A 119,926-nucleotide genomic window follows, 5' to 3' on the forward strand; every position below is an offset into this window, starting at 1 on the left:
TGGATACCTAATGGGAACAAACATTTCATTAYCCATTTCTACTGGAATTTGTATGAAACAAATTTGTAAATAAAAATGAATCAGTCAACTAACATGCATTATCAACAATATTCTTTGATACTGTATCTATTGAAGTTTTTATCACAGTTTTATTGGGTGGGTGGGACACCAGCACTTCTTGTTCAGAGAACATGTTTCTACCACAGACCTTGAAGTAAAGTGCCTTTGGTGAAAATAAACCTATCATTGTTCAGATTTCATTTTCCCCCTGATGCAAGGTGAGAGGGAGTTGAGWCTGTGCATACGGTCTCTGGGGTCTATTTAGCAGAAATAGACGTGGGAAAAAGAGTATTTGTGCCTGTTGGCAGTAAGGGCATAAGATCAAAGCCCTAATAGCGAACCGGACTCTAAGGGACCACCCTGACACAGCATGGTTAGCAGCTGAATAATGGCTGCTGTGGTCAGTAGGTCCATTCTTGCAGAACTGTGCTGTGTGACATTTATCTGCACCTTTACTGCAGTGCTGTAACTTTAGCACTTTAGTACTTGTCATATTTTCCAGATCAATGTAAGATTTGGTTCACTTGTACAGAAACAATGGTTGAACTGAGAAGAGGAGTAATATGGTGACTTTACTTTCCATTAAAGTTGGCATTGATGTTTATAGAAGAAAAAAAAAGCAACCACGGTTTTCATTGGTTTCTTCAGAACCTACGAGGAAACCAATCTTTTTCATGATATGGAAAAGATTGGAGTCTTTGTCTCCAGATGACAATCCAGAATAAAGTCGAAYAGAATGTAATCAGCTGTTGTTTAATTTTTAAGAGGACTTTGTTGCAGACCAAATGTATTTCTTGAAATCGTGGTGTTATCCAAAAACACCTCCTATTAACAATATTGAAGTATTCAAAGCCAAAGAAAAGTGTGTGAGGAGGCAAATACTTTTCTACAGCACTGTAGTTACAGCTGTCACTGACTTCATAATTGGTTTGTAAAACCAGTGTTACTTAAGATCAGTCTAACATTTAGAGATTAGCTTTCATAGGCTTCCTCAGTTTATGCTACTCTAGGTATTCTTGCTGCTGTGCCCATTTTGCAGTTGCTTGTGTGTGTTTGTGGATGTGTATACAGTCATAGGTGGCTCGGTGTGTTTGGATAGCCTGAGGCTAAGGCTGTAGCCTTGACATCCAGGTGAAACTGTTTTCATTTCCCCAGGAACACAGTGACCTCCTCTGAGAACATGTTCCTCCTAAAAGCAATAAATCAATTTCCAACACAATGTGACATTTCTGCTCAGTGTTTRCTGCTCATTTTGAACAAACTCCTTACCATTTTAAACTGATTTCATGTCTGTAATTAATTTCAGTTGCAAGCAAGTCGAGAGAGGTTTTCCTGTCCATCATCTGTTAACAGCGAGGTTCAAAAACTGTTTAAATATTATGAGCAACACAGTTGGAATTAAAATGAACCTCTTGATGATGTGCATGATTCAGCATTGTACCTTTGCTCACTTTGGTTAAATCACAGTAGACATTAACTGCATCTACTCATCATACTAATGTAAAATGCGGTGGCCAATTTTTAAATCTTCATTTTTATTCTACCATTATGCAGCCACAAGAACAAGATGTAGCATCTGAGGGTTAAATGAAGGTCAAGAACGTAGGTCGTTTGCCACTTAAATGGATGGTTCATAAGTTTTGAAATCAGTTTCTGTTTAGAGATTATAAGACAGCAACTTCTTGCCTCCAGTAAATAATTCAGGGTTAAACAGTGAATGGACATGCCTAAAATTTGAGAAAATATCAAATTTATTCCAATGCAACACTGATGCACCCTGATATATCAGCAATATAGCACAATCTCCTAACAAATGTCTTCTCTGTGTAATCAGACTAATCATATAGAATCCAAATTTGGTTTAGTTCTATCCAGTTCATTGCTGTAAAACACGTTCATATACTGTGATTCAAGTCCATTAATTTTCAATCACACAAGTTTAAACATTGCTTTGAACAAAAGTTTTCTTTCAGAGTAATCAGCTTAATCTAACAGTTACCAATTTTTTTTATTTGCCTCAGCTGGTGTTATTTGAATATTTTGTGTGGAAAGCTTTGTACAAGTAAGTTATTCTCATTCTCATCTCTCTTTTCTCAATCTTGTTTTTGGGCAGAATCTCCTGAAACTGAGGCAGCGATGGATTTGGGGTCATCGGAAGTGATGGAGTCTGAGGTTCTGTACGACTGTGTGATCTGCGGACAGAGCGGACCGTCCACCGAGGACCGGCCAACTGGATTAGTGGTTCTACTCCAAGCRTCCTCAGGTGTTAAATTCGGCCAGATTGTCCCTTTGTAGACTCCACCTATGGTGCCTTTTATTCTAAAAATGTTGAAGCAACAGTTAAATCAACATTTAAGGGAAGAATATTTATATTTCTCACCAGCATCGCTGCATTTTACCTAACTTTTCTCCTCCAGTTCTTGGGCACCGACGCAAAAGCAAACAACCCAAGCAGCTACCAACGAGCGACGAGGAGCACATATATCTTGCAGACACATGCGGCGTGGCTCATGATGTCAGGCTCACGCTGATGCAACAGTTCTTCAAAGATGTATGTGGCTCACAGAAACATATATTTTGTTAAAGTTAGGTAAAAATCCGACTTCCAAAAGAGCTTTTATATGTTGCACACCGTCTGGTAAAATTCACGTCAAAAGCATTTTTCTAAATGACATTAGGCAGACTGATTTCTCAGTTCAGGATATTGCAAAATGCATTATCTCATTTCTGATTCTTTTCCACAAATTGATGTCAGAAACTATCCATGCACTTCTCAATTAAAATATATAACATTTTAAATGTTTGAACAAAGCAAATCATCTGGTATGTACAATAGATAAAAAAAACAAAAAACATTTCTGAGGTTGTTCTTTTAATACTGAGGAGTTCAGATCGCCTCTGAGCTGCAGAAGCCTCTGCAGGATGGATATCTATGAATTAGCTCTGACTGATGTGTTTTCTCTTTTGTGAATTCTGCAGAGTTCTTGTTTGCAGTCTGTGTCAATAGGCTGGGATGGAGGAGTCTATGTCCAGACCTGCGGACACACTCTGCATATAGATTGCCATAAGTCCTACATGGAGTCTCTGAGGGTAAGAAAGACTTGACCTTATGAAATTAATGTTCCGCTAACAGAAGCTGGATGCCTGTTTAGGATGGAGATTAACAGCTCATTAACCAAACACCTACGAAACATTTCTTTTTTTGTTTTATATCATAATCTGTATATTATGATACAGTTTATATAATATACAGATTATATAAAAGAATAAACTAAAAGTTTATTCTTTTAGTTTGAAAGAATAAACTTTTCTGTACATTTTTTTTACCTTATGTTTATGTTTAGAACTATATTTGCGGAATCTTTTTTTTTTTTTTTTTTTTTTACTCTTGTGATGTTTTTCTTCAGAATGACCAGGTCCTCCAGGGTTTCTCTGTTGACAAGGGTGAATTTACCTGCCCACTGTGCCGGCAGTTTGCCAATAGTGTCCTCCCGTGCCGCCCTGGGCGTGGCACGGGTTCGAGTGGATGGCACACACCCACGAACAAAGCGACATGCGTTCTGGTGAAGGAGGTGGAGGACCTGCAGGAAAAACTCGGCCTTTTTCCAGTGAGTTTTAAATTAAATTTATGGCGCAATATATATCGGTTTTACAATCAGTATATATAAGCAGATGTTGATGCCATTCGTTAACATATTGGCATTGGTCAGAGTAAAGCTAGACTAATATTAAAAGCTAATGTTTATTTCCATCTTGGCCATATGTTTATGTTTTATAGGGGGTTGGCCATGCGTTTATGTTTGAGTATGTGAATAGAATAGAAATATAATTTATTGTCCCACATATTCAGGTGTAAAAGGTGTAATAACAGAAAAGTGAAAGTGCATGTAGATTCACACAAAGATAAAAAGTATCAAAGTATATAAAAACAAATAAAATTGAAAATATAACTTTATAGTTCTACATTATTTATAATAAGACGGTTATAGCAATTTCTATTGAARTCACTAGTATTTAGTGCTGCAGCATTTAGCTTTACAAACTTTTTTTGTAAGACATTTTTGACTGTAACGGTTTGCTACGTTGTAATATAGCAATCCATAGTTTTGAATTAAAGTAAAACCTTGACCTTTTTTGTCTCCTGCACACATTCTTTTTTCATTAATAAAATTACCCAGATAAAAATATTTGTGTTGTCTTTTAATCTTACATTTTGTAGTCTATTGATGATTTAAACTAATTTAAACTATTTTTTCCTCTTAGACGGAGTCCAACTTGAGTAAAGAAATGGAATTAGTAATCAAAGACATAAAGAACACCACCCAGAAGAAATACATGGACTATGGCAAAAATCCTGGCTCCCCAGATAATGATTTCCTCTTCATGTACTCGGTGGCAAGGTAAGATCACAGCCCTCTAATTGTTTAAAATAGTCGCCATTATTCACAAACGATTCTGTTTTTCATGCGTGAACTGGACTTACAGACACTTGATTCAATTGTACGAAGAGCATGTTTTGGTTTTTGAACTTGGAAAAGTGCACACTTGTGTAGTTTAATGTGACATACTCAGGATCTCTTTCACACCTTTAAGATATAGTTACTAACCTCGTTTCAGTAAGAGCTTTGTTATAAACGGTGTAAAACAATCCCTCCCTTATAGCTCCTTTCGTCAAGCGCACATGTGATTTATTTGATTAGTTTTTGTGATCTAGGAAGATCACGGAGTTGACTGGATWAAAATAAATTGCTTATGTATCATTCCTGATCATTTGTTCCTGATTTGGTTTGATGGGGCATATTGTAGCTCTTGAAAGTTGATCCATAAAGTAACCTTTTAAAAATCCTAGTCATTTCTTTTTTATATCACTACTTGTCTAGATTCCTACTTAAAATAATATTACTGATGTACATCATTTGAGTGTGTGTACTGTGACTTGATCTTATTGGCTGGTCGTTGCATTAAAGGTCATCCTTTAGCAACACTTTACACATTTCATGCGCATTCACGCACCAGTAGCAGATGAATCCAGCAGAATAAAGGCCATCTTTTGTTTTTGTTCTGTTGTAAAAGTTTGGTTTTAGCAAACAATAACCATCCATGCAGACAAAGTTGGCACGGCATTAAAAGGGATCTTTGATTTAAAATATATATTTTGTGCTTATAGCTGATGCATGACTTATGAACATTTGATCTATTTAATTTAAACTTAGTCTGCCATTCAAACGTTACCCAAAGATTTTGGAGAATACTCATTTGGATCAAACAAAAACAAACAAAGACTAAACAGACCCAAAGGGAAATATTCTTGGGGGGTTTTTCTGAGCACTTTTATCTTCTACAAAGACTGGTCACAGGTAAGAGAGATGACTGACTCCCTTTGTAACCTTGGGATCCCCTCAACCAACACCACCTCCCGTTTCCAAAAAACTCAAAAGAAGCCATTTGTGTGGTGTAGCTACTTAGACCTCTTGTCCACCCAACACTGGTACCCTCAGCCCTCTGCCCTAAACAGAATGATCCCCTAAGTGTGTCTGGAAGCMTGTTGGTGCTATGAAGTTCAATGAACGGAGCAAATTGCCCGAGGAGTGGAAAATTCTTCTGTCACACGGGTGCTCTTATCAGTAAGAGCCAGATGGAGCTTCACTGTGGTTGCATTATCTATGTGAAATTGGGTTTTTTTTTCTCCCAGGAAACCCAAGTATTTGCCYCTCCTCCATGGTCTGTAGGAAGAAACGGCCAGAGGTTTGGCAAGACGGACCCAGATCAGTCCCATTTTTAGCAACACCTAAGAACATATCTGCTTTCACCATCTATGTTCTTAGATGTCTTGTTTTTTATTTTTTATCATTTCCAAAACAAAATCCCAATGTGAGGATGACTGTTTGCACATTTAATATTCATGGTTATAAAACTGATAATAGAACAATTTACATAAACTGATTTTGGAAGGGCTTTTATGCTAATAGTGCGTCTCGTGGAAAATCTATTATGCAATGTGAAGGAGTTGTGCTGACAAAGTGCATTAAGTGGCAGAGGGTTTGACTAGGCGGTGTCTTTCCAAGCTTTTTTATAGTAATAGACTGAAAATCAGAGTCTACAGTAACGCACAACTAGTTACGCAAATATATGCACACTCCCTTGTTTGCATTCACTCTGTAGATGTCGTGTACAGGTCACTGGATCAAATCTGAGAATAGTTTTCTATAGGATGAACAAGACTGTTAGCTTTTTAGTTACTGGTCATATTTGTATTTCTGTTTTGTATTTTGATTTTCACTAATCTAAAAACGATACTACAATTGTAGCGTCTGACCAACTGATCACAAACTGGGGTTCTGTCGACCATGAAGTTCCGTAATCCCCAATCTGTGTGTGTCTCTAATTATCACAGAGGCACATTTAAGGCGTGATGCAGTTTTTAGACGACTCTCCATAATCCCTGCAAAACTTCAGTTTTCCTTACGTATGTTTCACCTACAGAGTAAGCTAGGGAGTTTCAGAAATCTACTGTATTTTCTGCATTATAAGGTGCACCGGATTATAAATTGCACCTTCAATGAATGACTTATTTTAAAACTTTTTTCATATATAAGGCGCATAGAATAGAYGCTACAGTAGAGGCTGGAGTTACGTTATGCATCCATTAGATGGAGCTGCACTAAAGTGAATGTCAACAAAACAGTCTGACTCCGGTTAGCGTGGAGAGCCCTCTGCGACTGGGCCGGACGATGATCACCCTTCTCCGTTCGCGGACAGCATGTTCGTGGAGAACGTGGTGCTAAATGACCTGCAGACGACCTGATTATCAGGTCGGTAGGTAGATACTCAAACTTTATTAACAAACCAGCGTTCTGACAACTATCCCAGCATGCACCGCGCGCTTCTTCTTCTACGGGCGAAAATGAAGTCGGTGGCTGCTTATCGTAGTTGCTAGACCTGCTGTGGCTCAATATTGGTTCATATATAAGGCGTACCGGATTATAAGGCGCACTGTCGGCTTTTGAGGAAATTGAAGGTTTTTAGGAGCGACTTATAGTGCGGAAAATACGGTAAGTACAGCAATACTGGGTGGAGAATGTTGCTAATTGAGTGGCTTCATAGATAAACTGTTGTTAATTCCCCACAAAGTCCAGTGGAAAACCATTGATGTGAATGTGCTGCTAATTGAATTTGTATTGATTTTCACTTGTGCAAAGCTCATTTATTATTAAACGTTTCATTGGTAACAGTTTAAAAGGAATAACTTCAGTTATTTTACAAGACTTATGACTTTACTAAAAGCTGTGATGACGCAGTCATGAGCATATTCTGGTGATCACTTTTGCACCAGCTGACCTGCTTACCAATCAGTTGGTTGCTTATGTTTCTGACCCTCAGGACAAACCTGGAGCTGGAGCTTGTGCATCGGGGAGGAAACCTGTGCTCTGGAGGAGCCAGCGCTGCTGCCAAGCGCTCATGTCTAAGTGAGTAGTTGCTGGTTCGATTTCTTATATTTTATTGGTGAACAATCGCTGCATGCCAAGAGAAGATACTGGCCTGATTTATAATGACAAAGTAACTTAACTAGGCATTCGAGTCGGAAAGGACCACCTCTCTTTCTGCAGTCAGGTTTCATTAAATTGTGTTTTAAAGAGCATATGAGTTTTTAACAATCTTTAGTTTGTTTTTTATTTTGTAAAAGCTTATGTCTTTTAAACTGTGTTATTTGCAGTTCAGCACATTGTTCAGTACTACAGCTCGACCGTTGGGGGGGGGGGGGAAACAAGTTAATTAATGGTAAAAAAAAAAATTATGGATTCTGCTCTGAGTGAACTATTTGGAAAACTGTGTTATTTGCAGTTCAGTACATTGTTCAGTACTAAGCTCAACTGTTGAGGGGGAAAAAAAACGTATAACTTATAGTGTTTTTTTTTTTTTTACAGTTTGCAAGGTCATTAACTAAGATATGATGAGATCTGAATTAGAAAGGAAAACCTGAATATTTGTATTTCTTCTCAACTACAAAACGTAGATTAAAAATTGCCATTCAGAGAAGTTAAATTTCATCGATGAATAGAGTGAGAAATCCTGGAGAGATGGATGTGTGATTTTGTTGGGTTTCACTTCCCGTTTTCTAGTTATTTAATTGTTCTGTCAGAGTTGCAGCTGCTCCAGTGAAACGCCCCGTCATCCCCGAGTGCCTGGAGAGATTTCTCCCCTTAAGGGTTGCCATTTTTGAGCTACATTAACCGTGTAGCCACACTGACAGCCAAATTTACTCATTTGCAGTACATTAGTGTTCATTCTTCTTGGGGAAATGGATTTAAAGGAAAAAGGCAGACGTTCACTAACTGTGAGAGCCCATGGGGCTCTTAAGCCTGCTTCCCTATAGGTCCCTCATGTGTTCAGCTGATGAGGTTACAATTGACTGTAGGAACAAGCTCTCTTTTCAATTCCCTGGGCACCTGCTAAATCAAATGTAGAGAGTCTAGCTTTTAAGCAGCTTTGCTCTTTTAGCTGAAAAAATTGAACTCTGCTACTTTAAAGGCATTTTAAAGGATAATGATGCTGACCTTCCCTGTTCCAACTCAATGCCACTTCCAGTCCAATATGCAGGACTGGAAGCGGCATTAGTGTTATTAGTGGTTTGTGGGTTTTTTAGTCTGTAAACCAATATTTAATTACATGACCTGAGACAACTAGGGCATCATCTTAGAAAAAAGTAATTGTGCACCAAACCCCAATTGGTCCTGGGATGTGGATCTATTGATACTAGTAACTATCTGCATTCATTTCAGAGTCGTTGTTGATCTGTGTGTAAGTGATTGTAATTTCAAAGGACCAATCAGACCCCGGTGTTTCGCGCCGTGGACATGTAGTAGTGTCCTTCTTGTCTCACTCAAGTTGCTGTTTTTGTGGTTCACAACACTCACCGTAACTTTTTCTCCAGAATGCATTGACCCATAATGCACTGGTCACACTAACCACCATGTTGAAACACGCTGCGTGACAGAAAACAAAATGATTCACAGATTTTTTTTACCAGAAAAAACTGATTTTTTCTGGTAAAAAAAAAAAGGTGGAAGAAAAACATGATTTTCTTCCACCTTACTATAATTGGGTTGTTCTGTCATGTAAAAATCAAAATCAAAGACATTTAACTGGTTGTAAGGGGACAAAATATGGAACATTTCAGGAGATATGAACACTTGAACAAGGCACTGTTGTAACAGTGGTCGTGCCAAGTTATCTAATCACTGGTGATGTTTTGCTCAACTTGTTGCAATCGAAAAGCTTTTGTTTTGTTTTGTTTAGGAACCTATAAAGCACGGTGATGATAAGGTTTATTTAAATTTGTTCTTGTTTTCCACCAACTATGTGTCTCAAAGGAAAGTACTTTTAGTTATTTCTATTTGGTGGTCGAAATTGTTTTCACTTGACTCTGCTTCCTCTTGACAAAGAGATGGAAAAAATTGGAGCCATAAAACTTGGAACAAGCATATACTTAATGCATATATTTTGAGGAGCCTAGTTAATTATAGCCAGGATTTTATTCTCTCTCCTGTTTTTAAGATCTTCCCTCCTCCCTGTAGCTGCCTCTCTCTGGTTTGTTGCTGGCTGGAGGAGAACGATGGCAGAGAGGGGAAACAATCTGCAGGAAAGACAAATGGGATGCCGTCAGAATCTGACACCTTGATTTCTCTTTGCCGTGTCTCTTTTTACCTGCGGAGGGCAGTGTTGCTCCAAGAATTGAAAACTGGCTCGCAGGAAAATTACAGTGTCGATTATTTGAAGCCATTTTGCTGCATTACTGCCTCAGAAATCATTGTAAAGCCAAATAAACGAGAGCGAATGCTTTTTGTTACCGCTCTCGTCCTGAGAGCAGCCGCATTTATAAATCGTCCATCTCTGTTGTTAGGCAGATTTGAATGAATTTAGATTTTTCACCTTGCATAATAAACATGTTACACATATTATTACATTAAAGTAACGCCTGGACATGGTAATTAATTGAGGTAGTGACTAAACATGGTTTTGTGTGTGCACCGATGGTCTGTCTTCATGTTCCATTAGTTTCACAAAGAACAGGTGTAAAAGAGACTCTCTAGACTGTCGGACCTGGCCATGAGTCCATCTGGGCTGGCCCCGTTTCATCTGAGCCAAACATTAGCCTGCCGTCTCTCATAGGGCTCTCATAAGTCCTTCAGCATTGCTTGCTGCTGTGATAAAACAAGCTGCGATCAACACGATTGCATTCTCATGCGAGCGATTTGTGAGACAACAACAAGATGTTTTGTCGTTTCTTCTTTCAGATCAGCTGTTCCACGTGTTGGCCATGCACATGAGACTCTACAGCATCGATTCAGCGTACAACCCGTGGACGAAGCTGACGCAGATTGTACAACACAAGGACGCAGAGTGAGTAACGTTCGTCCTCATATACTCTTCCTAAAAGGAAATCTGTTATTCTGTTGATGCATTGCAACTTTTCCATCCTCTGGTGTCTTTCTCACCATTTTCTCTAGCATAAAAACACACTGGATCTAAAAGCAGAAAAAAGAGGTGTGGGGAGGGAGGGGGGGGACTGTGGCTGGTTACCATAGATACCAGTAATTGCTGCATCTGGCAAATTACCGGGCACTCCACGCAGAGCCAAACGACCCTGTCAAATTGAGTGTACAGGGAGCAGCGGTGAAACACCAGCACCCAGCTGTCTCCTGCCCTTTAAAGGGATTAGTATTTATTTAGCAAAATACAAAAAGGTACAAATACATAGGTTGGATTTTTTTTTATGTTTGGTAAAACAACCAGACAAAAAAAATAAGGAAATGTTAGGAAATTTAAAAAGAATATCAATTTGGATTCCATAATTGATGATTTGAAAGAATTGGAGCTGCATTATGTTGGAGAAACATTCAACTGCAATTTGTCATTGAATATTGCAGTGAAAATGTCACGTGGTTCAGCTAACTCCCTTTTAGCTTAAGAATCTCAGTTGCCAAAGTTTGTCCTCACAACCAAACATAATGTTAAAAATATAGCATTTAAATATAGCAGCCCACCAAATATTGCATCCAAGCAGTGCCTTACATTGCACAAATTGATACTGTGACTCAGCATATTGTTTAGCTCTGGAAAACATGGTTTACTGCACCTGAAAAAGAAGCTCAAATAGCCTCTCTTCCTCTGTTAATGTTCTGTTAGACATGCTTTCACACCTGCAAACACGTCAAAGTGCTTGCAGCCTCGGTATTCTCTTTGGACCTATTTGCTGTTTAAAAATACTCTTGTTAGAGCTTCATAAGGGAGCAGTGTCATTCACACCCTGAGGCTGTCGACCTAATGTAGTCTAGTTATATGGGACGGAGAGACGTTTCCACGTCGATGCCAAACATCCCTCTTGCCATTTTCTTTACGAGAGAATCTTAAAAAGGAAATGTTTGAGTGTGCGGCTGCAGATAATGGCTGAAAGCTCGGTCCTCTAAGGTTTTGCTTCCAGTGCACTGAAGAATTAAGTGTTGAGTGGTTTGGAAATGGAAGGTTTTATTCTTTAAGTGCAGTTCCTCTTGTTCTAAACCCCCGAAGCAGCCTTTCAAGGGTAGAGTGGAGACCGGGCCATGCACCGAACAAAAGACATGTAAATTGGAATGGCACAAAATAAGAATATGTTACCCAGAATGCATTAAGGATTTCAATCAGGGGATGCAAGAGAAGGGTTCTTTTGAAGCTACGTCTTTGTTGAACAAATTAAAAATGGAAAACCACAGCAGAAGCTTTTCCTCTCAGATGGTCTAAAGCCACTTTTAGATGTGCTTTATGCAGCATTGCGGTGTTTACCTTCATGTTGAACTTGCTTATCGCCAATAGATACGCAGCAGTTGACATTTGCAACGGTGAAGAAAAACATAAAATTAAATAAAATTCAGCACAATCGACTTGATTTGTCAGCTCAACAAGACAGATGTTTGCTCCTGCAGATGGGTCTTGTTGGCATCAGGTCACACTTTTTCAGTCACAAACGTCGCAGATGCAGTCAGATGAACAAAGAGATGGGGGAAAAAAAGTGTTTTAGTTTTTTTATATTAATTAGGAGAGAACCTAGTTTCCTCCGTCTCATTCTCTGTGACACAACTGAGATAGAGATTCCTTCTTACATTACAGTCAGATTTTCTTTAGGGTGAATTTATTTGAGTTCTGTTTGTTGAACTCTCCATGCAAAACATTTGTTAGAACATTCAAAAATCTCAAGATTTCAACAAGATGATTTGTATCTTTTTAGACTATTGAGCTAAAAAGAAACAAAATTGTAAATGGTATGATCGTACAATTAATTTGCCTTTTTTCTGATATTGTGACGTATGCCACTGACTTTAGCCTTACCTTGCTTGTCTTGTTTTTGTTTTTTTTAATTGATCGTTGTTAGTGATTTTACCAAATGTGTGAAACAAATAAGCAGAGAATAAACTCAACCTCTCACATGAACTAGTATTATTAGTTAGGTTTTTTTTTTTTTTAGCAAAAAAAAAAAAGAAAAAAAGGCTGTTACACAAGGCTGTGTATCTGAATGGTCTCGGATACACAGCCTTCAGATACACAACATTTTCTTCATGTGCTTAATAGTTTTTGACTTGCTTTTTTTTTCAGGGTTTCACATTACCACAACTGTTTGACATTTCACTGAGTTACACGCAGGACCGTTTGAGTAATGAAAAAGCTCCTTGGTGTGTTTTTGCAGTGGCTTTGATGAGGAGAGACCTGAGGTCCCCATGCTGTTTCGAGATGTCCCATCCCTCCTCATCATCTTTGTGCTAACTATGCCGCAGCCTCTGCGTAAAGGTAAGGCTTCTCCCCCAGCATCAGAAAATCACAGGGGTACAGACCTTCTTGTAGCTGTAACACAAGGACGCCCTGCATTATTATTTGAGGCTGAACGCTTGAAAGAAGCATTTTCAACATGAGTATTTTTGTCTGTACTCATGTTGCTGTTTTGGCTGTGAGGATCATGAAGAACTCACCCTCCCTCATATCTCCCTCGTTCTTTACTTTATTCATTCCCTGTGAAAATGAAGTAAATTCTTTAAAGAACTGATTGGAAGATAAATTTGTTGGTGAACTGTAGAACGTGCTCTACATTTAGTTGTAAATACAAGTCTAGGTTCTTTATCTGTAAAACTTTTAAACAAAGTATTTTTTTTTTCATTTTTCCATTCCGTTGCTTTAGTCTGGCTGAGTTTTCTGCTAATTATTGAGTGTGTTGTCCACTGCAGCTTTCCGTGTCAGACGTGATATCCCTACAACCCTCCAACTCGCACTTTTAAATCCAGAAACCTTACTAGCTCATCCTGCTGGTGTCTCTTTCTGACCTCGTTTAGAGCACTTTACCTGCGTGATCAAGATGCTGTACAACCTGCAGTTCACTCAGGCTTTAGCTGCACTGTCAACCAAGCTGAGCTCAGAAGAAAGGCAAGCCTGGGTCAAATCAGGAGCACTTAAGAAGGTAAATGTTAAACCACACGGCCTTGATCTGAGAGGCCACGTGCTTATTATAGGTTGTTTTATTTTCCAGTAGCTATGTGATGTTTCATTTTCATATCTTGGTAAAAACAGTTAACTTAGAAAAAAAATGTAAGTAATTTGTTTATCTTGCTGAGATGTATTAGTTTTGTCACTCCCCTTTTATTCCTCTTAAACTGCACAGAAATGCTGAGAATGCATCAGTCACAGACAGTGATGTTTCTCACTCAGAACAGTACATAACAAAAAAATAAAAATATCACTGAATAAATTGAACTCCTATTTAAAGCAGCCCACACCTAACTAATGCAACAATACCTGGAAATAATGCAGCAGGCTGAACATGAACATGCTCATTTTTAGTCAGCAGTATGCAAATGCAGGTTTCTAGTTTTACAGCAGTAGTGGGAAATAAATGGTGTGGCTTTAGCTTGCCCTAGGTCATAAAATACAGCACTTATGGCAAGCTGTATTGTATTCATTTTAAATTCTCAATATCAGACAATATTCATTGCTGTAACAATATCCACTTAAAGAACAGAGTTGAAGGTCTTTAACATCTTTGCATCTGTTTCTGTTTGGGGTTTTTTGTGAAGTGTCTTTTGTTTGTCGTAAATTGGCACAATATAATTAATATCTATACAAAACAGTGTGCAACAATATCACTGGAGTTGTTCAGTGATTAAGCTAATTGGCTGGAGAACTTTTCATTTGAGGGATTTCTATCTTTAAGCATAGTAATTTTCCATTGTACTTTAATTGTGATCGCTACTCACTGTTGACACGGCTTTGAAACGGCATAAAATATCCATATTGAGTTGAGTGCGACTGCCATGAAAGTGAACGGGAAAGCACAGTGAAGACAGATCAGAGGCTCGAAACAAACGAAGGAAAGCTTTAGACTCGAAAATCCCCACCTATAAATCTGCGACGAATGACAGCAGACGAGATAAGACTTCTGTTTTATATTCTACCACCTTCAGCTTGATGAATGCGTTCAGCTTTTCCTCTGTATAAAACAGCAGCCAGATCAGCAGAACACACATTCAGTAATGTCTCTTCCTGCTAATCAGACATTACGCTGCACTAGTCAGTATGTTCTGTAGGGCCAGCACGTCTTATATTGGAGAGACCTTTGAATGCTAAAGTAAATCGTTGTGTTTGGATAATATAAAAAATGCGTAAATAAGTTTTTTTGGTTTTTTTTAATATTCATAAAGTCTGTCCATCCAGCAAGTTAAATTGTGTGTCAGAAGTGAAATCTTTCGCTTCTGTAAGTTTGCTCATACATTCGTTCCAGGATTTTAATATTAATATTTAGGAGTTGAATGATTAAACTCATAATTATGCTTAATTTCTTTTAACCTGGGTTTGTTTTCATGCTAGTTTGTTAAAAGGAGTCTGCTACGTTCTGGCCTAGCTTCGTTTGCAAGATGGGTGGGGCATTCATCGTCTTATGTGTAAAATTTTGAATCGTGTAGCATGCTTTTGTTTTCAGCCCCCTTTTAATGTGATACCCCTAAATAAAAACCCATTGAAAGAAGTCACCTCCACAGGTCACTTAGTCGTACATAATTTCCCAAATAATTATACGCAGTATATACCTACATAAATACATTTACACAATAGTTTTTTTTTTCTTTTCACTGCTTGCTTTTACTGTAATAGATTTATTTAGTTTTTACTCTTATTCCCATTTGTGATCTAAAGGTTTCTGGTTGAATTCTATACCTGGGAAAATGGTTCACACATAATTTACACATGTGAAATTTAAAAACTTATATATTTAGAGGATCAGAATCAAGTTTCTTTGATGCTACTCTAGGCTCGAGGCTTGTTATGTTAAATTATTCATTCTCTAGTTCTCAGATTTTTCTGTATTTCATCATCATGTTCAGCTCAACAAACACGTTTCATTATTTCTTAAATGCGCACCAGACTTTACCTTTCTCTGTTTCTAATCACAGGGAGCAGATGCTATATGGCTACCTGACATGTAGTTTATAGGAATCATTTCAAGTTGTTTTTTTTTTAGGCGATAGCTTTTGTCTGTAGTATTATTTTAGGGTAGAGTTGACTTAAATATTTAATCTTGTCCGTGTTTGTTTGCTGTCAACATCATGATGGTAAAATCCTCCATTTTCTGCCACAGAATGCTCCGAATCCAGAGAAGTCATTCGAAGCTCTGCTCAACCACGTCATCACCGAACTTTCAAAGGACAAGAGTGTTTACAAAGTGAACAGTGAAGAAACGTCTATGGTGAGCCTTCGTTTAAGCTTTACTACCATGAAGATCACACACCGTCTCCTTTTCATTTCTTCTTTTACTATTAATCGACCATCACCCTCATAAAAAGTGATCTAATATCTCTGCTAATCTCCAGGAGTTGTTTTATATCACATTGTTATCAGCGAGCTGTTGCCTGGGTATTGATCAGTTGTTTCTGTTTTTTGTTTTTTGTTTTCCTCTCCAGCTGAGCTCCAGTGTGTGGTCGCCACAGTCCATCGAGTTCAGCCTCCAGCAGTTCTGTCTGCCCTTCCTTCGCCTCTCCTGCCTTCTGCAGCACCACCTTTATGGAGACAACCTGACTGGCTGCACGGTACGTTTTTCTGCTCGCTGAGATTAAAACTTTTTTTATTTTTTTGCCTAATTTTTTACAGCCTTTTTTTTTGCTCACTTGTYGTTTTCCTGTCTCCCTCAGGAGGAAGAGGAGTTCTCGTCTTTGGCTGTGTGTTTAGGGCTGCTGTCGTCAGCTCCTCAGCCTCCCAGCGCCGTACACAGTGCCTCATGTCTGGAGTGGCCCTTTAGCGCCTTTGACCTGGTGACGCAGTGGTGCGATGAGGTCACAGGGCGATCTCTGATGCATCCTGAGCAGTCACTAGTATGTCCATTTTAGTCAACGTACCAACTTTGGTAAAAAAAGAAAAAAATAATAATCTGAAGCATTCGGGGGTTTTCTGAGATTCGCGTTTGAGATTTTGAATGAGCTAAAGCAAACCCTTGTGAGTTGTCAGTGATTACATTTCTGCAGGTGTCTCGTTTTTAATAACATAAATTCAGTTGTCCTTTTTTTGTTTTTTGGCTCTAGTGAACTTTATTCATTAGTATTGCAAGACAGAAGGGCAGAAAGACTGTAAGACCTTTGTTGTCGTCCTTCTCCCGTGCAGAGCTTTCTGGTCCAAGAACCTCAGTGGGCAGCGCCTCGCCTTCTTCAGCTACCAGACAACTACAACATCATCTTCCAGTACTATCACAGAAAGGCCTGCACTGTCTGCAAAAAGGTGCCAAAAGACCCTGCGCTCTGCCTCGTTTGCGGCTCTTTCGTCTGTCTCAAAGGCGTCTGCTGTAAACAGCAGGGTACCTGTGAATGTGTTTTGGTAAGTTTATGACAATAGTTTTGATTTTTCTTTTCTTTTTTTTACTTAAAAATAATGTTTTAGTATCCCAAAGAAATAGAATTTTGTTTTGAAATGTAGGAAAAACAATCCTTTTAAAGTGCTGACTGTATCATTGCAGCACTCCCAGCATTGTGGCGCAGCTACAGGCATCTTTCTACTGATAAACGCCTCAGTCATCATCATCATCCGYGGACATCGTTTCTGTCTGTGGGGCTCCGTTTACCTTGACGCTCATGGGGAAGAAGATCGAGATTTACGGTATGATGCATGTTTAAAYGCTTTAAAACTCTTTTAAAAAAGCTTTTCAGGCTGTTAGTGGCTCATTTGGGTTAGTTTATGTACGTTGTTGGGAACAAATAAAAGGATCATTCATTTTAGAAAATTAAAAGTGAACTTATGTTAAGTTTTGTGGTTAAACTAAATAAACAAGGTTATTAAAGCATGAAAAAATATTATGATGTTAATTAAAAAGATTATTACTCGTTTTTTTTGTAAGTCTGAAAATGATGAAGAAAATATATATTAAAGAATGAACAATATYAACACTGCTTCTAGAATACAGAGCTAAATAACTTTTGATCACACTATTCTGTTTTATTTTTTATCTTTTTAAGCATAAAAGAAACAATACATATGCCCTTCTACATTTAACTGGAATGGAATTTTTCTCCAGCAACTAAATATTGGCTTAAAACCAGTCTGACATTATCAAGAGTACAAAGATCTGTGAAGTTGTGAAGTGAAGGGTTTTGGTGATGATTTGGAGTTTTTTCACCTTAAATGTGAGAAAACAGGAAACTTGGACAGGGGATAATCATTTCCTCACATGGCCACTTTGGGTCCTTTCGGCTCTTGAACCAACTGCCTGAAAAGCTGAAACGTGCAGAAATGTTAAAGTAATGACTGAAAACCTTACCGTTTGCTGCAGCTTACCAATAAAGATCATATATAAAACATAGTTACTCAAATTAACCAGCCCGTCCGATTGCTTTTAATACGCATTTCTTATTTTTCATGTTTGTTTTTTTTCTGTTCCTTTGTTTTGCTTTAAAGTACTTTAAAATACTCTTTGAATGAGTGGTTCAGCATATGCAAACATTTCTTGACCTACTGCCTTTGTTTCCTTTAGCCGTGGCAAACCTCTGTTCCTGTGTGAAGAGAGGTATCGAGTGCTGGAGCAACAGTGGGTTTCCCACACCTTCGATCACATCAATAAACGCTGGGGGCCACACTATAATGGACTCTAAGATCTTCCAAAGTCCTCTTACAAACACATACAAACCCAAGATAGAGATGTTTTTTATTATTATTATTATTATTATTATTATCATTGTTATTATGATTTCCTGGCTTGTGTCTGCCTTGATTAAAATATTTGGAAAATCCTTAATATGATAAAAAACAAACATCCAGTAAGGTTATCGCTGCCACAGCTTTCAGTTTATGTGAAGTTTGGTGTACAGTCATGCCTAAAAGACTAACACGTGTGTGTGCGTGCGTGCGCGTGTGGGGGTGTGTGTGTGTGTGTGTGTGTGTGCTCAAGTGATCTATTGTGTGGTTTTCAACAGGAAAAAAAAAAATCTGAATCTGAGCTCAAAGTAGTGGGAATAAGTTTACCCAGGTTATCTCGAGCAGGCTTTAAAAGTCTGTCCTGTTTGGGTTTGAAACGTCACAGATCAGGCAGATGTGGATTTAGAAAACATAATATCAGGGTTGCTGAACGTCCCTAACAGAGTTGATATGTTTTTTGCACCATTTACGATGAAGAAAAAAACATATCCCTTATATTTATCGCGGCGCCCGCTGCTGTTCAGCCATGGATTTTCTGAGCTCCCTAATGAGTGAAAACGTTTTCTGCAGGCTGCACTTGTCGTCTGCTCACGTGCGATGGTAGGCAAGACCAAGTCCACTCATCAATACACCAAGAGTTTTCTTTTGCGAACAAGAAAGGAATCTTTCTGGGTCTAGTTGCAATCCATCCTCAGGAATTATTATGTTTCCTTTTTTGTTGTCTTTGCTGTTTAAAATACGTTTTAGATATTTAAATAAATGCTGCTGCTCATTGTTCAACTAATGTTAACTTTTGTGAAGATTTTTTTTTTTCTTTTCGTAAGGTTGTGCTTTGAGTTTACAGTTAGTGGCTGGGAATGTGGATTCAAACTCACTTTAGAGTTTAAGGAGGTATGCGGTCGCCACATTGCACCCACTCCATGTGACATTAACCTGCCTTTTTTTTTTAGAGTTTTTCTTTTTTTTTTTTGTTTGGATGTAAAAGGAAAAAAAAAAAACTCAAACGAGTCCAGCTTCATAAATATCACCGCACAGGCACCGAGTCCTGCTGCGTCACGTCTGAATAAAAATATCAAACTTTGAAGGAGTTTCCTCTCAACCTCTTGAATCTCGGCTAAGCGGAAGTTTGCTTGCCGAGAAGCCAGAACTCCTAATTGATCTTCCTGTGCTGTTGGAAAGGCTTTTCTCCCTTTATGCATTTTAATCAAGTTCATATCTTCAGTACAGAGCAATTTATTATGACTATCTCTTACTCGTGCATCATCTAGCTGTGATTTGTAGTTGCTTTTTGACGTTGGAGGATCGTCGGAGTTGGTGTCCATTATAACACTGTGCATGGCATCCTTTAAGCAACCATTGTTTGTCTGAGCTACCCAGTTTTCTGACTATCACCTTGCTTTCTAGAAGGGTGGAAATTTGGCTCAGTCACGCCTGCGAAGCTTCGGTTTACGGCCGTCTGGGATGCTGGGCCACGTTGTGCTGCGATGTGGGGGGAAAAAAAGAGCACACATGGGAACTTCCTTCTGAATTTCTGCATGCTGATTTTTCTCCTCCTCCCTTCCCCCCAGGTTTCATTTCTTTCCTTTATTTTCGCTGTACCCACTTTGTAAATGACCGCAACCAAATAGCCAATGAGTAACGGGTGTAAAGTTGTAACTGAAAGCTTCTGTGTGTTTTCCTGTGTGAATGAAGAGGAATACAGTACATTACTGTAGGTGCTGACTCAAACTTTCTGAGTTTGACCAGGAAGTATGACTTGGGACATTTATTGCAAAATGTAACATATGTGAATAAAATATAAGCACACATTGACTTGGTTTCCTTTGTTGTTTTTTTATTATTGTCATATACTGCAGCACAATTAAGAAACACAAATATTTCACCTAGTTATTTTTATACCAATTTAATCAAAGTAATATTATAAAGTCAACATCAGTACTGAGAAGAAACTCCATTAAACTTAAATTTGCCTAAAAATGGATGTTATTGATTTTGGACTTTTAATGCTTTGAATGCATTTACTGTAGAAAATATATCTAATTACTTTTTAAATCAGGTCTCAATTTATTATAGACTCTCTCTATTGGCTCAAAATCAACACATTGGCCTGAAAAACTATTATCTACTGAGTATTAAAGCATTTTCAGACTTTTTCCATGTAGAAATCTAAAAATTGTGTTTGTATTCAGCCCCATTATCTTGATATCCTTAAAAAATGAATTTGAAAAGAGCCATTGTTGGAAAGCAGGCCATAAAAGTGCTTGTTTACAGTTTACCAGAGGACACCGCAAACATGCCAGAAGGTTCTCTGGTCAGATGAAACCAAAATCAAACTTTTGTAAAGCATGCAGAAAGCTGTGCGTGTGTGTGTGTGTGTGTGCTTTTCTCCAGCAGGAAAAGGGAAGCTGGCCAGAGTTGGAGAGATGAATGAAGCTAAATGCAGGACAATCATGGAAGAAAGTCTTTTGGAAGCGGCCCAACAGGACTTGGGCAGATTAAATTGGCGTTCAAGTTGAGTGTAAACAAACTGATAAACTAGATATATAAGGTACAAAAAGCTTTTTTTTTGCGCTTGACTAACACTTGACTGGCTGTTTTAATTGTGTTGCTGTCATGAACTTAATKTAAAACATGTGACCTCTAGGCAGTTCAGTTCACAGGAGCTGAAATCTGGACATCAACGTTACATCAGAAGAAAGTTCAGTCTGGGCTGAAAAATGTAACTTCTATGCAGTGAAAAGCTGGCATGTTAAATAACCAGATGGTTGACAAAATTTCGTTTTAACGCCTAAAAACAAAAATCTGTGTAWTTGCTCTTGATTTGGTGCTGCTGAAAGTAAAGGAGTTCGAGTTGTCAGTAATCCATGCGAGGGAGTATTTGCAGCATAATTGGTTTGGAGTCCGAAAACAAGGGAGGCTCTGTGGATAATGACTATCCGCAGTACAAAGCCACTTTTCTCTTCCAATTAGGCAACAAGAAGGAAAAAAAAAAAATCTGTGTTTAGCCACAGTTGAAACCCTCAGAGTTTCTGCAACCGTGTTCAGACGTAGAGATGTTGGTGTCACAAGCGGTCCTCCGACAAGCTTCCTTGGACATTCCKCCCRTCGCTTCCTGTGCAGGTAGGCTCAGACTTACCGCAGCATGAATAGACGGTTGAAGGCTGTATAAAGTGACAGTGGTGATGCAGTTAACCACTTCCGGTCTGCGGGACAACATGCTCGGGTATCTGGAAAGTTAATAATTGAAAGCCATTACCAAGTAGGCAGAAAATCTCTTTCTATTTATTCCTACAGAGGTGAGCTGTGTGGGAAGCCTTTAAACATAAGAGTTAAACATCCATGGGGGTTTATATTAAACTTGACCCAGATATCGGGAGGTGAATGCAGAGGTCCTGCTGTGACTGACAGCCTCTCCCGTGTTGCAGATGTTACAGATGGAAAAACAACGGAAGTAATGTCAAGGTGAGGAAGGACATGTCTTTCTTTCTTTCTTTTTTTCTTTTTCTTTTTTATTTTTATAAAGTTTTCCCAGGTGTGGAAGGAAAGGCTGTGAATGTGCAACATGCTCATAATCAGGCTGTCTGCATGTTTAAATTTCAATTAAAACATCCCCAAATGTCTAAATGATCTTGCTTCTTCTGGCTGTTTTCCGCCTTCAAGAAATATTTTAGGTGTTTTGGAAAACTGATCCAAAAAGCAGCCGTGCAAGTCAACAAGACGGCATCATCGCCATTRGATATTTTAAATATTTTGTATGGTTCAGAGGAGTAAAAACACAAACGTGTTTTAAATTCAATCACAAAAAACAATTATGGTGGTACCATCTCTTTTTCCCATTAGAACAACTCTTCATACCCTCCACTATTAAAAAAAAAATAAAACTTTTATTTTTATGTTCTCAAGACCATCTAAAAATGTACTTTGTTGAAACTTCTCAACAATAATAAAATTGACATCAACATTCATGTTGATTTTGCACTTTAGCAAATACAAACACACCTTTCTACTGTCAAAATATTTTATTGATGAAATTACTTGGAACCTTAAATGATTACTGTAAGTATTAATATTGACTGTCATCAAGTTGMATGCAGTTAGCTGTAAAAATATCCATACCTTCGACAGAAAGTAGTCTTTTTATGTTTTTTCTAACTTGAGGTAATATTAATGTTTTGGAGTGGCTCAGACTGACTTGAATCCAGAAGAATTTGTAGGGAGCTAGACATTAGGGTGATGGCAGGGAGGCCTTCCATCCTCAAAGATAAATCATATAAATAAATTAGAGTGGAAACATTGCCATCAGCTCTAAAAAGTTTGATTTCTGTTTTGTCTATAAAGGATTTTTCATTACTTATTGAATAGTTTCTTCTAATATGCTAATTTTGTTCAAATGTAATTTCTTTTACAATGCCTCTTGTGCTTTAACACCTTTTGAAAAATACCTGTTGCCTTTCCTATCAGTAAAAAAAAAATCCTTGATTAAAAGAACATTCATTTTAAATCTTTCACTGGGGTATAAATAATTTGTGATTTAACCGTAAACATAACAGATCTGCTCTTTACATGTCTGCCTTGAAATTTCTAGACACACAAAACGTCTAGCTTGTCTTTTGAACAGTCAGTGGCTGCGTAATGTGCGGTTATTATGCTGAGTCACAGCACAAGGAGGCAGCTGAGGTGTTTGTGATGACAGAGATTGATCCTGTTGAGGGTGGCTTTGTTTTGATAATTGTGTTTTCTGTATCTCGTGTTGTTCTGCTCCTGCAGGCTAATTAATCCTGCAGGTTAACTGCTTAAATTTTAAAAAACAATAACAATGGAAAAAAAAAAAACAGAAAAGCAGCCAAAGTCTGTCACCTTCTGATGGGGCTATTGGTCATCCAGGGTGAAAACAAGGGCACCGGGCTTTAGGTCTCGCTTGGTGGAGGTTTACTGCAAAGCCTCCTCATATCCCCTTAAAAGGATTATAGTTTTTTTCTCTCTCTCACTCTCTGCAGACCTACCAAAGGGTTTATTTACCAAGTGCAGTTCCCAAGAGGCTTTATCACAAGTAGAATTGTGTGTTTGATAGGAGCAGAAAATGGGATTACTTACTTTCAGTTTGCATCGTTTTTTTTTTTTGTGATAAAGTTGTTGTGCAGCTTGTCACACTATCAGTCATCACAGTAATAATGCTTTTGTTGAAAAAAAAAAAACCCTCAAAGGAGGAGAATAAAGGGTATTCTTTACAAAAATGACACACCTGTTGTTTTTGTGTTTTGTTTTTGTGAAGCTTTCTGTGACTTGACTTTGATTAGCTCATTTATTTATTTCAAATAGTCACGTGTCACGAGACAAAAGGTAACCTGAGCTTCTCGCCCAGTGAGGACCAGTAGGTATCTTGTTCCTAAGCTGCTCTTCAGTCCCTCTGTCCCTTTAAATGGCAGTGAATAAAAATGTACTGCTGTTAAAATTCAAATTGAGCAAATGGATTTTTGTAATGACTTTCATACATTTAATGCGCATAGTTTTTAACCCCTTAACCTGCAGCAAAATGCCCATGTGCTGATTTTCCATTATATTTTCTGGGGGTGAGGGTTAAGGGGTTAACCAGTAGTTCTGAGTAGAAATTACATTGGTTTGCATGTTGCAAAACACCAAAACCAATTTTCAAAGTGTACATACTTACCAAAGTTACTTAAATGTGTTAAATAATCAACTTTATTTCATATAAAAGTTAATCAAACTAGTGAAATTAGAACTACTCTGTTTTATATTGACTTAAACCTCAGAAGCAACAAGAAGAATTGATAAATTTATATAAAACTATTCAAATGAAAGTGCAAGGTGTGTCCTCAGCAGATAATCCAGAAATAACAGGAGAGCAGCGCGTAGTTAAACTTTTGGTAAATGGTCTTTATAAACATATTTAAAACCTACAAGTTGAGGTGATGAATACCAAACACACTGGTCAGGAGGACTGACTGCTGCTTCTCAGATTCTTTCATAAAGTCATTCAATTTGTACTTATCCCACGTTAATAAGAGTTAAATAATAAGAATTGCCTAAATAGAAATAAAATGTTGTCCTATTGATTAAGTTGGCATATGAGCTAAAATATGCTGCTTATTTTATCTTTATAAGGGTTTAAATATGTATCACATTCTTTACAGCATCTGCAAAGTTGCAAACTTGTGGCTAAGCTTAGATGGTTACTATCTTCMTGTTTAAAGGGTCAGTCTCAAATATGTTGACAAACTAACGTTTAAAATTGTCTTAAAGTAAAGAACAGTGTGTGCTTAGAGGAGACTGGCTGCGGTCACATGATTTAGCAACTGTCACAGACTTCCTGGTTACCTGCCTGCAACATGAGATGCTTCATATCAGCCAGCTATTATGACTGGCTACATCTGCCGCCTGAATATTTAAAGCCATCTGGGTATCAGGTTGCAGATGACTGGTAAATTATTAATCCCTGGAGATTGGCTAAATTAGTCTGGAGCATTTCGATGTGAGGTAGCGGCAAACACTTTCAAAGAAGCAGGTATGTTTGGTTCTTGACTTTTTGATCTGAGCCTTTTATTTATCTTGAATCATCAACAATCAATGATTAACGAAAACATCTATGAAGGGAACTTATTGCAGATGGTATCCGTGCGACTGATAAATTGCTAAGTAATTTATTTGCAGCCAGATTAGCAGAGCTTCTCTGTTTTGTGCCAACCTAAAATAAAGTTTAGTTAAACTTTCTTGCAGAGTTAGGTGCCGAATAATTACAACAACACAGAATAATATTCTAGTAAAAATTTAAACAAACACGTTAGCATTATTAACAGCCACAGCATAACAGTAGGCTACATAAAGTTTAAGGTGTATGTGAATCTACTGTATTCTGCTGCAGATTGTTAGGGACTAAAAGCTGTGATAAAGACGGAGGCTTAAGAACAGGCGACTGGTTTTGTGTCCTACGTGGGGTTTAGGTTACAAAACACAAGAGCAGTGATAAATGTTTGATCCTGTTGTGTGTTATGCTTTACTCTGAAACCAGCGTACGATGTCTGACTCTCTTCAGGACCTGAAACATGTTGAAACAGGTTGCCCGTGTGCCTTTTTAAAGCTTTTGAACAACGCTCCACCATTCTCGTGCAACTTCAGGGGACAAACGTGCTGAGAGGTTGCTAGTTTTTGTTATTAAAACTTACTGGTTATTTGGTACTTTTCTTTAATGAAATCTGATGTGAAACATGTGGTAACTTCCCTCACATGTCTTTTCCACAAAGGACACACTGAAGGGCATCAGATGTGCTGCATATTTGAGAGTGTCCGCTCGACACCCGTCTGAAATTCATCGTGTTCTGATTTATAAACCTGTCCCCGCGTGACAGGGTTAAGCATAATTTTTCACATCAATTTTCCAGATCGCCTAAAATAAAAGACTTCCCCTTCAGTCCCTCAGGGACACACAACCTCTGTGATGCATTAACATGTTTATGATGAGGAGAGCAGACACTGAATTGAAAATAAACATCCCTCTCCATCAGGTTTATCTGGGGAAACGTGTCATTTTATTAAAAAGTGGGTGCGTGCTTCCCAGCATGGAAGAAATGGGGTTGTTATCTTTTGTATTATTTTATTTTTCATGCTTTCATGTCACTTTACTGTTCTTGCATGGTGTTTTTAGTCACAAGAAAATAATCATATTTTAAATATAAAAAAGAAAACCCTCTAAAGCACCTTGATCGTTTCATGAAGCTGCTTGTTTAAAGGTGTGGTGAGAGTTTGCCGCTTCAGGCCCGGTAATCTCTGACCAATCCAATTGATCTCCAGCAGATTGCACTTCTTAGTGTGCACAGCAAGGTCTCAGTGGAGACGGCTAATTCAGTGACTGTGGGAAACGCCGCTTGTTGCCCAAGGAAGCATTAGCTGTTGCTATCGGTGTTGCTGTATTATGATCACTAGAGACTCTTCGCTTGTAACTTTTCTCAGTGCCGATGAGTCAGAAGAACATAACACTCGCCATGTAAGTATAGACTGTGTTCTTACATTTAAATATGTTTGTTTTAAGATTATAATGTGGCACATTAGTGGCTATTTATCTCTCAGGAAGCTGCTGGAATGATGCTGTCTGTGCTTCATTGTTTATAGATTTGATCTGCTTTTCCTTTTAACTAGATGTGTTTTGTTCTCATGCTGCAGTAGTGTGACCTCTGTCAATCACAACCAGCTTTCTGTTCCCTGTGCAAAGCATTAAGCATTAGAAACAGGATTAACCTTTTCCCTTGGTTTATTTGAACCGCACAATCACAACATTTTGACAGGATTTATGAAAACACTGTTGATCCCCGGATCCGGTTTGATCCACAGGAGATCTCTTTATGGGCTGTACTCCTACAAGTCCAGCATGATTGGGCTGGAGAACCTGGGCGATCCCTCGGCCGACTGGGACATAGTGGAAACCATCGGGAAAGGGACATATGGCAAAGTCTACAAAGTGACCAACAAGAAGGACGGGAGCCAGGCGGCAGTGAAAGTGCTGGACCCCATCAACGTGAGTCCAGTCAAAGCTTGTTAATTACTCAGGCTGCTCTGGTTACCTTGGTGAAGTCGACCCCACCGCCTTTGTGCAAATTCCCATTTGTGCTACTATCACTTTAAAGATATTAATAAATGTTTCCAGAGGCCATCAAAGGTCAACCGGGCCGGCCCGTCACACACAAATGTTTCACACAAATTTCACCTAAATTGAAGAAGGTATCTGGGCCACCTGCACTCAGGTGTTTCCTCATGTGGCTGATTAAGGTGGTTTGTTACTCTAAGTGTCCCCCAGTGTTGGTCTTTTGAGGCTCCACGTGTTTCTGATGATTCTCTGGTTTAATAAACTTGTTTCAAATGACATATTACCTCGTCTGGTAATGAAGAGCAGTGAGCCCAGACGTCCACGGCTTGGCAACGCTTCTAGAAACCAGCAGCTACATAAACACAGTTCTTACCTGTTCTTTTTTAATGAGCATGTGCAAAGTTGTTATCTCTGTTTGGCAGCCTAGTGATGACCACTGGAAAACATTTGGTGGAATTAGAACCCAAACTATGGATGGTGTTTGATCATACAAATCCATCCTTTATTTGTCATATGTTATATAAAATAACATAACTGACTTCTGGTCCCGTTTCATAGTTTTTTTTGCTCACAATCTGCACACATGTTTTATGATTCAAGCTGTTCTTATGTTATCATAGTAATGCTGTGTCATTCGACAGCATTTGTAGGTTTAGCACCACAAGGTAACGGACAGACATCTTAGATCTAATCATTTCAGCCTATGATTAGTTTAGCTGCTTTAATGAGGCCTGTTTCATGTCTGTCAGCTGTTTTATACATTTTTGTCTCTTTGAGCTCTCTGTTATGTTAATGACGGTTGTGTGTTGTCACGATGATTCATGTCTGACTGAAAGCTTTATTTATTCTCGAGACTAAAACATTTGTTGTTCTTCGTAACTTTGACTTCCTGCAGCATTCAAGCTCCTCAAACAGAGTAGGTTGCAAGTCTTGTCCTCTTCATCTCCGTCTCCACTGTTTTCCCACCACGTTAAGACTAGCGCAGTCTTACCAGTTGGCCTCCGGTCATTTTTCTGTTTGACCGAGGACACTGTAGATAGACCCTGTATCGGCCACCCTTGTTCTGAGACCTGCCTGTGTTTGTGTCCGCCATCCTGGCAGCCTGATCCACCAYGCTGCTCCCCTCAAGAAGACGGAGCTTCCTCCTGTCCCATCGCTCTCCCTGATTAGACCGCTGACACTATCACTCAGACATCCAGGAGGAGAAATTCTGCCTCTGTGGTTGTGGATCTTCCCCTCCCCCCTCTGAGATTCACTTTGATAGAAAAGTGGAGCCAGCAGTAGTTCATCCTGTCCGTGTGTTACTATTACACAGCCCGATTCTAATCATAGCTACCTGGTGTTGCTCTGTAGCTAAAAATAAATAGTCGCACACCTATAAAGCATTTCTCTGTTAATCTATATTGCAAGGCTGTATCAATAGTTTGTTTGTTTGCTTCTTTAAGGATGTAGATGAGGAGATTGAAGCAGAATACAACATCTTGAGGTCTCTGTCCAACCATCCTAATGTGGTGAAGTTTTAYGGCATGTTTTACAAATCAGACAACTTATCTGGGGGACAACTCTGGCTGGTACTGGAGGTGAGCGCTTCCTCATGCATCTTTATTGAAATTATTTCAGATTTCCAAGCATAATATAAAACCCCAACTGGTAGAACAAGACAGAGATGGAACAACAAAAGTAACTTTCCTGTCCTTAAACTCTACACTCTTCATCCCAATACACAGGATCTATACAAAATGGAGCATACTTCTGTGATCTGACACAGCTTGAGTTAGTCGGATTTAAATCCACATAATATAAGATGTTTGATATACCAACATACACAGCGAGACAGAAAGCAGTGCATTGGCAGCCAAAGTATTTGGAAATACTCTGCAGGCTTTGACAGCACTTCTTAAAAAGCCCGATGCTGTTGTGCTGACATGTGAGGCCGGGCTTCTTTCTCCAGCTCAGATGTGTGGCCGAACCCTCCCCATGAATCATAATTTAGGGCGGTGAGTGATGGACGAGTCACTGGTGTTTCTCTGTCTCCCTTGCAGCTGTGCAACGGCGGCTCCATCACAGAACTCATCAAAAGCCTGATCATGCGCGCCCAGCGTCTGCAGGAGCCCGTCATCTCATACATCTTGTACAGTGCCCTCTCGGTAAGCTGGCAGCTGATTTTAAATGGCAACTAAAGTGCAAGGATATTAAATTTCAGGGCCTGAACAAAAAACATCTGTACCCTTTGACGTTTTCTGCTTTGGTCACCACCAAAGCATTTTATTGGGATTTCATTGATAGACCCGACAAATAAATTATGCAGAATTATAAAGTGGAAGGAAAAACATACACGGTTTTCAATGTTTTCTTGGTAATTAAAATCTGAGACTTTTGGATGAATCTCTGGTCCAGTGCTCCTAAATCAAATGGATAAATTACATCCTCAGCAAGGCGGACTCTGCAGAGTCCAGCTAATGACCCGTTTACTTCACACTGGTGGGTTAAAGCAGCAGCGCTACTAAATGTCGCAGGACCATGCTCCTGAAGAACTGGAGTTTCCTGATCTAAGGACTGTTGTTGCAGTGATTGTGTGTTTAGAGGTGTTGTCCTGCTTGAAGATGAACTTTCACCTCTCCGTAAAGTGTTTTTGCAACCTCAACAGGAACTGTTTCTATCCGTCTTGACATCAACCCTCAGCAGCTTCTCTGGCCGTACTGAAGAAAATCCCCATAGCATGATTCTGCCGCCACCATGTTTTTCTGAGGGGACATTGTATTGAGAGTGATATTTATTTGCTGTGTCCACTAGATGGCTCATTGTGAATTGCAAATAGGGTTTCTTACTGCTTTTCAATGAAAGCAAGACTTTTTGCTAGATAAAAAATATGCAGCTGGACCTTATATACATATAATGAACATCTGAGCAAAAAGTAGCTAAACCAATGCTACCATTAACAATTTTTATTTTTATTTTTAAATAAAATATATAATTATTCTGCTCGTCACAATAACATGCTGTTTATCAAAAATCACAATAACATTAACTGAAGTTTGTGGATGAAACGCGAAAAACAGTGAAAAAAATTTTCTTGAATTCTATACTTGTCTTTGCTTAATTTCAATATTAATTTTTTAATTGTGTTAACAATTTTTTTTGTTAACACAATTTGTGTGTTTGGTTCCCAACTTTAAAGGGGCTGCAGCATTTGCACAACAACCGGATAATCCATCGTGACGTCAAAGGAAACAACATTCTCCTCACAACTGAAGGGGGAGTCAAACTGGTTGACTTTGGTAATTATCTCTCCAAAAGGAATTGCTCTGAGATATTAATATCTATTTTTAAAAGTTTTTTTTTTTTTTTAAGTGTGACTGATCTTTTGGCAGTACAACTTTGATTGTGAAGAATGAACTCAAGCGCGGGGTAAATCATACTCGGTGCTCCAAACTCTTTAGTCCCCCGCTCACCATAACATCTTTTTATTTCACGGAGCGTAGCCTGAACCCGGGGCTATTATTGCTCGTTTAAATTGCATTATTTGATGCTTTGCATATTAAGAGAAAGCTGCTATGGCAAATGACTTTGAGTCGCCCCCCCAGGCGTGTTTATGTCCCCCGTGTCATGGAGATGAAGTGGACTCACGCTGATAAAAATCTGTCCTACATAATTTGAAATGATTATGGCCTATTATTATTACTGTTTGGCAGTTTGCCACAGCAGATTGTACACAGGGATTTATTGATCAATTCTAACACTTTGCACCTGTTATAAATCTGACTGTGAGTTTTTAGGGTCTTTTTTACGCAGCAGAAGGTGAATCTCATCGTCTTCTTCTTCTGCAGGTGTTTCCGCTCAACTGACCAGTGCACGGCTGCGGAGGAACACATCGGTCGGGACGCCGTTTTGGATGGCTCCTGAGGTCAGGCATGTGCATCTATAAAAACAAAACAACAAACAAACCACATGCTTTAGCGCCTGATCAGTGAAGTCCTTATGTGTTACCCATAGCGCCTCGGTTATTTTAGCGAGCCTCCCTCCTCTGTGTCATTGTGTATTCCCCTCCTGTTCTCCGCCACGGGTGCAGCTCTTGAGGTTGCCTCAAGGTTAATAGCCGGGAGTCTGAGGGCCCCTCGGCTCACTCCGTGGCAGGAATGAGGTGCGGTGATTGGGCCGGTCGGGCTGGGACCTCAGGGGCAATTAGAATAAACTCGGCTGGAAAATGTAATGTCACTTATAATTATTGACTGTGGGAAAGCGGAGCTCACACCGGCAGCTATTCTAAGCTGACCCAGCTTGAATTTGCTTTAAATAAAAAGGATTTTTAGCTTTGAGTCAGTGGGACAGGTTCAGTTTGATTTGACACGGTTCTTAAGTAAAATCTGACCTACTTTTATTTTGCCATAAATTGAATTTGTCTTGCATCATTTTTTAAATGTTCCTGCATGTTTTGGGGGGGGATATGTAGATTTTATTTTTTATTTAYTTATTTATTTTTTGGACTCAGATGTTGTGTTACGTTGCCAGGTCATAGCGTGTGAGCAGCAGTACGACTCCTCGTACGACGCCCGCTGTGATGTGTGGTCTCTTGGCATCACAGCCATCGAGCTGGCAGACGGAGACCCCCCTCTGGCTGAGATGCATCCAGTGAAAGCGCTCTTCAAAATCCCGCGGTGAGTCCAGTAGAGGGCGCTCTTATCACACAGGYGGAGTGAAGCTAACACAAATGTTGCCCCCCCCCTAAGTTAGTAGAACAATGTTAAACATTAGAGTTGGTAAACAGGAAAGTCATAATATTTCCTCTTACAGCTGAACATGTTTTTGACATATGGATGTCCTCATTCTTATCTACAAAGTAGGTCTTGTTGTATAATGATGAAATCCATGCCATTAAAAGTCCTTAAAGTAATTCCTATGATATATATTCTCTGGAAATATTCACTTCTAGGAATGGTGCATGTCTGACAAGGGGGAGGGGGGCAGCCTCATGTTTGACCTTCTCTTGACAGCACAATCGTGCAATTATCTCTTCGTTTGTGGAAGATGTGCCCCTCTGATTGCAATTTGCATTGGTGATTAGCTCCATTCACACCGAGACGAGGCTGTCAGCCCCCCCCTTAACCCTCGCCAACCCTGCTCACAATATTATCTCCTTACTCACCAACATGCAGGAGCACAGCCGGCTTGTGCGGCAGAAATGATGTGTGCTCTTCATCAGCGCCACATTTTACCCAGAACGTAGAAGATAGAGCTGACTGATGGCTGGATGGGTTGGTTAAGTTCTCAGAAATATACATTGTGTTACACTGCAATGTTTTTTTTCCTTTGAAACTTGAAGATTTTCTTAATTTTCCTAATTTGATCCTTGYCATTTTGTTGCATGCTGACCAGCACCAATGAAACATGTCTAATTTAAGGATATTTACAATGCCTCTGCTTCCCACGGGCAAGATGGGAAAGAAGATAGGCATATAGATTTTATACTCTTTATTTGGAGAAATATGCTTTGGTTCATGTTTGAGAGTTTCAGCAACACACACTGAAGTAGGGTTTGGTGTGAATCAAAAAATTATAAAATTATAGTTTGGTATGAGGAAGGATCTGTGACGTTGTGGGTAGAAGTCTGTTCCAAAAGACCCAATAACTTTATTTAGGTACAAAGCATCCATCCATCCATCCATCCATCCATCCATCCATCCATCCATCCATCCATCCATCCATCCATCCATCCATCCATCCATCCATCCATCCATCCACCCCCCCCTCTATACCCGCTTATCCTTGCAGGGCCACCAGGGGGCTGGTGAGGTGAGGTTCACAGGTGATGCACAGGGCAGGATTTGAACCTAGAACCTTTTTGCTGCTACCAACTGCTTCACCATGCAGCCCTCATTAAGGACTGTTTAGTAAAAACCTCTTGGACTCAACCAAATGAAAAACTGGGTCTTTCAGTGGAGAATGATCCCTAGTGGCCAAACCTGCATTGGGATGTTTAACAAAACACAAAGTCATCCTTCCTGCCTGGTAACCACAGTTCTCTGACCTGAATAGTTAAGAAAACATGTAAGGTAAGGTGAGCTGATGAGACGAGATCAGATTGGAGGGCCCAGAGCAATAAACTTTTATCCCTGACCAAACAAATATGTTCAAATTAAAAGGTCTGCATTTTCACACACGCTACTGTAATTAATCTGCATTTATATATCGAATTCCATTTTACTCATTCAAAGTTTTACTGAAATGTTTGAAAAGATATATTTCTTATACCGACACTCCTCCCCTCTCTGTTCGAGTTAAAGTATACACAGTCTGGCCTTTTCCTTTGAATTGTGACCTGAAAGGTTTAGTGGTTGTTAAATAAATCACAGTGTGTGTGTGTGGAGGCATGAAATGATTCTTTCACCATGACATTTATCTCAAATGTATTTTCCCCCCCCGACGCTGCAGCGCCGCAGATGAATTCAGGAGGAAATGCTCGTATCACTCCTGAAGGAATTACTTTCTAAATAAGGAAATGTGTTTCACCTTTGGGTCTCCGGTGGCGGCGCCAGTGATTCATGATAAGATCTTACAGATTCATCTTTTTACATGGCTTTGACGATTGTAGAGTTTCTGATTTATTTACGTATTTTTCCCGTTAATGCATCACAGAGGCTTTCCAGAAGAGCCTTTTCTTCTGTTGGATAGTCCTTGACTCGTACATGTTTGCATTAAAACATGCAATAATTCAGATTTTTCACATATTAACGTGTTCCTCTGCTATGTGGTTAATCTTGCCTCTATCACTTGCTTCACTGATTCTCTTAGCACTCTCTAGGAAAAAGAGCTGAAAACAACCCCGGCTGTGCATCGGCTCATATTTTGTCTCTGCTGCTGTGTGAACTGAAAGTAGGCAAATAGACGTCCAGCCAATCATCATGTGGCCATTATGACGTAGTAAAAGGGGCACAGCAGTATCTTGCAGGGTCAACCTTATTTTTCTCTGATTGTAGCTGGCGTTCTTATCTGACAAATTAAGCTGAACTCTCTAATAAATCACAGACGTTTATACTTTTAAGGCGAGGTTAGATGTTTGTGATCTTTTTTTTTTTTTTACTCTATTATCACCTTGTCATTAGATTAATGAAAATGTTTAGGTGTGCTGCAGTGTGCATGATAGACCTACGATGTTCTCTGTGGCTATGAGTGAACCTAATGAAGCATGACAGAAGGCAAAGCTGTAAAATCATCAGCTGCAAAATTAATTAGTGACATCAAAGGTGTTCTTYGATATTTAGTATGCGGGAAAGGTTAATTGCTAACGCTGGTTGCTCTCGGTGCTATAAAGCCTCAGAGTGTCCATGTAAAGTCAAACCAGAGGGTGTAAAATTTGTTGTAAAGGTTAGAGAGGCAGCAATGACGGACAAGGTTGTGATTGTTCATCCGGATCTCTGTCGACATTACACACGCATTGAACACGGYGCGCATCCGTCGGGCGAAGACCAGAACGAGCGAGATGGAAGACTGAGCAAATGATGGCTTGTCAGGGGCAACAAGGCCCAATAAAATCACAAAGCTCAGGGAGAGCGATTCAGACTGGCCAGATGCAGAGAAACTGCTCTCATAAAAATTATAGCACAAAGTTATGGCGTAAGCAGCAGGAAATGGAGACGRCRATCAACAGTGTCTGAAAAGTTAWTTTTAAAAAGTTAGTTCCACTCAACAGTTTAATATTAAAATCCTTGTGGACGTTCAGTCAATGSTTTTACTTCACAACAAGGCAACACTMAAAAAAAAAGACACATTTGACACAAAAAAAGAGACTGAAAGCAGAGATAGGGYGAGTGACTTTGTGRCACTGAAGAATATTGAAGAATCCTAAACATCCTTTTCACAAGACTGTAGAAGAACAGAGTGTCTTTGGTCAGAGGCATCTGCAGAGCAGCTGCAACACAGACCAGCGCARGACATTCTTTCAGTWACATCCTTTTCTATCTATAATGACTATTTGAGCAGAGGTAGTGAGAGTTRCTACAACGTCTAATCTCCCATTAGGATTAATGGAGTTTTTTTWAACAATTATATTGACAGCTGAACATTCAGGCTTTCAACAAATAATGAAACTATGATAATTATTTGCACTACTTTAAACAAAGTGTAAAAAATAAACATGCAAAATCAGTCATGTTGAGAAAAAAATGTAAAAACATAAAAATAAAACTTTCCCCCACCTCATTTGACTTTTCTGACTGCATGAATTCTCTGARACATTGACTCGGAGAATTCATGTCATTTGTCTTTAAAACGACTAAAACCTGCTAATCTAGTAATTAGCAGGTCAGGTTTGTATGAAACAGCCTCCTCATGCACTATTAAGAAAAAAAACCCACCATTAATTTTCAATTGGACTGCTTGCTGTCATGTCCTGGAGTTGATCTTTTTTCCCAAAGAAAAGTTTAAATTCTCTCTGTTTGGTGGACAAATGTTCATCCTGTCAAAATGACTTTATCATCACCAAACCTGCTGGACTGCTTGATCTTCACAGTTATTAGTTATTATGCCCATCAAATTCAGATACTTCTATTTCTAGAATAATTCATGTTAAGACAACGAGACAAAATCAGGAATAACCACACGATGATGATAAAATTACCTTAATGTGGGGAAGGCCAAAGGATCGCCACACACATTATCGTCTGTTGGTATCTGCATTAAATCTACTAAATTAGTATTGCAGGTTAATAACAGACTAAAGTTTGACATCTCTGAGCATACAGAAACACTCCACAAACTCAAAATCCCTTACCTCAAACAAAAGGCAAAAAAATAATAATTTCTGGATGATCACACCTGTATTTTTCTCAGGTTTTGGTCAAAAATATTGCTGACATGAACACGCTGCCCCATCGATTTTTCTTTAATGTACTCATTCACTGTTCCTGTAACAGGAAGTCACACTTAAAAAAAAATGTTTTGATGGGCTTAAGTAACCTCACACCTTTTGTTTGAGCGATTTCCTTCCTGACAGGAGCTCACCAGTAGGTCATGATTAAGGGCTTTAATATCTCCACCTCTGATGCAGCCGTCTTACTGAAGCTCTCGGCGGCGTCCCGGTGTGCAGCTTGGGCGACGCAGCTGTCTGCGACCTGATAAATGCAGCGGCAGCCCTCGGTTGCTCATTCATGTATGCTCAAAGAAGTCCTGTGCAGAGGTGGTAGTGATGGATGAGCCAAAACTTTGGGTGGGTGGCCCGATCACTGAGCAAGTCTTTATTTTTGCACACGTGTGCTCACTCTCTGTCATAAAAATAGTTTTAAACACAGCTGTGTTTCTTATTTTATAAGAAATTAATGCTGTTTGCAGCAGTATTCTTTTTATATTACATTCCTGTTTCTTTTTTTTTTTTTACACAACATAATTTTTCTCCCTATCTGATCCTCTACAAGGCATGTGGGCAAACTTCTAAGAGCAGAAGAAAGGGGACGTTTGAGTTTAGAAGAGCGGTAGCATCATCCAATAGCATTCTACTGATTTATGAAGCTTTAACAAGACATGCAGTTTTTCAGCTCTTTGTTTTCACTGCTGCATAACTTCCTGTACATAAAAGGTCTGCATGCTTCAAAGTGGACAGTGGAGGTAGCACTGGTTTGTCAGTGGGATCAGAGACAGTGTCTCTTTTGGGGAATTTACGCCTCAGATTTCTTCTGCAGATTTTTTAAAATAAGCCGGGGTCAAGGCTTATTCTTTGGCCAGACTACAGTCACCGATTACCCTGGACGATAGACTGAAGATTTATTTTGGATCCAGGGTTACTGCATGATGCATTACCTTACAAAGATTCATTACCTTTCTCCACCAGCGAAGAAATATGTCATCACTAATGCAGCTGCAGGCACGGAAAGAGGACGTCTTCCTTCAGGGCAGAGTTTTTGTTAAAGCATGATGCCACATAGACACACGTAGTGAAACTATTCCTTTTTCTCCTAGAAACCGACATGGCTTYATGGTTTTCCACGATAGTCAATATTTGTTTGTAAACAGTTGTATGTGAACAGATCAGAGTTCTTTGAAAGAAAATTGCAGATCAGCGCTAAATGAAAACTGGATGTCATCCTATAGAAAAATGATTCCTGCTTCCTTAACCAAGATTGTAAGGAGGAGTCCAGAACTGAAATTGTAGCCCCATATTTTACTGAATAGTATTCACCGGAATCTTAAAAAGATATGAATGTACAACTTCATATTTATGGTAACATCCTGTAAAATGTCTGTTTTTTTGACGTCTCTTTAGTCAGCTAGACAACACAGAAGTCCTACTTCATGCAACAAACTTAATTGGAAATTTAAACTGACTAAAATATATGAAAAATATGCATATCAAAAATGATATTCAGAAACCGCAATAGCCTAATTTTTTTGTCTTTTTTTTTTTTCCTGGTTTAGTTCCAGCTGTCAGAAGCTGTTGACRCCTCCCTGATTTTGCCTCAATCCACTCTGAGGAGCGTCTGACAGACGGCGCTCGCGCTGCCTGGACCCACATTTGAATAAGCCATTTGTGTTTACAATGTGAGCCAGCGCTCACACACAAACACTCAAAGAAAAAAAATATCAGGGTGAATTTGTGGAAGCACAATGAGCGCTCTTGACAGCGTTATCAGCAGTGCGCTGGTATGTTGACTTTATAATGTATAAGCAGTATAGCAGAAGATCAAGGCGAGAACGTTTCTTCGGGCTCATATTAGAGGTTGCATTGAGACAGTCAGTTTCCGGCTTTGATCTGCACTTTGGAAAGGATTGCCTGCCTGAATTCTTAAGAAAGACTTGACTAAGTGAACGCTGTGCAAAATGACAGATTTTGTACCCTTACATCCTTTCTTTGTATCCTCAAAAAAAATAAAATAAAAAATTCAGACCGTTGCTGTTCAAACTGCACCGCCCCAACTACAGACTTTTGAACCTGTGTTTTCCTCCAAACACTGCAGCGTTTCATGTGAGTGTTGGGAACTAATTAGCGCAGTAGCAGGTGATTGATCAGATGTTTCACTGTTTACCTGACAGTGACAAACGGCTCAGCCTCCAGCTGTCGGGTTTGACAGCTCGCTGTGAAGACGACTGTACCCAGGCTCCGTCCAGCCTTGGCTCCTGGTGCAGCCCTACCGCCTGTCATCCTGTGTACTTAAAATGTGTTAGCATCATTACAGATGGCCTCTGTAAATGCTGCTGACAGAGGTATAACTATCTCCCATAACTTTCAGCTCTCGGTGGCAGATGCTCGCTGCCAGACCCTAAGATGAACAGTTATCATTTGTCACTTTTTCTGTGGCTGCCACAGACCTGGATGCAGACCAGCCTGTGCTGCTCAGAGCAGAAACCCTCTGATGGGCACACACATCGTCTGCCAACCATAACCTGCCAAATCTGAAAACTTGAAAAAAAAAAAGTCTCTTTGGGTCACAAAAAGACCCAAAGAATGTCTTTGGGTCTCTTTCTAAAGGCATGATCTAGATTGATTTAGATCATGCAATCTAAAGGCTTTTGATAAAGTCTGTTCTTCATATTTTTGTTGTAATTATGTTGCAGAAATCCCTCGCCCACACTCCGAAATCCTGACCAGTGGTGCAGAAGTTTCAGACATTTCATCAGCCAGTAAGTCTCATTAAAGTTGAAATGAACTTAAATGTTTTCTGTACGTCTGCATGTTTTAAAGGAGGAAAAAGTTTCAGTTCCCTTTTCCATCACCAATACGATCTCCCTGCCAAGCATGTTTTCACACCAATAAATGAATAAAGAAACGTATTTAGTGTACAAATAGATAGCTCACAATAGTTGTTTTTTTTTTCATTTCCATGACTGAAATCAAGAAATTAATTCAGAAGCTTGAAAGAAATACAAAGCAAGCAAGAGGAAACTGAGACTACAGCCAAGTGGTGCGGAAAAGTGTTGTTGCTACGCTTAGAATGCTGAAATTGGACATCAGTGCTTAAAATAATGTTCACCCAAGACAAAAGTAGCAACTTAAACTTAAATTCTGACAGAATGTAGTAATTTCTGATCCTGTTTTGAGCGTCATTGTTATGTTGATAATGATATTGTTAATGAGCCATAGTTGCTCTGGGTTAAATTTTTTTTATATTAATTCTGACTGAAATGTAAGAGGAACAGAAAGGTTAAAATACATTATGTTGATCAAATATTGCATTTTAGTATGTACGTTTATATGTTCAGCATGAGAGATGCTGAAGATAGTGATAAATGAGCTAATTACCAGAATTGGGTGATAAGTGCCATACATGTAGCACTCTACAGTGAGGAAGCTGTTACTGAAGGAAGGAAAAACGCTTTCAGTATTAATATACATCATACAAAATTAATATTATTTTACTCTCATTATCACCACTAGAGTTAAGCTACAATGAATCATGATGCTAAATTAAATATTCAAGTGTAAATAATTTAGTAAGGGCATACATTATAAACTATGACCACATCATATCCTTGTTTTTCTGCACTAAAAAGTTAAACATGAAACTATTTCACTAAAAATATTAATGAGTACTATTATTAGGTAAGATCTGGCAGGAACACATACGCAAACGGAGAAGGACCTGGATCTGGTATTTTATCACCAGATTATACCAACCCTCTCTTCTTTTCTCTTCTTCTCTTTTGTTGACGTTCATCGGTGTAAATCTGCCACAGAGGAACAAAGAGATTTACCTGAGTTATCTGTTCAATCTGAGGCCCAGATAACTTATCATTTGCTCCGCTGTGCAAAGCTAATAATGTCAGGCCTGGCTCGCAGCGATTGCCTGGAATATACAACCTTAATATGTGACTCGGGGAGCTCTGTTCGCCCGAGCCGTAATGAGAAAATAAAATTCAATTTGCTGACTTTGTATAGGTGAGATTTTTGCCTGACAGTGTGTTTGTATGTAACAAAGAGCTAACCATCAGTTTTGAGGACTTGCTTGCTTTTTTTATTTTTTATTTTGATCAATCAGTTAATGGTTGATCTTTGTCACATTTCCCCTTCATGCATAAACTAGTAACCACTTGGTTTTAACATTTTTGCAGTGCAGTTGCAGTGGGTTTAATTGATACTTTTTATTTGCAGGTTTGTAATTTGTTTCAACATTAATCTCCTTAGACAAAGCCCACTAAAGATGAATGCAGAGAGGCTGGACAATGTTATCAGTCTTTGCAGGCTGCTTGTGAAGCCTTTGCAACCTTTGTCGGCCTGCATGCATATGTGTGTGAATGAGTGAGTGAGAGAGTGAGAGAGCGTGTGTTCAGGGGGCAGCTTGGGAAATGAGAGGAGGGATTGTGGATAATAAATCCATCACCGGTGTCTCCACTTGGGCAGCCAAAGAGCTGACTTGGTTGACAAAGTGGCCTTCCGCTCAGCATCCTGGCAGCGCAGCCTGGCTAATAGCAACAACCTCTGCTTAATGCCCTGACACTAATGAATTCATGGAATTAGCTTTCAGAGCTGAACGAACTGATAAAAGAAACAGAATTTCTGCTGCGATTATCTGAAAGCAACTTGACTAGTGAGTTTTTTTCACCCCCATCTTTAGCTTTAGCTTAACAATTGAGCACAATCCAGTGATGTTTTCTTAAAGGAGGAGGGGGTGTTATGTGAAATGTAATTTTTGAGCTTTACATCATGATATATAATCATGACGCACATATCTGAGGAATCCTTGAATCTCCCATGGCAACCACTCAGGGTGCCTAAACGCTTGCTCTCACAAAGCTCCTCCTATTGCCACAAAGCTCCTCCTTGGAGTCTCCTGCCGAGTTTCTGCCTCCTCCATGCCTTCTCCACTCAGCTCCACTAGCATTAGCAGTAATTAGAAAAACACCTGGTGGAAGTGTGCATGTGATGACCTAATCACACAAACTGTTTCACAGTTCAACGATCCTATTAATGGTTATAAATGACCCGCTGGAAAGGCACTGTTGTGATGACATGCTGAAGGTGGAGCGTCAGAAAGAGCAGGAGCTTCTTAAAGAGACGGGCCGTTTTTAAGGCGTCAAACGGCAAAGTCAAATTTCTTTTATGTCATGTTTGATCCTTATAGCATTTTTATAACAGTTGAGTTTACCAGTTACTACATTGTGCTATAAAATGCCACAATGTATCTGTAAAATACACAATACCATCCCTTTAAATCTTTTCTTGTCTTAAAGATTAACTCATCTAATCAGCATGTCTTAATTCTTAATAATTGTAATAATTTACATAGTAAAGAGTTTTTTTTTCTGAAGAATGGACTTTGTCTGAGCAGTGACTGTGATTTATTGTGTGTAAGGCTGCAGAAGGATTTGCTCACCACAAACCACAGCTAATTATCATGAACATTCAGGGAGACCATTCAGAGAGAGCTGTCGTTGAGTTGATCTTAAAACAATGCCTGCATAGCAGCAGATGTTTTGTAGTGTCACAGGACACATTAGAGGTAAAAAAAACCCCAACCAAAATGTATTTGTTTTCTCTTTAACAGAAAACAGATACATTTCTTTATGTGATCTATTTCTTCCATGCTTTTAAGATTTTCTGGTTTTGTGATTTTGAAATATAATCAAATTTACGCTTTTTTTGGATGCAACTGAACCAAGTCTGATTTTCCTTTGTGTCACACAGTCTAAAAAAATAAAATAAAATAAAAATCACGTGGGAAACTCAGACTTGTTTCAGGCTTCTTTTAGTTTCAACAACGTTCACTTGATTCTCCTAAAGATTTATGAACACCTAAATAATTCCTTAGTTTCCTAATAACTGTGTGTTTTTTCTGATTCTAAGGTGTTTGATAAAGGACTTTGAGGCCCGTCCATGTGTGACCCACCTGCTGGAGCATCCCTTCATCAAGCAGGTCCATGGCAAAGACGTAGCTCTCAGCCAGCAGTTAGCGAATCTTATCAGAGAGCAGCAAGAATTTGGGTGCAGAACCAGAACCAGGTAAGTCTTAAAAAAAACCCCACACAATTTCCTAAAGTGTCTGTGCAGAAGAAATGATGAAAAATCTACACTGCCTCTGTTGGGTGTTGAGTTCTCTGCTTCAGCTGCAGGGGGATCAACTGGGTGCTGTTATTAAGTCTGACCAGTAGGGGGCAACCTCTCATCTTGTTATGTTCAGACGCATGGAGATGAGACACGGCAACGGATATTACAGTTTGTGATTAAAGATAAGCTCAGAGTGTGACTAATTCGGAAAGAGTGATTGTGATGACTTACTTGAAATTAATAAAACCAATTCAGTTAAATCTGTGTTCAACTATTTGTCTGGTCCACTCAATTAAGCCCCTGATTGGAGGAATAAATATTAGCTTTAAACCATATAGGGTTTTGCGACAATAGCTAGTGAGCTAGTTATTGGTTCGCAGGCCTGCAGGATCCACATATGAATAGAAGAGATTTCACGAGGTTAAAGCTTCGCTCAGAGACTCACAGGGCAGCAAATGACAGCGCAAACTGTGACCATTTTACTGGAGGAATACTGACTCTGGCTGTGCTTAATCTTCAATATAAAAGAGTTTGCTGAAGCTGCCCTTGACTGAGAGTCCTGATGCCTTGCCAGCTCTGTTTACTCCCGAGAGCATGCAGAGTTGGTGCCTGAGCCTGATCCCGAATTCCTGTCCACAGTGAAAGTGGATAATGGGATTAGGAGCTTGTAGGGCGAGAACTGGGCTCGCCCGGTTTAGTCTCCCATGCCACTGATCGTCGAACAATGAAGCAGATAAGAATAAGAAAGACGTAGGGAACTTAAAAGTAGCTGCCGTAGGTGGAATGGCGTTGGTTTACTTCAAAGCGGGAGAGAGTCAGACGCTGGAGGTCTCGAGTCCTCCTCCAACGGGACACGAGGACAAGGAGTCACTTCTTAGGGAGCACATGCCAAGAGTATCTCCCCACTGCTGCACCGAGACTGAAAAATGAAGACGAAGGCAGAGGAGGAAACATTCACTAACCTGGAGCTAGAATATCTTCTCTCTTATGATTGATTATTTATTGTAATAGAATAWAGATACAGCTGGTGAATTGAATATCATAGGATATGTTGTGATTTTCATGCGTTCTTTCAGAATTTAATTTYATAACTCACAATCTGCTGCTGTGCTGTGAAAAAGTTTCAGGTTTTTTTTTTTAATGTTTTGGCCGCTTCGTTTTTAATTTTACCCACTTGTTTAAGATTATTAAAATGATGTAATATCAGACAAAGAAACCTGAGTAAATACGGAAAAGTAGTTATAAAATTATAACTTGGCAAGAAACAAAAGCCATTCAAACCAATCTGATCCTGTATGTGAAAAAAATAGTCCTTACAACYCGTTGACAGCAACAGATTTCATTTGCAAGAGTTTGCAAAAACACTCGTCTTTGCAGAAGTGTTTTAATTCAGACCAAAGTTCAAATTTATGGTTCTACCAAGTACAGCTTTTTACATTCAGGAGTTTGTTCAAATGAACATTCAAGCATCTTACAATGACATCTGAACTAGTTAAACTAAAAGGAAAAAAGATGGTTAGCCCTCGTGATGTCTTGTTTTGTCTAGAATGAGTCGAATGCAGCTGCTAATGACTTCCAAAAAAGAAAAAAAGGAAATCTGTCTGCAAAGTCACCAGCACTTGTTCTGGTATGAAAACTGAATTTATTTTTGCAGAGTCATTGAATCTAACAGCGGCACTGGGTGKTGGAKAGTTTTTGGAGATAATAAATCAGAATCTGAAGGTTGGTTTGCATGCTCTGTATTTAACTTCAGAACATCAATCCTGGCGCTCCCAGCGTTAAGACGGTTTCCATTATTTTCACAAGTGGTGGTTAACAAAGATGTCGCAARCAAATCGAACACAGCACGCAGCAGTCAGACTGTTGTGTTTTGATGAGCAGAGATGTTTTAATTAGCTGTTATATTCCTTTATCTGAAAATCTGCCCAAAATCTAGACGCTTTTAAAAAGACGCTTGTTCTTCAGGAACAAAGTCCTKCAGCCTGTTATCATTTTGGCCGTCCTGCTGAGGATCAGTGGACCGCTGATCAATCAGATGATTCTGAAGACTGTAAATATTCATCTGCATTAGTGCTGTGCCAAATGGCTCTGCATGTAGTGAGGACAAAAAGCATATACTGCCTTTTGTTTGTTTYTGTTTGATGAATAAAACAGAAACTGATTACAGACCGAATGGGATTTGATTTGCTTTTTCTAACTATTTGAATTTCAATTATTTAGTGAATTTCATCTTTCGATGTCCATGTTTGAAATAACCTGTGCCATACTTGTCCCGTTTTTCATGTTACTTTGATTATAACATCTTTTAACAAAGGCCAAAGGCCTTTGTTACAGTTTCTTTTTCACATGTTTATTCTTTTTTTTTCTATCTTGTTATTATATCTCACTGAAGGTGGCATTTGGTTTCTTATTTAAATTAATCAAATTTAATTCTTTTGGTATGCATTTCTTTTGCCTTCATTATATAATTTATATCGAGAGCGATTTTTTAAAAACAATGTCATGATTTTTTATTTTTTTTCCCCCGAAACCATAAAAGACAGCAGAGTCACATTGACACTTGCAAATAGAGCTTTAAAAATTAATGAAAGAAGTCCATATTTAGGTTATGGCTTGTTTTTAAGAACAGTGTAACTTTGTCGGCAGCTCTGTGCGTCTGAAATGGAAAGTTACGAACATGAAATCATCAGACGGCTTCCTCCCCGCAACACTGCGGCTTATTGGCTTGTTATCCAGCAACAAATGATCTACTGTGTGAAAATAAATCATGTGAGGCTGCAGCTGCACAGATTCATCAGCGTGATGGATTCATTGTTGGTTTCCTTGTTTCTCTCTGGGAATCTGTTGACATCATAAAACACCTCTATCGTATTCATTTAATGGAAAAGGTTGATTGCTATTAGATCGTGTATTCCTGCACTCCGAGAGGAATCTGAGTCACACCTCTGCTTCACTCTTTCTCACATTCACCGGGTGTCCCTGGAGGTTTTCATGGAGCCAGCTGGCTGCGTGTTGACCTCCGGCCTCATGGGACTTGTTGGAGAGTAATAGGTCAAAACACAGATGAAGAGCAATCACAGCTGGTTTTACTGGGAGATGAGTCCCCTGGGGGAGCTTTATAGAGCGTTACTCAGCCCTTCGATGTGACCGGGGCTCAGATTCAGCCATCAAACTACTTTTGGTGTCCTGTTGCAGCTTGTAACATATATTGTGTCCTTTATTTCAAACAGGCACAAGCGGATTAATACTCGTAAAACCCTGATAATTGAAAGCTGCCCTGATGACGATCTGGTAAACCTGGAGTTTCTAGACGAGGTAAAGTTGCATTAAACTGGGATTAATCATTTCTGATCATTTTCATTTCTAATACTGCTTGACTATTCTTTTTTTCTTTCTAAAGGAGATAATAATCAGTCATCTCCAGAAGCGGTACGATGAGCTTCAGGTCTACACTTACGTTGGCGACATCCTCATCGCTCTCAATCCTTTTCAGAACCTCAGCATCTATTCTCCTCAGGTTGGTGGAGAAACTTTTTCACATTTTCCCAGAGATAAATGTTCAAATCGAAGAGAWAAAAAAAAAAAAAAAAAAAAAAAMAATACTATGAGCTGATTATTTCACATTTTCACCATTTTGTGAAGTTAGAGTTTTGGATGTTTTGTTCCTGACTTCTCAAGACTAGAAAAGGAGGCGTCTCTCTCTGGTCAGACGTTTATAGTGATATTCCAGTTCATTCTTAACAAACACTGGTTCTTAATTTAGTTCAGAAAGGTTTAAATTATTGATTCATGTTCATAGTTCCCCACTTACCCATTTGAAGTTTCACAGCTTCAACAYAGACAAGTTATTATTAATGTATTATGTTTTGTCTAAATGTATAAAKATGTGATTCACCAATTAGCATACTGATTATAATCTGACCTAACATTTACAACTTAAAATCTGTTTTATACTCTCCTATTGTCTTTGCACTGATAAAGTTTATTTTATATAATGTCTGAGCTGCCCATGTTCATATATTTGAATGYTTTTGTCATTAGAATACAGAAAAAGTTCAATATTTTGACTAAAAAGCATCACATATATGCAGTTTTTAAATACCATTCATTAAGAGCAGACATTGTTTTTGTTTTGTTTCGAGCCTTRAACTCTTATTGCACATAACAAAGTTGAAGTGAGCTGCTCTCGCAAAAAATAGATACAGATAAATAAATCAGGATCAGCACTTTAAYGATCTTAAAAATATTGTGCTATKGAGACGATGGAAACACAATTTGACAAGTAATTTTAAACCATTTTCTGCAATCTGCCCTGCTATCAGGGAAGTTGATCTGTCATATCTGGCCCAAACTGGGATGAAAACCACAAAATTGCAGACTTTTTTGAAAATTGTATGTATACGATGTGCACCTTCATATAAACTCTTTCTTTTTTCTTCCTTAGTTTTCTAAGCTGTATCATGGCGTAAAGAGAGGTGACAACCCTCCACACATCTTTGCCACAGCAGATGCAGCGTACCAAGGAATGGTGACTTTCTGCAAAGACCAGGTCCTCTGGAGGAATACAGTATTACATATTGATATAAAAGTTTAAGTTCATCCTGTTGGACTGAAATGATCAATTCAGACTATTCAGACTTTTTTCAGTGTGCTATCTTAAAACAAACATACACTGAGCTATGAGGCCATTTCAGTCTGTAGGGACAGAATATCAATCAAAGATGCAGGAAAGTTACCCCACTGCTGTCCTTCGTACAGAAACAGCTCAAAGCTTCAGCTCCCTCCCTAGGTTTTAGACAAGCCTGCAGCATGAAATGCAAATAAATAGTTACATTTTATGCAGTTCATTTGGATTTTSAGCTAAATATGTCTCTCTGCATAATAACAAAAAGCTGCTTTCTCTTTTCCAACCAAACTTTTATCCTCCCTGTTGTGTACTTTATTTTTCCCTCCCTTTTTTCCTCTTGTAAAGTTTAAACTTTGCAGATTTTCTACAACATATCTTRAAAGCAGCTGGCCCACGTTGACGRTGTGGAATGTGGTCTTGATAGTTACYYGTTAAACCATGAAAAAATKTCCAAGTTGTGTATTGGTTGACAATTTGTTTTTGCTGTTCTTTTAGTGCATCATCATTAGTGGTGAAAGTGGATCAGGGAAGACAGAAAGTGCTCATTTGATTGTTCAACATCTTACCTTCTTAGGAAAGGTATTTTCTCACATTATCRATATTTCTCACTGGACAGTGTTTGCCAAGCAATCTGTTATTCCCTCATGCAAAACTGAGAATGCACTCGATGTTTCTCTCAGGCAAACAACCGGACTCTGCGGGAGAAGATCCTGCAGGTCAACCCTCTGGTCGAAGCCTTCGGAAACGCCTGCACAGCCATCAACGATAACTCCAGCCGGTTTGGTAAATACCTGGAGATGAAGTTCACACCGACCGGAGCCGTCATCGGGGCAAAGATCTCTGAATATCTGCTGGAGAAATCGCGGGTTATCAAGCAAGCAGCGTGAGTGAAACCTTTAACTTGCTGCATATTTAAATTTGTGTTGCGCTTCTAACAAATGTTTGTTCTTTATTCAGCGGGGAGAAGAACTTTCATATATTTTACTACATGTAYGCCGGGCTTTACCACCAGTCCAAGCTGAAGACTTACAGGCTGCCAGACAAGACACCTCCCAGGTCTGTGCTGCGATTTTATGTGCTGAATTTATGCCTGGCTCTGACATGTTTCTTAGAAATAAAATCACAAGTGTGTGAACCTTTTCCCAAACCTGGCTTTAAAATAAAATGCTGTAAAACATTAGGTGCTCACCCCCTTTGAGATTTTTCTGTTTTTTTCTCTTTTGTCACACCAAAATGTTTTAGATCATAAAGCACATTTTAATATCTGACAAAAAGTATGATGRTAAACTTATATTTATAACTTAAGAATCGGCCTGTTACTCAACTTGGGCCAAGTTGAGTTGTTAACTATTTTCCTCATTAAATGTACCATTTAAATACTGATGGAGGCTGCATAATATTAGGAAAATGCATCAGTCACAATACACATTTTTTACTCTTTTCTTTCTTTTAGTTTTGTTTTTATCACTTCCACTATAAAAAATGTACATGAAGTGTTAGCATTGCGGGTGGTGAAAGTCCAGCTAATAAAATACAAACATATAAAATGTACATGTTTGGCACTGAAGATGAAATATTTGGTGTAATACTGATTTGCAATATTCCATACATGGACATTGCAACAAAAGTTGTGACTATACATTTCTTGTATTTACTCATGTTATCTGTGYCTGATGTAATTATTATTATTTTTTTACATTACTTAACAAAATTTTGAGAGAAAAAAAAAACAAAAAGAGAAGAAACCTGTAACCTGTTCTTAGATTTGTTTTTATTTTTGCATTGTGTTGTTTCTCTTTTTGACAACATYATCAAACGCTGACATGCGTAAGTTTCCTGGTTTTGAAACTTGACATCTCCTCTCGTAATCTCTCTCTCTCTCTGCAGGTACATTGACAGTCAACAGAGCAAAGTGATGCAGGACATTGTCTCGAGGAAACAGTACAAGGAGCAGTTTGACGCCATTCAGGAGTGTTTCAGAAACATCGGCTTCACAGAAGAAGTACTTTGCACAACTTAAATACTTGTATTTTCTTTAAGTGCCACGATAACTGGGCTCTCTTTTATGCTTTTTCTTTTCACAGGAGGTGAACTCTGTTTACAGGATTCTGTCAGGCATTCTGAACACRGGCAATATTGAGTTTACTGCCATCACGTCTCATCACCACACAGATAAGAGTGACGTGCCAAACTCAGAGGCCTTAGAGAACGGTGAGAYGCAGCAGCTCGGCTCTCTGTCTGTAACGGCGAGCGCCTGTTTCCAACGAAACCATTTGTTTAGATAAATGATTGCTTAGTCAGGCACTTTATTTCTAAAATGTGTTACGGCACATTGGAGCAACGCGCACCACAAAAAGCAAAAAAATTAAAAAAATCAACCATATTGTAGAAAACAGAGCAAAAGTTGAAACRTTTCACAAACATATACCTCAAAATTATGGATGCTACTATTGTGATTATTTATGTCTTTGCTCCTTCTACATAAAATTTKCAAAACTGATAAGTYTTAACTGATTACTGTAAAAAATGGATAAAGTTTTATTACCAAAGAAAATGTGTTTAAATGATTTTATGACACCTCTCTTTTGGGCTTTAATACAAAGTAATTTAAGAATAACGGAAAAAAAGTGTTTCTTGATCTAAACGTTCCGCTTGTAGGACATAAAACAAGCAGCTTTCCGACCTAATGAAGAGATGACAACAAAAAATATCTCTCGCTATATTGATTTTCCATATTCTGTAGAAGACAGAAGAGCTGTTTAGTCTGGTGTATCTCTTCTCTTTCTATATAAACAAAATAACTCACAAAACATATTTTTCCTTCAGGACAAATTTASAGCAGAAGTACAAAAAAACATCCCTCTGAAACAGAAAAATTAAACCAAAAAACAACAATTTAGCAAAAACCTTACAAATTACTAGAGTATTTATTAGTGCTTTTACTTCATCATATATAATATCAGATTAGATTATGATAATATGATATGTTACATAATTTATATTATTACATGTGTACTATACAGTATACTGTGCAGAGCTTAAAGAGGCAGGCATGACCACAAAGCTTTAGACCCGTTTAGATGGGCTTCTAACAAAAGAAGACTAAACAATGTAAACCGAGGGTTGAAGTGTATAATTGACTTTCCGTCACCTATAAGAACGACTTACTGTATCTGAGAGACGYCACATACTGTAGCTCAGTGGTAGGGCTGGTGCAGCATAGAGGCTGCAGTTGTCTGCAGTTCGATTCCCGGCACTTGGCCATTTTAAAATATGCGTGTGTGTAACAATGTTTTAGTAAAAACTCATTTGACACAGACTTATCTGAACAAAAGAGGACTTTTTACAAACGAGCCCATTGCAGATCTTCTCAACCTTCCTGGAGAAATCAAAGTCAATAGAAGAGTTTTATAAAAACTATTATCATAGTGTGTTTATAGGCGGATAGGCAGTGCACAAATGGCTTCCCACATTTGGATTCATTACTCTAGAACCAACTACTGTACAGCACACACTTCCCACAGACGGAGCCTCTCAGCCTGTATTGAAAATTATTTACACGCTTGGGTGAATATACAAATTTCATTACATGCATGAATTGATTGTAGCCTCTTTTATATTTACCAGTGCCTTTTCCCCACTATTGATCACGTCTGAAACATTTTTTACCGAAGCAGAATGTAAATGTAGGTGAAATATAAAAGACTTTCTGTTTATGATGATCCTCCTGAAGCAAAACCTCGCCTTTCTGAATGGCATTATGTGCTTTATTTAAAAGACAAATTTTAGATTTAGATGAAAATKATTGTTCAAATTACTTTCGTTTTCAGCTGCGTCTCTGCTCAGCATCGGCTCCGAAGAGCTCCAGGAAGCGCTGACCTCTCAGTGCGTGGTCACGAGAGGCGAGACCATCATCCGCACCAACACCGTGGACAAAGCCGCCGACGTCCGAGACGCCATGTCCAAGGCCTTGTACGGACGCCTGTTCAGCTGGATCGTCAACCGCATCAACTCGCTGCTGCAGCCTGACATGAAGATCTGGTGAGAGTGCRTGTAGATCTGTGAAGATGTCAACGCCRCCTTTGTTGATCGTCTCGGACGCCTGCGCAGAACCTCTGCAAAGCCCCGATGACCTCTGCGGACGTCTGCAGGGGAGGATGCAAAGATGCAGAGGAGAATATCAATGGGCACGCACAAGACAAGCAAAAGAAGAGCAAAAAAAAAATAGAAGTTTTAATAAATTTTTGATACAGAGTTGCGTGCGGAGAAAATAATGTTCAGATGATTAAAAAGACTTCAGAGAGACTCCAAAGAGGCTCTTCATTGATCCAAAAGAATTCCTTTATAAATATGAGCATTGAGTGTCAAAGAGTCGTCTCGCAGAAATGAGGAGAAGCCAGAGTTCCTGTCTAAATTCAGCTCATCTTTTCTGATTCCTTATTGCCTTTAATAGCTGGGCAGAGCAGGCTTTTAAGGTGACCTTTACTTCATGTGGGGAATGACTGATTAAGAAGCAGGAGCATGAATATAATGTAAAATATTGTTCAAAAACATGTTAACTCCGTTAACATGTTTGACTGTGCTGTAAAATAGGTTTGTTTGTGCAGACTCTGAAAACGCTCTGAGGTGTGAGACTGAAACAAAACCAGTCACAGAGCTTTTATAATACCCGATGTTTGTGATTTCCTCCAGATCCGACTGTATATGGGTTGAACTTGGATTATCATTAAAGTTTTATCAATTATTACGGCTGCTGGGGGATTTGCAGCTTCCTCCAACACAGAAGAATAACTTTGTTTGTCCCCCTTTTCTCCTTTGAAGTGCCGCAGAGAGCTGCATGAATGTGGGAATCCTGGACATCTTTGGATTCGAAAACTTCAAGAAGAACTCGTTTGAACAATTGTGCATCAACATCGCAAATGAGCAGATCCAGTTTTATTTCAACCAGCACATATTYGCCCTTGAGCAGGTGAGTTTTTCCTGCAGAAAACCGTCATGTCAATACACTTTGCAAACGCATTTTAGCTCCAGATTCTCTCCTAATGTGTTGTGAGTGAAGAGCCATTTAAACAAAATGCTGTTTTGAAAATAACTTGTACTTATTTGTTTGTTCTCAACATGACATGTCGCTTATTTGTTAGCATACACTTGTGCTCTACAAAATTACTCTTAATTGACTTAATGAAGCTGTTTACTTTGAAGTGTGTCAAGCTTTTGTTTTGCTTGATGGAAATGAATAGACGTTAATCAAGAAGCCTTTTAATACAACGCCTTTAAGTTAACATTAACAGCTGTTTCTCCAAGGTAAAGTGAAAGTTGTTGTTTTGCTTATTAACAAACACTGAACTAAAGCACAAGCAACAGGATATAACTCACTGCTTCCAGTCTCTTGTCCTCTGCTCGGCTTTTCTGTGGATTTTTCTTCAACCACTAGGGGGCTCTTTAGCAGGAAGTGAGTAATTGGAAGTCAAAATTGGAAATCAAAGAAGAAAGTGCTGATTTTCATTTTAGAACAAGCACATGCCAGCAGCAGGCACTACGGAGAAATGTTTTCAAAATCATACCCCCTCATCATGGAAACCACACGAAGAAGTTCAAATGATGCAGCTTTTAAGTTGAGGGCTGTCGATCTGGCAGTACAGGAGGGAAATAGAGCCGCTGCACGTAAGCTCGGCGTGAAAACTCTTGTGGAAAACCGAGAGCGGGTTGTAGCCCGTTGCGGCTTATGTAAGTTTCAAATAAAATAAAAAATCTTTGTTGATGCGGCTAATAGTAAGGTAGCTAATAGTGCGGAAAATACAGTATATTGTATCTTTACTTGGATGTTTATGGTTTGTTGCCCTGGAAGATGAAACTCGTCTTACAGGTTTTCTTTCCAGGACTTCCCATCCACTCTGACCAACTTCTCTGTTTCATCTGACAGAAGAAATCCCCACAGTWTGATGCTGCTGCCACMGTTTTTCATGTTTGGGAGATGCTGGCGTCACTTGTTCATTTTTTTCCACTATAGTCTAGATTAGTGGAATGCATTAGTTATTCTGTTGACAGAATAACKAGTATTCCGCCTGAACCGTGGCTTTCTGCAGCTCCTCCACACCTGCAGTTTGGCCTCTKTGCTGCTTCTCAGATTAATTCTCTCTTTKCTCMGCTTTGTAATTTTAGGTAGACGGCCATGTCTTAGTAGGCTTTKCAGTKGARCTGTACTCTTYCTYTAAATGTCTTTASAACTTCATCTYAGACCTGTCTGCTGTGYTTCTTKGTTTTCATGATGCTGTTATTTTGTTCCATTTCACAATTATGCACAGATTTGGGTGTGTCTGCCACATAAAATCCCACAAATTTGCACTGAAGTTTGTGGTTTTGACGTAAGAAAATGTGAAAAAGTGGACAGGGTGTGAATAMGTTTACATCAAAAGCTGCATATTCTGCTTTAAATGATGCTGTGATCATTGAAAATTAGGTCTTAAGCTTGTGAAAAAGTTTCTACTGAGTTGTGGGGCTAATGTTCTGTACAAGAGGGATCTTTATTTGGTGTGCATGTCTTCAGTGCTGCTGTGCTCAAACTGATTATTCCAAGATGATGACTTAAACATGAGGAGGGTTTAGATCCATTGGTTCTACTTTATTAGTAAAATATATATTTAAAGGAACTTTTTGATCTGAAGTTAAATAGATGCCATAATAAGATATCACTGTGGGTTATTTGCACATTGAAATAAATTATGAATAAGTAAGTGGCTCTATTTGTTAGTTTGGAGCGCTTCTGTATTATGCATTCATTCTATTATGCTGTAAACTTCATCACACAGCCAGCTGCAGCTCTTTGGTTTAGTTGATTATGAGCTCTTTTCTGGCCCCCCCCACCCCCCTTTGCACATACGCACAGCCACAAATCATATTTACCCCAGATTGTCTAATTGGGTCATTTAGAAAAACCATTAACTGGTTTATTCTATATTTTCTGGTCCTAATTAGATGGAATACCAGAGCGAGGGAGTGGATGCCAGCCTGGTGGAGTACGAGGACAACAGGCCCATTCTGGACATGTTCCTGCAGAAGCCAATGGGGCTTTTATCCTTACTGGATGAGGAGAGTCGCTTCCCCCAGGCCACCGATCAGACCCTTGTGGGTAAGACGGTGAWTAACCTGTGGCCCCATCCACAGAGGTGCAGCATTAGTTTTTCACACAGGGTCAGGTTGGTTTGGATAGCTTTTAGTTCGTTATGAAAGCTTTTTGAATTTATTTGGCTTATCTTCRTCTGACAATAAAATTTGTTTGATGATCTGAAACACTGAAGTGTGACAAAAAAGCAGACAGATGAAACCTGTAGGGAGGAAAATACTTTTTCACAGCACTGTAGCTGCAGCTCATTATGCATGYAAAGCCTTTTAACACCCCGTTTTATTCTCTTTTTATGTCTTGCTCACAGATAAATTTGAAGACAACCTGCGTTGCAAATATTTTTGGATTCCTAAATGCATGGACCTTTGCTTCGGAATACAGCATTATGCTGGAAAGGTATCACATGTTTGTTTGCTAGATTTTGAAACATAAATTTAATAATACATACACACACACCGAGACTCTCACTTAGTCTCAACCTGCATTTTTTTTACAGCAAAGATTTGAAGTGATGCACTCGGATAATTCTGGGCTCATGAGAATTAGATGAGGTGTTAGTATGTTTTTAATGTGCAGCACTTTGGCTACCCTAGTGGTTTTTTAAATATGCTACAGAAGTAAAGTTGATTGATTGATTGCAATCTGGATTTAAGCACATTTGTAATTATTGTGTAAACAATCAAACAAAAAAACTCCATAGTTACTGTGAAATAGGCCTGAGCTTTATACTTGTAGGCTGTAACCAGACNGTTTATTCTATATTTTCTGGTCCTAATTAGATGGAATACCAGAGCGAGGGAGTGGATGCCAGCCTGGTGGAGTACGAGGACAACAGGCCCATTCTGGACATGTTCCTGCAGAAGCCAATGGGGCTTTTATCCTTACTGGATGAGGAGAGTCGCTTCCCCCAGGCCACCGATCAGACCCTTGTGGGTAAGACGGTGAWTAACCTGTGGCCCCATCCACAGAGGTGCAGCATTAGTTTTTCACACAGGGTCAGGTTGGTTTGGATAGCTTTTAGTTCGTTATGAAAGCTTTTTGAATTTATTTGGCTTATCTTCRTCTGACAATAAAATTTGTTTGATGATCTGAAACACTGAAGTGTGACAAAAAAGCAGACAGATGAAACCTGTAGGGAGGAAAATACTTTTTCACAGCACTGTAGCTGCAGCTCATTATGCATGYAAAGCCTTTTAACACCCCGTTTTATTCTCTTTTTATGTCTTGCTCACAGATAAATTTGAAGACAACCTGCGTTGCAAATATTTTTGGATTCCTAAATGCATGGACCTTTGCTTCGGAATACAGCATTATGCTGGAAAGGTATCACATGTTTGTTTGCTAGATTTTGAAACATAAATTTAATAATACATACACACACACCGAGACTCTCACTTAGTCTCAACCTGCATTTTTTTTACAGCAAAGATTTGAAGTGATGCACTCGGATAATTCTGGGCTCATGAGAATTAGATGAGGTGTTAGTATGTTTTTAATGTGCAGCACTTTGGCTACCCTAGTGGTTTTTTAAATATGCTACAGAAGTAAAGTTGATTGATTGATTGCAATCTGGATTTAAGCACATTTGTAATTATTGTGTAAACAATCAAACAAAAAAACTCCATAGTTACTGTGAAATAGGCCTGAGCTTTATACTTGTAGGCTGTAACCAGACTCTGTCAGCCAGCCTGGCGAGAGGCTTTATTGTCTGATTACGTCACAGGCCTTATATTAGCTCAATAAATGCTTTTTATGAATGCTTTCATGAACACAGATCATCATATGTTTAGCTTGGACTAAACCAGCCTCTACATGGCACAAATCTCACTTTGATGTGAAATATGGTCTTATTGTTTTTCTCACTCGACTGCATCTTSTTGATTGCTTGTTCATTAAGTAAATACTGCTATGAGGCTCAGTGGAGATATTGGCCAAACAACTGACTTAAAAGTGACTASAGCTGCAGTAAAAGTTGACAAGAAGCTTTTTTTATCTAAAAAATATAAAACCCCTTCTTGTAACATCAAAATTACATAAAACACAAAGTTTAAGAATAAAWCATATATGTACGATTTTTAACTAGTACCACGTAATACAGCCAATWGTTTCCTGGAATTGTTACGTTAACTTCCAGGAACTTATTGGGTTCTTTCCTGAAACTTTCATAGTTATGGACTAAATCACACATCAAGTTCTGAAAAGCACTCGTTAAGTTCAGGAAAGTAATCGCCAACATGTAAGTTCAGGAAAGTGCCCAGTCTGTTCTGGGAARGTTTTGGGAAAGATAACCATTAAGTTCCTTAAAGAGATCTTGAAAGCACCCAACTTCCAGGAAAGTAAACCATTAGTTTCAACGAGGTACAGGCTGTAAAAACTMAATTTTAAACTTAAAATTGTTTTATATGATTTTGCTGTACCTTTATATGAACATTCCCTACGTTTTRTTTAAGAAATGTTACATGTTTATGCTATTAAACTATAGTAGTATTTCGTATATATTGGATAACTTCTTGTTGCTAATTTTGACACAAAACAGAGTGCATTGCTATAAGAAAATTGCTTCGTTCCCTAATATTTAAGATTTTTGTTTGTATTTCTTGCGTTCTGCTCGACAGGTGATGTACAACGTAAATGGATTTCTGGAAAAGAACCGGGACACTCTTCCTGCAGACATCGTTTTGGTGTTGAGAACATCGGAGAACAAACTCCTTCAGCAGCTGTTTTCCAGCCCTCTGACTAAAACAGGTACGACAAAGGAAAATTATGCCAATTTAGCAAATTTCAGGTGACATTGTTCTCATCATCACAATGGAAACGGAAACTTTTGGGACAGGCAGTTTGTGTGACGGTGATGCTGTATAAGTGCTGCTTCTATAAACGTTCAGGTAAGTGGGTTTCTTAAAGACGCGGCTTCCAGCCATCCACTGGTCCTCCTCCACTTCAAGCCTCTGCGCGCCGTTCTCGGATAAATCTGCACTCTCCATTATCTCTGGAGAGGCTCAGCTCTCTGCGCGGCGCTCTGTTTTTATTTTCACTAAGCTTTCCCTCTTGGTTTYCCACTGCTGAATGCTATCTGCAAATTGTGGGTGCGGAGGGATATTTTATGATAAGGTTTCTAAATACCCGGGGGATGAGGAAACAGTATTTAGGGAACACAAAAGCAACTCGTCCCACCTCTTTTCTGTTTTTTAAATGAAGGTAGAGTAACGTGCTCGTCATTAGCCRGCGCCGAGGCCTCCTGGTCACTTGACTTAGCTGAAATGCTAATAGATGCCTTAAATTATCAGATCCCCTCTCCTTTATTTCAGCTAAGCCACATTATGTGATCCACATCCTATTTTAGGGAGGGTGGGGGCTGTAAAGGCCTGCTTTCGCTCCCAGTTGCATTAAGAAGGRGCTTCGATTCACAAAAGGCTCCCAAGCTGTGGAAATTTGTGACGTCTATAAACTTCTATTGCAGCTTGTGCACAAGGGAGCCTTCAGCTATTTCYTCCTGCAGTTAACAGCTTCAGAGAAGTGCACACCATAAAAACAAATGCATTGAACACATCTTTTCAGTAAACAGCAGCACTGAATAGAAGCTGAGATGTGCTGTAATGTTTACTGTAGGAGTCTCTTACATCTAAAAGCTTCTTCTTTATTCTCTTATTGCTCTGTGGTTTTGTCTGCTCTGCCATTCAGAGGAAAGAATCACGTTAATGTGCTGATTTATTGGAGAAATAAATTGTTTATGTGCATTTTTAAACTTGCTAAAAGGCTTAAACAAAGCCCTGTGTGAGCAGTTAGACTGTTTGTTAAGAGCWGGAGGTCTGGTCGCCCTGCTGCAGTTTTTGAAAGTACAGATCATCTCTGAAGATAAAAGCTGGTCTGTCTTATCAGTCTGGAAAAGACAGAGCTCTGTTCAAAGTGAGATACAGCACAGCATAAGAAAATTAGAAATCTGTTCTTCAGGGTAGAATTTTTGGAGGGATTTAATTTGCATCTCTCCTCCACRTTATAGATTCACTGTTATCTGTGAAATTACCATTATCTGAGAGGATCTGATGGAAATCTGATTTTTACACCAGGGTGGTTTGAGTCTCTGGGGCTCCTCACAGTATCACCACTAGGGGACACCCTCGTAGACSTGCAGCCTCTCCAACTGAGGTTGAAATATCTGTCCAAGRAAGTCCAAGAACACAAACATGTACCTGAAGGACRAATKTGTCCCAGCTCATATTCCCTTACTTTGTATTTTCTCAATCCTTACACATGCATGTTTTTCTCGGTCTCTTTTACATGCCCACTTTGAAAATTTGATAGTCATAATGTTTGTGCTYGGTGAGCAGCAGGGAGGCAGGAAAGCCCCAGAAAGTAAAAATCTCCCAGGCTGTGAATAGCGAGGCCACTTGAGCCCCCCGAGAAAGCGGGTCCTTGAGGCCTGGACATGTGGTGGTGTTTTGTCAGAGGAAATGGGATGTATTTGCATGGACACATTCCTGAGAGCCAGGGTCTTTCCCAGACTGAGGGAGGGGGATCAGAGTGTTTGAATTGGCGCAGCTAAGTCAGGCCTACCAGGGCCTGGGCAGCCTTCAGTGGTTCTGTGCGTGTGTGTGTGTGTGTGTGTGCGTGCGTGTGTGTGTGTGTGTGTGTGTCAGAGAGTGTGTGTGTTGCCTCAGGGCTGCCTGGGCCTGCTGATTGTACACACTGCACCTCAACACTGCCAGTCCTTTGTTCCAGCACATAAAGTGTTGTGATATGAAGTGTGACTGCATTTATTATTACTACTGATGCGCTCTTTTTGTCCTCGTAAAAGAGGACTGCGCCTCCCCACAATTTATGAATGGTGAATATTTTGTGGAGTAGTGCAGGTRGAGACTTTACAGAAATTACAGCGCGTTTGTAATCCTAAACAGCAGCATCCCCTGTGTTTACTTCAGATAATTTAGGAGTTGGTGCAGTTCAGTGCAACATTGTTCTCTATTTCCGTTGTAAAAGTGGCCCATACAACTGACCTGTAATACACACTTCCTGGACATCCTACAGTGGTAGGTTCATAGGATAATGGTATGGTTAGGGTGATGCACCGCATCAACCAACACAGTCCATTAACTGGGGGACAGAAAAATGTCACAAAAATGCAACAAACAGGAGACATACTAGTAGTGCACCACGTTTTTTTTCACACTACTATGACGCCCAGTTAGGCGTTTGGGTTTAATCGTGTTGGAAACACTTTCTGAAAACTGCAGACGATGAAATAGCRAACCTAATAGCTAGCTTAGTGTGCGTACGGCATTGTTGCTTGTGATTTTGAAAAGTGACACTAAGCAATTCAACAAAGCAAAACAGAAGGTTATCTGTGAAGCAAAGTCATGTACATAGGTGACTTTAAAYRACTGCAAAACCAGTTTGGAACAACTATTGTAAGCGATTAGCACCGCTAGCACAGTTAGCATACCTAAATGTAACAGCAGTGTCTGGTTATTTTTCTACATTTTTTATATTCCTACCTTATGTTAGAAATTCCCAACATTTTAAATCAAGTATATTGTCCAGCAGATAGTTTTTGAAATCCCAGAAGGATACAATTTGAGTAACYTCTCGCTAGTTATCTAGTTAGCCATGCTGTTATTCTCAAAGTGTTATCAGTGTAACAAACCRATGTAACTTTTACTGCTCAGTWATATGTCTTGTATTTTTCCTATTTCAACACTATAACGTCTTAAGAGAAGACAGAGTTGGCCAACAGTCTGTTTACTGACAGAGGACTTGTTTAAATAATCTGGCAAATCTAAATATATCTGACATGAGAAGCATCTGTTTGAACAGTTTAGCATTTTACAGCCCAATAACTGATTAGATGTGTCCTGTCTCTGAAATTAATTCGTTTGAGCTCCTCCAATGTTATTTGTTGCCTTTCTGAGTCATAATTTAGGAATTTAGGAAACCTTCCTGTGTGTGATTAAATTCCTTAAACTGAGGTGAAATTTACATGCACAGTCAGATTTAACTTCTCCCTTCGCCTGTCAAGGGAAGAAGTTGCATCTGAGAGATGCAGTGTGTCTTACATCCAGGCTCCACCTTTAGAAAAATCTTTGGAGGCTCCATCTGAGAGAGTGTGTGTGTGTTTGTGTATTTTTGCCAGCATTTACAAAAATCTACTTAAGTCTTAAACTCAGACAACCACAACTTTTAAGGGTACTTTTTAATGATGGAAATTTAGCAGAAATGTACGTTTCATGTGATTTAGCTTATGGTTTAGATTTCAATACTTRACTAAATAAATTTTACTGAGCTTTCCAATGTATTTTTTTAACGTTGGGATTMAAAGAAATGTTGCTTTTAAGATGTGACACTTGATAACCGCATAATAATTTTAATTTCTTGGATAATTTCTCACACTTGGATGCTTTTTCTTAACAACAATGTTCTCATCTAACTTTTCAAGGTTTAAAGTTTAAGGTTCACATCTGTGTCAAACATTTAAACTTAGTTTTTTTTGTTTTTTTTCACCTCTTCCTGTCAGTGCACATCTTCCATCCTCTGTGTGCCTTCATGTAAAAGGAGATCGTCCTGACAGGCTTCTCCCGGCTCCATATGTGACACGTTTGGCTCTTTGTTCTCTCCCCAGCAGAGGCCTATTTTCATCCCAACAGACAGATCTTCCTCCAGACCTCTACCAAGAAAGACTCTCACTGAGTAATACTTTTATTATTCCTCTTTCCAAATAGTGGTATTTGGGAAATGTTTTGAGTCAGCAGCGGGATTTACGGCGACCCTCTGCACATCAGTAGCAAGGAGCCTACTCTCTGAAGTCACATGGCGCAACATGCTTTGATAAACGCAACACTGTGTTGTGTCACTAAAAGCCAATTACACCATGCTTTTTCATGATTGATCTGCTTTGACAGTACTGGRTGGCATTTAAATCGGCAGCCCCCCCCCMAARCCATCCCCAGGCATGAACGGTGGCGGTTACGGAGGGRTGGGAAGGGTTATGGGTCTTTTAATCTAATTTGCTTGGTTGCTGAGTTGAGTTTTGAGATCATCTGTTTTGAAAACGAGAGCGGGAAAAGCGCTGGAGATATCCGGCAAGCCTCTGCTCACTCAGCTCGGTGAGGCTGCTCGCTCTTACAACTTTGATTGTCCCCCCGTGTCGACAGCTCGATCCACAGCTTCAGAAGTACAAGGCGCTCACTGACACTCATAAAAGCGTGTAGGGAGGTGTCATATTGAACGCAGGATTGCTTTTTAATCCCAGGCACATTGACTATTCTTGTCAATAGAGCCCCAATACAACTGCCAGCTTGAGCTTTTTTTTTTTTTCTCCTGCAGGATTCTTGCTGGGCTTAATTTTCAAAGTGAACGCACAGATGCCAGGGAAGGGTTTTCTTTTTTTTCTCTCTCTCTGYCCCCTCCCCACACTCCCCTCTGCCACTCTCTTCATTTGTCCTGGAAGTCGGCGCCAAGAGCAACATGCGTGAAGCCGAAACGAACAGCAGGGATGCTTGTCCACCTGTTTCTCGCCACTAAGTGACCCGATGGAGAGTATTCCCCTCACCTGCTCTCCTTTTTWAATTTTTAATCCCTCATATCAAAACTTCTTTTCGCTTTCATTTATTTTCATCATTTGAGAGAACGGATAAAAGTGAGAACCGTCTCTGGCAGAAACTTAAAAACACATGAAGCTGATTTTTTTTTTCTTTTTTCTCAATGTCAAAGAACAAATCTTCCCCTTTCTTGTCCGTCTCTCTGTTTGAATAATTATGATCCACATCATTAGACAAGTTCCCTCACTGTATCTAAATGAGAGCGTCTCCTTTCAGGGCYGGACATCACAGGTGTTCCCGTGGTTTCATGTCTCGAGAGACGCAAATCTTTGAGGATACTGACTATTAACCCATGCTCTAATCATGTAGTCTGAAGGGGGGGGGATACAAAATCCTCCAGAAGAATGAATTAATGCGACCCGCCGAGGAATAAGTGAAGAAAGCGGCGAGTGTCCGTTTGCGAGGCTTAGGTACAACTGTCACAGTTTTCCTCTTCGCAGCGCAGCCCCCTTCATCTCCTCTTGATGGTGTCATGGAAGTGAGAGGCGTGAAAGCGCAGTGACACTCCACGAGCCCGTTCCACTCGCAGCCGCTAATTYATCATGACAAATGTGCTCAGATGATCTGGCCCAGCAGCACTAATGGGGAGAGGAGAGAGCGCACTTCATTTGCACAAGACCCACTCCAATTAATCCATCCAGCTTTACTCTGGGCTAATTGGAGCGGGGCCCTCCCTGCCTGTGTGTTGGTAATGTACCCGACACAGTTTTAACAGCCCCTGTTCTTAAAGATCATACTTTTTTCTTCTTTTTTTTCTTTTTRGGGGACGGGGGGGTGATTGTGCCGAAGGGCCGCTTGAGGTTGTAGAAACCTGATGTCCTTAAAGACGAGGCCCTCTCACAAACATTTGTTCATAATGAGCAACGAGCAGCTCGAATTTCCATCCCGTCACATATTTTTAGGCTCTATTTATAATCCTGTAGTTACTTTTCAGAACAAATATCCTACAAATTTAAAATGGCATATTTAAACATGTCGGAGTCTTTGCCAAATGCTGGAAAAAAAAACATTAATAGGAAAATAAATGTGCAGAAAAATACATAGAAATCATCCGACGACTGTCAGAAGCTAAAAGCAGCATCACTACCGGCTTAAAAGGCTCTTTTGAAGTGTTCTCTCATCATGTTTTGGGTTGTTTTGACTACAGCAGTGTATGCACTACTATTTCTGTGTGTATTTTTATCCCGCGAGGCACTACGCTGCTTTGGCTCGCTGAGGAACCTTTACTGCCAATAGGGCGTCCTTTATCTAAAGTTAGAAAAGGGACGGCTGTTAATTAATCCATMAGAAATTGATTTTGATCTCTCGCAGCATTTGAAACTTCTAATACTCATCTGATCGGCCTCTTAGGAAAGCCAGCCGCTGATCCAGTCTTTAGTTTGTTTTTTTTCTCTGCCTGGCTGTCAGACGACGTCCTCGGCGCTTGACGTGAGACTTCATATTGGAGGAGCCGGCTGCATATTTAGCATTTTAAAAAGTTGGTCTGCGTGTGGTAGGAAATCTAGAACAATTGTTGGCCTGTCAGTTCGGCTTTATCTTAGAAAACTTACAAAGGTTTACCTCCTTGCCATACACGGCTGCCTGGGTAATGCTGCCTCCTGTGTCTGCAGACATATTTTTCTAAAGGTGTGTGTGGCACATCTGTGCAGCTATTGTTTATTCATGGAGTAAACCCTTTGAAATGTGTTAAGATACTTCCCACTCATTATAAAAATCCTGCCACCCATGGATTAGGACTTTGATGTCACCAATCCTGCTTCAAAGGCTTCTTTCACTGCTATTAATCACAGTTTAGCCTCTGAAGATATAGCCAGAGAAAACATTTGGACATCTTGTGCAGAAACTTTGAAATGTTCAGACTGTCTTGCATATGCTATGCTCATATCCTTTCTACTGTGTGTGTGTGTGCTTGTGTGTGTGTGTGTAGGGATGTTTGACTGCTGTGCATGCAGCTGCACTCCTGAGTCCATGGGATTCACAGAGATTTAGGCTCTTTCTGAACAGTCTTTTATGAGCCGGYTGCTGTATGAACACAAACACTGTAGTGTAGTTTCCTCAGTTTGATGTTTTCAGTATTTCTCAATAAGCATTCCCATCATCCTAAGGCTATCAGGACTGTTCAAACTTTAACCTGTTTTTCATAACCATAATGAGTTGGCATCTTTTTTTCCTTTCTGCATTTTGGGGATTTGACTTGTTGTTGGATCTTATTTGTGACTCTTGTCTAAAGCGCTTTAATGACTAAACTGCCCAACATGGAGACCATTTATATCCAGTGATCAAGTCTAGACTGACAGTTACTACACTTACTGGAAAACTCATGAATGTCCTGGTTTTTTCCCCTCATCTGATTACTTTTAGGGACACAAGCTTCACATGTGACTTCACATGGTCATCACATGTAGTTTGATTTTCACATGGGCATCATATGCAATTTGTGGGTTTCACATCAGCTTCACATGTTTGTTTTTCACATGGATATATTTTGCTTAAAAAAGTTTCGCATGTGCATTAAATGTAATTTATGGGATGCATCAGCTTCACATGGACGTCACATGCTTATGTTTTTGTCATGGGCATCATATGTAAATTGTGTGTTTCACATGGTCATTACGTTTAATTTATGGGTTTTGCATCAGCTTCACATGGCATCATCTGTTTGTTTTTCACATGTGCATTACGTTTAAAAGTTTTATATGGGCATTGCGGGKTTTTTTTTAAACACATAACGAGCTTGTGAAAGCCATACCCTATTTTAATACACTTTGTGTTTTTTATCTGTTAACAAAGTGGCTTACTATTGTAACGATTTTATTTTCAACAGGAAATCTGGCGACGTCCAGGGCTCGGGTCACCGCTGCCTCCAGATCTCTCCCCCCTCGGCTCACCTCGGGACGCAGCAAGGTGCGATTCCACTGGCGTGAATCAACACATGATGCTTTTTATTTGTTGCTCACAGGCATCGCTCCATAAGAATCACAGTAAAAGGCTGCGCCGCGAAGCATAGCCATGTTAATTGACTACCCTGTTGGCTGTCTCGCTTGCGGAGAGGCAGCATCGCCATCTGTTATTTGGTTTCTGCAGCTTGAAAGTCATATATTAGATTTACAGACTTTTCTTGTTAACAGACAGTGAGGTGTTTGGCAAATTGGGGAAATTCATTAACCAACTTCGATAGATTGTTGTATCAGTTCATATTCAAATATTTTGTTTCTTTTACTTGCTGATAAATTATGCTTTAATAAGGTTTTTGTAACCGTCAATTGCCAAAATTGTTCCTTTAAATCAGCAGATTTTCCCCACGTAGCATTCACTTTATAGTGTGATTTCTCTCTTTTTGTTTTTATATAACATAATTTAGACAACTGATGCTATGTTAGCATCTTATTTCTTATGGAATTTTAATGACATTTTTTAAAAATAATTTTTCCTTTACATATACATACTCAACTTATCACCATCCCAGCTGTGAAAAGGTATATTTCATTACAGTAGCAATACTTGATCTTTCACTTCAAATCTATGAAGTTTCACCAGGGGAAAGCAGACAGAAACATGTTTTTTAGCTCAACCTACTGGTTTTCTGTACGATTAAGGTCTTTAGGACTGAGATGTAAGAAGGTTGATTTTCCCCTGGTGACACATTTCTGTACACTTTATTTAAATGTTTGGCTCGTTGTCCTGTTGAAAGAACCAGTGTTCACCAACTTTTCCAGTAGAATAATCCACCAGATTGTAATTTAAAATTTCAATGAAAATTGCAACGTAACAATATTTAACAGTATGCATGATATGCATTTTTACATACGGTAGTTGCCAAACAGCTCAAATTTATTCTCAAATGAGAATGACTAAACATGTTTAGTATTCATTTATTGTTCTGACAATAAATGAATACATATTTATTGTGGAGGCAGACTTATGAACACTAGTGGGTCACGTTCCTAGCAAGAAAATGTTGTGACTGCTTCCCTGCCTACATTTAGAGACATGAAGTCACCTGATGGTTAGAGTGAAAACCCTCCTTCCTGTTGAGTGTCTTTACTTTCTATTTCTCTTTTCCCTCTATTTCTATGTGATTTGCCAACATGTGTTGCACTGCAAGTCTCCAAAATACCTAATGAAGGTAAGACTTTAGTTGCAACAGTAAAACCTTCTAAACCTGCAACACGTACTTCCCCAAAACTGCAGAGCAGATCCAAATTGCGAGCAGTTCTTGGACAAACATATTTCTGCAAAATCAACTGAACGTTCCTGTCAACTTTGAATTGTGTGAAGCTTCGCTTTTCAAACTTCAATCACAGGCTGGCAGAGAAAAATGTAAATCATCTCTTTTGAACTATTTTCCCCGCACAGCCACAATTCTGTGTTATCAATGTAAACAAATACTCTGCTGTGATGTCTCTCTTAGATTATACAAAAAATAGAACYCTCTTAAAATTAGACACAAACACACCACGTTTTAGGAAAAATAACCGTGGAAAATCAGCTCCTCTTTGATGAACTTCCACCAACTTCCACCTACTCACTTATTCTTGAAGGGGAAAAAAAGACTTCCTAATAACAGCTCAGTGGGAGTGATGYAATATGCATGCTGCCTTGTTCTCAATGGGAGCTGGAGAAAAGTTGACAGAAACGGACACTTGTAAAAAAAAAAAAAAAGAAAGTTGCCAGATTAAAGTGATGGGCTGCTTGTTAGAATAGTGGAAATGGGCCCCAGATAATCATTTGCTCCTCTGAAAGCAGATCATACTCGAGTACAAAGTGTGCGAAGATCTCATTCTGTTCCTACACACGGGGAGCATACCTTCCTTCCTTTGAGCAAGAATAAAAGAAAGTTTTCAGATATGCACGTTGCTACATTGACTTGCCATAAAATATCTATTGCATCATTAATTTTGATGAAGCTATGAAATGCAAGGGCCGTTGGAAAGCTTAAACTGTGTCCTCGTTAATCCGTCGTCATTTGGATGACTGTCTGCTTGGTGATGGCAACTCTTATTACCCGGAATGCTCTGCAATTTTCCCATGCCCCTCAGCGGTGCCGAATTATTCTCTAGATTGTTAGCTTTAAGTGTTTATCAGCTTTTTGTAGCATCGACGACGGCACCGTTAGTGCAGCTGTGTATTCCCAAGTTGCCTGTTTGGTGAAAGGAAAGCCGCTACAATAATGTCACTTTTATCTCTGCCGAGGACGACCAGGGTGCAAACAGACAGCATTACATTCGGATCTCCTGTGTTGAGCTGGACCTGCTTTGTCAAAGCAGGGTTTTAACAGAGAATGTCTGTGTTCAGGTGGACACTATGGAGATGATGCGTCACCCAGAAGAAACCACCAACATGAGGAGGCAGACTGTGGCATCTTACTTTCGTGTAGGTGTTCTCAAAAAAATGTACACATTTATTTATGTACAATAAATTAACTTCTTTAAACATGTACATTTTTAAATGTGTCTTTTGTTTTTAAGATTCTAGAAGGTATCTAATAATCTTGGGGAAAAAAAAAAAATCCATCCCGCAATCTGTCTTATTGTACTTCATGCACAATTGATGAACTTCGACGGTATCAATAGCAGCCAATAGCAAGATCAAAGAAAGACTAGAGACAGTTTGAAAGAATCTATAACCTCTCTGGCACTCAGGCAATCCAGATAAAATGAATCAAACTTATAATCATAGATGATAAATTAGCATCGTCTGTGATTCTACATCAAAAATGTACTTTATAAAATTTGCATTATGTTGTACCACTCAGGACTGGGATAAGTTCTAGTTTGAGAGAAAAAACTAGTTTGTTTGCTTTTGGACATTTTCCTCCAGTCCTTCAACACACAAAATTGAGAAAAATACATGACAACAGTGTGTATTGGTAATAGTAGTTAGGAAGTCCAASTGGCTTTTCAACCTRCAACTTAGAAGTTYTGCGYTCAGATATGACGTATTTAACAGATCAGAGTTCTGACATTGAACCAAATCAAAAGCATTACTGAACTAGAGCCTACGCCCCTTTAGTAGTAGCAAATAATAACCCAGTGGTGAATGATCAAGTGATTTGAACTGCAGGCATATTATGTGTGCCTCCTTCTCATACCTCTTTTCTGTGGTGATTAAATATTARCAGCTTTAAATAAACAATATATAACTTTGTTATGGATTTACACTGTACCAGATATGTTATGTAAAGCTAAACCAAGATGCTACACATTTTTGGGAYTTGTTAAAAAATTCTGTGGTRTRAAAGGGTCAAGTTAGAGACTCCACATCCACCGTAGATAATTCCAATGCAAATGCATCTATTCAAATGTTGCATTACTCTGTAATATTTGTTAATTAATCTCATACTACACTGGAGACACTCTGTCTACGCTGATGAAGATTCAATCATCTCGACTTGTAGAATTCTGAAAGTAGCTTYAAGTAAAAGGAGTTAGTAATAATTAGTAATTMATTTAACTTTAAGAYGCACAAAACAAAGCATTTCAGGTATATTCTATTTAMATTTCTTTCAAAAAGTGTAGCCTCTTCATGTACAAATTGACTGACTTTAAATGTGACTTTAAATATCACATTTAAAGCAAACGTAAAATCTTTAATTTGTGTTTTTAGCAAARAAATAATTAGATCCTACAAGTTCKAAACTTTTATACGCTCTGCATTCTTACTCCAAGTATTTTGTAATATTGCGAAGACCAGCATTAAAGTAGATAAAAAACATATATTTTTATAATGCAAAGAAATTAGTCAGATAATAAAAAGTATTTTTGTCCATTCTCTGAGAATTTAGAAAAAGTTAATAAATCACATATTGCTACAACTTTATATCAGGCTATGTGGAAAAAATTTTACCTTTTTTTTGTAAATAAAATTTGTTTTTACAGTACCCATAATCTCCTCCTCCCACTGTTTTCTCCACAGTACTCCCTGATGGACTTGCTCTCCAAGATGGTGATGGGTCAGCCGCACTTTGTGCGCTGCATCAAACCCAACGATGACAGGCAGGCGCTGCGCTTTTGCAAGGAGAGGGTGATGGTGCAACTGCGCTACACTGGGATCCTGGAGACGGTCAACATCCGCCGACAAGGCTTCTCCCACCGCATCCAGTTCGAGGAGTTTGTCAACAGGTTGTATCGGTGGCGATGAGATGGGGTTGCTGTTCTGCACCCTCTCCAGAGGGGACGCAGAGCTAGTTAGCGCCGCTCTGTATCACACAAAAACACGAGTTCTTTAATTAGATGGAAGTCCWAGTTGAGCCGAGCAAGAGGCTGAGTAATTGGCAGTCATTAGTGATGGAGCAGCACCTAATCTTTGGACTACTTTAACTGGGTGGATACTGTAGTCTGGGAAAATATGAAAAAATTCAAACAGGGTGGAACTGTAATTATAAGGGGAGATGCATTTTAATGGGTTTTCTTTTACTCTTCATAACGAGAGTTTGTTCTTGCACCAAATGACCTGGAAACGCTCGAACCTAGCCTCCCCGTCCCACTGGTATTATATCAGAACACAATTAAAACAAGCTTCATCATTAGGGGAACTTTATGTAAGGGTGCCTYTTTTTTTYCCCTTAAAAATGTGGAACATGATCCCACTTAMWTACACAATGCTTTCAACATGGCTTGAACTTGAACATCCTGAGTSATTTCAAGAAAAATAAAAAAACATATTTAGACGAGTCTGAGAGAAAACTCCTCATGTTTGATCAATGTTGCTTTGAAAAATTCATCCACTTCTAATGTGGAGGCTTTAAAATGATCTGAAATTTAATTAACTTGGGCTTTCGGCCAGTAGGAGAAAACTCTGAGATGACGGGTTAGTCTCACTGCTGAAAGGAAGCTTTAAAGTATTTGCTTAATTTCGGTGAGCTGAAACTTTGAGCGAGCTTGTGATGCTTTGCTTGCATGTCCTACTTTTGCTCCTCGTTTCAGAGTGATTACTGGAGGATCATGCATGACTTGACATGAAAACAGTTTTTTTTTTGTTGTTGTCTTTTTCACGTGTGATTCTGCCAACCAGAGAGAGTGTGCCGCCTCGGTTTTAACCTCGGCTTCTGAGTCGGCATCATCCCACCTGAGCCCGGCCGGGGTTGTGCAGACGGACCCGAATTGCTAAACTGCACCCCTAGTAAAAAACTGATTTAAATTTGCGCTCCCATATCAAAGGCTCGTCTGATGTTGCAGCGCTTTGTATTTACCATCAAAGAAATAACAGGTATCAACAGGAATTAGTATGAAAGGCTTTAGACCGAGGCAGGGAGGGGAGTTCAAAGAACTTTTTTCTTCTTGTTGTTCTTCTGTTTTTGACCAACTCCGTGGCGCTGGAGATGAACCAGGGGCTCTGGAGCCTTGATGTCCCTGTTCAAACACTCACAAGCACCCTGTTCTGTGCTGCTATTCTTTAAACTACAACAAGAGAACCTGAACTCAGACAATGTGAGCAATAAGCAGCAGCGGGACGRATGCTCGGTGATGGGTCTCAGATGGTTGCATTTTCAACAATCTTGCAACAATGTGCCTCTTTTTTGTCTGAACAGCTGATTTTCAAACTAATCACAGGTTTAAAGGCAAAGGCACATGGCTGACAAAATTAAAAGTGCTGTGGTTTTCAATTAAATAAAACAACTTTTCAGGAACAACTTTTCCTCTTTCCACAAAAATGTCTTTGGACAATTTTTTTWTTWTTTTTTTTAGATAATTTTGTTATTTTTGTTGTTTTGCTTTCATAAACMGCTTTCAAATGTTTTTATAGATCCTTTTTTATCATTAACATGTACTAATATACAGATTTCTCTGTACTTTTTGGCATCCCAGTGAAAAATGTGTGAAAATCTTTAGAATCAATTAACTTTTACTACAATAGATTACCATCACAGAGAAAAGTCTTAMTGTTAAAGAAATCAYATGTTGCCTATAATGTTACTCTGGGAAATTGTCTTTTTTTTGTTTTGTTCTTACAACCCCTACTAATTCCTATGAAACAAATTATTTGTTTTTTAAATCGATCAGCGTATTAAGGTACATTTAATTAGTAGTCTTTGATTTCCTGCTTCCTTGCAGGTAAATACGATGTGACATGAGGCACAAGATTACAAGACACTCTTCAAAATTGGAAAGACAATAAAACATGTCTTTGCAGTTAAGCGGATGTGTGCAGATCTTTGTCAATCAGGATGTGACYATAGGAAAATATCTGCTTGTCTGAATCTGTCTATATCTACAACTGAAGTATTAATTGAAAAAGTTTTAAACCCCTGGAACAATCTGCAGGCAGACCAAAGTTGTAGCCCCAGTCAAGGTGAACAGGAAGGAAAAGGAGTTAAAAATAACTTTCAAAGCTCATTGTTAGAGAACTGCAGGAAATATTTATTTAAAGCTTTTTAGGAAAATCTTTATTATGTGATTTAAAAAAAAATCTTGTGTCGGCATTTTCAGGTCATTTGCAGAAGTCAAAGGTTTCAGTTTTTGTAATTTTATCTTGTTTGTGTTTGTCTCACAGATATTACTACCTTGCATTTCGCGCCCACCAGATGCCCGAAACAAGCAGAGAAAACGCAGTCGCCATACTGGAACGGGCCAAACTGCAAGGCACGGTGTTAGGGAAGACAAAGGTAGCATGATTTCATTCTTTTAAAGTTTGGGTTTGTTTGTGTTTTATTATAAAAACAAAACTAAAAAAGAAAGAGAGCGTAGGTCAACTGAATGTCCTTTCAGGTGTTTCTGAAGTACTATCATGTGGAGCAGCTGAACCTGCTGCTGCGGGAGGTGATAGCCCGTGTGGTGGTGATGCAAGCTTACGCCAAAGGCTGGCTGGGAGCCCGCCGATACCGGAAAGTAAAGGAGAAAAGAAGCCGCGGCGCCGTCATCATCCAGTCAGGTGGAGTTCTGTTAACTTAAACAGGAAATAATCAAACATAAACCAAAAACACACAAATGAGTTCCCGTGTTTTGTCTTATTCTGCAACTCTGAAACAGTTGCAGTTTAGATGTTTAGACGTTTCCTCGTCTCTTTGTGGTTTGTTGTCTGTGAATTTTAGTGAGAGACATAGTTTGATAACCACAGGTTGACCCACGAGGGTTAAGAGCAATGCTTCACAGCAAACAATAAGGCCTCTGAGAGTTCAAAGGGAGCCGTTCTGTGGCCACCTGGTTTAGCCGTGTTTTGAAGTGGGATCTTGTGTAGTATCTGCAGTCTGTTTTGTTTCACAGAGGTAGGTCAGGGATCTCGCTCACACACATTGTTTTCTCCCTCTTCTTCTAGCCTGGAGGGGCTACGTTGCACGGCAGAATCTGAAGCAGATAAGAAAGGAGCGGGAACAAGCTGCAGTCCGCATACAGTCAGGTACGAAATGTTTATTTTGCTAAGAACTGCGTCGCGTAGCAATGCGCAACATCTGGACCGTCTTGTGTAATTCTGTATGGGAGAAATGTTTCAAAAAGAGCATAGACAAAGGTCTACAAACCTTGCATCCTTGTGGGACACCTTTTTGATCTCCCCGAGTAGCCCGCAAAATAGTAATTATTAATTAATAATGCATAGAGAGACGCTTTTGAAAGTTTGGGCAGCATTTGGTCCCCATGTTTCTGAAGAACTGTGCATACTGAGATCCGTCTTTCCTTTCATCTCATTCCCAGTAAAGGCAAGAGAGGGGCTTATCCCTTCTGTTTCCTCACGACTTCCTCTCTCAAATTCCTGGCCTATTACACAGCTCTCACATACCAGAAACAAGATGCCTTTTTATACTGTCAACCTTTTCATCTGAAATGTAAATTAATTCTTACTCAGTGTGCCTTGACGAAGATCAAAGTGGGCACATTAACCTTCCCAGCCCCAGCCCCCCGATCCTCTGAGCCTCTCAGTGGAGGACAAGAGAGGGTGCCAAAAGGGGCTGGAGAGAGGAGGGCAGGGGGAGGAGATCTGGCATTGTTTCCTCTGGCTCTCTTAAGGGCTGCCCTCATCTGCCACATGGAGCTTCTCAGTCGCCTGCACACCTTGTGTAAATGTGCTCCATTAAGCCCTTGTAAATAAAGCTGCTGAATGGGTAAACATGGTTTTGGTGTGAGGAAAGCCTCTCTGTCGCAACTGCCTTTCTTTTCAGACAAGGGTGTTTGTGTGTGGCCGCCGGGGGTTCACGGGATGGTGGGGTGTGGGGGGTGTGGATGGGGGTTGGGGGGGACCTGAACCTGACACAAGTGGGGCCTCAGCCCCCACTGCCCCCCCCACCACTCCTCCCGGCACAGCACTCCAGCACATTCACATTGTGTGTTCTCCGCAGCTTATAGCCTTTGAGGTGGGCTGCATTTGCATCTTGAAAATAAACAGATGCCTTTCAAATGTATGAGCCTGGTGGCTTCTCAGATCTCAGCAGGACCCGAGGGACGTGCTCACCATCGATCAGATTAGGCCATGCAAAGGAGAACCATTGCTCAATAATGTACTTGAGCATTCTTTCCCTGTGCATATAATTTTGGCAGAAAAGCACAAAGCGGGCCGAGGGACTAACCCGGCATGCTTCTTTCACCCTCCGTCAGAGTCTTAATACGTCTCAATAATCACACAAGCTCAGCTTCAATGAGTGCTGAATTTATTTCTTTATACATATATTTAAATATTTAGATATATGAACCCCACTGAAAACCTCATGGTTGTTCCACCAAACATTGATTTCTGAACTCTTCCTGAGTTAAAACATTGGTATTGTTGTTTCTAAATGAATATGAACTTATTTTCTTTGCATTATTTGAGGTCTGAGAGCTCAGTATCATTATCGTTATTAAGGCAGTTTTTCATTTTCTGCAAATACTAAATTTATGCTTGGATGTTTGGAGACATGTCAGTAGTTCATAGAATAAAAGAACAATGTTCATTTTACTCAAACATATAAAATCAGAGAAGCTGATCATTTTAAGTGCTCTCTTAATTTTTTCCAAATCTGTATATATATTAGACTCATTCAATAACTAAATCATTTGGAAAATCCTTTTGTTTCATAATTATATTAAAGACTAAAGTTTTCAAATCTGTATTTCTGTTCATTATGATGATTTTTGAACTTGCAGCCAATAAAAACACAACATCAATTAACATATTATCTTCAGCTAATTAAATGCCAGCCTTTAATACCTATTTAAAGGTATTAAATAGGTAGTGACCAGTCAGGTCAAAGTTCTTCAGCTTAATAAATAACAAGAAAACTAACTTTTATAAATGGACAAGTAGAATTAAAAGAAAAATCTAAATTTCCCAAAGGTATATTAATCAAGACTAGTATAAAAGATTTGGATCATGACTCTACATTGTATTGTGCACCGTGGATAGAAGACAAAACCACAGAGTTCATCTCATGGTGTCATCCTGTGCAGTTTACAGGGGCCATCGAGTCCGTCATGTCCACGAATCTCCAGGGCAACGATGTCACAAAGAGGCCGGAGGAAAGACCACCAAAGAAGAGCACACAAGGTGAGATTAGGTTTTATAGTCACTGAGTGTTTCGGTCATTTCCTTTTTTGATTTAATGTGCAAAAGAAGTTCTCTGAAGTAGCCATTTTACTGGGCTGATTTGCTTAGGGTTTCTGTGTTTAACCTCCCCACAACATGATTGCTGTCATTACTTCAATAATCTGTATTTGTGCTATACTTAAATAAATCTAATTTCATCAACTCATTGTGTTAAACCATGTTTGTTTCTGTGACGAAGCCACTGAATAAGTAATTGTGGAAATCCAGTAACAGAGCTATTCATGCTAACTTATTAACTCAACCATAGTAACTCTATAATTATACTCCATATCAATATAAGGAATTTCTTGGTCAGAAAAAATTATTAGCCACATAAGTACCATCCATTTATGGTCGCTATACCAGTAATATATTTGGTGATACTTGTTTATGGCGTCAAATTAATGCCGAAACTCGATAGGAGAAATATGCCATCCTGATTTAAAAAATGTTTTATGAGAGCATGTAATAAGATGTTCTGGCAAAGCCTTCCAAAGCGGTGCTATTGTTATTGGTATTAATATTATTGATCGATATTACATTGCCAAAAAGTAAGCTGTCAACAATCCCATGTTGTTGGGATGGAAACGATGAATTTCACGTTTCCATTCATCTGGATAGACTAATTGCTACTCACCCAAAGTAAAAAGACATTGTTCAAGTAAAGTATTCATTCATATAGTTCAAGTCATTGCGATTTTTACCAACATTATGGCATCTCTCATCTTTTATTGATATTGCACAATTTGTGCGTGCTCTTTCTGCTTCCTGTTAAAATGGAGCGATTTCTCTCAACTGTCACCCAATGCTTGCTTAGCTAGACGCAATTGGCTCAACTTACTTGGATGAACAACTTTTTACTTATATGGATTAAAAGATAAAGCAAATTTGACTTTTCTGGTACGTATATGTTTGGGCTGTAATTGAGTCTGAATGTGACCATGTGGCTTGACTGGATTGAATGAACTGGATTCATCTGATTTAGATTCAAACCAATTGGAGTTTATGGTGCTGCATATGAATTAGACCTTGTTTGTCTTGTAAAGTGCCTTGAGATTACGTTACATAAATAAAGCTGAGCTCGATTTGAACTGAGTTTAAAGTCCTGCATCCTAAACCTGTCATTCATTTTCAACACTCCTGGAAGGGCTACTTTTACCGTGTAGCGTGTTGCCGTTTCACCCCAGAGAAGAAAGCTCCTCCTCGTGCGCTGCCTTTCACCGTTTTATAAATGTAATAAATAACTTTCCACCAAGATAGCACACTTGTCTGACCACAAATAGGGCTGGGCGCTGCACTGGTCTCCAGATGTACGAGCTGGGGGCTTTGTGTTTATTCAGCACATGGGCAGGCCAGTCATTAAGAAAGTATGCGTGAGGCATGAGAGCAGCCACTGACTGAACAGCGTCAAATAGACGATAGACTTTGAGCTCTGGGTTTTATCAATTATCACAAATCCCCCGGAAATGTTTCCTACAGTAGCTTTCCATTAAATATGCTATAATACATCAAATGCTAAACTAATTCACAACAGCAAAAAAGCCTCGTTCAAATGTTTGAATTTTGTGGTCAACATTCATCTCCAGATTTCAGCTCCAAAATACTAGATTTACACATCTGAAAATGTTGTGCTTGTTATATACTCGAACTGAGCCGTGCCTCATTGGGGATTTTCCTCTCCATGTTTACAATCATATTCCTCGGTGAGAAAAACTTCAAACCTCCACTTAACAATTCTGTTTAATCAGTGTTGGAATCTCTCCATATATATTTATTTTGACATGATCTGGCCCATTTTTTCTTCCTGTAAGATCTATATTCTCACCTACATGCTGTTCTTCTCCCTTTTGATTCCCCTCTCCTCCGCCAGGCTTCAGCTCGGTGTTTTGCATCCAAACAGCATCACCAGGCTCCAAACTGGAGGAGATCTCATTCCTCCAGACTCGGAGCATGGCTGCTGCTGACATGTTTTGTTGTGTGCGCACACGTGGGCTCTTCTGTGTTTGTTTTTGTGAATAATGCAGCACAAGTGATCGTGCTCAGACAGACGTTCCCAGATATTCCCATTCATATTCTGCAAATTGCATAACATGTATAAAAACATAAAATCAAGATCTTTTCACGATTTCCTGATGGTGTTACAGAAAGAAACGTACTGCAGAGAATTTAAGAGTTGGGGTACTCTGTGTCTTTCTAAAATAATTTACCTGAAAGGTAATAAATAAATAAAAACCACACTCGGGTAAAGTAATTTGAGCTTAAGTGTTGATAGAAAATGAACAAATCTGGACTTTTTAATAGCGTTCCAAACCCTGGATGTCCACAGACATCTTGTCCATTTAGCTACGTAAGGTTGACCAGTTTGGGGGAATTTTTCTGCCCTGAAATCCAACTGAACATGTGTGCTCTTGGATTATGGCAGAAAAATCCCCCCATAGAGGATTTGGTGATGTAATGCACTGTACTTTATATTATCCTGTTAATATCATCTTGCTAGATTAACAGTGTTACTATAAAAATAGAACAACTAAAATGAATATCAAAGTTTCCTTAGAAACTTGCACTAAATTCAGTTTTTGTTTATTCTACACTTTATAGTTTTCCACTTCTATGCAAGTAAAGTAAAAAACTAATCTTTAGAAATAACCTGCTGCTGACACTGTCTTTAAGTGTATCTTGTTACTTGTGATCCGTTTCTCAATCTTTAACTTGGATTGAGAAACGGATCAATAAATCATCACCTGTCTGCTCTAGATCTGTGGTGTAAACTTCAACATCGAAATAGTAAGGTAATATAATATAGACAGCATTATTAGGACAATATTAATCAGTGTTTTGCATTATTTTATATGCAGCAAAAATAATTTTGCTGTTTTGAATAAAATCAGTTTGACCATGTTATGATATTTCTATAAAACTGTGTGCTAATATTGGGAAACTGTGTTTTTTTTTTTTTACTTAAAATTGTCATTTTGTAACAATTCTAACTAAAATTGAATGTTTTACCAATATTACATTACAAACATTAAACTTTAACTTAGACATCTGAGCCAAAGCATAGAATAACAATGTTTAGAATGGACCGTATGATTTGGCAAAATGCCTAAATGCTCTAATCATCCATCATCTAACAAACTTTTAGCTCCCACACCCGGTGCAGCTACATAATATCTATTGTTATTTAGTTTTTAACTGATAAATGTTGACTTCTACAGGTGCAGCCCAAAGACCAAAGAGGCTCATCCAGATGACTTACATGAAGGAAATGTAAGTCACAGAACATCAATAAGCATTTTGTTTCCCTTTAAAAAAAAACAAAAAAGGCTTCTTGTCTACAAAGCAGCTTTAACCCAGATTATTCTTTGGGAAATTTTTCGAGTCCTTGAGACAAAAGAGTTCTCTTGCTCCAACCTCCGTCTCAGCGGAGAAGACAGGGTGGTACAGGAACGGGGAGAATCAAAAGGCTGGAAATTCACGGCTGAGAATAAATGCTCGCTCTTCCCCCGAGGTGATTTGTCTTTGCGCTCCTCTTTCTACAGATGTTAGACCCCTTTTTTAGTAAAGACCTGAGGTTCTTTGGTAGCACTTTGATATCCTGCTCGGATTCAATATGTGAAATAGAAGAGCCACTCCGTGACTTGGAGCACATCGCAGGCTTTGAAGTCTGATCCAATTTTTGCTGCTCACCATTTGATGTTGAAAGGATGAAATGAGGAAAATGTACAGTTTTTGCCAGTAACTCTGCTGAGCATATGTAAGATTAAAAAAAGCAAAATCCTTTGGAGGATGTACTTAGAAATGTTAAGCAGATTAATACTTTCCTATAGCTCTTTTATTCAAAGATAAAATTAAATATGAGAGGAAGTCTGTATGTGCTGTTTTTCCCCCCCTCACAATTAAGTCAGTGTGCTGCTTGTTTGCTAGGAGGTAGGACCAGTAAAAAGGGGGATATGCAATTGCATTAGCATTTGATTAACATTGCAAAGCACATTAATGGGCCTCAGTTATATGAGTGCCAAATTGTAAATTGTAAATAAATGAATGCAGCATCTACATGACTAATTTGAAGAAGAAAAAAAAAAMCCCAACACATTAGAAGGCTTGTTTTAACTTGTATGTATTCGTGTGGTGCTTTCATTGACATTGCTCTTCTGGGTGTKTTTACGCCTCCTCTTTCAAGSTTGGCCCTGACAGCCAAGACAGACAAGTGAAAGACATCAAGAGAGACAAAAGCAGAGGAGAAGACGGTGTAACGAAGCCTTGCAGGGAGACAGTCAGGCTGCAAGACGTGCAGTGTAAACAAGGTAAGCCCGCGCGCAGAGCTGGTGGGTGCAGGTAATTACACAAAGAGACAGTAGAAATCCCGCTTTAATGGATAAAGTGCCATTTTTAATATGGGAGCCCTTTCAACCTTTTCATCCTATCCAACTCCCCCTCCGCCCCGCCCCCCCACTGCCATTTTTGTTGACAGCAGAAAAAAAGAGAGACCTGCTTTTATGAGTGATAATTTCTGCKGTATTTTAATAACCAGGGTCAGCTCATCACCAGTTTCTTGTGGGAAGTGGAAGGGGTTTGGGGGGGGGCTTTGAAAGTGGCACGAGAACTTCAAAAGCTTTGATTTTCCCACGTGGCGGGCTCTTCGCTTTGGATCTCATCAGCGACTCTAATAGACCTGCACAGTGACGGTGACAAGAAAATACACAAACCCTGATTTGTTGAACATATGTTTGGTTTGCTTTTTGCCCCAGGCRATGAATTACATTAATTCCTGCTGCCTGGAAGGCTGAGTGGGTGGCTGCGCGGGGGGCCTCCGATTACGGCCGTCGCCCAGCCCACCACTGTATGGGCAGCCTCGGTAATGGGGCCCGGCTCTTCATTAAGGCTGTTAGAGGGGTACGGAGTGAGAGGGCCGAGGTGGAACAGCGTTTAGCGGTGCAGCTGAGAGATTACGGGGATTAGACATGATAATGTAACACAGACAGGGCTCTCCAGCGGGCCCAGGATTAGTGTCAGCGCGCCGCAGCAGGTCTGGGTTAGATATCGGCTAATTCGGTAATGCTGCGTACAGGTGACCCCCGCTCACAGGCTTCATGGCTGCTCAAGAAGGCGGCGTTTGATGAATGTATGGAGTCAGAGTGATTATGGAGAGAAAACACGGCTTTTCGCTGAAATGTGTCTTTGGCCCTGGAGCCTTCTGTCAGAAGACGCACGTTTCTGAAGAAACAGCTTAATTGCACCTCTTGTTTTTCTTCTTTCCCTTTTTAAATTTGAAACTCAGGAGGATGGTGCGGGATGTTTATTTTCACACTTAAAAGCCACATATCTATTCTATGACTTGTTCAACGCTCTAGTGACTGAATAATTTTAGTAGACATCCACTAATGAAATATTTTAGGCTTATTTTCGATGCCCAGCTTTTGTAAAGTTTTAACCTGGACATACAGATTTTAGGCATTAATAAAAACTTTCATTTACATCACTTAAACAACCTCCTGGGCTTCCTGCCCTTTGCAGTCATCATTTATTTGCACGAGTAGCAGAGGCGACGTCACACTGTGTGAGAGGGCAGTTGGTGTAAAACGTTCTTTTAATTCTTTAACACACTAGCAGTTAGCACCATACATTTAATTACGTTCTGTGACAAAGTGACATCCTAAAGCAGAAAGCTGCTTTTTAAATAAACTGCAAAATGAGGGAGGAAATGACCAACAATTCATTTTATTTAGTTACATTTTGTTATGTGCTTCACACAACCAACATGTTTTTATTGCTAGTCTGTGATTGTTTTGCATCATTAACTTAACCATTCCTCCTTCTGAGCAAATCGCATGGTGACAAGGGACAGAAAACTGCACTAAATTTACTCATCTGATATATAAAAGGAAAATATATGATAGCAGCCAGAATAAGTAGCCAACATCTCAGTAAATGACATGACTGTCTACACATTTATTATGTGGTTGTATCTGCAGAAAAATCTGTAGGGTTGACAAAAATGAGTAAAATCTACCTTATTAATGCAAATTAGTGTTTTCTGTCAATTTTTTTGTGAATTCACAGATCCAATTCTCCCTGCATCTCCTGCAGCCGATTAAGATTAAGAATTACTCATGCTTTCCCATCAGCCTTTAAAAGTCTCCAATAACACCAGAAAAATTGTCATTGGTTATTTTTTAAAACAAGGCATGTCTGATTGCAACTGGGCCAAACTGTGAACAGCCATTATTCCTCCGTAGAAAGCACAGTTTAAGTTTAAATAGTTTCTTGCATCTATTGGGCTTTCTCTAACTTTATGTTAGAAAAAAATCTGGGTTTGAGTCATCGTCCTGCAGTAGCAACTTCTGCAGTGAAGAGAGTTACTGGGACCTTTTCAAGGTATAGTGCATTTACTTATCTGAAAATAATCCGATTTTTTTTTTTTTACCAGTTGGTCACCAGTTTGGTGTATCTACTAAAGGGGTCAGAGGTCAACAAATGTGGGTGTTTGGGTAGTGTTTGAAAAAATAAACTAAAAAACCAAAATGGTTCTGGTAAAGCATATTTATGCTACAAATGCTCCTCAACCAAGAGCTTTAATGTGAGTCTCTTCTGCTGTTCATTTGTTGGTCATTAAGTAATTTACACCTGGGTCACATTTAAAACAAGTAAAGGACTTATGAGGGTGTATATATTTGCTATGTTTTTCCCCCCTAAAATAAAGCTAAAATAATGCAAAATAAAATGAAAATTCTTCTCAAACTAAATAAGAATGTTACGTTCCAATCACGCCAACCAAAATCAAAATGTTTAAGTAACTTCTCTGGATAAAACGTTTATTCAAAGAGACAGATTAAAGAAGATTGATTGCTTCATTTAATAAAAGACTTTGAAAGCTAAACTCCTTTAGGCTTCAAGTTACAAAGGCCGTGTGGTAAAGGCTGATATTTTGTGATCTTGTAACCCCTCCTGATTTATCTTGGGGGGGTTTGAGGTTTCAGTTCAGACCTAATGGGATACTTCTCTCCCATTGTCATCCTCCAAACGTTTTCCACTACGTCGACCACTATTACCGTTCTTTTTGTTATAAAGCAATAAGAATTTAAGGCATGGAAAACATTTTTGCCTGTTCCGATTTATTTAAATCTCCGGACTTCTTCAACTAACTCTATTTTTTGCGTGAAGGGTGCGCAGATTTCGAGGCATTCACTGTCGCCCCTTTTACCGCCTCGTTTACATTCTGAGGTCTGCTTGTGGCGTCTTCAGGAAACCCCATTTGAATATGTTGAGGGAGGCCACGGTGGCTCAGGCACCCGGGGCACGCTTTGATCCCCGCAGATCTGAGAGGCCTCTGAGCGAGTCGTGGAAGCCTTGCCCCTGCCAGATGTTTGGAGAGCAGGGCTCCTTCCTGCGTCTCATCCTGCTGTCGCCTCTGGTGATCGCGTCGGGCTGCAGCTCGACCCGCACTGTTTCGGGACACCAGTGGAGAGAAACAGAAAATTAGCCGTGGAAATCGAATTACTCCACCCCTCCAGACACGTGCACTCGCACACACTCTGCAAGCCGCCTCCATGATGGTAAAACTCAGAGGGGGTTGAGGGAGGGGGCGTGACCTGACGGACGTCGGGTCGTTTCCGTGTGATCCAACTAAGCTGGGTTAGATTTGTTTCTTTTAAACCTGACACCAAGCTAATCAGGCGCTCCCACTTTTTTTTTTAGATAAATGCTCACACTTCTGTATTTTATGGTAGAAAAACAGCATTAAAGCACTTTGTACTCCAGGCAACACTAACCTTTGATTTCCCGTGTTTTGTCGGTAAAAACGCCACACATACAGCATGTTGTCATGTAAGCCGCACATATGAGACGACGCCTTCCTTCGTCACCTGTCAGCCGCCTGAATATTAACACAGCACGTTGGGAAAATGAGTCACAGAGGCGTGCGGAGAAAGAAAGCTTTCTGCTAGCAAGTGGCAGATATGATCAGAGTGCTGCTTATGCTGCTCAGCGTGGTAAACAGGATGGTGCCGAGGATCAGTCAGAGCTGACTTTATGATTTATGAAAGCCAAGCTACTTATGTTAACAGGCTTTCTGCAGATTATAGTTGTGGTAAACATTCGTGTCAAGAGAGAGGCAGATAAAGTGGAGCCACAACACAGAGCCCAATTACTTCTGTGCCTTGGAAAGTGGTTAACCTGGTTGTTCAACAAAGAAGGAGAGGAATACGTCGGAAGTTCGACTTTTGGAGTTATTCTTATGTCCCCCCCTCTGTGTATTACACGGTTCAAGTCAATAAGAATTGATTTTGTGTGTCGCCCTGAGCTCTTTCTGCGCTTCAGAGCTGCAGCTTTTACCCACACCGAGGTCACACTCAAAACCACATCTTGTTTTCCTTCCCTCCCTCAGCTTCCCACATGTCGTCCCACAAGGGTAACAGCCACCAGGTGCTGCTCCACAAACTTCCACCACTTCCAAATCAGCAGCAGCAGCAGCATCACTGTATCAACACGCATCTGTCAGACAAATGATCCACCCTCTCCGTGTTCTCTAGACAAATACTCTCCCACCCTCTTGCTGTCTCTCAGCCTTTTGATTCATCTAACTGTCTCTGCGTATCACCGCGTCTCTGCCGGATGCCTTGAGTTTTAGGCAAATTACAGGCTCGACGTAGCGGCAGCGGAGATTTGGAGGGGATAGGAAAGACTCAACTTAACGGAAGGAGTTGCCTCTGTCTGACGCTACCTACGTAATCCTCTTAATGTCAGTGGGAGTAGTTAACAGGATGTACTTCCAAACTACTCATCATCACAATTCCAGCAGAATAATCTCCCCAGACGTAAAAGCAAGGTGCAAAAATTATGCTCTTGACGCTGTTTAATTTTTCCTCATGATTTAGTGTACGGTGCTTAGCTAACATATTCAAAAACCTTGAACTTTTCCATATTTTGTTACAATCGCAAACTTCAAGAGAGTACTGTTCAAGTCCATCATGCAGAAATGGAACGAGAATGGCAGAACCGCAAACCTGCCGAGACATGTTAGTTCGACAGCCAAGTATCCCGTGGAATCTGGGAGAGTTGCAGAGATCCGAAGCTGAGGTGGACAAATATGTTCACACACAGCTATTAGTCAGACTAAAATGTGATTTTTTTCTTTTTGTTTGTTTCTTTCTTCGCCTATGTCTAAAACTCTATCACAATTCCAGCAGAATAATCTCCCCAGACGTAAAAGCAAGGTGCAAAAATTATGCTCTTGACGCTGTTTAATTTTTCCTCATAATTTAGTGTATGGCGCTTAGCTAACATATTAAAAAACCTTGAACTTTTCCATATTTTGTTACAATCGCAAACTTCAAGAGAGCACTGTTCAAGTCCATCATCACACATCATCAGGGTGAAACATGGTGGTGGTGGCATCAGGCTGTGGGAATGTCTTGTTTTGGTTTTTTTGTCAGCTTGGACTGGGAAGCTGGTGAGAAGATGAATGAAGCTAAATGCAATTCTGAATGAGAACATGTGACCACCAGAAGTATTGAACCAAGGGGTGATTGATTGTGGGTTAACATAACACCAGCACACTTTTTTAGATTTTTATTTAATAAATAAGAATATGCAAACATTCAATTACTTCTTCTGTATAGTGAAATAGCTATTTTGTGTTGGTCTAGCATGTAAGATCCTAATAAAATACTCCAGAGCTCGAGGTTGCAACGTGACAAAATGTGAAAAACTTAAACACCTATGCATCTGTTTGCAATGCATTATACTAAGTTCTTATCCAAACCAAAAACCTGTTAGTTTTTCTTATATATTTGTAGCTGCAACGTTAATAACTGGATATTCATCCAGTTCGGAGACAAAAACAAATGACCTTAGTCTCCATAAATTAACAGTTTTATTTCTCGTTTTACTTGTTCATGTCTCCTCATTCTGTGGCACAGAATCTTATTTCACAGATTCTGTGCCACAGTTATAAATTGCTTCTGTTAAAAAATCGGACAAATGATCCACTTCAGCAAAGTTCAAAACATTTTTCCTGAAGTCCAAGTTCCAAAAAAAAAAAAAAATCCCCTGTCAAGCTAGATGATTGATTTCGGTGTGAAAAATTGCTTGTAAGTAACAACATCCTCTGCTTGCGTTAGTGAAAACAGATGCAGGAAGTGCCCTCTTTCGGCAATATCTGCTACATTTGATCAGCTTGTCCTCTAATTTAAAGCACATGAGTCGGTGCTTAAGGAGCAACGTGCAAAATGACAAAATCCTTCCTCGAGAAGTTCTGGAAATCCTCTTCAGGTTCTGATATCTGTGCAGACTGCCGTCTGCATTTGTGTCTGGCTGAGGTAAAGAGAGGGGTCTGGGTTGCACATGCTTCATTTAGACATCAAAGGCCTTTGCTGATGATTTTTCCTTATAAACCATGCCTTTTGGTGCCTCTGCTCTCTCCATCTGAATAAACAAAGCCCAAATGGGTTGTCTGGGAATAGTCAGGTGATTGCAGCACGTGATATTTGAAGTAAATCGATATATCTCTAATTTATTCCACTAAAAAATCCCTTTCAGCGTCTCTTTTATGTTGTTTCTGAGAAACATTCTGGTTTTTCAAGAGATTTCAAAGTGGTATTTGGAGATGTAACAGAGCTCATCTGCTGCTCTTTGAAAATGAAAGCGGCACCTATCACAAAAATAATCTCAGCCCCGTTTTTTATCTCAAGGAGCAAACATGTAGAATATGTAAGTCTCTCACTGCGAGGAGCAAACTCTGCTTGGCTTTCTTTTGATATGGAGAAATCAATACTGCATGAAATGCTCTGCCTCTGTATTCCCAGCTGACTATTATTCCTTCCCACCCAAAACAGCAGATATTACCCACCATCATTTAGCAAACCCCCGACGCAAGCCACCGCCTGACCCCTTCCTTTCTCCGCCTGCCAATGTCCAAGCGGGACTCCGATGCCAGAGGCCTGTTGGCAGCCTCCCGGCCTGAAATATATCTGCAGGAGCAGCATTCCTCTGGGGCTGGCCTGGATCAAATGGCAGCGATTTCCCAAACAGAGGCAGAGAGATGGGAGGCTTGACCCGTCCTCTGATCTGCAGCGCGCTCTAATCGCTGCAGGTCAGAGCGGATAAATTGTGATAAATTGTGAAGAGCGGAACTTCGGACCTGATTGGCAGAAGGAGATCCAGTAGAGGAACATATTTTTATTAAATCATCTAATGGTGTTTTTTTTTTTTTTAAGTATTTTTCCGCTGTGGTATGAATTACGGTACTTTTCTACATAAATGGCTGCAAATCTATCCAGAGAACCTGGAGAAAATGCACATTTTAAATATGCTCATTTAAAAAGCACAGAAGCAATTGGAATCAGTTGTCGTCAGGCTAATTTGTCTTTCAGAAACTGATGTAAAATGTTACTTAGAATGGGGAATGTACTGTATATTAAAGGCCCTGGAAAGATTCCAGATTTCACCATTAGGCTCCTATCATCTGTGCTTCCAGTCAAACTGATGGTTTAACAAGAACAAGAAAGAAAATAAAAGATATACCAACAAACAGACTGAAGCTTAACCCAACAAAACCATAAATCTGTATTTACAGCCTTCCCCCATCAGCAGTTTGTCCAGACGTTGCGCGTTCACCTTCACTTTCACCTAATTTTCAGTGGTGCCCTTATGCCAATATGTTTTTCAGTCCTCTGTTTGACACTGGTGTTGGATTTCAGTGTCAGATATTAGATCTAGCACTGTATTATTTTTATTTTCAAACCTATAAGCGCCATGAAATCCAGTCGGCCATGGTAGCTGGAGAAAAAAATGAATCTCCAAGCTTAGATGTAGGTCTGATGCATTTCCAACGGAGAAGCCTCTGTTTCATTGTGGGAGGTTTGCTGCACCACAACCATGACTCAGATTAAGTATCAGTGACATTGGCGGATAATGACTTTGTATTTGTTAGCCAGTATAAAACCAACTCCATCAGCATGGTCACCTTTGAGGCATCGAAGGGACTCGAGGCGCCCAGACCTCCATTAAATCCAGGTCAGCCATGTTCAGGAAGCTTTAGACCTGCTAATATGGAACTGAACATTAGACCATAAAAACTGCAAAAATGATGAGGTAAACAGCAGGTTTGACTGTTGCTAGCAATAACATTCACATTATTGACTGGGAAATATTTAGTTGCACAAACATTTTATCTTAACAACATGCTGAGAGCCACTGAGCTCCTGAGACGGACGCGTGTCCAGGTGTTGGATTTCATAATGAAAATGTCAGAGCCTGAATTTAATTATTATAATATTATAATATTTATAATATTTATTTTAACCAGTTCTTATTGTACCATAAAAAGATCAAAAACTGATTTATTTTTAAATTAGATTTAAATAATCAGAGTCTTGCAAAAGTATTCACACCCCTCTGACTTTCACATTTGTGGCTTATTACAATAACAAACATTAAAGTGTTTTATTGGCATTTTATAAGACAGACCACCACAATGTGTCATGTAATTGCTAAACAGAAGGGGAACAATGCATGGTTTTGTATGCAGCCCCTTTTACACAGATACCACCAAATAAAATCCACTGCAACCATCTACCTACTCATGTTGCCTGTATAGCTTGTGCTTGTGAATAATTGTAGCTAATTTGTGAGTTTGCTAGAGAAGATTAAATAAGTTTTTGGTTGTAGCATGACTAAATGTGAAAAAGTTGAGGTGTGTGAATACTTTGGCAAGTCACAGAAGGTGCTATTGATGCAACCCAATGCATTTTTAAGAGGAATAAACCCCTTTCCACCCCCAAAGCATTTTTTTCATTGCATTTATGAAAATTCTTTAAGTATCCTCAAATACTCGTGGGTAACAAGGATTCACACAGTGGGCAGTTAGCGCCTCCAAGGCACGGATAGATAAGATTCACGGTAGAAGTTAGCCAATATCTCAGAACTGACAGGAACTTTTGCTAAGTGTGACTTTAGTAAACTCGTGCAGGTTTGAATAACATCAAGAAAGCCGAGGGAGGATTGGAGGGGTGGAGGGGGACGCTGCTCTTTGATGTGCAGGATTGAGATGTGATGAGGTCTGTTCAAAGTGAGCACAAAGTAGTGTTAAGATGGAAAGAGCAAATGCTGCTTTAGTCAAGGTAGACATGGTGAGTTGGAAGGAGATGATGAAGAAACGTCGTGTCTCCACCAAAACCAAAAGGAGATGAAACGTTATCGGGCATTAAATATAGATGCTGTCTCGTGTCTCGGATTTTTTAATGTGTGGATTTTTTTTAAAATCAAAGTTGGGCGAGGGTGGAAAGCCATCATCCATCCATCAGTGCATCCAACCATCTATCTATATTAAATTCCTGTTTTAGCATGAGGGCAGCGCATAGGATGCTGGTTGCTTGTCTCCGATGGCCAACATGTGACACTCTAGGTGAATTTTGGACATGTGTTTAAATGTGTATACCAGGGCTCCCTATGGCAAATAGTTAATTACAGAAACTCATTTTGAGTACGACTTTCAGCTCTTTATTTGTACATTTAATCTTCGGCTTCTGGACTAAAAGATTAAAGCCTGACAACTCTCAGCAAGCCTCATTAAATCCATTGACTTGCACTGCAATTACAGGACATCATTGTTAACCTCGTTACTGAGAGAAATGGTGAGCGTGTTAAAAATAGATTACTTTTTATCAGTATGCTCAATTAAATAAAAAAAAAAATGCTTTTATTGAAAGCATTATTGGCTTAATAATGTAATGGAGATGAGGATGGTGTGTTCAGGGTGACATGCAGACTCAGTTTCTGGTTAAATAGTTCTTGGTTAAATGAAAATAGGTTTTAAATCTAAATCTACCGTATAAACTATCTGTAGCTTAACTGAAGCCCCGAACATTAAAATGCAGCATCAACTGGTGAGAACATCTTCATGGCTTTCTTTCAACAAATCCTGTCACGACTTCAGAAAAGACCAGATTTGTAGATCAGACCTATAGACGTCTTATTGACCGAGCTTCCCACCTGAGCTGCAGCTCCTCCAGAGTTAGTCAGTTTATGTGGGCTGCCACGCTCTTTCCATTTTGATGTAATGATTGATTACATGGAGCTCTCCCTTCCTTGGTCTTTGTGATGCTTTTCGTTCGCCAATGTTCTCTAGCAAACATTTATGACCTTCATAACACAGAGGGACTTATGCTGAGTTTAAATTGTATGCATCTGAACTCTGTATTTCAGTTTTGTTGCTTCTCAATGTAACTAACTGCAATTAGGATTTCATTCAGGGTATCAGAGTAAAGACATGCAAGTCGGTTTAGATTTTTATTTGAATATATATGCATGTCATATTTCCTAAAACACATCAAAGTTTGTGACTATAATGAGACAAAATGTAAAAAAAAAGAAAAAGAAAAAAAAGAAATTTATATGTATATGAATAAAGTTAGGAATACTTTTCTAAGGGACTAAACCTCTGCATTAATGTTTGTCAGAGTTGTTACAACTTTTCTAACATTATTTGTGTTTGCTTTATAATTGGCACCTAGAGAATTAGTTTTTACGACAAGTCTGCTGTGATTGGTCTGTGCCGCAGAGTTTCACCTCTGAATGTTTCCTATGCAGCAGCACGAGAAACACCAACACATCCTGCTGTGCACCTGTTAGGAGAGATATAATTCTGAGTGATTTATATGTGTGGATCTTTGTAAAATTAAGCTGTTATTGAGTCATCTCATCAATGAAATTAAGTGATTGCATTTTAGTGAATTTTAAAGCATTTCACTTGCTTTTTCAGTCACGCAGATTAAAAGAGTCGAGGGCAGATTGTGCTTACTGCTGCTGTCGTCATCGTTGGTATCGTGCCGGTGCTTCTTGTTGTTGTTGTTGTTGTTTAGCCTGCTTGGATGGCTGCCCTCATTTTCTTCCTCTGTGTCAGGTTCAGTGACGAAGCCGCAGCAGAGGACTTCTCGTCGTCGTGGCCAGCAGCCCAAGCTGCTCAACAGCCCTGAAGACAGCCTGTACTACAACCAGCTAAATGTGAGTTCAAAGTGCCGATAAAGGCCTTTGTCTGAGTTTGGTTCCAGATGATAATACAATTAAACCTACCTGTGCCAGACCCTGGAGCCCCACCCCCACGCTCCTCTGCCTCTTGTCTTGAACATGTGCTTATGCTCTTTATCTGTTGCTTTCATGTCAGGATGTCTGCCTTCACGGTGAATAATTGATGTGGTTTATCAAAGCCGAGCAAGATGCATGCTTCATCAGACTCACTTGAGCCCTTTGATCAGAAAAAAAATTATGCTGTGACTTCTGATATTATCAGCATCTGCTCGCATTCAACACAAAATCACTTTGAATTAAAAATTAATGACTCTCTGCTCATCTTTTGACTGTGTGCTCTTGGCCCTTTCCTCAGAGAACTCTGGATCACCAGGGGAGCAAGAGGAAGCCGAGAAAACTTGGGTAAATAACTGCTTTCCTACTTACAGCGACTCTAAACAGAGCAGGCCCGTTGTGGGATCGGAAAATCCAGAAATGGAGTTGTTTTCTTACAATGTAAATGGAGAGCTGAAAATAACACTTTTTTTTTTTGTTTGTTTTTTTTTATGGGAGGAGGCTCTGCGTCACTATAAGACGGGGTTGGGGGGGGAGGGTGCACATTAGGCTTTTGTCAGGATGTTCATTTTAATTGTTAAAGACCTGACTTTGCACTATAAATGACACAGTTTGAGTTAAACACCTGACTACACGCATGCTGCGTCTGCAAATGTTGCCTCTTTTTCTTCGGATCATGGCAAACTTCATCGCTGCCCGCTCTGTCCAAGTTTTTCACTCCTGTCTTCTCACACATCACAGTCAAATCAAAGTGCTGGACGGAGAGGACGAGTACTACAAATTACTGTCAACCGTGGAGTCGATCCCTGAGGAAGAGCACGCGACTGAACCCCCTCCCACCCTTTCCAACGGGCCCCTCGTCAGTCAGCGCTGAAGCTCTGCGTCAGTGTCAGCCGGTAAGAAAGACACATCAGACACAGAGACAGACAGACACTCCAAAGAAAAACCGCTCTGTGTTGGCCGTGCTTTGGTGGGAAGAACAAGTAGAACTGGTGCAGGAGAAGCAACTTGTGCAGACATTGTGCTCTGGTCTGTTAATCCAAAGGGCTCTGAGTTTGTATGAGTAGCTCACTTACCGTTCTGGCATTATTGCACAGATGCATTGCTCTTGTATATCGTCTTTTGTTTTATTGGTAGATGGCTCCCCCATTTCCTATAAGAAAAAAAATTCTGGTCAAATGAAAATATTTTACATATGTGCCAGGGGTATGAATAATTTTGTGTCTTACTGTTATTTTCTTTTTTTTTCTTTTTAATTCCTAGTCTTAACTTTTATTTAGTTTTTACCCAGATGGTCTACTTAGGAGTCTACAACAATAACAACTTGCAGGATTTCTCTTTTGTCTTTAGCAAAACACTACAAGCCATTTCTCCAAGTAGTGCTAGACTGTTTTGGTTGCATTTACCCAGAATGCCCTCTGCTATAGTTGCATTCACATATGCATWCGAAMCRCCCCAGAGTTCACTTTTACCAAGACGAGACCCAGGTTTTTAGACGRACCAGAGTTGACTTTTCTGATCTGCACCAGAGTTCAACTACATTTTCACACCTCTCAAAACAAACCAGACTTTCTAGGCAAGTGAACTAGAGTTCTGGGCTGGTGTGAAGGCATCCTAAGTTGGCAAAACTGGCTCAGAAAGATTGACAGAGCAACTTCACTGTATTTAGTTTACAATTTCTACTTCAAGTCTCCTCCTCTTGCTTCCTGAATGAAGTTGTTTCCACATGTTATGAAAGACATTTTCTGTAAAACATTCTTCTTACGTCTTCTGTTCTCAAYCTAGCTTCATTTTAAAAACTGATACTGACACTAATTTAAATCTTCTTCCCCCAGTAAATGCTTCTACTCAGAAAAGTGTTGCTAGCATGACCGGTTAGTGCTCAGTTTTTTTTCATGTTCATGGGTCAGAAAATAAATCACTGGTCAAGCTAACCATCAACCACCAGCTGATTTCTCTGTACAGCTCTACATTACTGTGGGTTTTTTTTCTTTGTTTGTTTTACCACAAAGGTTGTGTCAACGAATAGCTTGACAATGGTTGAGATTTACTCTTGCAAAGTTGTTCTTTGCCTCTATTTGCTTCCTGAACAAGATAAAATTGATTTATTTTTTATTAATAGATAAAATTCTGCTACATGTTCAAAGCTTTGCTCAGGTGACAGATTGCAGTRAAACTTCACAGACGTTCCTTTATGATCATGTTAATCATAATAGACAGAAGGAAAACATCGTGTGGTGTTGGAAGAGTGTACGGCGTTAAAAATCAGTTGTAATAATAAAACACTCGCACTAGAGCCACATATGGCTGAAATTAACTGTTAATGTCTTTGTCATTCGTTTACATTCTTATTACTTTTTTTTTTTTGATAGATTCATGAATATGTAACATTTGAGAAATAAATCCAAACATCTGAGGTACAAAAAAATATAAAATGAAAAAAACAAAAACATCCGCCTCTGTGTGAGTAAAACCATTCCCTGAAACAGTAACACCATGTGGTTTACATCTTTAACAAACATTTTCCAGCTCTTTTCCACATTTCCGAYGAGAAGCCCCTCATCCCGCAGCAAGCCTCCAGCCTAAGCAGTGTTAACATGAAATTGAAACATCTACCTATTTCCAAACCTCGTGTCTCCTGTCTCACACTGATCCAAAGACAAATCCCTGCAAAACCCAGAACTCTTTCGACGAGTTCTCCCTCTGCGAGTTGGCTTTAGTTAGAGGGGCTTTGTGCTGTCTGAGAGCAGAGAATCACCAAACGGAGCTTCACAGAGGCTGAGCTAGACCTCACTTTGAATTTTACCCTAAATACAGAAAAAAAAAACCTTTTAAGATGTGAAGTGTCGGAAATGCAGGGCTGGCGAGTTGATTTGTGGAGCTTTTTTTTTTTTTTTCTTTTCAATTTGCATATCATTTACTGCATCTCCCTTTGTTGACACCCGAGGGCCTGAGAAGAGATTTTGATCTTAATAGGAAGAGTAGGGTGGTATGAGTGAGGATCTCATCCTCCTTATGCTCAGCGGGAAAAACATTAGAGCTCTGCATTGATAGCGAGACTGGCTTCACTTAGGTTGGATTTACAGGAATCCTGGTGAGTTTAAAGAGGCCCAAAGAGTTCAGTGTTGGGAGGGCTGGATGCAGGTTGGTGCATGAGGACATTACAGGCTATCTATATGTGTATTTAACTATATTTACCATGGGAACTAAAAGGTCTAATGGCGTGGAAGTAGTTAAAACGTACTGCAAGTTAAAATTAGGACGTTAGTCGGTTGTGACTCCACCAGTTTTGTGGTTGTGACCCTGTAATTTGCCAACCATAACTGTGCTGTTTGTTGTTTTGTGCGGCCGCAAATWTTTGTAAAGGGAACTTGCATAGCTCTCTTTTAWGAAGAAATAATTCCCCATATTAGTGTAGGAAGTGGGCATGAACCAGTATGAGACTCACAGCATGATAACATTGAATGGAAATAACATGGCTTCACTGTGTTTGGACAAAAGAAATTTAGAACTACAATGTGTAACATAATCCAATTAATTTTAATTCAAATGAAACTCGTACTGTTTCCAAAACAATACATACATAAATACACAATACTATATGGAGCATTTTTTGCAACGATCCTTTTGTTTTTACAAATAAAGRTTAAAAAATCTGTAATCAGTGAAACGTTGATCGGTGTCAGAATCTGTAAAAGTCTGTGGTGTGGATCATCCAGCCGGGTTTTGCTTTGTTCTATTCAAGTTGTCCAGGAATCGAGAGCTAATATAACATCTCATCTGATTTTAGAACGTTCTGTTTTCAAGTTGGAAAAGAGGTGTTCATTGGGGCCTGCCCATAGTTAGTTTTAGTTCCAACTAATATCAGCACTTCACGACAATGGCWTTATATTTGTTTCCGGTTTTCAAATTTAAATGCAACAAGAACATGTTCTCAATTGCACATTTTATAGCACTGTTTATCCCATTGTTCAAAACAGATGCAAACTATCAAAAATGCTARTAAATGGTGAATAGCAACAACTTTTACCATAGTTTAACGTGTCCAATTTCCCCTGGCAGAAAGCAGATTTCAGGGTATTGTCTCATTGTTTTTCCCTGAAAACTTATTAACTTTTTAAAATAACACCTTAAACTGAATCCCTGTTAAGTGCATAACTGTTCCGTTTAGGTTTGATTCATATAAGAATTTTAGATGTTGAAGTAAAAATAATCAATTACAATTTAGACTCCTTTAAAAAAAAGTTAAACTAACTTTAGCATGGTTAGCGGCTAGCGGTTAGCCAGTCGAGGTATTATATCGCTGATCCTACGAATCGTTTGCATCTTGTCCGTTTTTATATTGAGTTCTTAAAATGTGTCCACACAACGTATTTAAAGAAACAAAGACATCTTCAGTGTTTCCTTTGCTAGCAACACGATGTCTTTAWTTGCTAGTTTTGTCAACGCAGCAACTACTTCCTGTCTAACTTCAGAATAAGAGCCTCAAACATATCGCAGTGTGTCTATTAAAGCACCAATCTGCATAGACCATCTTAGACTTCACTAGATGAAGTCACAACTAACAGCTTATGAATAAACACACACGTAAAGGATAAGAAATACTGTAGCATTTTAAAATTATGACTCCATGAGAAATTTCTCTTGTGTGGGAATCAAAAGTGCAAGTCAGCTGACTGTAGGAGTGTAGCAATATGTGATGAAGCCCAGCGCTGCATGAGTCTTTGCTCCAAACTGGCAGATAAGTGTCCAGCCTTTTTTCATTGCCTTATTAAAATAACTTTAAATTACAGCAGCAATATGGTAAAAATCTTAGCAAAGGATTTCGGTTGAACAAACATGTACATCACATAATTTAGAGTAATAATACAACTTTTTTATTTCATTAATTTACTGACCACAAATCTTAAACGATCCACTGTATTTCTCCAAATGAAAAGTTAAATATCAGAAATATCAGCTTTTGTTGAATAAATATCAAGAAGTTTGTTGAAACTAGACAGAGACTAATTGAGACATTTTATTGGAATAATCATGAAAACCCCTCCATAATTGTAAGTACAACATAATAGACTACTAAAGAGATGTCTCACACATACCAAGACATTATTTAATGAATTTTACAAACATTAATGATCTGTAAATTGCATTTTTTTTTTATGTGAACCTGCATAATTAAACTCATGTCTTTGTGGCTTATCATCAAATTTAAGGCTGCAGGAATTCAAAGCGTAATACAGCAGAATACTGTCAGAGTTATAATGTGGTGTCACAGTTAGTTCAGACGCATTTCACCTCCGGTCCTAACCAAGGATCGCAGAATAATTAAAATCCTCATTGTGCATTACTCTCTTGCTGGGATAGTTGGTTCCTCCGAAGAGCAGTCTGAAATAGGTCACCCCAGCACCCTGTAGAGCATCATAAAAGTACACTGAATCAATTAAGTGTGATCATGCTCCCTTGATTATTTCGGCCCTGTTTTACCACAGAGAGGAATTTCAAATAGGCTCACTAGTTTGAATAACAAGGTTGGACTGTGGTGACAAATGGTGCCAGAGAGGGTGTTTCTTTCCCATGTTTTTCTCTGCCAAATTAACTCCCCTGGCTGATTGCCTGCTTTAGCATATGAGAGGAGGTGAGCAGAGGTGTGTGCATAATTGCCTCCGATGGCTGATTATGTGCTGCAAAAGGCAAATGTTATGAAATGCTGACCCGATGAGCAGAAGCTCCGGGTTGCCGTAGAGGTGTTGGAGGCTGCAGGACGCTGAGGGACGGCCAGCGTTTTAGGTCCCGGCACCTGTGTTTCCTTGGGTACTTTCCTGCAAATCCAGCTCAGTCTTGTTTTTAGCCTCATTAAAATCTGACAACATCTGGTGCGTGGGATAGGGCTCCTTTAATGTGGGTAACRTTACTGCTGGTGTTATTTTTTGCTATTTTAGCTATTTACCTCATGGGCTGTGTGCACGTTCATTAAAGATGCATCCAAACTGCTTCACCAAGTTTTTTTTTTTTTTTTTTTTAAGCCACATTTTATGGAAATCGCTCAAGCTGCAGCCTCCACAAGTGATGAAAAGCTTTTATTTTCTAAAAAAGCATGCTTACCTTTTCACCTAATAGTGATGTCTCACTTCAAAGAGAGCGCACGATTAGGCCAACATTGTCCTGTTTCTATATACTCAGAGTTCAAAGGGAGAGTTTCACGTGCAGCCTCCTCCAATCCTCCAGTTTACGTGCTTTTCATGCTCACATGTGTCTTGATTTTTCACACGCTGGAATTATTTTTCACACTCTCGTGATTGCATGCAGCGCCCTGCCGAAGTATTCATACCTCATAAACTTTTCCCGCATTTTGCTGTTTTACACCATAAACCTCGGCGTATTTTCTTTCTATTTTATGTGACCGACCGACACAGAGTCTCTTATAAAAAKGGCAGCAAAACAATTAATTGTTTTCAACATTTTTTACTGATGAAATCTGATAAGTGTGGCGTGTTAGTATCTAGCCCTCCTGAGAGCCACACTCTCCTATACATTTTTGGAGAYGTGTTTCTGCCCGCTTTGAACATCTTAAATTTTTGCCCGTTCTTCTTTGTGAAATCAGTCAAACTGGATAGAAATCATCATTACCACTGTCTCAACAATCTCAAGTCCCTGCAGCTTCTCCTCTTTTCTTTCATAATTGCCACGTTTCACCAACTATTGAGAAACATTCCCAGAGCATTATGCTACCAACACCATGTATCACAATGGGAATAGTTTGTTCAGGATGAAGTGCAGTGTTAAGTTTCCCACCACATGTATTATGTCCACAAAAAGTTTCMTTTTATTCTTAAGGCTTCCTTGCAGGAATTGCTTTTGCTTTATACTGACAGGTGAGTCCTTGTAGGTTTGCTTTTATCCCATCCTCTTTAAAATATGCGGTGGAAAGAAGATGGGATAGGAAATATTTTCTATTTCCTATCTCAAACCTACTTTAAGCTTTTTATTTTTATCCCTGACCAGTCTGTCAATTTCTTGTAGTGGATTTTAATTGGAGGTGTCATAGTAAAGGGGGCTAAATATACAAACGTATGCAACATTTCTCAGATTTACCAAAAAAACTGAGAACCTTGCATCCTTTTCCTTCCACTTCACAATTATGTGCTACTTTGTGTTGGTCTTCCCACTAAAATCCCAATAAAATACATGCTAGTTTGAGGTCTTAACGCTGCAAAGTGTGAAAAAGTTCATGAGGTGTAAATATGTTTACAAGGCACTTTGTATTTATTGCAAAGAATTAGGACAAGTTCCTGTTTTACACTTTTTTTCCCCCCCTCGCAAACATCAATTAGTTGGGACAAGAAAATAGCTAAAAACAGTACAAAGTCAACATTTGCCGCACTTTGAGACACTTTGCTGCCTAATGATGGATACATGAACATCAATCAGATGTCAGATGCATGTCGGTGGCTCTGAGCAAGAGAGACATTCCCTAAAGACGGCATTAATAAAGAAACTGGTTGAGCCTGGTTGAGACACAAAGACTAAGAGGAGGGGAGGAAGAACGAGATAAAAGACTCTGTTGAGTACATACATCAAAGCCCGCTTAATGACCAGGGATGCCATTAGGGTTACGGTGGCTTTTGTTTCAGCTTTCTCTCACCTGCAGTTTGTTGAGGATGCTCTATGCGCTGTTTTGTTGTGAAAATTTGCATGAATATAAAACGCATGCGTGCAGGAATAAGAGTTGCTTCCCGGCTGCTCGTCTTGGAGGTGGCAGAATGTTTTAGTCAGAATTACAGCCTCCCTTTCATTTGTAAAACCGACCTGGAACCAGTTTCCTCCCACTTTTTAAAAAAAAAAAATAATAATAATAAAAAAAAAAAGGATACAGTGAAACAAAAGGTTCGCACAGAAAACCAGAAACAGCATGTGGAGTCTGTGATGCGGTCAAATGTATTGTCTTAAAGTTTTCTCTGTGCCTCCGGTGCTGGAATTGGTTTTGACAAATCAGAGCGTGAAATTAAAATGAGCCCCTCTCAGTTTGCACACGAGGCAGGGGCACAAGCAGACTTGGCATGGCCGAAGGTGTGACCCTGTTTTGTTTTGCCCCAGCTTTACTGTCCCAGATGGTGGGACCAGCTGCCGCTGAATAAACGCTGGACCGGGTGCAGTGTGAGAATTACCACGGCCTTGTTTCGGTTTGGGACGCATCACAGAGAGCTTGTCACTTTTTGGCCACCGCCAGCAGGAGCAGGAAATTTCACCTGGTGTTCGACCAAACTTCCTTCCTTTGCAGTGCAGATTTTACATTTATTGTCCATTGTTTTTATTACAGCCACCTTTCATCGCATGAACCAGTGCAACTTCATAAATTTGTCTTAATGTGTTTTACTTCAGCGATTCAATTCAGATAGAGAAACGCGTATGGAAAATCATGACACAAAGTGATTTGAAGTTTTTATTTCTGTTTCCGTTGGTGATTATGGCTTACAAACTAATGGAAATTCACTTTGAACGAGAAAGGTGAGGCCTACAAAACGTTCTGCAGCACATGAACAGAAATTTAGATAGTGCTTTTGATAGGGATTCTGTGTCTTTCCTCTCTCTTTTATCTGCTTGCATACACAAACACACTGACATGCACATGCAATGTTAAGGAAATTACTTCACAGTGGAACGCCCTCTCTAAGGTGTAACTTGGTTAAAGGCCTATAATCACATTTTTCAGGACCACTTTGTGTTTGTCCCTTAAGGACTCTTATTTGCCTTTAATAAATTGGACTGGTGATTTTTACTCTGTTTTCTTGGTTATTCAAAATGTTCCCTCCCAAAAAATAAACCCCGGAGGAACAATAAAAATCAGCAAAGGTCAGAAGAAAAAGATTTTTTTTTGTACATTTGGAGCTTTTTTTAAGTTTTCCTGTGCATGGTGCAGAAAAAGATGAAAGATGTTTTCCCGTAGTTCGCAAAAGTTATGGACCTCAGCCGCCTGCGAGTGGCTGACATCAGCAAATACTTGAAATACCCTTCAAAAGCTTAGAACTGACAATTTTAGTAATTTACATACCAAATTTACCTAAACATGCATTAATACGCACAGTGAAATTAGTCACTACGCCATAAGTTAACATCTACAGTCTTTCTCCTCACGGTTCTTGGGGGTTCAGCCAATCAGTGGCAAGGAAAATAAATGGCACTACTGGATTGGCTGGTTTGCAAAGGCCAGCCAATAGAGTGTCAAGTAGTATTCCACCGAGGTATTTCAGGTTCCCAAGCTGCAATTTATTTAGAATATTTTATAATAAAATCCACAAATAGACAAGTTTTCTGCAAATAATGTGGAGTGACGTTTCACAGAAAAATCCATGGATAGGTGAATCCACAAATACTTCATTCTTACAGGCAGGTCCCACTGTAAAGGATGTACCAGCAGCACTAAATCTGCTTGAATATTTCCACATTTACAAAAGACAAACTTAATTTTAGTGGGATTTCATGATATAGACCAACACAAGGTTGCACTTCTTTTTGAATCGGAAGGAAATTTGTGTTTTTCAATTTATTTAACTAATAAAACTATCAGAAAAGTGCGACATGCATCCCTTTACCCTGACTTGGGAACTATTGACAGGAAAAATATGTCATACTCAATCCAAACCTGACCTTTAATTGAAGACATAATCCTGGACACTTAATATCCACAGTGCAACATGGTGGTGGCAGCATTATGCTGTGTGAATATCTTTCTTCAATATAGCTGGGAAATTTGTCAGACTTCATAGGAAAAAAAAAAAGATTTTAGTATGTACTTTGTTGAATATGAAAGCATTCCACACTTTTCAGATTTGTGCTTACAATAAACGTTTCGAAGCATTTATCACTTTCCTTTCCGCTTCGCAATCACGTCACTTGGCGTTGGCGTAGCTCATGAAATCTCAATGAAGCACATAGAATCGTGCGGCTGCAACGGGACAAAATGCGGAAACGCTACATTTGCGAGGTGCTGTGTAATAATAACACAGCGTGAGTGAAAATGTGTGCTTGTTGCTCCTAGCCACTGAGAGAAGTAAAACGTCAGAGGCTTGTTACGTCAGTGACATCTCAGTTTGAAGGTGATGTCTTTTTATTGTAATGTTTCCTGAGAGAGCACTGCAGGCGGGAACTTTGTACATCATCACAGAGGGGGCAGAGATTTCCTCTTTAATGCTGGATTAGCGCAGCCAGGGTGGGCTGAGAGGAGGTAAAATGACCTGTCCCGCCTTTACGTGACCCGGGGCCGGCGCTGCACATTGCCAAGGCTTTGCTGTTTGCTCTTATGCAGCGAGATCCTGGGCTTCGTAGGTTCAGCAGAGAGGGGCCGGGGCGGCAGAAGAGTAGTATCGTGTTGCAGGGAAAATTAGTGAGACCAAAGTTGGAGTTTCTGTGTGTTGGGGGCTGCGAACAATGGCAGCTTTCTGTCAGACAGCGACTTCAAAGGTCTGCTGAGTGACTGCTCTGAGTTATACTTTGTTGTAGATCACTGAGGAAATTCACAGATGTTTTCTCATACGAGACACCATTATAGCGGCTCAAGTACCCAGTAGCCTCGAGCGTCTCTCTCCCTCTTCTCCCCCGTCTCTGTCTCTCCCACACACTCACTCTCACAGACTCTGAAATCTCTTCCATGAGACAGATGTGGAACCTGTTTTTTTTTTTTTTTTTTCCCCTCCAACTGTCCAGAGAATATGGAAAGTTAGAAAAGGGTTCGTGTTGTGGCGTTGCCCAACAACTCTGTCAAATCTGAAGTCCTGGCTGTCAGTCTGCTCYGACTGTCAAGATCTTCGCACTTCCTCACTGATCCTTTGTGGATCAGAAGTAGAAGTGTGAGCCATGCAGCTGCAGAATGGGAACAATAGTCACAAATGGTATGATTTTCACGTGTTGTTTAACAGTAATATTGATGCTGCRCTCTTATCTTCTGTTTCTTTTAGGTTGCCTTGTTCTGGAGCAGAACCAAAACCCAACACATCTGAAGAATACGCGACTTTTACTGTACATTTTTATTTATTTATAGATGTACTGCTGTTTTTTTATGAGCCAAATAAATGTTTTAAAAATCCTGTTGTTTTTAATGATTGTATTTATCATAATGCACTTTATTCCTCTCACACACATTTCAGGATACTTTACACTATTAATACCCATCAAACTTTGCTGCATTTTGTCACTTTAACRCATCAACTGCAATGGATTTTAGGGGATTTTTAAAATATGATAGACAAACACAAAGTACGTCAGTTTGAAGTGAAAAAATTATCCATCGATCCATCATCTACTCCCACTTATCCATGCATTGTCCAGCAGTCACTGGGCGAGAAGCGGGATAGGTCACCGGTTTATTTCAAGGCAACATGGAGACACACAGGATAGACAACAATRCACACACCTGTCACTCCTAGAGCCAATTTAGAGAGAATCATTAACCTATGAGTGTTTATGGACTGGATGAAGTCGGCATACTCCAAAAGATGAGGAAAAGCCCAGGCTGGGATTTGAATCTAGGACCTTCTTGCTGCAAGGCATTCGRTTCTGAGAACAGTGGCACAACACCAAAAACCACATGATGGTCAACATCTTTAAGAAATAAATAWGGAAGGTTTGTGGCGCTACTCTGGTGGAATTTATTTACCAATTGACTTTTTGAAACCAGTTTGACTGCAGAATACTATATTTAAGGCTGAAAACAAATACATGCCACACTTTTCAGATTTTTTATTTGTAAAAAAAAAAAAAAATGTTGAAAACCACACATTAATTCCTTCCACTACACAATTATTAGAATCATTATGTCCATATTGAAGTCTTTTGACTACTCCAATCTGCTTTTAGCTGCTATGCCTTGAGCCTAAGATTTCCTTCCTGCTGTGTGAAATACGAGGTGGCTCTGACTGATCCACATCTTTCAGTACACCAGCAGACAATCAATAGCTGTGGGACTTCCTTCATGATCATTTCATTAATAAATGTAATATTAAAACAAAATCCTAAAATAAATGTTATGTCTGAGGAATGGAAAATGCTCAAGCCTGCAAAGTAACAGTCCGGAGTGAGTAAGTTCAGTGAATCAAGCATATGGTCATTTCTGACAAAGTCCTGCTCAGTCAAATTCATCCCTTACCTGTAGTCCTTTTGAGGTGCATGAAAACCTTGGAGATTATATGTAGAGGTTATCAAACGTTTCCAAGGAAGATTTCAATATTTATTAATGATTACAGCTCACAGAAATCACCTATGAGTGAAATTTGTCTTGCATGTCTGGACAGCCTGCATGTACAGCTGGTTTTTTTGGAGAAGTGCACCAGAAATCAAGAGTGCATACATATGTGCATTTTAATGAATAACAAACAAAAAATGATTTTGTTTTCCAGTGGGCTCCCTCCYTCTGCTTTAACAGTTTGCTGCTTTGACATGAAAGAGCAGATTACTGCACAAGACATTTATCTGACATTTAAACCTCGAAGCAGAAAAACTGACAGCTTGTTGCGRCTCATATACAAATTTCAGAGAAGATGGGAAAATATGTGTTTCTGTTTTCTGAGGCTCTCTCTTATCTTTGTTGAGTCTGAGGACTTGCATACCAGTTTAGCATTGTTGACTGAAAAACAGTAAATGAAGTTAGAATCAATGCAAACCAGTGGGAAAAATATAGTAATCTCCCATCAGAGGTTCTTTAGTTGTGTCACATGGCCACACTTTCACAGCTGCTGTCAATTTAGACAAATAAGACACTGATGTCCATCCACCACCAGAAGACTCTTTACAGTAATTTGCACAGGCCAAAGGAGACCCCCGGGTAAGAAATCTAACACTGACATTGACATTAAAACTCAAAAAGCTTCTGCAAACTCAGATTTTTGGAAAGTATGTGTATTTAGTAAGCAATATGATCATATTAGTATTGTATAATACTTAAGCACAAACATCACATGACATCCTGAAAACACACCATGGCAAGCCTGAAGCTTTGGGTTCWAATTGGGTAAATATGGTGCTTGGAGGTTTCCTCAGCTTAAATACACCAGAAATACTTCAATGATTCCCACCAAGTTCTGCAGGACTCTGCTGATGCTCCATTCATCTAAATCTAACAGGTTCAAGCTGGGAAGTTTCTAATATGTACAGAAAAGCATCTCTGATGACCACGGACTGTTTTTAGATGAAACTTTTGTTTTTTTTACAGTACCTTTTAGAGACTACCAGGTTGTATATCTTTTAAATTAACAAATGTGTCATTACCTTAAAAAAACTGTGAATATTAATATAGATTTTCTCTGTAGGACTTCACAAAATAAGTTGTTAAAATGTCAACTGAAGAGGAATATCCTGCCTTGTTTGTATTTAGGTCGATGACATCGTGAAAGGTWCAAGAAATKATGGCTTTGTTTGAGTTGTAGGTTCAGGTTTACTTTAAACACGATCCAACTTATTTAAAATATTAGGAAGTCAYATTTTCATAGATTACATTTCTTTCCATGTTTAAAATAGAGTAGGTAGAAGAACTTACTCCTACCCCACTTTTGATGGATTTCACCTAAATTTGGAGCAGCAGGGGGTTCAGCTTTTAGTGTCTCAGCCAGAGTTTGACTCCAAAGACGGACACAGCGATGCACGGACAACCTCAAGCTAACAGGGATGATGACTGTGATCATCTTTAAAACTTTGACTTGTGGAAACCTGTTTTTCTTGCAAATTTTGTAACAAATAATGACAGGGCACCTTTTTTATTGTACAGTAATCTCCTTTTATCTAGCTAGATTTTTGAAATGCATTTAAAATTGATGATAAAGCTTAAAGCATTGTGCATCCCAACTTGGATAAACTTTAAAAAATAATGGTCGACTGTAAAAATCTGATTTATGGTTGATGAGAACTTCTGGTTTATTCTTATTATTAATTTTCACTTMTAAGTCGATTCTTAAAAGGTTTACAGTTCTTGATTTTAAGAAATKACCTACTAACTCATATCTGTATTGRGGCTTCCCTCAGCTTGCTCTTTTTAGGTAATTTTGAAAGCAAAAYGATAGATTAAATATGTGTGGYGCCAAAGCAARGACTTYCTTGTTTGCTGATTTTTATTTATTTTTATTTTTCAACACAAACGAGAAACTACATCTGCCATAGCTTGATGTAAACAAGGTTGATCTTCTTGTTTTTCACGTCTTCTGCAACTAGCATTGTAGTTTAACAAGGCTCCAGTGCAGCCCAGCAGGACCCCCCTCTCCCTCCCCTTCTCCCTCATGACTGTGTGTAAAGCCGTGGGAGAGGACTGGGAACATTAATCCCTTCAAAGGAACAGATCTAATTCAAAATCTGCCGCTCCAAACTAGTTGAGAGGACAGTGATTGTTTCTGCAGGGAAGCTAGATAAAGATCAGAGAGCTAACTGCAAACTTCCAATTCTCCACTTCTGCCACAAAAGTTTTGGGGTGTTATCTTATGAAAGCTGCATAGTTATACAGTCATTATATTATCTGAAACAAAACAACAGATATGATAAAATAAGCAACGAAAATACACAAAATCAAGGGATGAAATGCAGYGCATTTACATTTATGTCTATCTAGTGGTTGTTGTGCTCCCCCTTTGAAATGCCACCCTGGGCAACTGCTTGTTCCATTTCAAAACCACCATTGCTTGCACCAAACCTATACAAGTAATTTACTTGGACCCATTATTTAATCTATTTCCTACTCTTTTGAGTCCCATATGTATACTAGTAAGTATTTGGATATGTGCCCAATATACATTTTGCTCAGGCTTCAACAACATCTACTCACATCTACTTTCTGTATGGGACCCATTTAGATTGATTTAACACTGTAAACAAAGTATCATGAATACCAATTTAGTACCTCGTGTGAAACTTAACTGGCTCTTCAAATGGGTTCAGATTTTAGAAAACATCTAAGACCAATTTGTCCCTTTTGTTTAAACCACAAATGTCCTGCATTAGACCTTTACGAGCAGTTAACGTCGGACCATTATATAACCCTCGGAAGATTAAATCTTGGGTCCATCATGTAACTCATTTCTACTCTTAAGAGCCCCATAAATGGATCGGAGCTTCAAGTAGAATTACCAGATGTTAGTTTTTTGTGTAGGTTTTTATTGATATTGTAAATTGTATTGCTTAATAAACTTTGAGTGTGATTCTGATAAAGCAATTAATTCACATAAAACAAGTCCCCAGCCCACAATGATGGAACACCCCTGAGTCTTGATGTTACAAACTCCTGCTCTCTCATGGATTTAATTTGCTCCATAGCTTGTGTTTCTATTGATCTATTGAAAACTATGCCATTTTTGTTCAAGGAAATTCAGCTCTTATTCTCAAGGGTGACGAAGAAATATAATTAAGAGATCTGTGTGAAGCCGTTTTGTTAAACCTGTTAAAGTTAGTTTTCATTAACTTAGTTTTTCCCCGTCATGTTGTAGGTCCCACATGAATTCTCCACAAACCGGACGGATAAGCATGTCTCACAACGTGCTTCTTGAATGGGCCTCATATGGAAATACTGACTGGGAGGAAATCTGTTCTGGAATAGATACCAGGTTAGATTGTGTATGGGGTCTGTAAAGGCTGAATTCAGGACAGTTCTACGTAAAAAGCGGGACTCATGTGGGCCTTAGTTGCATTGATCTCATTCACTTAATGCCTACCAGCTAAGATATAAGATTGCCAAATGATTTTGATGATATAAGTTGTAGTTTGTAAACAGATCATTCTCGTAAAGGCCAAATTATAACCTACCTAGCATAGCAAAAAACGAATGGGGCCCACATATGCTTTATATCTAGGCCCCTATTATGGGCCCCCTTTATCAGTGTTGGCTGGGTAGGGATGTTAACTTGAATTATTGTTGTAGGCTCCTATTGTTAGTGCAAATTTCATTGTTTAATTAGGATAGAAAAAACCCCTCTAAATTAGAATTAGCATGTGATAAAATAGATGACTGAAAAAAATATATAATTCAGAGAGGATATAATTAAGTGTTTAATGCCAAGCTACAGTTCAAAGGCACAACAAAAGGAAATCTGGATTCAAATTAAAAATGTAAAGAGAGCCAGATTCTTCAGAGATGAGAACTTCATGTTGAGTCACTTGATTTTGGTCTTTTTCCCTCCATCAAACAACGCAGCCAAAACGCTCTTGGAGATCTCCAGAGATAACAAAGTCACATTGTCACATAAGGTTCTGCTACAAATCCTTAATTACAAAAAGAGGATCAGATGACTACAGCATCCAATACCGGGGTCTCCAGGCGGCATGGAGGTCTTTGATCAAGAAAATCCAATTATTTGTGTATATACATTTCCCACATAGTGATTACTTCATTAATTGTCCCGCCTTTATCTCCTCCCTTCCCAGCCCCCCTAATAATCAGCTCCTTTATCCAGACCAACAAACACACCATAGGAGCTTTGTGGATTCAAAGGATTTGCTTTCCCCTCTCAAAGAGCCGCCATTCTTTGATGATTGGGCAGCGGCAAACTTCAAAGTAATAAATCTTATTTCTGACTGGCTGGCGGCCCACCAAAGTCCTTATCAAATTCTAAGAAGTGATCCCTCACTCTTCAGATAGACCGAGGATATATCGGCGAGAGGAGGCACTGGAGAGTGAAGACCTGCCCCGACCAGAATCTGCTTTTTTTTTTCTCCCCCCTTCCTTTTCTTCTTTTGCTCTGAATGCCACATATTCATCAAAATTAGCGCGTTTGTTTATTATTAGTTTGCATCGGGAGGAGGAGGACGCGCACCATGGCAGCGGTGGCTGTTCTGCGGAATGAAACACTGCAAGCTTTTCTCCAGGTTTGTGCGCAACTTTCTTGTTCGCTTTAAGCTTTTAGGAAACGTTTAAAGCGGACCCATTTTACACAGCGTCGATTTCAGTTTTTCTATCAAAATATGTGAACAGTTTTCTTCTAGATATTAAGCGGAATGAAGGACACGGTTTCTGACTTCTTAAAGTTGGAAGCGATGCATTTGTCTGTGGATGTTTTTTTTTGTTTTGTTTTTGCTTAATCGCATGTGTTGAAAATGTATAAAAGAATAAAATTTCTCGTTTTAATTCAACCAGTATCCTCTTGCAAAGCAAAAAAAAAAAAAAAAAAAGTTTATTATCCTAAATATATAAATATATATATTTTTTTTCCTCCTGTTATTCCCAGATACATATTTGACAAAAGTTAGGCTTCGGTTTATTTTTGTGTTTGTGACCAGTTTTATCCACGAGTTGATTGTCTGTCTTCTCCTCCAGGATCGTACTCCAAACTCCTCTCCAGAGAACTGTAAGCACTCTCCGCTGGCGCTCCTGGCCGCTACTTGTAACCGGATCGGACACCACCACGGATCCAACCACCCAGACTTCCTCCAAGTCCCCTACGATCCCACTCTGGGCTCCCCCTCGCGACTATTTCACCCGTGGACTAACGAGGGGAGCCCCCAAAGCAGCCTGGCCGGCAACTCTACTTTCGGACTATCCTCCAAGCCTCAGCTGTCTGCGCACATCCAGAGCTCCTTCAGCACCCACCACGAACTGCCCCTCACCCCTCCGGCGGACCCCTCGTACCCCTATGACTTCTCCCCGGTTAAGATGTTACCTTGCTCCATGCAGTCCCTCCAGTCCACCTGTCCTCCCACCTACGTCCCTGCCGTCAGCTACGCAGCTCCGGCACCCATCCCGCCCCAGATGCCGGGCTTCGTGACGGGACCGTCCGGCCTGGTCCACCAGCAGCAGAGACAGTTGTCCCCGAACCCCGGGGAGGACATCCCGTGGTGGAGCCTGCAGCAGGGCAACCACGTCGGCCACTCTTCCTCTCTGGGTCCCCACCGCTTCCAGCTGCAGAGAGGCTTGGTGCTGGGGCACACGGACTTTGCGCAATACCAGACGCAAATCGCCGCTCTGCTGCACACTAAGTCGCCCCTCGCGACAGCGCGGAGGTGCAGGCGGTGCAGGTGCCCCAACTGCCAGTCGTCCACCTCCAGCGACGAGCCGGGCAAGAAGAAGCAGCACATCTGCCACATACCGGGCTGCGGGAAGGTGTACGGGAAGACGTCGCACCTCAAGGCGCACCTGAGGTGGCACTCCGGGGAGCGGCCGTTCGTGTGCAACTGGCTGTTCTGCGGCAAGAGTTTCACCAGGTCGGATGAGCTGCAGAGACACTTGAGGACTCACACAGGGGAGAAGCGCTTTGTGTGCCCGGACTGCTGCAAGAGGTTCATGAGGAGCGACCATCTTGCCAAACACGTGAAAACGCACCAGAATAAGAGAAGCAAGTGCCACGAGAAGACGCTTGATCATGTCAAGAGAGAGGACACCAGGAATATGTTGTAACACGGTTCACTTCGCCCCGTTTCGTAGGCGTTGCCATTTCGTACCTGCACACTGTAGCGCTGCTTATCCGCCTTTCCCCCCCCTGACACTACATTTTGTTACTCCCCGAAAATACAAAGATAATGAATTAAGAGACTTATAATTTAAGTCAGTCTCATTTTCTTTTCTGAATAAACTCCAATTCAGTTGACTGTTGTGCTGATTGTACAGAACAATCAACTCTTAAGAAAACGAACTTTTTGCGACCCCTGACCTAAGTTCCTCCTAAAAAGATGACATATACAAGTAATAAAATTTACTTCCAGGCCAGAAGCAAACAAAGGGAAATTACTTGAAATATCAGCTGTCAGTTGCAGGGATGAAACGACCAAAAGTACGAAATGGCAAGGCAGCGACCTGACCAGCACTCTTTAAGGCTCAACACACCTGCTAGTTATTTCAAGCAGCAGACAAACAGTAACATAGTGCAATACAGTCAGCCATTAGTTAAAGTACAAATTAGGTTGCATTTTTATTTTTTTTTACAGGATATTTGGACTTTTCGAGTTGATTTCTAACATCCTGACCGTAGTTTCTAAACTTTGCTGGTCTGTGGGACACATTTTCTCTCTGTGTGTATAAAGTTTAATGAGTTCATTTGAGAAGTTCAATCAAGTTTGGGATATTCACTGTTTATGTAACATCAAAGAAAAGACAAGTTTTATGACTTGTGTTTTGATTCATTGTCTTCGGTGGAAGATTTCACTCCCCTGTAAATTCTATTTAATAGCTTTTGTTGAATGAAAGTGTCTGTTTTTTGCTCCATATGGGGGTGTTTTCTTTTTTTATTATTAAAAAAAGCATGCTCTTGAAAAGATCTGCTATTGTTGCGATGACCCAAAGTACTGCGTGAGAATAAAAGTTATAAAAATTTACCCCTCATCTAAGGAGAATTCATTCAGTTTGCCTCTGGTATCTCACTGAGGAGGCGACAAGACCTTTTTAAAAATATATTTTACCTGTAGAAGATCTACAAAGTTGCAAAAGCTGTTGCCATTGTTGAAAATGTCCCAGTAGAAAAAGATTAATTTGATATATTTCCAATAATCAATTGTATGGGATTAAACTATAAACTCTTAATATTTTCTTCTTGATTTTTGGAGTTTAGAGACTGAGGAAAATACAATTTTGATCTGTTTTTTTAAGTCTGTAAATGGCTTTGCTTTGGCAAAAATTGCTGACATTCTTGGTTATTTTTAAAGAAAAATTGAGAATATTTTGCCTAGAAAATGTTTAGAATAAGTAAAATATTTTTCTAAATTTAAAAGCATCAAATTCCAAGCTGATTAAGTCTGTATTTGAATATATACTGTATATATATTAAAACTATAGATTTTTATGTTGATGTTCAGATTTCAGAGGTGAAAATGTGAGCAAAAGCTTTTTAATCATAACTCCACGAGCGTTTCGGATATGCATGAAGTATACTTTATTTTTTTTCTAATTAATTTATTTTTTTCCTGAAGTTCAAGATCCTCCGAATAAATGTTCCTTTTTGCAGATTTTACATTTTTTTCTTTCTGTATCCTTTAATGTTATATTAAATGATTAATTTGTTTAGTCCAGAAGTGATATGATTTGCTGAGTGGAGACCAAGAATCACTGGATTTTGAAGAGTTGGACCAATAAGTTACTTAGACAATCCCTAAAATACGAGGGTACAATCTTTTTTAGTGTTTTTTTTTTATTTGTATTTATTTTTAAGCATACAGCTGTCTGTTACAGGTTCATACGTTTCTCAAAAGAAATTCAAGTGTTTCATCTTGACCTTCTTCACCCTCTTTCTCAGTTTTCTATTGCTAAAGTTCTTCAGTCCATGATATTGATCAGCACGAATAAGAAGCGATAAAGTCCTTCATATCTAACAGATCCAAAGCATCAGTCAGCGATTCATCCCTCTGCTCCAGCTATTCAGTAAGTAAAGTCCTTCTGCTGTCATGTCTGTTTCATCTCAGATCAATACAATTGTCAGGCTGAAAGCTGCCACTCAGGGAAGTTTCAGCTGATAGTTTTTTGGGAGGGTTTTTTTTTTTTTTTTGCCACAACAGCGCCCCCTTTTGTAAGTTATGGTGGCTCAATGGAGCAAGAAAATATTAGTTTTGAAAAAAATACCAGAAGTCTTAACTTTTATCTAGTGCACATTATCGTAGAGAACTATGTTTTAAATTTTATAGCTATCTCCTGTGTTTTCATGCAAGTCAAGGAAACAGCTAATGCACCTTTGTCGATCAGAAAAATCTGTGAAAAAGTTGTTCACAGTAAATTAGTCAAATACAAAGATTGGTCTTATAATCAAACCACTACATGCATACTGGATTTATTTCTCTACTAGACGTTATTTTCACAATTACTGGAGTAGGTTATGACCTTTTCTTGATCAGTAGTGCCTGTTAATTACTGCCTAAAAAATGCAAATTATGTCAATAATCATTACTTAATTAGCTCTTTAAATTAATTTAATTCATAATTGTTTCATTGTTTGCTTAATTTGCTGCTGATTTACTGTTTATACATATTATTCTACTGCAGCCTTTACTGAAACGCATACCAGAAAAGTTGTAAGTAATATCAAACGTTTTTTTAAATAATCTCCGTAACAATGGCATTTTTTTTTCCTCCACAGAAGTACGAGAAAAATGAAAGGAACCAAAACGACACAGGAGGATGAGATTTTTCTGTACGAGCTATGAAGTCTTTATCCAGATTCTGATCCTATTATAAAACAACGCCTGCGCCATACAATGGATGGGGAAGTTGAGTGCAGTTAGATTGTTTCCTCACAAAGGTTTTGGTTTGAGTTCAGTGTTAAAGATAAAAATTTTGGAGGCCGTAGTTCTTAGCTGTTCACGATGTGGCCACAATATGTTGTGGTTTAATATTATTTTCTAGAATTAAATGAAATAATTGGACGTTTCACATTTTTCTGTCATTGACCTGTTGTCTGAATGTGGCTTAAATCTTCATATTCAGCACATTATCTGTATGAACCAGATCAATTTGAAAAGCCTTTTCGATTTTACTGCCAGTTCATTTATCCAAACTTGTGAATTGGCATTGAAAAAGGACAGTTTATACATCAAATTTAGGAGGAAAAAAATAACTATTTTGCGCCTCATCTCAAGTCAAATAACTATTATATGCTAATCATACAAAAATAAAAGATCAAAGCACAGTGCTATGTTTATTTTAATATGGCAGCTTTTCTCATAAGTGAATTGAGATGTATGCTATGTGTTAGCACAGAGAATGGMAAATTTGCCAASGCACAAACACACTTACATGCCTTTACTCTGAGGTAAATTAGGTAAATACTCTGAGGTTTTTGAAATCTAAAGACACACAAACGACATTGATTGACACCCAATCAATCTGCCTCATCAAATGTCAAATGAGCAGTTTTACAGCTGCAGTCAAAAAAGACTAGATCAAAAAATGTAAAAACTTCAGTCTGACTAACTTATTGTATGCCTGTGCCTCTGAATGTTGCCTCTGAACTCCTACATTTCAGAACATATTGTGAACCTGTCCCTAAACCTTAGACTTTCCCGTTGAGCCTTGCAAGATGTTAGTGTTTTGTTTTACTTTCTTTGAAATGGTACTACAGTTACAGTACTTGGAACAACTGAACAAATGTTTATCTTCAGAATTTGCAACAGTTCATGGGATCAAATATAAATTTAGAATTTTCTGAGTAGGAAAACTTTCAGCAGCATTGAAATCTATCAAACTAGAAAGGGTTACAAGGGTGTTTCTAAGGTTTTGGGACTCCAGTGAACCACAGGAAGAGCCACTGTTCACAAATGGAGAAAACATGGAACCTGGTGAACCTTCTTAAGAGGAGCAGGTGTCCTCCATCCAGGAGGTGACAAAAGAATCCTAAATAATATATGTAGGCAGACCTGTGAAGACACTGCTGAAGTAATCAATGAGTCTTAAGATAAAAACGTGGATAAGTTTCTTGGTGGTACATTAGCCCTTTAATGCTATAAATGTTCTTTAGGTGATAGAAGGCTGACTTTGTAATTGTCTTTATGTGTCTCTGAAGTTTCAGGTCCATCACTGCATCCAGCTTTTGGGCCTGATCACTTCTTTCTGGCTGTAGTGGATGAAGCCAGCGACTTGGGATCTCTTCAGATGTTTCAAATAATCAAACAGAATTTGTTTGATTACTTGAAACATCTCAGTGAAACATCTCATTGTTATGTTTTTGTTAAGCAAAAACATAACAATTCTGTAATAGAGATTGACTGATTTTTATTTAAGCAGATTGTTTGGGACATGACAAAAGAGTTGTAGTATTTGAATACAGAATAAATGGTGATACCAGCAGCTTAAGTTGGTGCTGTTTCCATCTCTTAGGAAGTCATTAATTTCTAAAATGACAATAAAAAACATCTTTAAAATTTAAGCTGTAGGCAATGTATTTTGTAAGAGTGCTGTCAGATAAATAACCTAACTCTAAACTCTAAATTCTCCTTCAGACCACCCATCCATCTTCTCTGTTCAGAAGATAGACATCTTGGTCTCCAACACTGTGCTGTTTCTGTTTCAGGTGGTTGTAAACTCCCAGGTGATGACATGATGAGTTTTCTCTCACCAACACGGAAAATTACCTAAACCTACCTGAGCTATCTGCCTAAATATCTGAAAAACTGATCTTAAACGCACTGGAGATATTAAAAGGACACAACTTACAGAAGTTTTAATGCTTCTTTTCTAACTTCTTGCAGCAGATTGCTGTGCTGCAGTGCTACTTTAACAGAAACCGCTAATCTAGATTCCCTTTCAAATGTGTTATATTAGGATTATTTATCTCGTCTTCAAAAGTCCACAGCTCCCAACATCGTGTGCGAAGTTCCTGCTAAATTGGTATTTCCATCAGACACCACAACAAATCTCTAAATAATCTAAATATACTGAGAAAAAAAGTTCTTAGAATTACGCACACTTCCTCCTTTTTCTCTTTGGTCGAACTGATTTGATCATTCAGTGTAACCAGATTGCCTTCTGATCAGATATCTTGTTGTATTCTGTTCAGTGTTTCCTTTTTATATGTCTAAACCTGATCAGGACAAATTTTCATCTAATTATTCATCTGTATGTCAGATTTCCTGATAGTTTGATTCGTCAGAGTTGGGTTAGCTGACTACTGCCATACGAATTGTGACTGATTGTCTTGGAAGATGAGCTTCTTTGGAGTTTCAGAGGACAGACTTCCAGGAAGGACACTAAGACATCCTAAATATGATTTAAATCAATTTTATTTTCAAAAGGTGAGAAACTGAAATTAGATTTTATTTCGAGTCCAAATTGAGGCATTTTATTGAAACTGTGAGTTTCACTTGAAGCAGGCAGAAAGGCAAAAATAATTCTCAATGTCAGTGCTTTATGACTTCTCTGAGATGTCTGGGTTTATAACTCCTTTGATTGTTCCCAGTCATTTTTATCTATTTACATTTTTATGGGAAAATTAAAGGATTGCTCCTTTGTCCGTATTAATTGGCTCTCAAGGAAAAGTGGTAATGGGTGTTTAAAGCATGAAAAATGGTTAAATTGGATTCTGATTCGACGTCGTGTATCTGGACATATAAAAGTGTTGTGATAAAGAAGAAATTTCATGCCACTTCTGATTAAAATGGTGAGCCTTGAATGGAAATTTGTGCGTAAGGGGTCAGAGAGAGAGAGAGCCGGGTCTCACGCTGGGCTTCATGTTTTATACATCAGTGCAGTGATTAAAATGTAATTAAAACATGTCAGTGTCTTTATACCAAGCCTTCCCTGTCTCTCACTCTCGGTCTTCATTGAATATATAAACATGTTTTGATGCAGATAAGCATTTACATTCTTGCTTGCCGTACCAACAACAAGCAAACGGAGCAACTACAGGGACCAGTGAGGATGTTTTAGTTCCAGAAGCAGTCAGGGTTCAAACGGATTTTTATGCTCTGTCCTTTGTCTTTATTTTCTTGAACAAAGATCATCTTTGTCTTTACAAGCTGGTATCAGTTTTACATGACAGCTGGAACAGTGTAATTTCACCAACACTGATGGGAAATGATCAGTCTCCCGTTAGAAGCTTAAAAAAAAGATAATCAGCCCTAGTTTTTTTTTTATTATTTGTTTTTCATCTGTACATTCACAGATGTCTTCCAAAAAGTTGGACAAGAGTTTTGACTTTCAAACATTTGGTTCAAATTAAAGAGCACATTGATCACATATGTCATTAACGCACACAATTGAAAACAAAACAAGTTCAAGCTAACTTATTACATCTTAACGCCTCAGGTTCTCCTAATATGAGCTCCCACCTAAGTTATTTAAAGAGATAAATTGTATTGTAGGCCCTTCTTGCTGTTATTACCAGTAATCTGTCCTAGGGTGTTGTTTCAAATGTATGGAAACACGCAATAGAGCAGCATTTGATTAAAAGGCTTAGCATCTGTACAGGCAAGTTTTAGTACAATCCTTAAGCTGTTTTTTTGTTTGAAAATTTTGCAGAAAACCATCTACATGCAGCTGATTGACTTCTTATTAGCACATAACACTTTGGAGCTCTTTTGGCTGGCTTTAAGTCACATCACAACACAGAATCTTCACTGCTCACTGTTGTATAAACTGCGTGATCTTGATTTTATTGGATGAAACAATTTCATCATTGATACTGTAGATCACAACGTTTCATTGCCTTGTAAAGAGCATTTTATTCTCTTTCCCTTGACTAGTCCAGGCCTGACTTGACAGAAAAGACCTTCTGTGTCAGCCTGGGCAATTTTAAATCAAACTGATTCCTTTTCCTGTGAGGTCCCACAGGGTTCAGTTCTTGAGACTCTATTTTTTCTGTTTCCCTTCCCTTATAAGAAGCACAAATGTGCCTTTCATTTTTATGAAAATAAAACTAACAGGTTTATTTTCTTCTTAAGTAAGACGTCTCCCACTCCAAGGACTCATTGTTGGAGTGTCTTGAAGAAGTACGAGTATGGATGATTCTTTCTTAATTTTAATGACGGAAAGACAGAGGTTATGTTTTTTAGTCTTTGTGCTGTTTTCAAATCTTGCTGGGCAGATCACTTGATACATTTTGAACTTTTAAATAAAGGTGATTTTGACACAATCTGCATAAGTTTTAAGTATCTTTATTTGTTTTGGACCTAAAATCTTGCATGAATTACTAAAATAAAGATGGTATGTGAACAAGTATCTGTAGTTTTCATTAAAACTTTCTAGGAATTAATGTAAAGCTGGATAACACTGCAGCTTTTTCTTTTGCAGGTCAATTGATTTTAGCTTCTTTTTAAGTGAATGTAGCACCATCATTCCAAAGTATGAAATGCTGCAACACTTTTACAGAAAGTTTCTGGGTGACTCCATTAAATAAGGCCGTCTGATAAATAATAAAGTAGATGCTATATGTTTGTTTCAGCCAATAAAAACTCAGATAATCTGTTGGTTTACCACTCTCAGTCCAACTCCTGAGTTAAACTGAATAATAAGGGAGAAAAATAAGACAGAGAAAAGTGAAAGTGTTAAACTTGACTACAATAAGTCCTGTTAATTTGACACCACACTAATAAACTAAGTTTTAAGACCCTTTTTAAAAGTCATAAAATCAATAGTCAGTAGTCTCTGAGAGTATTTTAGAGTTTGAGGCCATAATAACTAAAAGCAGCCTCTTACGACCACATTAGAGTTTAAGCATCATTTATAGGGTTACCATTGGATAACTTTAATGCTCTAGCTGGGACATACCTGTTAATCACATCATAAGGAGATGTTGTGAGCGAGGTCCTGAAAACATTTTAAAAAGAGTAAAAATAATCTTTCAAAATCTGAAAGATGAAAGTGACTGGAGGAATTTGAGTATGAGAGAGAAGATTTTTCTTTTTCCAGAAAATGAGAAATTGTCAAAATAACGAAAAAGATGCAGTGCTTTCAGACCTCAAATAAGGCAAAGAAAGCAAGTTAGTTTTCATTCAGAAACAACAATACTAATGTTTTAACTCGGGAAGAGTTTGGAAACCAACATTTGATGAAATAACCGTGACATTTTCAATGGAGTGGTCTCATAGTTTTTTCCAGAGCTGTGTGTGTGTGTGTGTGTGTGTGTGTGTGCATGTGTGTGTGTGCGTGTGTGTGTGTGTGTGTCAGAAGCATTGTCAGAAGCTACCGTAATTCAACATTTATTCTAGCTTTCATTCAAGCATTGATAACCTGTTTGCTACTGATTTATTTATTTTTTCTCAAAAGCAAAGAACACTGACTTCACAAACGTTCTTTCTGTTTTGTGAGAGTTGAGGTGTGTTTTCACTTTTAACTTCAGTTCTTTTAAAATTCTGGCTACGGCCCTCAGCATCCTATGATTGCTGCAGATGTTGTCATAGTTTCACCTGATTAAGTAAGATCAAACAGGGCTCCTCACATGGTGCAGCAGTTCATCCCAAATCCTCCGCTCTGAGCTGCAGGTTTCTCACCAGCGCGTCACAGCTCAGCTTCTCCCAGCAGGTGTTTCACTTTTACTTTTTCAGGGAATTAATCTGTGTCTCCTAAATTTTGCTTAAGATCTCATTCATCCGTAGGAGCAATTGTTACATTTTGGTATTTATTTCCACCCTGTCTGATGACGTGTTAAAGTTAGGCCAAATAACACTAAAACTTTCAGTTGCATCACAGCAGCACACATGAGCATGTTAGATGTATTCATTTATTAAACTTTAAGTGATATCTCTTTTAGTGGTCTTAATTTGAACTCAAAGTAATTTCCATCATAAGCAAATTTGTCACAGCAGACTGGCAACCCTCACTTCTTTCATTCTCACCTTCTCCATTTGTGTAGTGCGCCCTCTTGTGGATGTTTTAATAAATCGTCAAGGAAAGAGTGAGTTGATATAGTTTTGGTCTGTATCGGTGGACACCAAGTCTTTACAGTAGGTTGAATAGTTCAACAATAAATGTGGAGAAAGTAAACATTAAGAATGCCGAACATATAAGGCAAAACCAGTTTCAGAGGTTAATCCATCTGAACAAGGTGTTCTCATTTTTGTCCCTGGCACAGAGTGATTTCTCACAGTATGTTCACTCTTATAGTTACTGTGCCCTGCAGACCTATTCATACCACATTAACTTGATTCTTTGTCACATAAAAAACCACTAATGTAATTAAATTGTATCGGGATTCTGTGCCTTAAATCAACACAAAATAGAACATAACTGCAAATTAGAAAAATGATCCAAAGTCTTCAAATTTCTTTTAAAAAGGTTTAAATGTCCTGTGCATTCCTGTTTAGCCGCTGTTTGTCAATACTTTTTACAACCACATTTCACTCCAATCACAATATTTGCACATTTACAGACTGAAATATCTGAACAGAAAACCTAAACCCACATCAGGTTGCTCTTGCCGCAACAGACTGGCAAAGGCTCATAGTTCTGCTGAAAGGTGAACCTCAATTTTAAAGTTTATTAGAAGCCTTGAACAGGTTTTCTTCCAGAACTGGCCTCTATTTAGCTTCATCCATCAGCCCATCAACTCTGACTAGCTTTCCTGTCCCTGATAAAAACAAAACTGTCACCCGAGCTTTAGATGTCTGCAGTTTACATCGGCCTCCTGCTGCTTCTCTACTTGAAGCGCTCTTTACTGATGACTGTGTGTTTCTAGGTTTCAGGTTGTGCCAAACTCTTTCCATTTTGAGATTATGGATTGAGCACAGGGCTGCACAGTGGCGCAGTTGGTAGAGCTGTTGCCTTGCAGCAAGAAGGTTCTGGGTTCGATTCCCAGCCTGGGGTCTTTCTGCATGGAGTTTGCATGTTCTCCCTGTGCATGCGTGGGTTTTCTCCGGGTACTCCGGTTTCCTCCCACAGTCCAAAAACATGACTGTTAGGTTAATTGGCCTCTCCAAATTGCCCCTAGGTATGAGTGTGTGTGTGCATGGTTGTGTGTCCTGTGTGTCTCTGTGTTGCCCTACGACAGACTGGCGACCTGTCCAGGGTGTACCCCGCCTCTCGCCCGAAACGTTAGCTGGAGATAGGCACCAGCAACCCTCCCGACCCCATTAAGGGACAAGGGTGCAAGAAAATGGATGGATTGAGCAATACTCTGTGGGACGTCTAAAACTTGAGATAATGGTTCATAACCTAACATTGATTAAATAATGCACAGTGGGACTCTGTTTATTAAAAGGTCTTTTGGTTCTGCTGGATTTTATTTACGGTTGGACTAGATGCTAGACTAGTCCAACCCAAAACGGGCACATCCAAATTAGTCGCTTTGAAGTCTGTGGGACTGATGCGAAATTATACTTTCGCCTCCTATTGCATATCATGAATCATAGTGATGAAAATCTCAACTGCATTATAATGCTACATAAGAAATGTTAAACCATTCAGTCCTACACACATTCATTGTTTAACAATGTGTTGACTCGTCTTTTCTAACAGAACAGTATTTCCTTATAAGGAATATAAAAACTAAAAGTTTGGGCAGTAACATCAGAGGCAGCTTGAGATCAGTCCTGGACAGGATGAGCAGTTCTCAGTAACAGTTCCAGTAAAAGAAAAATGTTGTTTTAGAGAAAAGACAATGCTGACATTTTATGTAATACATGTTAATTCATTGTCAGCTGAATTAGCTCTGACACAACAGAGGAACAGGGATCCAGAGCTCCAGGACCAGGCAGTGTTTTCGTGGAGCTGTCCAGTGCTGAAAACTAAACCACCCACTCCGGTTTTTCACCGCAGCCTGCTGCTCAACATGTGAATCGACCTTTTTAAATCGCCTTCCGCTCCATCCATCATCAACAGAGGCAACAAATCTTCGCTAAACTGCGGCTGTGTGATCTTTGCGTGCGGTCGGTTGTGTGTCCACTCGTGCCTCTGCCGTCACGCATGCCTGGCGCGGCGTCCCAGATTAATTAATGCCTCTGTGTATAATTAGATCCGTGAAATGTTGTTTTTTTTTTTTGTTTTTTTATGGAGTGGCCCACTTGTGCTCCGGTAGGAATCATCTCTGGGTTCTCGCTGCCACCTTGTGGACAGATTGTGTCCTGCACTCTGGATGTGTCGCAGGTTACATCAACACCTGCCGGTCTGCACATAAAGAAGGACAATAAAATGTGACGGGGGGATAATAACATGTGTGACTGTGTATAAAAGAATTGTTGCTAAACCATTTTAGCAACGCTAAAAAAAAATCCCTCATCTTATCAGAGCGCTTCTTTTAAATTAAATGTCCCTAATTAAAGCCGTATTTGGGCGCTTTCTCTCATGTCGCCCCCCGCCCCTCTCCCCCTTTAGAACAAAACCAAATCTCCTCCTTTCTCCTCCCTCCTTCTTTTCTCCTATCCAGATCCCTCCTCACGTAGTGTGTTGTTCATAACACCAAGCATCATGTCCGTGACCAGGATCACAACCAGACCTGGATAGAAAACAATAACTACTTCGGGGAAAGTCGCACTTTTGGGGGCCGAAAGCGGCGCCATTTGGAGCCAAACGCGCAGACAGTCTGCAGACAGCTGCTGCTGCTGCACCGGGGGAGCTGGAGGTGCTGCTGGAGCTCCACGCTGTGACTCACCGGTGCGCAGAGGTTCACACACACACAAGCAGATGCTTTTTCCGTCTTTAAAATAAGAGCAAATCAAAGCTGCATCTTCACCGGTAAGCGGGGTCACCTTGACTGGGATCTATGGGAAGACTGGAGCACAGGTTTTCTCCTCTTCCTCGTGTCGGTGGAGAGGAAGCGCAGCAGGCTCCCATTCGGGATTTATTCTTGTAATAAATTCACACTTTCCCAAAAAAAAAAAAAAAACATTTTTTATTTTTTTATTTTTTGGGGTGGAGGTGGACTGAACCTGTTCACCTGGACGCTCTTCAGCTCGGTAAGTGGATGTGCGTATTTGTCCGTCTTGTAAACTGAAGAAGCTCATTTATACCTGAGCTGCTCTAACAGGTGTTTTTTTTTTTAATAACTGATCACCGCTTCTTTTTCAGACAGCTTGTGTTTAATTTGGACGTCTTTTTTTTTATTTTTCTAAACAAGTTACCTCTCTCTGAAAGAATAAAAACCCCTCCGGATTGTTTTCTGTTACCTGACATCACCTTGACCCTGACATTTGTCATTCAGGAGCTAAAACGGATCGTTGATGAAGATGCTGATCGCACTATTAATTTATGAAGAGAATAAAATTAAAATAAAGTTTTTATAAGCTTTTTTTTATTTCTTTCTTCCATTCTTTTTTCTATTTTTTTTTTTGGCTTTATATATTTATGCTATTTTAGAATTTTAAACATTTGCTGGTTATGATAATCGTGAATCTCTAACTGAGCATTGAGCCAAAAATGATTAGAATTAGTTATTATTAAATTGTAAAATGAATGCTTCTGATGTGCAGATATTTTATTACATCTTGTAGATTTCAACCTAAACTTGTAAGGCGGACAGAGTCCTTGTCCAGATTGATGATCTCTTTTTATTTGTTGTTCGGGGGGGTTAAAGATTCCTTTCATCTACACTTCACCTTCTCCTCTCTGATCGCCTAAAGTGATTTTTTTTAGGGGGAGGAGGAGAAGAAACGAAAGAAAGAAAGAAAGAAAGAAAAGTAACCAGGCTTTCTTGACTCTGGCTCAGGGTCTCTGGGAGTGATGGCGGCGTCTGCACCCTCCTCCTCCTCCTCTTCCTCCGGCGCCGGAGCGGATCCCAACTCGACAAATTTACGGCCGCCGGGCTCAAGTAGGTCCATCACCGATAAAATGCTATTTTCACTTGTGCTATTTACTTTGCGGCCATCGCCATTAATCATCTTCGTCGATGGGGGGGCTGTG

General features: G+C 39.3%; 4 protein-coding genes across 7 annotated transcripts in view; all 4 read left to right on the top strand.

Moving 5' to 3' along the window:
• The window catches only part of ubr3 (ubiquitin protein ligase E3 component n-recognin 3), a 40,331-nt gene extending 20,273 nt beyond the window's left edge, over window positions 1–20,058 (top strand). For both annotated transcript variants that reach the window (XM_008399679.2, XM_008399687.2), the window contains 15 exons: window positions 2,174–2,323; window positions 2,478–2,611; window positions 3,040–3,150; window positions 3,468–3,668; window positions 4,324–4,460; window positions 7,441–7,526; window positions 10,356–10,461; window positions 12,779–12,879; window positions 13,416–13,540; window positions 15,710–15,817; window positions 16,032–16,157; window positions 16,260–16,439; window positions 16,726–16,935; window positions 17,075–17,214; window positions 18,086–20,058. In XM_008399679.2, coding sequence (XP_008397901.1) covers window positions 2,174–2,323; window positions 2,478–2,611; window positions 3,040–3,150; window positions 3,468–3,668; window positions 4,324–4,460; window positions 7,441–7,526; window positions 10,356–10,461; window positions 12,779–12,879; window positions 13,416–13,540; window positions 15,710–15,817; window positions 16,032–16,157; window positions 16,260–16,439; window positions 16,726–16,935; window positions 17,075–17,214; window positions 18,086–18,203 — 2,033 coding nt within the window. In that variant the 3' untranslated portion in view covers window positions 18,204–20,058. The remainder of the gene's footprint in view (window positions 1–2,173; window positions 2,324–2,477; window positions 2,612–3,039; window positions 3,151–3,467; window positions 3,669–4,323; window positions 4,461–7,440; window positions 7,527–10,355; window positions 10,462–12,778; window positions 12,880–13,415; window positions 13,541–15,709; window positions 15,818–16,031; window positions 16,158–16,259; window positions 16,440–16,725; window positions 16,936–17,074; window positions 17,215–18,085) is intronic.
• Window positions 20,059–26,070: 6,012 nt separating this feature from the next.
• myo3b (myosin IIIB) lies at window positions 26,071–99,803 on the top strand. 3 transcript variants are annotated; one of them, XM_008399596.2, is made up of 37 exons: window positions 26,071–26,245; window positions 26,590–26,773; window positions 27,738–27,758; window positions 28,288–28,422; window positions 28,885–28,989; window positions 30,021–30,120; window positions 30,670–30,746; window positions 31,352–31,497; window positions 38,384–38,449; window positions 41,610–41,765; window positions 45,041–45,125; window positions 45,211–45,327; window positions 46,255–46,359; window positions 46,933–47,016; window positions 47,118–47,320; window positions 47,395–47,493; window positions 48,325–48,439; window positions 48,522–48,648; window positions 50,268–50,478; window positions 51,259–51,406; window positions 53,413–53,566; window positions 53,868–53,956; window positions 56,176–56,305; window positions 63,977–64,056; window positions 65,258–65,278; window positions 66,448–66,525; window positions 68,068–68,273; window positions 70,645–70,756; window positions 70,860–71,022; window positions 71,407–71,487; window positions 73,509–73,605; window positions 76,860–76,911; window positions 77,825–77,948; window positions 88,544–88,644; window positions 89,024–89,070; window positions 89,464–89,618; window positions 99,675–99,803. In XM_008399596.2, the coding sequence occupies exons 1-36, from the start codon at window positions 26,217–26,219 to the stop codon at window positions 89,594–89,596; spliced, it is 3,981 nt and encodes a 1,326-aa protein (XP_008397818.1). In that variant the 5' UTR covers window positions 26,071–26,216; the 3' UTR covers window positions 89,597–89,618; window positions 99,675–99,803. The 3 variants fall into 3 exon arrangements, with proteins under 3 accessions (XP_008397818.1, XP_008397836.1, XP_008397827.1); XM_008399614.2 differs by lacking the exon at window positions 65,258–65,278; XM_008399605.2 differs by lacking the exon at window positions 27,738–27,758 and having other exon boundaries at window positions 26,072–26,245.
• A 4,924-nt stretch (window positions 99,804–104,727) lies between these two features.
• On the top strand, window positions 104,728–107,991 carry sp5a (Sp5 transcription factor a). The gene is made up of 2 exons (XM_017307869.1): window positions 104,728–105,552; window positions 106,001–107,991. The coding sequence occupies exons 1-2, from the start codon at window positions 105,502–105,504 to the stop codon at window positions 107,075–107,077; spliced, it is 1,128 nt and encodes a 375-aa protein (XP_017163358.1). The 5' UTR covers window positions 104,728–105,501; the 3' UTR covers window positions 107,078–107,991.
• Window positions 107,992–118,434: 10,443 nt separating this feature from the next.
• The window catches only part of gad1a (glutamate decarboxylase 1a), a 15,886-nt gene continuing 14,394 nt past the window's right edge, over window positions 118,435–119,926 (top strand). The window contains exons 1-2 of the mRNA XM_008399564.2: window positions 118,435–118,983; window positions 119,733–119,834. Of these exons, the coding sequence (XP_008397786.1) occupies window positions 119,747–119,834 (88 nt within the window). The 5' untranslated portion in view covers window positions 118,435–118,983; window positions 119,733–119,746. The remainder of the gene's footprint in view (window positions 118,984–119,732; window positions 119,835–119,926) is intronic.

This window comes from Poecilia reticulata, linkage group LG2, assembly GCF_000633615.1.
Source record: "Poecilia reticulata strain Guanapo linkage group LG2, Guppy_female_1.0+MT, whole genome shotgun sequence".
In the NCBI taxonomy this organism is placed as follows: Eukaryota; Metazoa; Chordata; class Actinopteri; order Cyprinodontiformes; family Poeciliidae; genus Poecilia; species Poecilia reticulata.

Coding starts and splice junctions, on each gene's coding strand:
- sp5a (XM_017307869.1), top strand. CDS start 105,502: ATGGCAGCGGTGGCTGTTCTGCGGAATGAAACACTGCAAGCTTTTCTC. Junction 105,553..106,000: donor CACTGCAAGCTTTTCTCCAG/GTTTGTGCGCAA, acceptor CTTCTCCTCCAG/GATCGTACTCCAAACTCCTC.